The sequence below is a fragment of the Glandiceps talaboti genome, chromosome 23 (assembly GCF_964340395.1).
Source record: "Glandiceps talaboti chromosome 23, keGlaTala1.1, whole genome shotgun sequence".
NCBI classification, from domain to species: Eukaryota; Metazoa; Hemichordata; class Enteropneusta; family Spengelidae; genus Glandiceps; species Glandiceps talaboti.
Window position 1 is genome coordinate 10,048,946 of NC_135571.1, and position 139,437 is coordinate 10,188,382.

Below are 139,437 nucleotides of genomic sequence, written 5' to 3' on the forward strand. Positions count from 1 at the left end.
ATAGGTCAACTGTAGAGGGCAGTATTCATCGCCAAAAGTCGATTTCTTCACAAAGGTCAAAAAAGGCGAAATTGGGTCCGTTTGGACTGCAAAAACGCGTTATTGCGTAATAGTTGAAAAATGCGACTTTTTGGTGTGTAATCGATAATAACGTGTTCACGGCCAAACCAAATCATCTCTTTTACGTTTCATAATATCAAACACGTCATTTAGAGTTTTTTTGAATAATTAATATCAATATTTCTGAAAATATTAATATAAAAATTTATGTAAAATGCCATATTTTCATTATAAACTTAAATTCAAAATTTCTTAGAACTCGCAACACTTTAATTTATGCATTTGTAATGATAGGTCAACTGTAGAGGGCAGTATTCATCGCCAAAAGTCGATTTCTTCACAAAGGTCAAAAAAGGCGAAATTGGGTCCGTTTGGACTGCAAAAACGCGTTATTGCGTAATAGTTGAAAAATGCGACTTTTTGGTGTGTAATCGATAATAACGTGTCCACGGCCAAACCAAATCATCTCTTTTACGTTTCATAATATCAAACACGTCATTTAGAGTTTTTTGAATAATTAATATCAATATTTCTGAAAAAATTAATATAAAAATTTATGAAAAATGCCATATTTTCATTATAAACTTAAATTCAAAATTTCTTAGAACTCGCAACACTTTAATTTATGCATTTGTAATGATAGGTCAACTGTAGAGGGCAGTATTCATCGCCAAAAGTCGATTTCTTCACAAAGGTCAAAAAAGGCGAAATTGGGGTCGTTTGGACTGCAAAAACGCGTTATTGCGTAATAGTTGAAAAATGCGACATTTTGGTGTTTAATCGATAATAACGTGTCCACGGCCAAACCAAATCATCTCTTTTACGTTTCATAATATCAAACACGTCATTTAGAGTTTTTTTGAATAATTAATATCAATATTTCTGAAAATATTAATATAAAAATTATGAAAAATGCCATATTTTCATTATAAACTTAAATTCAAAATTTCTTAGAACTCGCAACACTTTAATTTATGCATTTGTAATGATAGGTCAACTGTAGAGGGCAGTATTCATCGCCAAAAGTCGATTTCTTCACAGAGGTCAAAAAAGGCGAAATTGGGTCCGTTTGGACTGCAAAAACACGTTATTGCGTAATAGTTGAAAAATGCGACTTTTTTGTGTTAAACCGATAATAACGTGTCCACGGCCAAACCAAATCATCTCTTTTATGTTTCATAATATCAAACACGTCTTTTAGAGTTTTTTTGAATAATTAATATCAATATTTCTGAAAATATTAATATAAAAATTTATGAAAAATGCCATATTTTCATTATGAACTTAAATTCAAAATTTCTTAGAACTCGCAACACTTTAATTTATGCATTTGTAATGATAGGTCAACTGTAGAGGGCAGTATTCATCGCCAAAAGTCGATTTCTTCACAAAGGTCAAAAAAGGCGAAATTGGGTCCGTTTGGACTGCAAAAACGCGTTATTGCGTAATAGTTGAAAAATGCGACTTTTTGGTGTGTAATCGATAATAACGTGTCCACGGCCAAACCAAATCATCTCTTTTACGTTTCATAATATCAAACACGTCATTTAGAGTTTTTTTGAATAATTAATATCAATATTTCTGAAAAAATTAATATAAAAATTTATGAAAAATGCCATATTTTCATTATAAACTTAAATTCAAAATTTCTTAGAACTCGCAACACTTTAATTTATGCATTTGTAATGATAGGTCAACTGTAGAGGGCAGTATTCATCGCCAAAAGTCGATTTCTTCACAAAGGTCAAAAAAGGCGAAATTGGGGTCGTTTGGACTGCAAAAACGCGTTATTGCGTAATAGTTGAAAAATGCGACTTTTTGGTGTTTAATCGATAATAACGTGTCCACGGCCAAACCAAATCATCTCTTTTACGTTTCATAATATCAAACACGTCATTTAGAGTTTTTTTGAATAATTAATATCAATATTTCTGAAAATATTAATATAAAAATTATGAAAAATGCCATATTTTCATTATAAACTTAAATTCAAAATTTCTTAGAACTCGCAACACTTTAATTTATGCATTTGTAATGATAGGTCAACTGTAGAGGGCAGTATTCATCGCCAAAAGTCGATTTCTTCACAGAGGTCAAAAAAGGCGAAATTGGGTCCGTTTGGACTGCAAAAACACGTTATTGCGTAATAGTTGAAAAATGCGACTTTTTTGTGTTAAACCGATAATAACGTGTCCACGGCCAAACCAAATCATCTCTTTTATGTTTCATAATATCAAACACGTCTTTTAGAGTTTTTTTGAATAATTAATATCAATATTTCTGAAAATATTAATATAAAAATTTATGAAAAATGCCATATTTTCATTATGAACTTAAATTCAAAATTTCTTAGAACTCGCAACACTTTAATTTATGCATTTGTAATGATAGGTCAACTGTAGAGGGCAGTATTCATCGCCAAAAGTCGATTTCTTCACAAAGGTCAAAAAAGGCGAAATTGGGTCCGTTTGGACTGCAAAAACGCGTTATTGCGTAATAGTTGAAAAATGCGACTTTTTGGTGTGTAATCGATAATAACGTGTCCACGGCCAAACCAAATCATCTCTTTTACGTTTCATAATATCAAACACGTCATTTAGAGTTTTTTGAATAATTAATATCAATATTTCTGAAAAAATTAATATAAAAATTTATGAAAAATGCCATATTTTCATTATAAACTTAAATTCAAAATTTCTTAGAACTCGCAACACTTTAATTTATGCATTTGTAATGATAGGTCAACTGTAGAGGGCAGTATTCATCGCCAAAAGTCGATTTCTTCACAAAGGTCAAAAAAGGCGAAATTGGGGTCGTTTGGACTGCAAAAACGCGTTATTGCGTAATAGTTGAAAAATGCGACATTTTGGTGTTTAATCGATAATAACGTGTCCACGGCCAAACCAAATCATCTCTTTTACGTTTCATAATATCAAACACGTCATTTAGAGTTTTTTTGAATAATTAATATCAATATTTCTGAAAATATTAATATAAAAATTATGAAAAATGCCATATTTTCATTATAAACTTAAATTCAAAATTTCTTAGAACTCGCAACACTTTAATTTATGCATTTGTAATGATAGGTCAACTGTAGAGGGCAGTATTCATCGCCAAAAGTCGATTTCTTCACAGAGGTCTAAAAAGGCGAAATTGGGTCCGTTTGGACTGCAAAAACACGTTATTGCGTAATAGTTGAAAAATGCGACTTTTTTGTGTTAAACCGATAATAACGTGTCCACGGCCAAACCAAATCATCTCTTTTATGTTTCATAATATCAAACACGTCTTTTAGAGTTTTTTTGAATAATTAATATCAATATTTCTGAAAATATTAATATAAAAATTTATGAAAAATGCCATATTTTCATTATAAACTTAAATTCAAATTTTCTTAGAACTCGCAACACTTTAATTTATGCATTTGTAATGATAGGTCAACTGTAGAGGGCAGTATTCATCGCCAAAAGTCGATTTCTTCACAAAGGTCAAAAAAGGCGAAATTGGGACCGTTTGGACTGCAAAAACGCGTTATTGCGTAATAGTTGAAAAATGCGACTTTTTGGTGTGTAATCGATAATAACGTGTCCACGGCCAAACCAAATCATCTCTTTTATGTTTCATAATATCAAACACGTCTTTTAGAGTTTTTTTGAATAATTAATATCAATATTTCTGAAAATATTAATATAAAAATTAATGGGAAAACCGCATAATTTCGTTATAAAGATTTTTGTACAAATTGCAACAAATGTATTTAAAATGATAGTTTCATTTTCAGATGATAAATTTTTTAAAAATGTAAATAAAATTAGGAAATATGTTTATTGCTTGGACATTTTTGGCACTGAAATGAATGAACACTAATGCCAGCCTTAGACATTTCCTTTCCGCTGTGTAACCAATAATGTCTCCCCAGCCAAAACCAAATCATCTTTTTTCACAGACACATGCAACATAACAACATACATAAACACTCAAACACAAACAAATACCATCCACACGAACACACACACACAAACAAATACACACTCTCTCTCTCACACACACACACACACACACACACACACACACAGAAACAATTACACACAGGCTAGCTAGCAAGGAAATGCATTTTATTTCGTGAAAAATTTATATAAAACGTACAAAAAAGTGATAAAAAATAAATATTTTGGCTTATAGAAAGTTGTAAAGCAGGATTAATGAAAACGTACAATTTTTCTATTTTATAAAAACGTACAATTTTTCTATTTTATATCTACTTAACTACGAATCCTCTTATAATTGTCAATACAAAAACTATTCTGAAGAAAAAAGGTAATTTTCAAAATGTTTAGATGTCAAATTTCTTCCTTGGACAAGTATCTCTCGAAGTGGTCATATGGATGAGGGAGATTTATTTTGCATTTTTTATTTATATTAAAAACAATTTTATCATGGCTTCCTACAAGAAAAATCAATGTGAAACAACATTGATCTAGTCTGTGTTTGGAACTCATTAAATTGCAAAAAACTAAAAAAATATGTGCAAATATTGTTATTGTACATACGATAAACATTTTACACATTTATTAAGGGGCATTCATCTTTCAATTTTTAGTGTGGACAAAAAGTGGATACAATACAGATTAACCCTTTCATGACTGGAGACGAGTTTTAAATAATTTTGGAACCCAATTTATATGAATATTTTCATAATTAGAATAATATTACTTTATTAGGAAGTAACATTTCTTTAATTCCAGTCTAAAATGAAGTTGATATATGCCAAAAACTTACATAAAAACAAGAATTTTGTTCAAATAATTTTGGCGGCAAAGTTTTCAGTACTGAATGGGTTAAAGTGATCTGCATAAGATATAGTAACAAATAGTTCTCATTACATGACTAAGGTAACATTTCACCTTCTCCGGTCATTAAGATCTGTCAAACTGCTGTTTACTGGCTTCACTGCTAGGCGTCGTCATGGTGATGACGTGATCACAGAGATGATGTAATTGATATGCTTGCTTGTCCCCGTTCAAGTAAACATTACTTGCAAGTAGAAAGAACCCTTCATCATGTCATGAGAACTAATAACTACTAACGGTTGTCAAGGAAAATTTGTTCCAGAACAATAGAAAAATTCATTTAAATTATGGCGCAATTAAAAAGACTGAAGTAATCTGTGACTGAGATTTATGACTCAGGTAATCGAAGCTTCAGTTTAATAAGCTGAAACAAACTAAATCTCTTTTATATTACATAAGTGGGTGATAGCGGTTCCTCTGTTGTGCAATTCTAATCATCCTGTGTTCAAGATAACGCAAACATCAAAAGTCCCAAAACCGTACACTGCAAATTTATGGAACTAGCATTCAGAGAGTTGCACTACTGAGATTATAATGACACCAGCATCCATTCATTGACTCTAGCTTATCACTGTTGTATCAACAACATGTTGCGACAATTTAGTTTGTGTCTATCTTAGTAAACCGAAGGCTCGATCTAGTTTTTAAAAAGTCCAAAATGGTGCTACCTTTAAACTTCTGCATATATATAGCTCAGGTTCATCCAACCTTCACATCATGGAGTTTTCTTTAACAATATACGGTCTTTGCTAAGTAGTTTTACATTTAAAATTATCCTAATGTTAAAAATTAATTTGCAAAAATAACAAACTAACTACTTCAAAACAGTAAAATTTGACATTACTTAATATGAAGTTTCATTCTTAAAAGCACTGAAAAGAAATTTCTTAAAAGTAAACCTGGAGAAGTGTGCTTGTGTCTGTGAAAATGTAACACATATGTATTTAATTTACAAAATGAAAATAAAAAATAAATCTACTTGAAATATTGGTAAATTTTTAAGAACAATACAACCAGTAACACTGAAGTAAAGTACTTTCTCTGTGCTACACTCGTTTATAGCATTCAAATTACAACGATTAACACTGAAGTAAAGCACTTTCTCTATGTGCTACACTCATTAATAGCATTCACATCAAGTGTAAAGTATACTGTTTCATTTGGTTTATTTACAAGTCTAGCATGTGGCCTTTCGAATGTGGTCAATTAGCAAATGAAACTGTATACTTTTACACTTGATATGGATGCTATAAATGATTGTGGTACATACAGAAAATGCTTTACTTTGGTGTTATGGGTTGTATTTAGCAAATGAAACTATACTTTTACACTTGATATAGATGCTATAAATGATTGTGGTACATACAGAGAACACTTTGCTTGGTGTTATGAGTTGTACTTGATATGGATGCTATAAATGACTGTGGTACATATACAGAAAATGCTTTACTTTGGTGTAATAGGTTGTACTACTGTGGCAATTGAGGTATCAGTTGAGTAGACTATAGATAGACACAAACTAAAACTACTGTTGCAACATGTTGACATTGGTATACTAGTAATTGCACCCAGAGTAGGAGAGGCTTGTCTAATGGCATCCATAATCTTGGAGTGCACAATGCTGGGGACTTCAAATGTGTACATTATCTTAACTACAGCCTGGTTATATCCACACAACACAGGCATGAATAGTTTGTTTGTGGCTATTCAGTAAACCAAGATCTCAGTTGCCAGAGTAGTAGTCAATGTATATCTTATCTTAGTACACCGAAACCTTGGGTGCCAGAGTAGTAGTTTGTGTCTATCTTAGCAAACTGAGACCTCAGTTGTCAGAGTACTAGTTTGTATCGATCTTAGTAAACTGAGACCTCAGTTGCCAGAGTAGTAGTTTGCATTGATCTTAGTAAACCGAGACCTCGAGTAGTAGTTTGTGTCTATCTTCGTACACCGAAACCTCGGTTGCCATAGTAGTATCTAATACTAAAAGACTATATAAACACTACATTCATACAATTTTATGATAAAATAGTCATATAAATAAATACATAAGTACAAAAAGTAAACTACCAATCTTGATAAAAATTCCCTCTCTAGCTAAAATCTAATAAATAGTTCTTTCTCCTTTCCCAGAAACTGCACAAGAATTGTTTAAAAAGTTAAAACACGTCACACATGACATTATTTTTTAAAAGGAATGACATTACAATTATTATTATATCAATATAAAGTTAGTAAACAATTTTTTTAAAAATGACTAAAAATATTTGTAATTCAACATTTATTGTTGATGTATGTCGCACAAGGCAAAATAAATTTTCCTGTTTTTTTCCTCAAAATATTTCAAGTGGCTATAATATGGATGAAGACTGGACATTTATTTTTAACGCACAGAACAATTTTATCACGACTTCCTACTTGAAAAATCAACGTGAAACAAAATTTACCAAATTTGTGTTTGTAACTCAATACATTGCAAAATCATAACAATTGTATTAAACGTTTGTTATTGTATGTACAATAACAAACTTTTTACACATTTAAAAACTTTTTGCAATGTATTGAGTTCCAAACATTGACTTAGTCAATGTTGTTGCATATTGACTTTTCAAGTTGGAAGCCATGATAAAATTGTTTTATAAATTAAAAATCCAAAATAAATACCCAATCCTCATCCATATGGCCACTTTAATGAAAACCAATTTTAGTTTCAATTACCCTTTCTTTGATCGAATATTACATCACATTAAAACTGTACTTCATCTGTAACTGTCGCAGTATTTTTTCGATCAGACGACCAACAATATATTCAATAAAAATTGTTAAAATACCAATAATTAGACATTGTATATATTAACTAGAGGTCTATTTTATCTATAAGTAGTATAGTAATAAGTTGAAATTGAGATCACATTGGAGTGGTGATTTTTATTTTGAGTGTTGACCCAAAATCAATTTGATTGGATTTATTGTACCATTTTACAGCGGATATATTGGAGGGTCACCGAAAGACTGTGCACATCATACACATGTTCCCCAAGAACAATTTAGATAGATAAGAAACAGGATTCCCACAGACCAGTCATTACAAATATAAACAACACCCCACTCCTGCCGACAAGCAGGCACTGTAAGTGACTACTACAAACATGTCACCACTAGGAACCATACAAGCAGACTCAAATACTTGCTAGTTTCAATTTGTATATGTCAAAATCTGAGCCTGCAATGTGATGACATTAAATAGCTTCTTTGTTCCAAGGACTTCATGTGTGTCTGTGTATCAGTAGGGGTCAGATGGTGTTGTTTGTATTTCTAATGAGTGGTCTGTGCGAAGCCTGTTTCTTATCTATCTAAATTGTTCTTAGGGAACAGATAATATGTATGATACTCACAGTCGTTCGGTGACCCTTCAATATTTCTACTGTATGTGTACAACTAACTACACAAACACATTTACCCATAGATGATCCAATACTGTTCAGATGTACAATATTACGAGTTAGTCATTACACCTAACAAAACAGTTTCAAAAATGTTCCAGGTGCAGTTGAAGTTGTGTCAATCAATGGATCTATGAGTCTTTCTTTCCATTGCTAAAATCTGATTTTTTTTTTTTAAATAGTGAATACAAAATATATCAGCTAGCACCAACAAATTATTGAATGTCTTACAGGAGAAATGAAGTTGGCTTGGTGTTTCACTCACTGGACACGGTGTCCTTAACACAAAGATAGACAAATTTCAACTCTAGACTAACAACAATAGAGACATGACAAACACAGCAGGATTCCTCCAGGATCAGATGCTAAGCATTGCTGTTCTTTTACAGTGTAATAGAGACAGGGTTCGGCTGAAATGACTACACATGAACTTGATGATTTTAACAGATGCGATTTCAAACTAAATAATCAACATGGTAACTACATCTCCACTGTGCACAGAACCTCTATAATTGTTTCCTTCCCTTTGAAGTCTGAGTGAGTAAACAAAACAATGTCTCATGAGTAAATCACCAAAGGCATTTTATCTCTCCTGTAAACTGACACAGGCAGTGACAGAAACTTTAAAAAATATTTTTCTCTCTCACTTATTACATTGTGTATTATCAGTAGAACCAAAAGGCACTTCAACTAAATATTAATACCAAAAGTACAAATTTTGAAGACACATTGACATCTAGGAACTTATGTATTAAATCTACAATAGGCTACTTATTTTATTTTGAATTATGTAAATTACTGTTCTTCTTAATTTGCATATAATGCTAATGTTCATCTACTTTGCAAATCATGTAAATCTACTTTGTTACTTAATTTGCATATAACTCTAGCATCTACTTAATATGCATAGTATGGTAATGTAATGTGTTACCTACTTTGCATATTACATAAATATACACTGATACTTGATTTGCATAGAATACTACTTAATATGCATGGTAATATATTCAATTTGGTTATGGCATTGTGTGTAATTTGCATATCACTTAAATCTATTATTCTACCAATAATTTGCATATGACATGATTTTACCCTGTTATGTAATTTGCATAATACATTACTTTGCAACTTAATATACATATTACTTGTAAGTAAATCTACTATGCATAAGTATAGCTTCTTTTTCATTACTGTCATTTTGAATCGTTTCACTTCCGTAGATAATTGCTGGACAGTCATCCGGATCAATACATCTGGCATCAAAGAGAACGCGACCTGCCGGACATTGACATCCCGGAACACACGGGCGGAAACACTGTGCTTCAATAACACCGACGGGTACGTCTTTATTTTCACAAGTACGTGGACATGGTGGGCCACATTCATCAAATATGAGTCCACGTTCTTCTGGACATTTGATTGCTGAAATATAAAAATAATAAAAATAAATATATTATCAGTATTTACAATTGTATGAAATATGGTTTTACGTGCAAAAATTGAGCAAAACGAAATGTGTTGGTTTTTTTCTAAATCGCACGGATGGCAAACAAAGAATTTAATTGATATTGCCTTTATTCTATTAGAATAGAAATTACTACTTTACTCTATTCTAAACAATAATAGTGACAAAATTTCTTTTTTAGAATCTAGTTTTGTAGTGACTACGCAGCTTTTGTCTGAATCTCAGATGTAATCAGCCTAAGGCAACATCAATTCAATTCTTTGTTTGCCGTCCATGTGCAAGTAGGTTTGTCGGTAGATTTAGAAAAAAAACACATTTCATTGTGAGTAAAATATCAGCAGAAGGAGCAACATACTTTTTTGTAAATGGAAAACTGTTCAAATATCTTTAAATAACTACATGTATTTCTGAAAAAAGTTGTTTTTAAGACAATCAAACTTTGGATTCTGACATTTATATTTCACCAGTGTAGTAGATTTATGTACAATCAGAAAATGAATCAACAGAGAAGTGAATTTTACATGACATGCTAGCATTGTGGTTTTTTCTGTGTTTGTTGTTTTCCCTGTCTGCCTGGTAGGTTTTGGGTAAATTCAAGGACGGCAAACAAAGCCTTTAACTGATGGCGCCTTATAATGGTAAGCCAAACTCAACAGTCTTATGCATACAGGATAAATATTGGCCTAGGAATTTACATGAATCCATCGAAATTCAAGAACACCATCCATCTCTCAACTATGGCTATAACCTAAACTTCCATTTATTTACAATAGTCTACTGTCAGGTGGGTGATTCTAATAGACATGTTCCCAGGTACAAGATGCATTGTGTGTCTCTCCATACTATGCCATGTATTGTGTATGCACAGCACTGTATATCACATTACCCCGGTAGAAGTAAAGTTGTGAAAGTTTTTTAAAAGTGAAAGTTTTCAAAATTTGGTTAGAAGTGCAAAAATGAGGCTAGCAACAGGGAATTTGCAAACCCGCCATGTTGAATGTTGCATCATGGGAAATGTGATAATAAATACTAATGAATTTGCATTGTAAACAATAATGTTACATTGTTTGTTACCACACATAATCAATTCATAGTCACCCTGACCATTCTGGAAGGTTTATTTTATCAGTAGCTCCAGATTAGGTATTACAATAACCACAGATAATCCCATAGTCCGTCGCGTCTGAGCATGCTCAGTCTGGATTGCAAGTTCCCTATTGCCAGACCCCCTATCCCATAACTAATGAAGTTTGTTTACTGCGCTTGTGTGACATCATGTAATCGTCCCTTACATCACTAATATTTTCCTTAGTCGAGCAAAGGAAACAATAGGGAATAATATCGTTGTCTCTGTGTAATGTAAGTCCAATATAACAATATCATACCACATACTAAAGTTAGTTTAATTCATATTTAGTCCACGGACTTACCACATAGGGATGTTGATCTCCATGACAACATAACTCCGCCCTGTCTACATTCAGCTGCATATGCTGATAACACATCACATAGACAGCCATCATCAGCTCCACAGGCACACATATCGTAAACACATGATGCAAAGTATGTCTCTGGTGGAATCACACGATGACATTTTTCAAACCGTACCGACTTCAGAACGGCACATTTCGCATTGGCAAGTTTCCGGGCTCTATAACCGGCCTCTGTACATGGATCAATGTCCCTGGCATCCTCGCATTGCTCCTGTTCCGGTCCAAAGACCTGCAAATCATTTGACAAGTTTATATAATTTATTCATGCTTTACATGTACAAGTTTTGATTTTAAGAAAAGGCCAAATAAAAAAATAGTGTGTTTTTGATAACCCAACCAACCCTAATTTAAACCCCTAATTGCAATCCTAAACATTTTTTTGCATGCAAAAAGTAAAATGGTAACAATTTATTTCTATTTCCATGTACCATCATGCCTTTGCCTCATCTGTGGTCACTTTTTATCGTATTCTAGAGAGAAACCAGGTTTTTTAAAACTATTTTATACAGTCTGCATACCATGTTTGTCTACTTAACTTATAATTGTCTTCTTCTTTTACACCTCATTAAACTCTCTCGGAAGTATTGTGACCGACAAGTATCTTATCTTGTGGTTGAAGTAATTAAAAAAATTCAAAGTAAAATAAAATAAAATTCCGATCTACCTACTCTACTTTCTGAAGTCATGTTATTTGAAACAAACATTTTTTTTATTTTTCCTAACAGAGGTGAGCCTGATTTTATCATAGTTACCATCAAGTTCTTGATCCCAAATACAAGACCTGGGCTTTCAAACTGAATGGTGTAAAATGTTGACCTTTGCCCTTACCTTCCAGCTGTTTCCAAATCGTGATATACTTGTTGTGATTTGATCTCCTCTCATTCTCAAATCATCTTGTGGATAACTGTTAAAATTACCACATAATCCGCATGTCTTTCCACTATATGTACCAGGTACACTAACCTCTACATAACTTTTACCATCCCAGTGTACCTGCAATAAATATGCAAATGATCTAATTAATATGCACTATCATTAAATCTACATTACAGTTTTATCATCCCAGTGAAAACTGCAAGAAATATGCAAATGATCTAATTAATATGCACAATCATTAAATCTACATTACAGTTTTATCATCCCAGTGAACCTACAATGAGAATAGAAATATGCAAATGATCTAATTAATATGCACAATCCTTAAATCTACACTACTGTTTTACCATCCCAGTGAACCTACAATGAGAATAGGAGTCAGAATATCAGAAAAATGTGAAAATTGACAATTACGTTGTCCAAAATATGGGGTCCAAAGTCAAATGTACATTCAAAGGGGAGGTAAAACTATGTGAAATAACCCCTCCCCCCACCTCGGGATGTCACCATAATACTTACTCTTACAAAAATGAGTCTATAGAAGTCTGCAGAAGTCTATAGAAAATTCATAAAGATGTCTATAGAGTGGCTATAGAAATTTGTTCAATTTTATAGAATTCTATAGAAATTCTACAGACTTCTATATTGCCATTTTCGTAAGGGATACACTCGCTGTGAATAATTACTATGCAAAACATCTCAAACCAGAAGTGGTCAGTGTATCCGATGTGACAGGTACATAATCACATTAAACCAAGTGTTCAAACTGTTTTTGGTACAGTACTAACAAATACTATCTTACCTTCAGTCCAACGTCAGTATTGACATAGAAGTTATTACCAGCTCTCATTTCAATATACAGGAATGGGTCTCGTAAGTACGGCATTAATACTGCCTGTCCATTCACCTGGGTTGCAAAGAAAAAGAGGAATACATGTAGATTTTAAAGTAGCATAGATTTAAAAGCCCCTCCCTCTCCCCCTCATTTTACTTTGATTCCCCTCACAGTGTAATTGGTATGTGTATAAAGTTTTTTAATGTTCCACAGCGACGTGATCGCGAACATGCAACATCACCCTGTCATGTAGTCCCAAATATGGATTTCTGTAGAAATGTGTGCCTACTTCATTTTAGCTGTATAACTAAACACTGTGCCTACTTCATTTTAGCTGTATAACTAAACACCAAGCCTACTTCATTTTAGCTGTATAACTAAACACCAAGCCTACTTCATTTTAGCTGTATAACTAAACACCAAGCCTACTTCATTTTAGCTGTATAACTAAACACCAAGCCTACTTCATTTTAGCTGTATAACTAAACACCAAGCCTACTTCATTTTAGCTGTATAACTAAACACCAAGCCTACTTCATTTTAGCTGTATAACTAAACACCAAGCCTACTTCATTTTAGCTGTATAACTAAACACCAAGCCTACTTCATTTTAGCTGTATAACTAAACACCAAGCCTACTTCATTTTAGCTGTATAACTAAACACCAAGCCTACTTCATTTTAGCTGTATAACTAAACACCAAGCCTACTTCATTTTAGCTGTATAACTAAACACCAAGCCTACTTCATTTTAGCTGTATAACTAAACACCAAGCCTACTTCATTTTAGCTGTATAACTAAACACCAAGCCTACTTCATTTTAGCTGTATAACTAAACACCAAGCCTACTTCATTTTAGCTGTATAACTAAACACCAAGCCTACTTCATTTTAGCTGTATAACTAAACACCACTGATAAACAATGTCAAGAATATAGTAATTTCCATTCAGCTACTGAAAAAGTTTAACATTAATAAAATTTCTGACAGCGATATAAATGTAGAACATCTTTTTATTCTCAACAGTCAAGTTTAAATTTGAACTCTGATGGTGATAATGATAGGCGAGTTCAGGATACAATCTGCTAGCACTCTGTTAGCTATCCTGTCCACAGCGCAGGATCTGTGGCTACACTTACTCTCATACTTGATGACAGCTAGCAGAGTCACAGAGTCAGTGCTGTAGACAGTTTGGCTACTAGCTGATACTATGAATGCACTATGACTTACCTCAACTAATCCACTCTGTCCAAGTTGAACTTTCAACCCTGACACGATAACTGTGACCTCTTGAGTCCAAGACACGGCACCAAATGCACCTCTGTCATCGTTCTTAACTTCAACACTATTGACAAGAAAACAAGGAAAATATGAAACTACTTACAAAGCTATTAAACTTGGTGCAGTCTACATGTATCTAGCAGCAATGCTGATACATGCTTACAATTTGTTAATACTAACCCCCACCCCCACCCCCACCCTTCAATTGCACAGCAACCTTCTTAAAGGTCAGGGTTTCAATCTCAATTTCCCAGATTTATGTTATCTCATCAGTGAGGTTATTAGAGTTACGGCATTAGATTTTTCTTTTCTTTTCTTTCAGACCATCTTTTTTCTACATCTCTACCTGACCACTGTTTTACATCTAATATAATATTTTCTCCCTGTCCAAACCCGGTCTTAAGTTTAAAGGGTTAATTTTCAATCCCGGGTCAGTGTCTCCACACTTCCAACGTGTATAAAGCCAACATTTTCCAAATACAGTCCCCGAAATATTGAGGGTCGAAATAGAGCAAGAAGGTTGACAAGGAATACTAAATTACTTGACTTACGTGAAATCTTGGTTTTCGCAGTCCATTGCCATAATATATTTACATGTTCCTTGGAAGTGAATCGTTTTACCATCAAAGGTACGGTAATGTGGATCTCCATAGGCTATACAGGTTGCAGGGCCTGTTTGAAATTAATGATGTATTCATAATGTTAACCAATCATAAATAGTAATGTGGATCGCAATACACTATACAGGTTGCAGGGCATGTTTGAAATTAAGAAATTATACAAAGTGTTAAGCCACCATAGACACCAGTATGGAGCTCAATACACTATACAGGTTGCAGGGCCCATGTGAAAAAAGCAATGTCAACCAATGAAAGTTATGGGAATGAGACTCTCCATACAATATGCAGTTTGCTGGGCCTACTTAACGCCATTATAACCCATACATATCTGTAACAAAATACTTTTAATTGATTTGAATTTTTTGTACATGCCACTCTGTTTCTCCTAGTTTCTGAGGCAGTAATAGTATATCTACTATGATGCATAACTATGTAAAGAGAGGTAAACTTACGAGGTACACATCGTGGACAACACATTCCTGGTGCTATGGCTGGAGTCTCATCCTACAAAGGCAAAACATTATAACATTTCAAATCGGAATTTTTATCATATATATCAGTATTAAAATCAAGGTCGTCAGAGGCCAAATGATGAAACCACTTGCCTCTTGCCACTGTGATTGAAAGTCTTAGAATACGTTTTCTCCTGAACACAGAAACTAAATATCTTTTATCACACAAAAACCATTCTTAGACAACATGCAGATTTTTCAAAAGAACAAAATATGATTGGATTTCTCAAAATTTCAACTCAAAATGGCCCTCAAATTGTAAAATCGTACATTCTTTGGTATAAACTGATCTGATATTATCAAAAATTTCCATTTTGCGAAGACTTACTGCAAGACATGATATTGGTACACATCTTGTTGTGATGCATCGGACTTCACCAGCTTTGCATTCACAGCTTGTACATTCATCCTTTATCCATTTCTCATTAGGCTGAAATATGAAGGACACAGAAAGACATTTAACAAACTATGCATTTTCAGCACATGAATTCATCTTGTATATGGATCCCATACTGAATTCCTCTAGGGATCTAATGTTTTGGTTTGTCTGTCTGTCTGTCTGTCTGTCTGTGTATGTGTATGCATGTATGTATGTATGTATGTATGTATGTATGTATGTATGTATGTATGTGTGTGTGTGTGTGTGTGTGTGTGTGACTGTCTGTCTCTGTCTGTCTGTGTCCATATGTATGTATATCTGTTTATGTCTGTCTGTCTGTCTGTCTGTCTGTCTGTTTGTTTGTTTTAGCTTTATTATCATTATTACAAAAATAAAATAAAAAAACACTTACTTTATAAGTTGTTCCACCTAACTGACATGGTACATTTACATCTGGAAGAAAAGAGTTGCCATAGAAACACAGTTGTAAAGTTAAAATGGTCACTGATAATTTAGGCAAGGTCAGTCTGACTAGACAGAATTTTTTTAATAATATAGATATGAACTGTCATGCCATGAACAAGCCAGATTCAACAAAAAATATGGTACATAATACTCTTGTCATTGTACATCACGACTATGCATGTCTATGTCATGACAACGTGTGTCTACATTACTGGTTTTGCTACCTGTGTCAAAATGTTCAAAATTGCCATTACTTTCCCAGATGTTTCTTTGATTTAACTGGCACTGGTATAATTATGTTATTCACCAATATTTTTCTTCATTCAGCCGGAAAATACTCCTATGCGTTGTCACTACTTGTCTAGCAACACATAATGATAAAGACCCCTTAGGTCTCTCATATTTTCCTTGGCTGAATGAAGAAAAATATAAGGAAATAGCATCTAAGTATGTAATGTTTTGGGCTCTCTCTGAATAGAAATTTTAATATTTTCTCGAGGAAATTGAACATTTTGATACAAATTTGATGGTAGGGCAATAAACATGAATGACAAATACTACTTTGTATACAGATTTTGCAATCAACTCTGAAATGTAGCAAGTTCAATATTTGTTGTGAATCTACAGGAATGTAATATTTGTTACCTCTACAAACTGGACAGCATTGGTCTGGTGGATTATAGAGTTCAAAATTATCTTGACAAAGCAGCACTTGACACTCTTCAACATCACAGGTTATAGCACCATCCTGTTGAATAGTATGCAAATAGAATTGTTAGCCTAAAGGCCCATGTTTCAGTCCTAGGGTCTAGCATTACTATTATCTTATCAGTGTACATAGCACCATCCTGTTGAATAGTATGCAAATAGAATTATTAGATTAAAGGCCCATGTTTCAGTCCTAGGGTCTAGCATTACTGCTATTTTATCAGTGGAACCATGAGGATCACAAAACACTGTCGTGTAGTTAATCAGAAATATATGTTGGCTGAATGCTTGTAATGCTCAACTACAAGACAATGAATTAAATAATGAAAAATGTTGATACCAGTAGCAGGTGTCATAGGTTGCAGATATGTAAATTTGAAGTAATATTGGAAATGCCACCCAAGGGGTAAAATGGGGGGTGGGAGGGGGGGGGGGGGTGTATGAAAACATTAGAAATACTACTGATTTAAATGCTCTCCAAGTCCTTTCTCAAATTAGGTGATTCGATGACAGAGGGTGGCAGCATATTCCAATCAACTATTGTTCTGATGAGGAATGACTTCTTGAAAATATCAGTTTTTGTTTCAAGGTGTTTGTATCTAAGCAAGTACTCTTAGTTAGTGAAAGGTATATGTTAGCTGCAGTGGCCATCCACATAGCCATCTATTAAATTCCTACTCTAGTACTTGATGCTTCAGTTTACTGGATAGACACAAACTAAATCTATTGTTCTTCAACATGTTGATACAACAGTGAGAAGCTACATTTTGTATTCAATGGACATTGGTTTAATGATAGTCTCAATAGTGCAGCTCTGTAAAAGTAAATTTCAGGTACCTGCAATGTACTATTTCAGGACTTCCAATGTTTGTTTGCACCATTTTGATCACAATGTGATGAGATTTGCACAACAGAGGAACCACAATCACCCACTTGTGTAATGTATCACATTATAATAATCTTTTATTTATACTGGATAGTTCTTTAAGTATATAAACACTTGTCTCCCAGGAAGTCTAGTGAAGGCCATACCTCATGGGTTCAGTGTTAATGCAGGAGGAAACCGGAGTACCCGGGGAAAACCTACGTTGTTTGGTAGTTTGCAACACTTTTCTTACTTACAGCGTGGTAAATTTAATCAAACCCTGAATGGATTCAAACCCTGACTGCAGCGGTCATTAAGAGGCAAGTTGTTTAACCACTCAGCCACTTACAAACCTTTTGTGAAAACAGTTTTAAGTTGCATCTATCTTAGAAAAACGAAGACTTGATTATCAGAATGAGAGTAATAGATGACTGACGTTAGCACTCTTTACTTACCGTACACGAACACGTTATACACTGGTTGGTAGGATCTGACCATACTTCACCATTATCATAACTTTTATCTTCAGACTCCACAAAACAACCTGTTAGCACAAAATTAAGACTTCGAAATATCACAAAGAATAACTGACCTTTATCTTGACCTCATTAACAATAACTGACCTCATCTTGACCTTATTAATAACAACTGAGAAAACATCTTATATTTGGCCATTCCAGACTACGAACAAGAAATTCAGAAAACAGCGCCCTCACTCAAGCTGGGGGTATCATCACCTCATAGTACCTTTCTTAAGAGCTTTGTCCCTTGGTATTCCGGAGAAGTTTAAATCAGTTAATTGGTTATCATAGAGCACTGCTGCTTTCCTCGATGTCTGAACAGTACAAAAAACATCCCTGATTTACACTTCTACAGAATACAAGGAACAAAGCTCTTCAAGAAACGGTACTATGAGGTGATGATACCCCCGATTTGAGCGAGGGCGCTGTATTCTCAATTTCTTGTTTGCAGTCTGCAATGGCCTATTAAAATGGTGAAAACTTACGATCACATCTGGCACAGCAGTCACCTTGTCTGGTATATTGTTCGTTGCCTTGACAACTGAGTGTTGGACAGTCAATGCGTAGACATTCCCATGACGACGCATCCTGTAGATAAGACAAGTACCATGATTTCATTAGTATAATATCAATTGGATTACTACATGGCTATTTGCCATACTTAGATGTTATTCCAAAATATTTGTCTTCGTTCAGTCAAGGAAAATATGAGTGACTTAAGGGGTCCTTGTCACTACAAGTCACTAGATGAGTAGGTCTTGGTCAGTCTTGGTAAGATTTGACTTACTTTGCATTCACACAGAGAAAGTAAGGTGAGACTAATTACCTTGCACTCACACACAAAGCAAGGGTATTGGTAAGGTTTGACTTACCTTGCATTCACACACAAAGCAAAGATATTGGTAAGGTTTGACTTACCTTGCATTCACACACAAAGCAAAGATATTGGTAAGGCTAGACTTACCTTGCATTCACACACAAAGCAAGGATCTTGAAAAGGCTGAACCTTCCTTCCTACATTATCTTCAGTACAATTGGAACCCGATGGGACTTGAAATAATGTAATAAATTTATGATTGCAAGTTAGTAAAGACATAACAAGAAAATTGATTGGAGTGGAAAAAATTAGTTTGGATAATCTGAAATTTGAACAATTAATGTTCAGATATTTGGTATTTCACTGTATATAAGGATTGTTTTTTGAGGTACAAAATTTTGCACAAATAAAATTTTCGTCTTTTTTCAAAAAAAAAATTTCAGAGAAAAAAAATAAAATTCAATATAAAATAGAAGCAGTAGAGCCATTGTCATAAACCACAACCTCTTTTACGACACCGTTCAAGACATTTCGCACGTGTCGTGGAAGTAACATCATCTCTGGTTTGTAAGAATGTAATAGAGTTAGTGGCCAGAATTTTCATAGAGAAGATTGTCCCCTTGTACAGAGAGAGCACTATCATCATCTTTAGCTACTAAATAAATCTTGACTATGAATTGATGCAAATCAAAAACACCACTCGGACGGTTGATGTATTACTCTGTTAACCCATTCAGTACTGAAAACTTTGCCGCCAAAATTATTTGAACAAAATTCTTGTTTTTATGTAAGTTTTTGGCATATATCAGCTTCATTTTAGACTGGAATTAAAGAAATGTTACTTCGTAATGAAGTAATATTATTATAACTATGAAAATATTCATATAAATTGGGTCCCAAAATTATTTAAAACTCGTCTCCAGTCATGAAAGGGTTAAGAGTGTATGGTTTAGAACTTACTTCCTCTACAGGTAGCACAACATTCACCATGTGGTGCTGGCTCTATCAACTCGGGAGGACAATCTAACAGACTTGAACATGTCCGTCTAAAACACTTCAGATTACCATTCTGTAAAACAAATAAATGCAAATAAATTAATGTCAAAATTGTATGAATACCAAAACAGCTTTGCGACCTACAGATACTGCATGTAGCGTAATGTTGAATTGAACTTTCCAAAGAGTGTAGTTGTTTATATAACCAGCAATACATCGTATACTGAGCATGTCAGTCAGGGCCTTGGACGTCGATTAGTTCAGAAAGAACTACTGTCCTTGGTCCTCACCAGAATTTTATTTTGTCCCTAGACGTTGTATTTTTTCTCTCTCTTTCATTTCTATATATTTATTCAATATCTGTATAAACTGTATAAGTTCTGGTGAAATAAATTTCAATTCAATTCAATTCAATACAGGGGTCTTATCAATTGAGTTTATCTCGAAAATCACAGTGTGTCTATAGGCCATTGCAGACTGCAAACAGGAAATTGATGATACAGCGCCCTCGCTCAAATTGGGGGTATCATCACCTCATAATACTTTTCTGAAGAGCTTTGTCCCTTGGTATTCTGTAGAAGTGTAAATCAGGGATGTTTTCTGTGTTGTTCAGACATTGAGGAAAGCAGTAGTGCTCTATGATTAATCAAGTAACTTCTACCATGTATACCCCCAAAGTACACACAGACAGGAAGTAGAGCGCCACCAAGTGGCACATTTGAATTTGATATGTATTTACCTCACATGTACACGTCTCACAGGGGTCTCCACCTGGCATAAAAGATTCTCCATTGCGATAAGATATACCAGCATGACGACAACCTGCACAGTAAAACAAGAGATTTTTTGTAGGAATGGCAAAAATGAAATTTGAATACTCATTTGGTGATGCAATAATACTGCAGTTAGATAAACTAATGACATCATTACTTTGTGTCTACTCAAACTAGCCATGTCATTACATTCTGTCTACACAAGTTTTAATGATGTCATTGCATGGTGGTCACATCAATTCCTTATCACATTCAATTTTATCTACACAACTTTTAATGATGTCACAGGATGGAGGCCACATCAATAGCTTAGTATGTCATTGAGTTATGTCTACACAACTTTTAATGATGTCACTGTTTGGTGGCAATACCAATTGCTTCTGTCATTGAATTCTCCAAACCTATTCTCCCTATCAGTGATGCATGTGTATTGACACCACATAAACTGCTGACATATCCGTCCCTTAGGCAAAAAAAAGAGCTGTTTCTGGTCAGCACATGCAGACCTTAAATACCCTGTGTCAGTCTTTTTTGTGTATGTTTGTCCAGCCCATGTAGTCTGCAGATCTGCGGGGCAACACAAAAATAACCCCCCCTACTACAGTGAAGACAAATGCAGAGCCAATCATGAACAAGCAAATGACATGTCCCACATACACACTTGCTCTAGAGTACTAAATAAAAAGAACAGTAACTGCCACAGATAGTAGACTGAGTGACAGGTTTGTTGGGAATTAAATTTAAAAAAAAAAATTACAATCAATGCACCATTTTAGACAAAATGTCCTGACCAGAAACAATTCATTTTTTTGTTACAAAAGTCGTACACGATCTCAATGCTTTCTTAGATTTTGAGACAAAGCAAATAAAATCTTTCATCTTTCTTACCTTGGCATAGTGGACAACATTGTCCCGGTATTTGGATTGTACGGGAGCAGGATTCCGGAACAATACACCGGATCTCAATGCATGTGGTTATTCCAGCCTTTAAATAAAATCAAAGGGAAAAACAAAAAAATAACAGAGAGATGGAACAATACTTTGAAAATGCTTCTTTCCTCAAATTAGTTGACAATATTTGATGGTATTACAGCCAGTTTAAACAGCTCTGCTTTTCAAATATTTTATTTCTTGGAACCATTCAAGTTCTCATACACATAGTTCATTGACATTTAAAATACTGTTTTGTGATTGGCTCCTTTCTGTGATTGGCTCCACCCAAGATATTCCTTGTGATACATGGACACAGATAGGTAACCAGATCATGGTGTATATACTGTTACCAGATCTAAGATACACCCCCACCCCCATACAACACCATGTACTCTGGAGGGGGGGGGGATTGCACACACTACTCAGGGAGATGGTTGCCACCTGACCGTACCCTGTGTTCACCCGTAAAATCCATCTCTGTCATTGATGGTGTTTAGTTTTTGTTCTATAAAATCACTCATAATTAAAGATGACAACATGTCTTACCATCATTTCCTGATGAAAATGTTATTTCAAACGTAATAAAGACAAAACAAGACTAAATGTAACAACATAAGTGACGTCTTATTGTGCAATGCATCTTGGAACCAGAAAATCAACTGTTGTATTTTTTATTGTCAAGTTCAGATTTACGAGACTCTGTGTAATTTTGACATAACTAACCTCACATTTACACGACAGACAAGCATTAGTGGCTGATGTCCAAGATTCTCCATCACCATACTCTATACCTTCAGATAAACAACCTGTAAATAGAATGGATATTATTAATAAAATCATAAGACTCAAAGTGGCCATATGGATGAGGATTGAGTATTTATTTTGGATTTTTAATTTATAAAACAATTTTATCATGGTGTCCTTAACTTGGAAAATCAAGAGGAAATAACATTGACAAAGTCTGTGTTTGTAACTCAATACATTACATTATGTTTTAAAATGTGTAAAAAGTTTGTTATTATACGTACAATAACAAAGATTTTTACACATTTATTATGCTTTTGTAATTTACTGAGTTACAAACAAGGACTTGGCATACTAGTATTTAGTTGCAAATTGATTTGTCAAGTAGGAAGCCATGATAAAATTATTTTATAAATTAAAAATCCAAAATAAATACTCAATCCTTATCCATATGACAACTTTAATATAAGTAGTACATGAACTGTGCTGGTGAGATTAAATAGTTAAACTTCAAAATGTTTTCATATAGCATCATAAGTTTGTTTTGTTTGAAAGTTGATTTCTTGAGATAATTGGGCTGTGGAGAAAATTGTTAAAAACTTATGCCATGAAAATATAGAAGACTTTGGAAATTAAATGATAACCCACAAAATTGGATAGTAAATTTGAAGTTACCGCTGCATCATTCACAACACTGTCCTGGGTTAATAGTTAAATATCGAAAACGGTTTTTGGAAATAAATTGATAACGTCATAAAAACTGAATTGTGGATTTGATGTTACCTCTACATCGTTCACAACACTGTCCTGGATCTTTAACTTTAAATGGACATGTCAGGATAGGACAGTCTATCACATCACATTGTACATTTCCATTCTGTAAATAAACAAAGGATAATTGTGTTGTATTTGTCTCGGAGGTTACAGTTTGTACAGTTGATAAAATATACCTAATTGTACATCTATGGGATGTTAAGAGATCGGAAAATTTGTGCTGGCACAACAGTTCAGCTAGTGAGTTCATTTATACTGTCAGTTGGATGAACTGGGAGGGAGAGGGGGAGGGGGAGGTGAGAGGAGGTATTCCCAGTACCTGAAAAAGACACTTTGTAAAGTCGTTCAGTTTTAACACATTGATCCCTAATGTATAGTATACTGTTGATTGGTCAACTGAGAGGAGGGGGGTGGGGGGGGGGGGGTAGATGTGATTTTACACAACAAAGATAATTTGCACAGTCAGTCAGTTTTACCCTAGTGTATACTGTTGATTGGTGAACTGAGAGGGGGAGGGGGAGGGGGGTTTGAGGTGAGACATCACCTGAAAAAGACAGTTTGTAGTCATTTGGTTTAAAGATATCCCTGTTAATGACATCTGTTGATGAACTGAGTGGGGAGGGGGAAGTCTGAGGGGGGGGGGGGGAGAAATGTTAGACTAACCTGACAAAGACAGTTGGTACAATCATCTGGTTTGAAGACATCTCCTAGTGGATACTGTACATTATTGAACTGACAGGCTTCACAGCTATCACAACAATCACCTTGTACTGGGTGAGTACAGGTCACAGGAGGACAACGAAGTCTATGACACTGAGCTTCAATACCCTGTCAGAGAAAACAAACATAGACTTTGTTAGAGCACCCTCTAGAGGTCAAATGTTGAAAGGTACGCATAAAAGTCATGTACGAAGAAATTGAAGTGACAATTCAACCTGATGACTTCTTGAGGAGAGAATCAAGAAACTCCTAATATAACAATGCATTCTTTTATGATGCAAATTTACTATAACAATGCATTCTTTTATGATGCAAAGTTACTATAACAATGCATTCTTTTATGATGCAAATTTCATAGGACTCTAGGGAGAGTCCCTCACAATTCCATTTCAATGCTACGGGTTCTTGCCAATGAAACTCTTGTTATACATACTATTAATTATTACAGATGTACCAGAGTTTACTTGCAACGTCGCACATGCATACTAGTTGTATTTGCATTGCAGTGCAATACTGAAAACATTACATTGTATTACATACCTGAGATGCAAACGATATGCAATGAGAATGTGACTGTTTATTGTACGTGAAAGCATGTGATTGTAAAAGTATCATTCTTATGGAAATTTGCAGTAAAATTTTCGGATAAAGATATTCACAGAACCCCATTCCGCAAGAGTTCCAGCGTGGGTACTCAAGGGTATTTACATTTGTGCCTGCAGTGTTTTTGCTATGCTTGTGAAAGTACGGCTACAAAGAACATGGTGACCATGACTGCAAATACCTCAAGTATGTCACACTTGCACTGGTGCATCATGGGGTTCTGTAGTATGTATGAGACTGACACTGCTGTGTGCATACTCGAGGCACTGCACTGCATACCTACATGCAAATGATATGCAAATGAGACAATTCCTTGCACACAAAATTGCATGAACATCAGTATGATTTTTTTATTCATTTGCCACTTTGGGTATTAACCTTTATGTAATAATAACAGAACCCCATGCCATGTGAGTGCCAGTGTGGGTATTTGCACTCGCTCTTGCAGTGTTTTCTGCAGCACTTTCACTCGCATATGACCACAGAGAACGCTGCAAGCACTTGTCCCAATGCCTGGAGTGTGGCACACCCACACTGCCATGATGATATTCACTATTAATATTTGAATTAATTAGTATATTATTTGTATATAAGTTGTAGTCAGCTCACCATACATAAACACTCTTCACAATTGTCTGTGGTTGATCTCCATTGGAAACCATCATCATACACCTGACCATTGTGAACACATCCTGCAATTTACAAACAAACAGACAAACAAACAAACAAACAAACAAACAAACAAACAAAATATGAAATTACCAAACAAACACATTACCAATATATTGTAAATCTGGAAATACACCGAAAAATGATGTTCTAATTTTGTTCAACCTCACTGACATATTCATGTGATACCAATCTGGCGTCAAGAATAATCTAACAATTAGAGCTGTTTTGTTTATCTTCATGTTGATGGTTTGATTGATCCTCAGCACAGCCATTTGTTTCTCATTGGGTTGGATTTTTACGACAATAATTATGTGTGTATATTCTGAATTTTCATTCAGCCATCATTTTCAAGTCAAGAACCACATGCATATGCAGACTATAGGAATTTGACATTTGTGCCAGGTTTGGATGAAATCGGCTAATGTATGTCAGAGGTATATATAATACACTTTGAACTATTTTAGACATTTGACCTAATAGATCTAGAGGTCATAGTCAAAGGTCAAGGTCTAATTAGAGACCTCATCATGGATAACATGGGTGTAGACACTTGAAATGAGGTCTCTATCTATTAAGATTCCAGAAATCGCGGGCAGAATGTGAACTTTTTAGATATATATGGCTGTCATTAGGCCATTGTTGCAGAGGTTGAAAAATCAAAGTGACATATATATGCATGTTATAGTATCTAACATCTGTACCAAGTATGGTTGAAATCGGCCAATGCATTTCAGACACAGATGCACAGTTCAACACATGCATGTATGTACACACAAGCACACACACATGTACGGCTTGACCCAAATATAGTATAGTAGTCACCCTTGGGTTTTACCCATTGGAAATACTTCAAGTTACACCTACTATGCTTAAAGTTTTATACATCAAACTATATGTTCCTGAAGACGGCCATGATTTAAATAAATAAATTACTCACCTGGACATCTCTGACAACATTCACCATTGATAGTTAAAGGATTCTGACAGTCTAAACGTGGACAGGTCACGCTGGTACATATCACATTTCCTACCTATAAACAAACAAACAAACAAATGAGTGCACAACTCCTTTTCTGTTTCCACTGTGGATACAAAGTTACAATATTTATATACTGATAAACACTTTACTGTGGACACAGTGGAGAGAATTTCTTTTACACACATTTCAGTTAGCCTCAATAGGGAACTTGCAAACCCACCATGTTGAATGTTGCATCATGGGAAATGAGATAATAAATACTAATCAATTAGTATTGTAAACAATATTGTTACATTGTTATAACCACCAATAATCAATTCATAGTTACCCTGACAATTGTGGGAGGTTTATTTTATCGGTAGCTCCAGATTAGGTATTACGATAACCACAGATAATCCCATAGTCCTTTGCATCTGGGCATGCTCAGTCTGGATTACAAGTTCCCTATTACAATCATCTTGTGTTCAGTGGTAAATTTATATTCGTTATCTATTAAGTTACACAACAATCTCAACTTGAAAAATGACCAAAGGTGATCATAAATATTCTTCTAGTACATGCTCCCTGTGTTAGCTGTAATATTATTGTAACTTACCAAACATTGACATCTATTACAATCATCACTGGGTGGAGTAAACAATTCACCATCATTATAGTCAATGCCCTCATAGGTACATCCTGAAACAATAAATCATACAATATGTAGCTGTAACAGTTTAGTATACCAATGATATCTGACGTATACCTACACATACACCAGAGTAAATATACCTAATACATACCCATGCACACCTAACAACAATTACTGACTCACATATTACCCTGGTATATTTGACAGCAAAATAGTGACACATGCCTCGACAAACTGGACAACAATTACCCACAATCCCATACCCACCAGAGTACCTATAGCTCTGACACATACCCAGGCACACCTGATAGCAATCACTGAGTCACATACCTAGACAAACTGGACAGCATTCACCCACAATTTGCTGTGGATGACTACATCTTCTAAGACATTCAATATCCCTGCAGGAAATGTCACCATTCTGTAAAGAGTAATAGAAACAATTGACAATATTATCTGGTGTTATTCCTGACTTTGTAAAGTTGCTACTCTCACAACCAAGCATCACCATATATGGTGTATTAGTGTGCCCTCGAATGATAGCCAAATTTCAAAATGAGAAAAACTGGCATTTCTTGTGAGTTACCACATAGTAAGAGATAGGGGAACACCAAATTTTGATGCGTCACTAGAAATTGTGTTCATCAGTGGTGCGTCAAATTGGCATAGAGGGCACACTGGTCACCATATATAGTAAGAGATAGGGGAACATCAAATTTTGGTATGTCACTAGAAATTGTGTGCATCAGTGGTGCGTCAAATTGGCTTAGAAGGCACACTGGGTGTTCATGTTTACAGACACCTACCCTACACAAAGAACTAAAAGTTCACCTCTGACCAGCATACATGGACACCTACCCTGCAGACACAACTATAAGTTCATCTCTGACCGACATACATAGACACCTACCCTGCAGACACAACGATAAGTTCATCTCTGACCGACATACATAGACACCTACCCTACAGACACACTGCTGACAGCTATCATCTGTTGTTCTCCATGTCTCTCCATCTTGATATGTAACACCATCAACTTCACAAACATCTGTAAGATAAATACACAAAGCAGAACAAACTGGAATTGTTAAATAACAGTGCTACCAACACACACACAAACACACAATCACACACACACAATCACACACATGCACTCAACATACACACACAGCCATAGACGCAGACAGACACATGCAGACACAGACACAGACAGACACACACACACACACACACACACACACACACACATACATACATACATACACACATACACAATCGAATGCACACAAACATCCACATGCATATTGAATTTTGTATAGAAAGACAGAAAAACATATACCATAAATGTATATCCACTACTGTAATGGGGCTAAAAATTACTGCATGTCCCACTATCATACATCATGCAAGAACTGTGACATGTAAGAAACAAAGCGAACAGTATTTACTCAAATAACATAGCACTGTTGTCTCTCACCTTTGTAGCAGGTTTGAATGGCTAAGAATTGTAACAACAAACAAACAAACATACAAACAGTATCCATTCCTAATGGCCCCTTCTAGCAGCAATGATTAACACCAAAATTTCAAACTTACCAGGACAGACAGGACAACATTCTCCTATGCCTATACTGGGATTACGACATTGAACAGGTTGGCAGGTCTTCTGTTGGCATGTCACATCACCATCCTGAGTAACAAACAAACAAACAAACAAACATATAATACAGAATTTTACCTGAACTGAAGAAATATACTAGATATTTTTGCTAAATCCATGAAAATTCATCTTTTGATATTCAGTTACTCACTGTTTGTATTTTATCAAACGGTACTTTTTGTCTTATCAAAAAATGATACTCCACATCAGTACAGTTTTAACATGGTGACAGATTCAACGCCAAGCTTTCGCTCAAGATTAAAAATTGCCACTACACCATCTAATAAATACAATGTCTTTTTTATAAATAACTGTACTGAATATATCCCAGTTGAAGCTAGTTAAGGTTTTAAATACTGTCTCAAGTTTATCAAGTTACGTCTCCTACACTTGAATATCATTTGTAAGAGATGTTAAAAAAAGTTTACTTTTTACAGCCATTATTCGCGGATCAATTTTCATCTGTCTTTCGACAAAGAACTATGTTGACAAAAGTTGTCTTACCTCACACTGACAGACAAAACAAGCTTGTCGTGGATCATCAAAGGTTTCATCATTTCTGTATTCTTGACCTAAATACTCACAACCTGTGTAAAAGAATTTGAAATTAAATTATAGGTGAACAAACACGACAATTATTCCAGCTTATTATCACTTTATGAAACATTTAGTTCAGCTTTTGTGATGTTCTCTCTCTCTCTCTCTCTCTCTCTCTCTCTCTCTCTCTCTCTCTCTCTCTCTCTCCTCTCTCTCTCTCTCCCCCTCTTTCTATCTCCCCCTCCCTCCCTCCCTCCTCTCTCTCTCTCTCTCTCTCTCTCTCTCTCTCTCTCTCTCTCTCTCTCTCTCTCTCTCTCTCTCTCTCTCTCTCTCTCTCTCTCTCTCTCTCTCAATTGTCTATGAGGTCACAACTGCAATGATTCATTTGTTTATTTTACTACAATATTAATGACATCTGGATTATTTGAACTATAGGATGGGGACATTTGTTCTATGATGTCACATTTTTTTTTTTTATTTTACTGCAGTATAAAATGACATTGTCAATGAATTAACTGAGCTAGGGTCTTGCATTGAAGTCAGCTATGGATAACACTACCACACTGACATATAAACTGGTTTTAGAAAGACCCATGTTGCCTTGCAAATTATGCTCATTAGAATTGATATTTGTACCTTGACATGACGGACATCCACACTGGTTTTGTCTTGGATTATTGCAATCTGCTGATTGACAAACTCGTCTGATGCATTCTACACTGCCATCCTGTAAACAATAAATAACACAATCATTAACTATAGAACTGATATTACTTGCTGTGGTGGTAAGTGTTCCGGAAAAGTTAACAGAGTACTCAGCACCCTTGCAATTTCTGTGTTCCTCTCTCTGAACAAGGTAACAAGGGTACTGAGCCCTCTTGTAATTTCTGTGTTCTCTCTGAACAATTATAAATATTGGACTTACCAGACATCGACATATCTGACACTGATCTCTAGGGTGTGGGAATGTTTGTGTACTTCTGTACTGTGTCCCTTCATATAGACATGCTGTGGAGAAACAATGGAATAGTTACAATATCATACACTGTAAAATTAGATATTTTCACTACTACAAAATTTTGTGATTTTACAGTCTTCAACAAGATCTCAAAGACCATTTTTCTCTAATTATCAGACAGGTACAATTTGTTTGTGAATGTATGTAAAGTGGCCATAAAACTGTTCTTATCAAATGATGGAATGTAATACAAGTCTCTGTATTTCCAACATCCTGTGCCCTGTGTTATTAATCCAATTCAGTTGTTTACTTTCCTCGTTTGTAACATGTTCAGTTCCTCCACGGTCTGATGTTGGAAGTTGTACAAAGATTGAAAGTTTCTTTTCTTTAAAATACCATGATGATACAAACACCAGACCAGTAATATCTTATGAAGGTCTCTAAACACTGATGAACTCTAAGATTTGCTAGCAACTCTCTCACCTGTGCATTCTGGGCAGCATTCACCTTGTACAGGATGAGAACATACCACTAGAGGGCAGTCTTTATCTACACAATTCCATCGTCCCTGTACACAGGTACATTCTTGACATGGGTCTGGATTGAGTACTGGTGGACACTCATCTGTAAACATTATTGTAGATAATTTTACACCTTGATTTCAAAAATAGTTTTAAAATGTTTGATTTTATGATTTTATGTCTCATATTTCTGAGGAGTATAAATTAAAATATAAGACCTATACACATGGTAAGTGGGGCAAGGCAGGGGGAGGTGGGGGCTACTTTACTTCTGGACATAAAGTCATGAGAGGGTGCAATTGTGCACCAAAGCTATTTAGGGATAGTCTAGCAACTACAACTTCGGGAAGTTGTGATGACTTTTTAAAAGTGACCATGGTTTGCATTCCTGAGGGCTTGCCAAAAGCTGTGCTCCATGGGGACTGTGAACAGAGATACTGTCACCCTTCACCTTTTTTTGGTAATGAATACAGATCCAGAAGGTCTACCACATGACAAGTGGTTGCCTCAGTTGTTACGGCAACAAACAATTTTATTGTTCACACCACTAGAGGGCAGTATTTACAGTAAAGGCAACAAGGGTACAACTTACACACAGTCCAAGTTTAAAAGATGATCCTGGAAAAACGATTGCAAATTTCAATGTCTCACAGAGAGGTGTTTTGCATAAGAAGTAGAATTCTTACCTAGACACTGAGGGCAGCATTCACCAAGTCTTGTTACTGGGTTTCTACATGTGATTGGTGGGCATGGTATGGTCTGACATGTCACATCACCTCTCTACATAAGGAACAGATTTTTATCATTTTTTAGGTTGTTAGTTATCATAGTACAACGTATTCTGATCAATTCCTGTGTTTTGTGTTTGCTCATTTACTGCCTGTAAACATAGCAATGATTTCACTATTCCATACCTTTACTAGTTTGAAAGGGCAAGTCGTTCAGGTCCTTTTATATAACCATAATTGCTTCCCAGCATACATCAACACATCTCTAGCTCACACTGTGTTAACACTAGAAACTTTGATATAGCAGTGATCATAAACACTGCTACTGTGGAGTTCAGAAAACACTTACGCACACACATTGGCACATCTCTTCTCAGACCATATGAACACTTTGGGTCGCCCAGCTATGACCTAGAGTACAAGCCCATTACCACTGTGAACTCCAAATAGTAAAATTAACTTACCACACACTGGCAGGTCTTACAAGGATCATTTGGTTCAAAGAAAGTATCTCCATTCTTATGTTTATCATTCAAATATATACAGTCTGTAACATGAATAACAGACACAGACAATATTTTATATCATTCACTACATTAGCATGGTTGATATGCTCTACAATACAACATGTCATTATACCATGCACACGGCAAGTTCAACAACAAATATGGAATATATACTCTGGTCGTTCTTTGGCACGATAACACGCATCTATGTCACAATAATGCGTGTCTCTGTCATTGATCTGCTGTGTTTGAAATATGAGTCTAAACGTTCAAAAATTGCCATTACTTTCCCCGATGTTTTAAAAACATTATTGGCGATGGTATAATTATATTATTCCCCAATATTTTTCTTCATTCAGAACTGCTAATGTTACAGCACAGTAACTACAGCCATGTAACTGGTCTGTTAAAACAGTCATTTTTACAGAAAGTACTACAGTGCTGTAACAGTCCTAATGAACACTAATGTTACAACATAGTAACCACAGTCTTGTAACTGGTCTGTTCCTACATTGCTGTTACAACAATACTACAGTCCTGTAACATTGCTGTAGTAACATTAATGTTACCATTATATAACAATTATGTACCCAGCCTGCTACACAAATGCTACAATGCTGTAACAGGGATGGAGCAAGTCTGTAAAATGAATGGAACTAGTGTGTACCTAGTCTGCTACAGAAACACAGTGACTATCTGTTTCAAATTACTAACCTTCACAGATTGGACAGTTACAATCATCCATTGCTGGAGATGAACATGTCACCTGCTGACATCTCCTATCTATACACTCTATGTTACCATTCTGTAGAAAAAGATGAACCAAACATTACTATGGAAAATGTGCTATCAGCAAACTAAGATAGATGCAGACTAAACTACAATGTGGTAGATTACACAAGTGGTGATAGCAGTGCTTTGGTTATGACACTGGTAATTCAGCCTTCGGTTTACTAAGATAGATGCAAACTAAATCTATTGTTCTTCAATGTGGTAGATTGTTTTGTTTTGGCGAATGTAAATCCATACCGAACAACACTGTACAAGTAATGTACAAAACACCATGCTACCTAACAGAAACTCTATAGTCACTCTGGTTTGGTAGTAACCAGTTCCGTTTGAAAGATGGTAAAGTTCTAAGTCAACATCACTAATAAATGAATCTGCCATATATGTTTTTTGCCATTCATTCTTTATGTGGAATAAACACTAAACATCAAGTACACGAGTGACATCATCAACAAAACAATTTCACAATTATTTAAGTGAAGAAAAAATTACTTACCATACATCGACATGTCTGACATTTATTCCTACGATTGATAATAATTTCACCATTGCTGTAGAGTTGACCTTCGACCTCACAATCTGTAGAACAATACAGAAATTAACAGTTGTGAAAAAAATTGTCATTAGAGTTCAATAAATAAACTTACAGGGGGTCACAATAATATTTGTACCTGGAGTGTGAGGTCAATGACATCAGTTTAAATCCTTCCAAAATTCACTTGGCGTCACATTCTTGGCAGGGAACTTTCCCATGATGCATCTGTCCTAACTGAAAGCGAAAGTCACTTAGATTTTGTTTACTATTTACCCAAACTCTGGGGCAGCAATCATTTAATGAGAGCACCCAATGCTGAGTCTGGGTAACCGAAACTAACATCACAGTATACTGATTGACACAAGAGGGCGCAAATCTTGGTATACTGATTGACACAGAGGGCGCAAATCATGGTATACCGGTGACCACAAGAGGGCGTACATCATAAATGATACTTACGTAGACATAAAGGACAGTTACAGTTATCTCTACCTGGTGAAGTACATGTCACTGAAGTACAAGTCTTGGCAATGCATTCTACATTACCATTCTATGGTTTGAAAGAAAAATACAAACTGATTATTTGGGGAGAAAATAACATCATATATTCATAGTGTACAACAACAGTAACTGTTAATTGATTATAACATAATTACTGGTTATCTGAGTGGCTAGACTTGATTGAGCACTTGGGACAAATTTCCCTGAAAATCAAACGTCTTCAATTCTCTCAAAACTTTGCAATATGAAAACTTGTTCCTTTGAAATAATAAAAGAAATTTCTGGGTCCACCGTTTTGTTTTCAAGGAAAAACAAATTTAGTTTTCATTTGTATATCTGTGCTGTCAATCTTTTTGTTTCACTGAAATAAACTAAACTAAACAAAACTGTCAATGTTTATTTTCCCATAGAGTTATCAAAGTATTTGGCGGCCATATTGGATTCTACGGCCATATTGGATTCTACGGCCATATTGGATTCTAAAATGACTAAAGTTTGATATCATTCGGACCTCTATATCAAAACTTTGTACGATGACCCCCTAATTTTTTTATTGTTTTTATCTGAGAATAGGTTGAAGTTTTCTTGAATGAAGTAACAGCAAAATTTGAAGAGTTTATTTCCAAAGCATATTCTACTTTAATACGATACTTACCAGACATCGACAACTCTTACATTCATCATTTGGATCAGCAAACATTTCTCCATTGCCATATCTCTCTCCTTCAACTTCACAGTCTGGAAAATGTATTTAGAAAAACAAGCTTTAACAGGTCTTCACTGAAGACAGTCCAAAAAAAGATTCAGAATGTATTGTGCACATCACAGTACTATTTGTATAGTAAGTAATCATACTCACTTTGTGTGTGGTAATAAAAAACCCTGACACTTTAATGGGGACACCACTCTCTTTTTCATCTTTATTGTTCTTTCAGTCGAACACCATTGCATCATGGGTCTTAGCAGACATGAATATTAATTAGATGTACACTGAATATTCATGACTCCTAAGAGCTTACTTCCTTCAGATAAATAATCATGAATATTCAGTGTACATCTAATGAATATTCAGTGTACATCTAATGAATATTCAGTGTGCATCTAATGAATATTCAGTGTGTATCTTATGAATATTCAGTGTACATCTAATAAATATTCAGTGTACATCTCATGAATATTCAGTGTACATCTACCAATCAAAAATCATTCTAAGAATGGTTACAGGTGATTGTATTAAATTTATTTTGTTTGGCAGTAAAATATTCACTGGGTATATGATTATTATGTAACAAAGTGTCTATACAAATATCACAAGGGGTATATTTACCATAACACAATCGGCATCCACAGTCATCTAGGAATGGATGTGTACATATGATTGGATCACATTGCTTTCTCTCACATACTATATCACCATCCTGTAAGTACAAGAACAGATTTAGAGGCAGTTATAGTATAAACTGGTAATGCTATATAAAGAAGGTAGTCCACATCATGGTGATAATATTTATGTGCAAATAATTCTGGTTGACTGTTTCTAGCCATTCTTGTAGTTCTCTAATATAGAGGATAGTATGTTTATTGCGTTTCTAGGCAACCGGTCCGATATGCAAAGTTAACAAAATAGTGAAAAATATGTTTCTGTCGTAAAGATAACAAAAGTGAGACAAATATATGACATAGTATTCACTTTGAAAGTTCTCATCTCCATAGCTTTGTATACATATTCACATAAATTGAGCAAAATATCTGAATTAGCAGTACTCATTATATACTCGTACATTAGAGGAATGATGCAATTGCAAACCCGCCATGTTGAATGTTGCATCATGGGAAATGTGATAATAAATACTAATGAATTGGTAGTGTAAACAATACTGTTACATTGTTTGTAACCACGAATGATCAATTCATAGCTACCCTGACCATTGTGGGAGGTTTATTTTATCAGTAGCTCCAGATTAGGTATTACGATAACCACTGATAATCCCATAGTCCTTTGCATCTGAGCATGCTCAGTCTGGATTGCAAGTTCCCTAATGTCTAAGATTGTAATAAAGGCTGCCATCTTACTGTACAAGTACATTTCTGACATGGATCAGACGGGTTAGTGAACATCTGCCCATTACTAATCCTTCTACGGTCATACAAGCAAGCATCACAGCTAGGACAGCATTGACCTGGCATAATGATTGGGTGGGTACATGACACAGCATCACAATCTCCATCGCTGCATTCTACCAAGCCGTTCTAAAAAAATATGGATATATTCATAATATTAATTATTATTATGCATATTTAAAGGGCATAAACTGAGTTTATCCATATTTGGGCAAAGTTTTCGCTGCATATTTTAAAAGGTACTCACAGTATTGTACTTACTGAAGCATATTCACCATCACTTGCAATTGACTGAACTTAAACCTGGTATAAGATATAACATATTAATAATCCAATAACGTAATTTATTATACGTATCAAAATATGTTCTGGAACTCCCTACTATACAACTAACTGTTCTAACAATGGCAGAAGACAATCACAATGTCGTATTTTGTTTGTATAATTCATCACAAAAAATAAGGGATGTAAATAAACATCGTGTCATCTAATTGAAACTGTATGGTCTCTTTAGTTTGGTAGTATCTATGGAGATACATGTATGTTATTATGCCGACATAACCCTACTGTGAATTAAAGTTAGCCTATACTTTCACAAGTTGATGTATCACAGTACCTGACATGAACATTCTTTGCAACTATCTCGTGGGTCTGTAAATAACTGTCCATTTCTGTATGATACACCTTCGTAAGTGCACCCCTCTATTAATCAAAATAAAAACAGAAAGAGAGAATGTTTTACAAAATAACACAAAATTATTAGCATGATCAGAAATAAAAATCATTAATTAATCACTACTGTAACATTACTTTCAATGACAGAAGCTGAATAATGAGTTCACTTGAAAGTGTATGGTTATTCTGAGATGTTTTTTCTTTATTGAAAAGATGTATCACCATGTGCTGTAGAAGCTGTTATCACCACTAGAGGGCGCTGAACATTGGAAAGCTGATGTCATCACTAGCGGGTGCTGACCATTGGAAAGCAAAGTCCATCACTAGAGCAGCTCAATGACTAGTATGTATTTGTGTCCTATATACTATGCAATGTGTTTTATTTGGTTGTTTTACCGAAGGATGCATTGAGGCGCAGTGACTACACATGCGTGTTCTATATACTATACATATTCTCCACACGGAGGGAGCTATCTACGATGTCATCGTGAGCGATGCTTACGAGCTTTGCCTAATTACGATACTATCTTAGAAAACCAAAGTGTCTGTTTATAGTCTTAGAAATCTCATCTTTCAAAATATTAAATATTTACCATCACAGGTGTCACAACAAGCTCCACGTAATGGATTAGGACAACTGATTGGTGGACATGGTAACCTATTACAAGTGACTTCACCATCATCACAGGTGCACTCTTCACACGGATTTCTAGGATTGGTGAACCTCTGCTCATTTGCATATGTTGCACCTTCATATTGGCAATCACTCTCTGTAGTGAGAATAGAACGACAACAAATATTTACAGTACATGATAATCAACTAACATCAACACATGTGATTACTTATATATATGCAAGAACCTGGGATTGAAACATTGGCCTTTAATATAATAAAAAGAAGATAAATACCTGCACATTGTGGGCAACAATTGTCTTCTATTGTGACTTGGTTTCTACAGTTTAAGATAGGACATTCTTCTCTCTGACATTCCACATTACCATCCTAGAAAACAATATCAAGTAACCATGGTAACAAAATTAATAAACACACCAAAGGAACAGTAATGGAAAATTTTCATACAACACTCTTTGTGAAAGTTTAGCAAACAGAATGATATACAACAACCCTATAACCTTTGACCCTTGACCCTTGACAAGTCATGTTGTGTAAACTTTCCATTAAGACAATATATGGTTTAATGAATCGATGTGCAAAGAATGACTTTCTTTTTTATTTGATTGTTGTTACTTGTTTTTATCATGTATTCATGAAAATGTTGGCTTCATATACGTTGGAAATGTCGTAACACTGACCAGCAATTGAAAAATTACCCCTTTAAGTTAGCAAAGCACAAATAGAGAACTTGCATGCAAACCCACCATGTTGAATGTTGCATCATGGGAAATGTGATAATAGATACAATTGAATTGGTATTGTAAACAATACTGTTACATTGTTTGTAACCACAAATAATCAATTCATAGTTACCCTGACCATTGTGGGAGGTTAATTTTATCAGTAGCTCCAGATTAGGTATTATGATAACCACAGATAATCCCATAGTAATTTGCATCTGAGCATGCTCAGTCTGGATTGCAAATTCCCTATTGGTATCTATGATAATAGATTATGGTGATACTTACCCTACAAACACATTGTTGACACTTATTCAGTGGGTCCATAAATCTCTGTCCATTGTTGAATAATCTCCGGTCGTATTCACAGTTATTACAAGTTGGACAACATCCATCTCTCTCTCTCCCTGGATATTTACAATCAACACTCGGACAGTCTTGATTTCTGCACTTCACTCTTTTGTCCTGTTGAAATGTCACGTTTTAGAACACGTCAGTTTAGTTAAGTTTTAGTTTATTTCAGTAAAACAACAAGATCGACAGAACAGATATACAAATAAAAACTGGTACAAATTGTTGAATTACTTGGATAACCGACAAAGTCAGAACATTTTGATACACTATCTGGTAGGCAACAGTCGATTTTCCTGTTCCAAGATGGATTATATGGTGAGTTGCCATCACTTACATTGTTACATTTAGTCTTGTTTTGTCTTCATTACATTTGAAATAACATTTTTATCAGGAAATGATGGAAAGACATATTGACCTCTTTAATTATGAGTGATTTTATAGAACAAAGACTAAACACCATCAATGACAGAGAGGGTGGATGGAGGGTCTATGATTTTACTGGTAACCTCAGGGGATTTATAGTCAAGTGAAACCCATCCCCCTGAGTACGGCATGCAAACACTCTGCATATAAATGGCATCAATGACAGGATTTTACTGTATACCCAGGGGATGGCCAGGTGACAATTATTCCCCTGAGTAGCAGTGCAAACCCCTCAGTGCGTACAGAATACATGACGTTGTATGGAGAGACACTTGATGCACTTGAACCTGGCAACAAGTCTAGAGGTAACACAGAGTAATAATTAATGAAATTCTAACTTTTGTAATTTGGGTTATACAGTCAGTGTCAAAGGATCTCATAAATCATGCTTTATGATACATATTTTTTAAAAATGAAAACAAACTTGAAATTTACACTATGGTCACTACAATTTCCCAATTTCTCAATTTCCAGACTCTCTCACAGTCCTCGAAGCTTCGCATAAATAGCTAAAACTTGGGTTGTTTTGTATGTACCGATATCTAGCGCATAACTGTACTGTACTTGTATACTGGTATCCCAGCATCCCTGTACTGTGACATCTAGTGGTGTACTTCGGGATGGAGCTATTTTTGAAATAATAGCTCTGGTTTGTGAGAATGCGGAAGAAAGAACAAAATGGTTTATATATGCATGTTTGTTTGTTTGTTTCAGGGGGATAGTTGTCACTTGACCATAAATCCCCCGAGGTTACCAGTAAAATCCCTCTCTGTCATCCCTGTACATCAATCACATAGGGCTAACCTTTTGTTGATGTGTTAGGAGAAGCCCGAGCTTTGCCTAACACATGTACATCAACAAAAGGTTAGCCCTATGTAATTGATGAGGGCGTACAGTACAGGGATAATGGGATACTAGTATAGGAGTATGCAGTAGATACCGGTACATATTACAAAACAACCCACTTTTTAGCTATTTATGCAAAGTTCTGAGGACTGTGAGATAGTCTATTCCATTTCTCCTGTAATCTTGATGTACTCTCTAGCAATCCTATTCTTACCTCACAAGTACAAACAGCACATGGATCAGCCAAGGAGTCCCAGGTTTCACCTTCTTGGTGTTCCACACCATCGGCAACACAGACTTGACAGACTGGACAACACTCCTCATCCTTCTGTACTGGGTTACTACATGGAGATGGTGGACATACTTGGGTTTGACACGTTACTGTACCATCCTAAATATGAGAATTGCAAATCAAATTTATCTTATAACATCATTCGACATTACAAGTCTATATATACATGTAGCAGATCCCTACTAATAATAAGACAATCAAACAGCCAATTGGAGTTACACACATAGACACACAAACATGTACACACACAATAAATACATACATACATACATACACACATACATACATACATACATGCATACATACATACATACATACATACATACATACATACATACATACATACATACATACATACATACATACATACATACAAACATACATATATGCATGTATGCATCCATGCGTGTGCAGACACACACACACAGACACACAGAGACACATACACAGAAACAAACAAACACGCATATATAAACCATTTTGTTATTTCTTCCGCATTCTCACAAACCAGAGCTATTATTTCAAAAATAGCTCCATCCCGAAGTACACCACTAGAGGGCACTATTCAATAAAAGGTGTATTTCAGTTCTTTCAATCATATTTTTGTGATGTAAATCATTACTGCTAAATATTAAAAATAATAGATAACTTACTGTACAGGTACACGTATCACACTTATCACCAGTTTCGGGTCTAAAACGTCCACCATTTCTGTAATTACGTCTTTCATATTCACAAATATCACATACCGGACAGCATTGTTCAATAGTACGTCCTGGATGTGTACATTGAGGTTGGCAATCTAAGTCCAGTCTCTGACAATCAACTCTACCATCCTGTGGTGATAAAACCAATCTGTTTATAATGTGATACAGAAAAGCAGTGATCTTTTTTTTTTAGTTCAGAATGAGTATAAAGTTAGTTACTGTACGTACAATAACAAACATTTTATGCTTTTCTTTTTAATTGTTGGAATTTATTGAGTTACAATGAATGAGTTTTTATATCTTGTTTCAAATAGTTTTAAGGAATAAAACATAGTAGAGTTGTTTTATGAATTAAAAATCCAAAATAAATAAATACTGTCTGTGCATGAGATCATTTCATTGAATGTTGGTCAAATACGCATCTATATGGTCAATAGCAAGAATCTCAGATGGAAGATACTTAGAGGTGTGGCTTATATATATCTAAGACTTACTAGATTAGCCTGTCTGAAATTTTCCTTTAAAATCAACTCACCTGACAAGTGCATTCCAGACATGGATTTCTTGGAGCAATAAATGTTTGACCATTTTGATAAGGCTGGCCATTGTAAGTACATACTGCGGTAAAAGAAACAGAATTTGATATAAGTGAAAACTTTTAATCTGGATTTTTCATATTTGCTAATGATGTCTGTGCATGAGATCATTTCATTGAATGTTGGTTAAATTAAATGGGATTTCATAGTCTTGAGTTTTAGTTGTATTGTCGTTTCCTTATCATTACAATTAAGGGCAACTGGGTAAATATTACCTGCTGACCATACACAACAAAAACACTATGTAAAACAAACTGAGTCAACTATAGTAAACAAACCTTCACACACTGGACAACACTTATCCATAGGTATAACTGGATCAGGACATAGTGTTGGTAGACATGGTTTATTTAGACATGTAACTGTGCCTTCCTGACAAACACAATCAGTACATTTATCGTTGTCATCAACAGTAGCGCCATTAGCATACTCATCTCCTTGGTAGAAACATCCTGTACAGACAACACATACATTACTCATCATAGACATAAATTAGTTCCTACATTTTAAGAGGATGATTTTTTATCGATATTTAAGACTAAATTATAATGAAGATTTATCTGTATGGATTATTAGTTACAAATAAATTAATATGGATTTAATCTATTTATTTGTAAGACTATAATTATTATAATTTAATATGCCTGTCATAAATTGCATCAGTACATGCACAATATTGATATTTATATTCTTGTACAATTCTGAAAACTTTAAAATCGTAATCTAAGCTTTGTGGTGAATCACCTCCAAACAGACCAAACTAAGTAAATCTTGAGTGTATAGTAAAGAGCGCCACCAACGTTTGGAATTTGGAAACAGTCCTATCTCTAACTCTTGCCAGTGTCATAAAATAAATGAAACACAATTAAATGATACAAATAATAATAACATTATACTTAAAATTAAACTAATCAAAAATTTTCTATTGTACGTAGAATAACAAACTTTTTACACAATTTTTATCTGTTTGCAAGGTATTGAGTTACAAACACAGACTTGGTCAATGTTGTTTCACTTTGATTTTTTCAGTAGAACATCATGATAAAATTGCTTTGTAAATTATATTATAAAAATCAAAAATAAATACCCAATCTTCATCCGTATGGCCATTTTATATGTTTCTAAAGTAAGAAATTAATATTGCTGAAAAAGTGGATATTTTTGTTCTTACCATGACATACAGGACAACACATGCCGGGTTTATTGACAGGATGTCTGCATACAGGATTACACTGTTCTACACTACAGGTCATATCTCCTTCATAACATCTACAAACATTGCAGTCATCATCCTGTAGTCTCCACTCATCATTATGGTCATGTCTTGTACCAAATCTATCAATACAACCTATGGAGTGAATTATGCAAATTATTATGGTTATGTCTTAGACTCACCACATAGTAAAATTTTGGTGCGTCACTAGAAATTGTGTACATCAGTGGTGCATCAAATTGGCTTAGAGGACACACTGGTCACCACATAGTAAGAGATAGGGGAACACCAAATTTTGGTTCGTCACTAGAAATTATGTGTGTCAGTGGTGCATCAAATTGGCTTAGAGGGCACACTGGTCACCACATAGTAAGAGATAGGGGAACACCAAATTTTGGTGCGTCACTAGAATTTGTGTCTGTCAGTGGCTCGTCAAATTGGTTTAGAGGGCACACTGGTCTTATACCAAATCTATCAATTCAACCTATGGGGTGAATACATGTCAAGATTTTGCTTCATAAGGGATGAGATCAATAGGGGGTGAGGTGGAAGGGGGGGAGGGGGGGGGGGAATTGACCCATTTTAGTTTTCATCCTACAAACTTAATTTTACTTTTATTGGAATCTGTTTTGTACCCCAAATACAAATACTTCTAGAAAATGTTAAATCAAGGATTCATATTCGTTTTATAAATGAATGGTACTAACATACAGTAAATACAGTTTTTTCTTCACTACATACTGGTTTTATATTCTTAATATTACATACTACTAAATACTGATTTCAAATTGATTGTGCTGGCTGAAACAATTTTTTAATTTTTGGCCAACTTAGTTACCAGGAAAGGGGGGGGGGGGGGGGTTCGTGTTCTAACTCTGTGACAGCATCATGGGGCAATATTGAATGATAAGATATATTTCATATCTACCCCTGATAGATAACCAAAGGGTAATATTTCACACAATTTTTTGAACTCTCTCTTAAGAGACGTCCCAGGTACTTATTCTTTCCACGGTCAAAGTAAATCACCGATGGGACTCCTGTGTTAAATGTAATAGTGCCCTAGGGTACATAGAAAATGAATAATGCCTCTATATGCAAATTGGGGTCACTATGGGTCAATAGTCAGAAGAATACCTGATATGATCTAGAAAGGTGTTATTACCTCTACAGACAGGACAGCAAGATCCTTGTAGTACTTCAGTTTGTTGACAATTCATAACTGGACATTCTTCAATCTGACACTGAACACTACCATCTCTACACGTACACTGATTACACAGGTCACCATTAGCAACAAAAGACAAACCGTTCCTAATGAATTGGCCTTCATACACGCAGTCTGCAATAATATAAATAGTGACAAAGTGTTAGATATGATACCAGGTGGTATACCACCATGATAACAATCTATTGGTTAAAAATGATCTATCTAATATGCATATTGAACAACACTGAGCAGATGGTATAATATCATGTTTGTAGTCGTATTTCATTCACTGACTCTTCAAGATACTGCAGACGGTCTTGTGTCTTGCGACTTAGGTCATACAGGTTGTCGACTGAATACTTCAAATCTTTTAGAATCTTGGTAAATTGAACGTTCTCAGTCGGAGCTTCCGACATTGTATTGCTGGCGGAGACGCACCAAGCAAGAATATGAAGTAACATGTGACCTAAACATGTAAATCAACACTGACCAGATCGTAAAACATGATAACGGCAGTTTATTGGTCAATAATTACTTACCTGTACATGCAGAACAACATTGCCCAGATGGTATTACACCATGCTCGCAGTCTATTGGACAAGGTTGAATGTTAAGACAGGTGATATCTCCTTGTTGACAATTACATTGTTTACAACCATCAATAGTTGTCCAACTATCACCAGTTTTATATTCTTCACCCTCATACAAACAAGCTATACAAATAAACATTGAACATTGGTATCATTATTTCTTGTGTGAGATTCATAGTTGTACATCTTTATATCAAATTTTATGGATCTAAGATATGCTACAACTTCTGACATCGAAGCATTGGTGAATGGATCCTGTTACAACTGCTGACATCAAAGCATTGACAAATGGAACCTGTTACAAACAGGGAGAGTAAACAACTGAATTTGATTAATAACACTTGACTCAGCATGTTGGAACAACAGAGACTTGTATTACACATCATGTTTGATATAAAAGAACGGTTTTCATTATATGTATATGAAAGACCAGGCGAACTCGAAACTTGTTTGTGAACGTAAACTATAATGTCAAGAGGCCAAAAAACTGTTATCAGATGATGGAATGTAATAAATGTACTTGACTCTGTACTTCCAACAACTGTCAATTGTTATTAATCCAATTCAGTTTACTTTCCCTGTTTATAATAGGTTCCATTCATCAATGCTTCAATGTCAGCAGTTGTACTCAAGTTCTCTTCAGAGGTCAAGGTACACCTGGTGGCCAACCTCTCCTTGTAAATGAAAACTTAGAAAGGTGGAGATAAATCAAACTTTTCCCTTCGTATTTAGATAGGAATAATTTCGACACGGTAATAAATACCCATTATGTGATATGGTGAGGTAAACACTTTATGTTACATCGCTGACTTGATTAACAGTAAACTCGCAACTTGTTCACTTCGCTCAAATAACAAAAGTCTACTTCATGTACCCATTCTAACAATACATATTCATACGGTGAGCATGCATTCTCGCGAGCAGCGCCAGTCTTGTTGAACAGTATACCACTTGAACTTCGTCTTCACCAACTGGTGATAAGTTCAAGTAGGACAGACTGATTGATTGAAACATTCACTTAATTACTTTGAAACTGATAAGCTGTTTAATTATTGCCATGGTTACGTAACTGACCATATACATCACAAGTGTTGTGAATTGAACAATTTCCAATCTTAAGCCAATCATGCTTGTGCTCACATTTAGAACATTACTCACTGTATGGACACATTTCACTACACAGAAAACATTACTCACTATCTGGTCACATATCACTACATAGAAAACATTACTCACTATCTGGACACATTTCACTACACAGAAAACATTACTCACTATCTGGTCACATATCACTACATAGAAAACATTACTCACTGTCAGGACACATTTCACTACATAGAAAACATTACTCACTATCTGGACACATTTCACAACATAGAAAACATTACTCACTGTCTGGACACATTTCACAACATAAAAAACATTACTCACTGTCTGGACACACTCACAACATAGAAAATGTTACTCACTGTCTGGACACATTTCACAACATAGAAAACATTACTCACTGTCTGGACACATTTCACTACATAAAAAAACATTACTCACTGTCAGGACACATTTCACAACATAAAAAACATTACTCACTGTCTGGACACACTCACAACATAGAAAATGTTACTCACTGTCAGGACACATTTCACAACATAGAAAACATTACTCACTGTCAGGACACATTTCACAACATAGAAAACATTACTCACTGTCAGGACACATTTCACAACAAGCTCCAAGTGGCTGTACTGGATTACTACATGGTACATCAGGACAGAATATAGGGTTACATCGTACTATACTCATCTAACAAAAAAAAGGAATTTCATAAAAAAATTCTAAAAAGTTATTTTTCATATAAGTTATTTTAGACTACATAAACACCATTTGAATTACACAGTTCTGTCATACTATGGATGCCACTGCAGATAAACACATTTTCTTTTTAGTTGTAATTTCTATAAAGATTTGAGAGCACTGCATTTTATTTTGATGATGAGATTAATTTTGTAAATCTTTCTGTTGGCAATAAGTTGAAATATTTACTCAGGTATAATGTTAAAAACAAGAATATTTGTTGAAATAATTTTAGCAGGAAAGTACCTCTAAATTCATCGAAGCTGCATTTCTCAAATGAAAAAACAGTTTGTAAATAGACACATTTAAATCATTTTTTATTTTACGATTCAGATTGTTTGTATTTTTTCCCTCGTTACTTTGTAAATATTTCAAAGGTGACTTATAAGCCCATTGGGCTGGGAGGTTGAGTTTTCTATTTTCGTCTAGTTATTGTTATCTATTTGTCAAAACCTCATCTCACTGTCTATAATAAACCAATTAACTATACAGCTGTGTTGAAGCAGACACAAATTAGTAGTTATTGAGAAATAATTAGTAGTTAGAATGATTGAACCAATAATATGTAAATGAAAGGTGGCCATGAACAGCTGGACCACAGCTACTTCTAAGTACATGCGTGCATAGTTTTTGATTGATACGGACAGCACAAGATTGGGAACAGAGTTTATGAAAACTTTCCCTAAAACAATTTAAAACCATGTAAAGTTATCAAAAATCCTAAACGTAGAAAATCTAGATTCCTGTGTCATTTTAGAGTCTCACTAGCAAAGCACAATGTACAAACAAACAAACAAACAAATATCAACTTACTGCACATGAGCATCTAAGACATGGATTACTCATTGGAGTAAAGAAATCACCATTAGCAAATGTCGTGCCTTCATATTCACAACCTGTATCAAGTAATTTGTGTAAAACAAATAAGTTTCCATGGCAACATGAAGTGAGTTTCAATCAATCATACACATACATTTCATGTTTTAAATGAACAATATTTTTAATGAAGTACATTTTACCTCGCTGTAAACACAAATTAAATGATGTCTGTAAGATAAAATGTATTGTTTTATATGCTTGCACACTGCTTATATTTTGTTTGTGTAAATTTGAAACTAAAAATGATGTGTGAGATGTAAAAAATACAGCGTGCTGCCAAATTGAAATGCTATAGTCACTCTGGTTTGGTAGTAACATCACTGGTATGCACTTTACGATGTAAACCCCATAGTTCAAATTCCATGTATGAACACCATAGTGTAACCAACAAATTCTGTTTCTTCTTTAAAACTGTATAAGGCCAAAAAAGGGATTGTTTCTGGTCAGCATGCACCTCACTTAAATACCCTTGCGGTCTTTTTTTAAAGTGTTTTTCAAGTCATGTAGTCTGCAGACCCGGGAAACACAAAAATAACCCTCCCTACTTCAGTGAAGACAACTGCAGAGCAAATCATAAATAAGCAAATGACATCTGCCCCACATACACACTTGCTCTAAAGTACTAAATAAAAAGAACAGTAACTGCTATAAATAGTAGGCTGAGTGACAGGTTTGTTGAGAATTAAAAAAAATAAATAAATAAAAAAACATAACAAAACAAATTGCATCATCACACCAGTTTAGGCAAAATGTCCTCACCAGAAACAATTCTTTTTTTGCCTAATACACAAAAAAAATAAATATTTTTCATATAAAATATTATTAAACACATGAAAATCACACCAGTCATTGAATAGATTAACAAGTTGGATACTTGATGGTGGGTGTCTGGTTGTCATGGTAACGGTGGTGAGGGGAGGGGGGAGGGGTAATCAAACCATTATTTCATGAAAGATGAATATATGATAGTTAATCTGATGTGGAACCAAACATTTGGGCGAGAAAAAAAAGTAAACATGATTTTCATTTGGCTATCATTGACACATGGCAAAACAAAAAATAATCAAAGGTGGAGGGGGGGGGGGGTGGTGTTGAAGAATTTTTATGAGAAAAATATGAAGTTTGAAATAAAATGAAACCGCAAAGAAATTATACAATGAGTGTAAACAAATGAACAATGACACATGAACATTACATGAAGAAGTCAGGTGGAGACACACTAAAGAGAAGGTGGGACCACATAAATTAGCATTATATTTGCATATATTAGCATATTGACATAAATTAGCATACTTGTTAGTACCTGTCATTTTACCTTTTCTAAGTCAACAGCAGCACACCAGGTGGGCTACACTGATCTAAACATCATATATGCATAAATTAACAATAATTTACATAAATTAGCATGCTTGTTAGCAAAGTGCAGATGGTCTTACCATTTTTACATCTAGAGCAGCATTCCCCAGGTGGGGTATACTTATCTAAACATGATAAAGGTGGACAGTCTTCTGGACCCTGACAATGGACGTTACCACGGATACACACACATTTTGTGCATTCACCCTGCTCGTAGCTTTCTCCGTTACGCAGCATACGCCCTTGATAGCTACAACCTAGAGGCATGCCGGGTATACATTGAGAGCCATGCAGTTTATATTAGCTAACAATTCACATTAACACGTAAAAGTGCACATTCAATATTTTAACAAGGTGAAATTGAAATACGATGGACTAACATTTTATACCAATTTTACAGTGGATTTGTAGAAGACAAACACTGAGTGTTAAGTTTTCTCCTTTGTTTAAATCAATTCAAAATGGTTGCTAGGAGACAAAAATCTTAAAGTGACCGCAAGGAAAAAAATTCGGTATTTATTTTGGATTTTTAATTCATAAAACAACTTTTCTATGTTTCTATACTTTTGGGAAAATAATATGAAACAACATATACTAAATGCTTGTTTGTAACTCAATAAATTGCAAAACATGAAAAAAATGTGTAAAATATTTGTTATTGTACATGTACATACGATATCAAACCCACAAACTTTTTACTCAGTTTTTAGCTTTTTTGTAATTTATTGAGTTACAAACTCTGAATTGGTCGATTATATATCTGATTGTTTTTGCAAGTAGGAAACACTGTCAAGTTGTCTTAAAAATTACAAATCCACAATAAATACCGATATGTCATCCATATGGTCACTTTAACAACAATTAATCATATATTTGGTTGTGTTCTTCAGTGTCACCTTGAAAAAGTTCGCATATTTGCATATTGTTTTTTTAAAACTTTTTTCCAGCTACAACAGCTTACTCTTACAGCTAATGTCACTTTAGTTAATAACACATAGAAATGATACAGCTAGATAACAATCAGAAAATAGACAATATGACATCACAAACACAGTTTACCTATTTTGCATAAAGTGAAACTGGAAATAAAACACACTTTTATTTTCAAAGATTACGTTCATAACCATTCATTTAATTCAACTTGCATTTTTGAAGTGATGCACCGTTTTGTACAAGATTGTGTGTTTTATTATCCCAGTTTTCTTAGAAGTTTATAACATGACTAAATACCAGTGTTCCCAACTTTCCATCCATGTTTTGAGACGAAGTATACAACAAAACTGTATAATTTGTATTGACTGTCAAATTTTGACAATACAATTTAGCATGGGGGTGGTGATGGGGGTGGGGGGTCAAGAAAAATGATCAAAGATATTGAATTTGAGTAATCTGATAGTTGACCTTGAAAGTTAAGGTCAACCAAAAGAAATACTGTAAAAAGTGCAGACTTTAATTTGTTAATATTCACTGTCCTTGAACCCAGATTTATTTGAGTGAATTTAGAGGAATAAAACCCCTCAAGACCACTTAATGTGTCTTTTCCTAGGCATCTGACAATAGTACTTTGTAGTACACTATCAATGGACACAAGAAGTCAGCAAAATGTTGGGATTTGCTTTCAAAAAACCTTCTGTTTTTGTGAGTAGAAATTTTCACTTATAACTATGTACACAGAGTCCATGAAGATTCTCACAAAATTTGGACAAATTGCACAAAACATTTCATTTTACTGAAAAAAATTGATAATATTCTTTTCACTGTCACAATTAATATCAATAATTTTTAGAGGTGGAAACACTGGTATATATATAATATTTGTATTTATGTATAAAATTATTAAGATAACTGTAAAATAACAACAACAATTATCATGTGTGAAAAAGTGCGTAAGTGCTACCAACCACAATTGCTTATATTAAAAAAATAAGGCGATAGAACATGACAAGAATATTTACATAGTAAACACAAACAAAAACATAAGATAGTGAAAGAAAGCAAACAATAATCAACTTTGATTTGGGGGTTGGACAAAAATACTCAAATTTTGGTTTTGTGGCAGTTGAAAGTTGACATGAATAGTCAAACAACAAAAACAAACATAAAATACTAAGGAAAACCCATCCGGAAACATTTTTCTCGGAATGATGTTTTGGGGGCTTGACAACAAAAAATATTTAAGTTTTGGCACGGTGGAGGTTGAGAGTTTATTACATCATGTAGCCAGTACAAGGGAAAGTTCATTTTAATTTTCATAAATAATATTTGACCTCAAAAAAATTTTTCAAGGGAAGCTAAAGAGTTGGTTTTAGGGATGTATTGATACTGTATGGAAAAGTTCAGCGAGGTAATCTAATGTCTGCCATTAAGTTGAAACAAAGGGATACAGCATAATCATTATCAACATTATCATCACCACCACCACTACTACCACCACTATCATCATCATCATCATCATCATCATCATCATCATCATCATTACCATTACTATTACTATCACCTCAACATCATTACCATGGTGATCATCATCATCATTTCTGCCACCGTCGCCACCGTTGTCATCGTCATCATTGCCATCATCATCAATGTTGTTATTGTTGTTTTGACTGCAGCATTAATACCCATCATCATTATCACAATCACAAACATCATCACCTCTACCATAACCCTCGTTATGTTGGCTACTCTCATCATCATCATCATCACAATATTATCTTTATTGTCATCATTATAGACATCCCTATCGTCCAAGTACACTTGTCGTAAACGACAATACATTAATTTCAAAGTCATAAACAATAATTTTTATTGTTTTACCTCCACATTCAGGACAACAAGAACCCTTTGGTACTTTAGGATTATCACAGTCAGTGGGTGGACAGTCTACGGTATCACATGCAATGTTACCATGCTGTAAAAAAACACACCATAAAGTACATTAAAGGGGAACACTACTCCAGGGAATAGAGACATTTTCATAAACTATGGGTTCTGGAGAGTCATTTCATGATTTTACATCACCTACAATTACTTGTGATTTCAGAGAAACATCTAGTTGATCTTGTGGCTTTATAAGGTATCTTTGCCATGGGTTATTGCATCATGGGAATCAGCAGAAATAATATATTCAAGTTGCACACTGAATATTCATGAGTCCTGAGTGCCTATACCCTTCAGTGTGTAATATCTCATGAATATTCAGTGTGCAACATGAATACATTATTTCTGCTGACTCCCATGATGCAATAGCTCACACCAAAGATACCCTATAAAGGCACAAGATCAACTTGACACTTCTCTAAAATCGCATGTAAAATCATGAAATGACTCTCCAGAACCCATAGTTTATGACAAATTTGAACATTTTAGGAAAAGCTTTTACAATCTGCAATTCAATTTTGAAACGAGTTTTGATTTTTCACTTTTATCTTGTTTTTTTTTAAAATCCATCCTTTTTATCCTTTCTTTTCTTCCCGTTTTTAGGAGCACTAGTGAATAGTTATATTCCAATGTTTTTATTCATATTGCAATAACGAATCTGGATCTGGATCTGAAACTGAATCTGAATCTGAATCTCTTTAAAGTCTTAGTACAATACTCACCACACATCGACAGGTAGAGCAAGCATCATCCGATGGTTTGAATTCTTCACCATTTTTCACTTCCTTACCAAGATACATACAATCTAAGAAACACAATCAGAAAAAAAAATATAGAAGTTCAAATGAAAACGTAAATATCAAGGAGGAATTTTGATATGAACAGTTTTATGGCCTTTTGACGTGTACATGAAATGTCAGAGGAACTGGAAATTTGTTTGTGAATGTGAACTATTATGTAAAGAGGCTATACAGCAGTTCTGATGGAATGTAAGACAAGTCTCCAACATGCTGTGCCAAGTGTTACTAATCCAATTCATTTATTTACATCCCAAGTTTCACTTGTCAATGCTTGCCTGTCACTGGTTGTATTATGTTGACAGTGAACAGACGTTGTATTTATAATAATTCTGATTTTACTCACAGCAGGATATGGTTCTTAAAAGCAACACAACACAGTGTTTTTGTTAAGAGTAGTACGCAGGTGAAATCAGGGTTCTCAAACAAAGATATCGCAGATTGTATGGGAACTTAATACACCTTCTATTACGGTGGTTCCTCAAATTTTGCAAAAACATTGCAACATATTTGATAATAAAATGACATTACATATTATACCAGGCATGTAGAACAAAAAATATAGCATATATACTCTGGTTGTTCTATGTCAACGTGTATCTAAATCATTCACTGGTTCTGCTGAGTTCGAAATACAAATCAAAACATTCAAAATTACCGTTACTTTCCCCGATTTTTCTTTGATATTACTAGCGCTGGTATAATTATGTTATTCTCCAATATTTTTCTTCATTCAGCCAGAAATTACTCATGACCTAAAAGTCCCTTAGGTCCATCGTATTTTCCTTGGCTGAATGAAAAAAAATATTGGAAAAATAACATCTAATATTTGCAATCACTATAACTAAGTGTAGTGGCCTATGACATCTATCAATGCCATAACATGTCACTCACCATCGCATTGAGGGCAGCATTCACCTGGTGGAGTAAAGGGGTGAGAACAAACAGGATCAAAGCAGGGCACAGGATTACAAGACAGCTCACCTCCAACCTGAAATCAGTATAACATGTCAACATAAATTTTAATAACATGACAGCTTTTTACAGTTTTTGTTAAACTCAAAATATGGTTGTAAATCATTGATGCCTTTTATGTTTAGTCTGTGTTATCATGATTTCATACTGTATTGTATTGTTTTCTGTCTGTCTGTCTGTCTGTCTGTCTGTCTGTCTGTCTGTCTGTCTGTCTGTCTGTCTGTCTGTCTGTCTGTCTGTCTGTATGTATGTATGTATGTATGTATGTATGTACCGGTATGTATGTATGTATGTATGTATGTATGTATGTACTGTATGTATGTGTATGTGTGCATGTACGTATGTATGTATATATATGTGTGTGTGTGTGTGTGTGTGTGTGTGTGTGTGTGTGTGTGTGTGTGTGTGTGTGTGTGTGTGTGTGTGTGTGCAACCTCACAGGCAAGCTACAAATCTAATAATTTCATCGTTGACTTACCTCACATGTACACATTGTACATTTGTTTTTCTGCCATCTAGTACCTACAAGATGTCTGCTACCATCGTCGTCATCAATGCATTCTATAGAGAGATAGACATTACACATATACACTTTATAAATATTGTATGAATGATGAAATCATTTAGAGTCAACACTTAGGGAACAAGCAGAATTCCTTGTGAAGGTGGCCTAAAAAGTAAATACTTTCATCAAACTTTTCTGTAGCTCTCCCATCCTATCCCCATCCCCATGCTAGCCAAAAATGTGTGGTTCCTCACTGTACTGTATCTATGTGTCTATGTCTAACCTGTCTGTCTGTCTGTCTGTCTGTCTGTCTGTCTGTCTGTCTGTTTGTCTGTCCATCGTTCTGTCTCTAGTCTGTCTTTTACTCTGCTGTCTTTCTGTGTTTAGTCTGTTTGTCCATCTGTCTGTCTGTCTGTACCTGTCTGATTGCCTGCCTGTCTGCCTGTCTGTCTGTCTGTCTGTCTGTACCTGTCTGATTGCCTGCCAGCCTGTCTGTCTGTCTGTCTGTCTGCCTGTCTGTCTGTCTCTGCCTGCCTGCCTGTACCTGTCTGATTGCCTGCCTGCCTGCACCTGTCTGTCTGTCTGTCTGTCTATATGTCTAGTATTCATCTACATCTATCTCTTTTCCCTCTCAATCACATCACCTGATCCATAGTTAATATTACACAACACTAAAATCTCCTACCTGTTGGTAGACATACAATGACCTTGCCAGTGATGCCATCATACCATTCAACTTGACACTGTCCACAATTGGACACCCTACATACAGCATTGGGATGACTTAAACACAGTTCACCCTCACAAAGGTCATCTAGACAGGTCACAGGTGGCTGCCATATTGGACAGTTGCTATAGTGATGAATCTCAAAACAGAACCTGAAGCAAAACACAAATAGATCTTTCGTTCTTAGTATAGAAGCCGACAAGACTGAAACTGTTTTAGGTATTCTTCTAAATAGTCCAGTCAGACTTATTTCTGCCTTTAGTACAATTGTATTGATTACTGCTATCAACTTAATATAAAGGAAAAGTCCAGTCAGACTTATTTCTGTCTTTAGTACACTTGTATTGATTACTGCTATCAACTTAAAGGAAAAGTCCAGTCAGACTTATTTCTGTCTTTAGCACACTTGTATTGATTACTGCTATCAACTTAAAGGAAAAGTCCAGTCAGACTTATTTCTGTCTTTAGTACACTTGTATTGATTACTGCTGTAAACTTAAAGGAAAAGTCCAGTCAGACTTATTTCTGTCTTTAGTACACTTATATTGATTACTGCTATCAACTTAAAGTAAAAGTCCAGTCAGACTTATTTCTGCCTTTAGTACACTTGTATTGATTACTGCTATCAACTTAAAGGAAAAGTCCAGTCAGACTTATTTCTACCTTTAGTACACTTGTATTGATTACTGCTATCAACTTAAAGGATAGGTCCAGTCAGACTTATTTCTGTCTTTAGTACACTTATATTGATTACTGCTATCAACTGAAACCCAGATTCCACTAATATTCAACCTTGTAAAATAAACTAAAATAAACTAAACTAAACTAAAATCAATTTTTAAATTACCTTTCATCTGGAGTTATTGGAATCCATAGATTGTCTTCTGTCACTGATGACAGCCATGGTGTGTAGTTATCGGCCACTGGATGTTCCTGGATCCGTGATCTTTCCACGGTTCGTACGATTTGTATCTGGTTATTGCGATTCATCCAATTCTTAGTAAGCCACCAATCTGGAAGTGACGAAATCTCCTGACAAATCCTATCAATGTTGATCAGCTGTTCATCAGTTAACGACATGATTTCTTGAAAAACTTTATGGAAATACAGGACGTAAAATGGGCCATTGAAAAAATGGTTGCAATTATAGCGATCGTAGCCTTCACGAGTGAATCCGAATGCATCACGGTTTTTGCGATCAAAACCAAATTTATCAAACCCGTATGAATTGAATCCGAAGATATCGAAGAGATCACCATGAGATCGTCCGGGTAAATAGGAGCCTTCTCTTGTAAAGCCGAATGGTGTTACACCACCTCGGTCGAAACCATGACGATCGTAACCTGATACATCATAACCGTAAATGTCAAACCCGTCACGAGTATGATCAGTAACATCAAATCCGAAGAAATCGTATCCCAGATCATCAAAGCCATCTCTCTTGTATCCATAGTGATCATAACCTCGGATGTTATAAATACCTCGGTTATCAAGTTGTCCATTTCTATGGTAACCACTGATGTTGTATCCATCACGGTCATAACCATCTGCATCGTAACCATGGTGATTATATCCGTCAGCATCAACTGGTTCAAATCTAGGCCCTGTTATGTTACAGATGACCCCTTCTGTGGGATATATATAAACAACACACATGTTTTCCTGACTACTTAAAACATCATCCGGACTAGCTGGCAAAGGTGACATGGGAATGTACCGATGAATTCCAGGATAACGTGAGATACCATCCGGGTTTCTTTGCTGCCAGATATCCCAAATCATATCAATAAACGCATAATGCGACAAAAATATGGGATCATACGCACTGTATGGCGTTGCCATATGTCCACCAACCCACAGATGAAACAATCCAGACGCAGCCTCCAACTGTATGCGAAATTGTTCGTATGTCGGCTCATTAATTATAAACTGCATATTAACAGCATCTGGGAGGTGAATGTCTTTATCAAATTTTCTTCTCAAACAAGGACCCCAGGTTGGTGGCCAGTAGTCTTTAAATGGATGATGGAGAACGCATTCCGTGTCTGCCGTGCCGTCGCCACCAAAAAAGTTACTTTGCCAAGCTGTTGATGTCTCCAACGATCCCGCATCAATTGTCCAATCAAAATACGGTATTGTGATTCCACAATCAATTTTCTGCAGTTCCATTTCAACGCCACGTAAAAAGTAACGATGCCATGGAAGGAATGCATCCCCTCCATATGCCTGAGGAATGCTACTGGCATGCAAATCGGTAAAGTATTCCCATGTGGAAAATGTTCCCGTATTCAAATGAAGAGATTTGATTGCATTCTGATATCGTATCATTTCATCGGGCGTCAAATCGCGGATTTCACGTCTCTGTTTTATGCGATCACACGTGCAAAGCACAGATCCTGTTACTGTACACGTGCACGTTTGACAACCGTATTCAAAAGTCTCTCCGACGCGATAAGTTTGTCCATTGTGATCACAACCACAAGCGTCTTCACACACTACCTCTTCACACCGTTTACCGACCGTAAACTTTACGACTTCTCGTTTTACGTCAGTCTGCGATTCCATGTTTTGGCAGTCCATCATAGACATGGCACGACACTCGTGTGTATACCCAACGTATAAACCAAGGTAATTAAATCCTTCTTTATTAATACCATTGCAATCAAACCCAGCTCTGTTGTAGCCCTCGCTGTCAAATCCAGCACTGTCGTATGTCGTAATACCGTCATATTCACCGATACGGTTGTAACCGTTGATGTTAAATCCCGTAACGCAATTGAATCCCTCCTTGTCGTAACCCTGTCTGTCGCATCCATTCTTGTCAAAACCCATGGAGTCGTATCCAGATGCACCAAGATCCTCACTAAGCAGCCGAACAGTTGCTTCATTCAATCCCTGTCTGTTTAGCCCATTCACGTCAAAACCATACCTGAAATTAACACAAATAACAGCACTGTATTAAATCACGGCAGTCGTCCGATTCACACATTTCCAGCAGAGGGTACCATGCTACGAAAACCTTGATAGTAACTATGGATACAGCAATATATGTTTCACATTACGCACACCTCAGAGTACTATGCTAACAAAGAGGCACTCAAACAAACTTTATTTACTAGCTGAAATGCACATGATTTATGAAAAACATTGTCCCCCGAGTGATGACATCATTATGTAAATAAGCAGGTTTGTCATTGACTGATTTCAACAATTTTATTTCTTTCATTTCAGAGAGGTTTGGTGATGCCAAGGTCATGAAAGTGTCATTTCTCTAGAAGTCACACAAATATCCAATGACCAAACCATTATTTCCAGGGGTAGAACACCATTACCCACCATAACTTACCTTATTTTATGCAAATACCCCATGACCCAACTATTATGTTCAAGGGGTAGAACAGCATTACCCACCATACTTTCCTTACTTTTTGCAACTACTCCATGACCCAACCATTCTCGTCACAGGGTAGAACACCATTACCCACCATACTTTTTGCAACTACTCCATGACCCAACCATTATGTTCAAGGGGTAGTACAGCATTAACCACCATAACTTTCCTTACTTTATGCAAATACCCCAGTGACTCAACTATCATTTTCAGGGGGAAGTGCAACGTTACCTGTCATAGCCTTCTTTGTCATAGCCAATCACAGCATCTGCCTGGTTTAGTGTTCTCCAACAGCATGCACCAAGGACACAACTTTTCTGACATTCACCATATGTAGCAAAATTGTTTGCATTGCCATGACAACCTCTGTAAACAAACTGCTCACACTCCATGGTGGCCATGTTGAAATACCACTTAAGTGACTGAGTACCACATTCATTGGTTCCCATAGCAACAGATAATGTACACATATCGATGTGTTTTATTTCGCAATGTTTTCCTTAGGAAAAAAAGATAATTTTAAAGAATGTAGAGACATGAATTTCATGGTTTGCTTATGTAGATTCTGACACTTACCATATGTAGCAAAATTGTTTGCATTGCCATGGTAACCTTTGTTGCCATGTTGTATGATTTCACAGAAATATGAAGTTGAAATTTTGACTTCATATTGGTATTTCCACATTATATACACATCAGAACGGTAACTCAATTTCAAATGTGTGAAATAAACCAATCAATTCATGGTAACTAATAATCAGACAATCTGTCGTTTTAAATGGTATCAGAAAAATCAACCATTTAGAAGGGCTCCCTCACACGTCAAAGATATGTACTTCTTTTGTTTTCACTCAGCAAATGTTTTTCAAGGCAACAACCACTCATTGCCAGTGATAGCAAGTGCGCCCTCATAGTTCACCTACATACTTATTTTGTTTTTACAGTCAATAGCTTTACATTCCGAATACTACGTTAAGTATACCTGTATATGGTGGGTTGCATTCACATATATAAAGATCTGGTTCACTCGGCCAGCTAAAGTCAAGTCTACAAGTACCGCCATGCTCACAGGGACTACTGTCACACGGATCTGACAAAAAAGAGAGACAAAAAAAGAGATATCAATCAATCAATCAATTGAAAATCAATAAATCAACAAATCAATTAATCTGCCAGCCAATCAATTCATCAATCATAATCAGCTGTGAATGTTTAATAAATTACCTATGAACTTTACACTTTGAAATAACTGGATGATAAAACATGGCTGTGTGTACATTTAAAATTATATATCAAACCAAACTCAACAACCTTGGTTTGGTATTTCTGTATATTCAACCAATCAAATCAATGATAACTTACTTGGTTTGATACTTCTTTGTACTTTCAACCAACCAATCAAATCCATGATAACATACTTGGTTAAATAATTGTTACATTTTCAACCAATGAAATCCATGATAACTTGGTTTGATAATTTGTGTACATTCAACCAATGAAATCCATGATAACTTACCTGGTTTGATAATTTGTGTACATTCAACCAATCAAATCAATGATAACTTACTTGGTTTGGTAATTTTTGTACAGTCCACCAGCTGATCCTGGTACACCCACTTTGCACTACATTCCTTGCAGAAGTCTACAAAACAGTCAGCATCCGGATATGCTAGGCAATTCCCAGTTTCACACGGATTCTCCGGACATTCCACCAAAGTATCTTCACAAACGCAGTAGTCATAAATCTTTTCCACTTCAAAACAAAACCTTTGGGATTCTGAAGGTTCTGGATATTGGGTTATTTCCCGAACGACCGGAATGGGAACATCCTTGGGATTCAAAATCCATACTTGTTCAAACCATGTAACCGGCAGTGGCTCAAGCTCGATACAAGTCCTCGGGATTGACATTAAAAAGTTTTTATTTTGCTTGTAGAGTATCTCCTGTATCCTATGCGCCGTCTTAATAATATGCGGACCATCAAAGGAATATGTGCAGTATTCCTCATCATGTTTTTCCATGGTATATCCGTACCGATCAAACCCTTCCGGATTCACACCTTCTCGACTTAAGCAGTAATAGTTGTATCCATTGTTGCTATAGAAACCACTGGTATCTAGGTTACTATACACATCATAGCCGTTCACATTAAAACCTCTGCGGTCGTAACCTTGGTTATCAAATCCATAGCGATCAAAACCTGATCTTTCAACACCCAGTAAATTGAAGTCATCTCGATTGTATCCTGTGGAAGTTCAAAGGTTAAAGGTCACTCAATATATTTGAAAGTGTCATATAAGGAGTTCAACGCCACAGACAGTCACTAGACTAAACCAAACCATAATAATTTTTTATTTATACTGGATAGTTCTTAAAGATTATTAAACTTTTCTGCCACCAAGAAGTCAAGTGAGGTTCAGTGTTAGTCGAGGTAAACCTGCGTTGTTCGGTAGAGTCAAACTGAATGACACTCTTCTTACTTACAGTGTGGTAAATTTAATCAAACCCAGACTAGGGTCTGAACTATGAGCATAGTGGTAAGCGGCAAGTGGTTTTAAACACTCAGCCACAGACAATTTATCAGAAATCATATTATGCCATACTCAAGCCAAGTTATTGTCTTTGAACAGAAAATATGGATTATATACCCTGGTCATTCTAAGTCATGACAACCCTTGTTTACGTCACTGGTCTTGCGGTGTTCGAATTATAAGTCAAAACGTTCCAAATCACTGTTAATTTTCTGAATTTTTCAAATCGTGTTTATTTTTCCCTGTTTTTCATAAATTACACTTATTCTTATCAATATTTTTCTTCATTCAGCACTCATTACTCATTACGTTTTGTCGCTACTCGTCTAGCGACTCGTAGAGATAAGCCCCCTTAGGTTACTTGTATTTTCCTTAACTGCATAAAGTACAATATTTGGGAATAAAATCTAAACAGTCTTTACCTTGTTGGTCATATCCATATCTATTCCAGCCTCTCCGGTCATATCCGGCTCTATCATATCCGGTGTCATCGTACCCATCAATGGAATACAAGTCTCTGTCATCAAACTGTCCTCTCGGATTATACCCGCTGACATCATAACCAAATCTAATCACAAAACAGAATTTCAACCGTTAAAGGGGCACAAGCTGAGTTTATGTTTTTGGGATGTAATTTTTTCTGCACATTAAAAGTTACTCACAGTATTCTACTCACAGATGTATACTTTACCATCACTTACAATTGACTGAACTCAAACTACAATCAGTAAAGAATAACACGTATAATTAGAAACTTACACAAGATTTTATCTTGGCTTGTAAACACTATGAAGCAATGTATCAAGATCAGTGAGACTGATCACATGATTTCTTGTCAAGAGAGACACAATAAAGATAACACACAAACATCCCTTACACAGTGTCTGCTCTGTAGACACAATAAAGATAACACACAAACATCCCTTACACAGTGTCTGTTCTGTAGACACAATAAAGATAACACAGAGACATAACTTACATAGTGTCTGTTCTGTAGACACAATAAAGATAACACAAACATCCCTTACACACTGTCTGCTCTGTAGACACAATAAAGACAACACACAAGCATCCCTTACACAGTGTCTGTTCTGTAGACACAATAAAGATAACACAGACATCACTTACATAGTGTCTGTTCTGTAGACACAATAAAGATAACACAAACATCCCTTACACACTGTCTGCTCTGTAGACACAATAAAGATAACACACAAACATCCCTTACACAGTGTCTGCTCTATAGACACAATAAAGATAACACACAAACATCACTTACACAGTGTCTGCTCTGTAGACACAATAAAGATAACACACAAACATCCCTTACACAGTGTCTGCTCTGTAGACACAATAAAGATAACACACAAACATCCCTTACACAGTGTCTGCTCTGTAGACACAATAAAGATAACACACAAACATCCCTTACACAGTGTCTGCTCTGTAGACACAATAAAGATAACACACAAACATCCCTTACACAGTGTCTGTTCTGTAGACACAATAAAGATAACACACAAACATCCCTTACACAGTGTCTGTTCTGTAGACACAATAAAGATAACACACAAACATCCCTTACACAGTGTCTGCTCTGTAGATACAATAAAGATAACACACAAACATCCCTTACACAGTCTGCTCTGTAGACACAATAAAGATAACACACAGACATCACTTGCAGTGTCTGCAATATCCAGGTTAGTGTTACAGTGTTCCTACAGTACACACATAAAGACAGAAGACCAACTCACCTGTCATATCCCTGTTTGTCAAAACCTTGCATATCAAAACCTTCCTGGTTATAACCGTTATCATCAAACACAAATGCTGTACCATTGCACGGATCGCCAAACGATGGCAACACGTAGGAAATGCAGAGCTGCCCTTCTGAATCGAACACATCCTGTGGCCGTATTTTGAAAGGTACCATAGGAATAGGTTTCATGAAGTCAGGAAAATTTTCCAGATTGCTGTGTTTGTTCTGCCATCGCCAGTACAACATATCTATGTAGGTGTGAATCGCAAAGAACAACGGATCATACGGGCTGCTCGCTGTTGACATATCACCACCGACAAACTCATGAAAATATGCGACGTAAGTCTGCAGGCATGTACTCATGTCATAATAATTATCAGTGCTCAAAGCCAGGTAGAAATCGATCATTGACGGCAATTGGACAGTCGGATTCAAATTTCTTCGTACACATGGTTCCCAAGGTTCGAATCCTTGAAACGGGAAATCCTTCACGCAGTTTCCTTGACCATCCCCGCCAAAATAATTCGGCTGCCAGATAATTGCGCTTGAGATATTTCCAACGTCAGTTGTGAAGTCAAAATATGGTAACGCAACTGCACAATCTATTTCCTGTAACTGTTGCTCAACGCGTCGTAGAAATACCCGATGCCACGGAAGATACATTGGTCCGTTTGCTTGCATGACATGTTGAATGTAGAGATTCCTCAGTTCATCCCAAGATTGGCTAAGTTTCAGTTCTTGTACAGCAGCCTGGAACCTATGGATTTCCTCTCTAGTCATGTCACGTATTTCTTTTCTTACGGTCAAAGTGACACATCTGAAGAAAAAGTGAAAGACATCAACAATTAATTTATATGCAAATGATATGTAAATAGTATGTAAATCATATGTATTTTTGTTAGTGATATGTAAATATGTAAATGACATGTAAATCATATGTAAATGTGTATGTTAATATGTAAATGATATGAAAATAATATGCAAATGATTATGTTAATGACATGCAAATGATATGTAAATTATATGAAATGGTACAAAAATGACACCACAATTAATGAATATATAAAATATATGTAAACAATGTAAACACTATGAAAATGGTATGAAAATAATATGCAAATTAATGCCATTTATATGCAAAATATATGTAATGATATGTTAATGATATGTAAATTCCTTGCAAATAAGATATCAAAACTGTCATCAGATTTCAAAATGCTCCCTAGCCTACATGTAATTGCACTACTAAGATGTTACTGGTCTATGAACTGTCTCTGTATAGTGTGTCGTACTCTTCCCCTAAGCGTGGTCTTGGCCTGTACCATTATACATAGTTTGCAACCCCTTTCATATAATGGTACAGTCCTTACACAAGCTTGGGGGCAGCATACTACACATGATTTTACCCCTTTTAAAATCCACTGAGACCATTGCAATGTACAATGTACAGCATACCTGCATTCGATATTTCCACTTTCTTGGCAAGTACATTCCTGGCACCGTGTAGTAAATTTTTCTCCAGGTTGGTAGATATCATTGCCATAGATACATCCGGATGGCAATCCACATGTGGTATCCTGGCAACGTTCTCCAGGTCGGAAAGATACAACTTCTATTCTCTCAGCTGATACTGATGTGACTTCTGACAACCTTCTACATTCATCTATGCTATTTATCTAGTTTTATTATAAAATGAAAATAATCACATATAAAATAGATTATTGACAATTACTAAGTTCAATATACCAGATATATATATATATATCAGATAGCTTGTTTATCACTCACTCACTCCCCTACTCATTTCACATGCATACATGCACGAACATACACATTTATTAACTATTTCAGTTATTCAGTCAGTGAGTCAGTCACTCACTCAATCACTCACTCACTCACTCACTCACTCACTCACTCAGTCTTTCAGTTATTCAGTCAGTCAGTCTGTGTCTGATAATAATCATTTTATCCATCATTTCAATCTTGACGTCAGTCACTCTCTAAGTTAATCTCTTAGTCAGTCAAGTGCTGAATTAATTAATCACAGTCTGTGTGTGTGTGTGTGTGTTTGTGTGTCGGGGGGGGGGGGGGGGGCTACTCTCCTTACTTGAGTATATTATGTATATGTGCTGCCCTTTGGGGTGTGTTTTCTAGCCCTAAAATGGGGTGTTTTTTTCGAATCTAAGAACGGGGTCCACTTTGCATTATTTTTTTATTTTGCTTGGTCTAAAAAGTGGTCCCCATTGTCCTTTACCAAATCAAAATGTTTACCTCCTAAAGAAAATGTATTAGGTCGAAACTTTCATCTTTTAAAAACCAGTAATGGTCTAAAATGGGATATTGATTTTTGGCCAAAGTGGGTCTAAAATAGGGCCTGAGGTTTACAGCACTGGCCACACACCCCTATCAGAGCTATATCTGTCCACTGGTACTGCCCTCAGGGTTCAATCCATTCCTCTATCTATACTGATAATAATAGGGAACTTGCAAACCCGCCATGTTGAATGTTGCATCATGGGAAATGAGCTAATAAATACTAATCAATTAGTATTGTAAACAATATTGATACATTGTTTATAACCACAAATAATCAATTCATAGTTACCCTGACAATTGTGGGAGGTTTATTTTATCAGTAGCTCCAGATTAGGTATTACGATAACCACAGATAGTCCCATAGTCCTTTGTGTCTGAGCATGCTCAGTCTGGATTGCAAGTTCCCTATTAGGAAGTCATTTGTACACAGTGTGGTGTAAAGTCAAACTTACCTCACAATTAAACCCTGGTTCAAGGACAGTAAAAGCCAGAAAGGTCAAACCGGGGTCACTTCTTCTATAAGTACGATGACAACAAGCACCAATAACACATTTGTCTTCACACTCTCTGAGAGAAGCATAGTTGTTACCATTACCACCACATCCTGTCAAATAAATGTACAATAGCCTTGTTTTACATGTATACATCACCTTGAAAAGTCCTGCCTGCTACTACTCTTGGTGAAAATCAACACAATCTGGAGTCAAGATGGTCGAATGTTTAGAGTGGCTGGTTTGGAAACTGCAGGTTACAGGTTCAAGCATCATCACTGTGGTTTGTTTCTGAATGGTTAAAATAAATCCTTGGACAAGGTTTAGATTAGAACTATGCTTGTACCAAAGCACACATCTGTGGTGTGATCTTCACATCCTAAGTAATGTCCCCACCAAATCCCAAGGTATTGCAGTTTTTTACTTCAAGTTCATCTACGTACATACACACACATACATACATACGTATGTACATACATCCTGTACGTACGTACGTACGTACACGTACATACATACATACATGCATACATACATACATACATACATATACGTACGTACACGTACACACACATACGTACGTACCTACATACATACATACATACATACATACATACATACATACATACAAACGTACATACATGCATGCTTGTGTGCATGCATACATTGTACATACATGTACATAAATATGTACATACGTACGTATGTATGTATGTACTTATACATACAAACGTGCATGCATACATAGCACACATGCATACACATACATACATACATATACATACATACACACACATACATACATACATATACATACATACACACACATACATACATACATACATACATACATACATACATACATACATACATACATACATAAATATGATACATACATACATACATACATACATACATACATACATACATACATACATACATATATACATATACATACATACATATATACGTACGTACGTACGTACGTATGTACATACACACCGGTACATACATACGTATGTACATGCAAACACACACACACACACACACACACACACACACACACACACACACACACAAACGCACAAACACAAACACACACACACACACACACACACACACACACACACACACACACACACACACACACACACACACACACACACACACACCGTACATACACACATTCCATCACACCTATAGCACTATTTAACTTCGGTTCACTTGTACAAAACACAATAGCCGTATTTTGATTAGATTTTAATCAGATGGATTTAGGACGAAAATATTCACAAAAACATTGTCAGTTAATTCATTTATTTACTGAAAATCATTTTTCTACTAAATAAGTAATGGATTATATTAATCACAAACAAATATTTAACTCTTTAAAGTGACAATATGGATGACAAATAAGAATTTATTTAGGATCTAATTCTGCAGTACTCAAAATATGAATCAAAACATTCCAAACTGTCATGATTATTTTTCACCTTTTTTTCATAAACTACACTTGTGGAGGTATAATTATATTATTCTCCAATATTTTTCTTCATTCACCCATAAAATACTTGTTACTAAAGGGTTTTGAAACTACTCATATCTCATGACTCGTAGCGACAAGGCCCCTTAGGTCACTCATATTTTCCTTGGCTGAATAAAAGAAAATATTGGAGAATAACATAATTATACCAGCGTCAGTAATAATATCAAAGAAAAATTAGGGAAAGGAATAGCAATTTTGAACATTTTGACTCATATTTCGAACACAACAGAACCAGTGACATAGACACACATTGTCATGACATAGACACACATTGTTGTGAAGTAGAATGACCAGGGTATAAATTCCATATTTTTTTGTTGAACTTGACTTGTGCATAGTACAATATCTAATTACGGGTATTATTATCCAATATTTTTCTTCATTCATCTGAAAAATACTCGTTACCAGAAGGTTTTGACACACGTATTCTCCTTGGCTGAATGAATAAAAATATTGGGGAATAATATCTAATGACAACTTGTTTGACTGTTACATCTACTCTTTTGTCTGGTCCTGTATAAAGATCTATATATATGTATACAGTATAGGTATATCTCAAGAACTCATAATTCTGAGATTAAGTCACTTTGTAGATACAAATACCAGTACAAGTATTTTTAGACAATGATTTCACCTCCTATATGTACATATACATAGGGAATGTGTTCAAGTATACAATGTACTTTCAATATCATATAATACACTTGCTCAATTTTTTTTTATCTATTTATCTATTTTTGTTTTTTGTTTTGCTTCTTGGTTTTTTAGTTTGTTTTTTTCTGCATATATGTATTCAGAATGACACTGTAAACTTATACAATATGGATGTTAATATAATGTCAGTTTGTAGACTAAGATTCTAGTCTCATTGTCTAAACAAAAGTATCAGGCACTTGCCTGAGTGAGGGCGCTAACCCGAGTAAATACGGTAGATGTTAATGTACATTTGTAATGTCAGCTTTTAGACTTAGATTCTAGTCTCATTGTAAAGTTATTGTCTTAAATCAACTATAATATCTTTGACTGGTATATCAGTAGATACAATACCAATCTTTGTTGTCTGGTCCTGTATGTACATTTATACATGTACAGGTTTCATTTTAAGCAACTCTCAGCTTAATGTCAGTTTTGTCACCACAAATGCCAGTCTTTTGGTACAAATACTTTCAGACATTTGATTGAACATATCAACCACTAGTTTGACTGGTACATGACAATATCACACCAATCTGTATTCTCTGTCCTGTATCTGTGTATGTAGATTTAAATCAACTATAATAATCTCTGACTGGTATATCAATACATACCATACCAATCTTAATTGTCTGGCCCTGTATGTACCGGTAGATTTATACATATACAGGTACATTTTACTCTGAGCTTAATGTCAGTTTGTAAGCATAGCTTCTAGTCTTACAGTACAAATACTTTCAGACAGTGGTTGAATCTATCAACTACAACTAGTTTGACTGGTACATCATTAGTCAATACTAGACCTGTAGGGACATTCAGTCTATCGCCATCTCTATCAATACGACAGATGAATCTTCCACTCATGTCAAATTTCTGTACACATTTGTCATCACTGACATACAGATATCTGTCCTTGTCCATCACTATTCCACGTGGACCAAACAGCTGACCTTCACTTTTACCTGCAATCCCACACTTGTACAGGAACTGGTCATCAGCATTGAAGACCTGGACACAGTCATTATCAAAGTCAGTTACATACAAGATTCCTTGACTGTCAATGTATATGTAGTTGGGTCCTTTGAATTCACCATTCTTATCACCATACTTGCCAAAGGAGTTGATGTAATCTCCATTCTGTCTGTATTTTCTAATACAGTGACTACCTTCCTTGTCTGTTTTATCCCCAAAGTGTCCATCCCAGTCAGTGACATAGACAGTACCATCTAGAGGACTAATACAGACACCTATTGGATACTTCAGTTCATTTTGTCCAAAGCATCTGAGGACATTTCCATCTTCGTCACTAACCAATATTTGTTTATTCCAATAATCTGTCATGAAGTATTCATCATCAGCTGATATTGCTATATCACGAGGGCAGAAGTTCTTCTTAAACTGTGTAAATTTCATGAATTTCTTACATTTCCCATGAATATCAATGACTTGCATTCTGTGATTATCTCTATCAGCTACAACCATGTCACCATGTCTATTCAAGGTGACACTGTAAGGGTACTTGAAGTCTCCTTCATTACTTCCTTCTTTACCAATAGTCTTCACCAATCCTTTGATGACAGGTATTACCAATGGTGATCCTGGTATTAGTTCATCTCCTATCGCCATGGTAACTTGATATTTACCATCCACTTCACCATGTATCATTACAGTGTGTGTACCATCTTTGTTGTCAGTTACAGGAATGTCTTCTTGTGATCCATCTGGTTTGCTTACTTTCACTTTCACTTCTTGGTTTGGTATGACTGTCTTACCTCTGCTGTCTTTAGTTGTTATCAGTAACTTGACAGATTCACCTTTCACTAGTCTCTTTGGAATGTTTTCAACTGTACACAGAGATGGACATACATCATATCTCAGAACTCCCAGAATTCCATCAGTAGTGACATCACTACAAGGTTTGAATGTGACCACTTCCTGTTTAACCCCAGGTTTTGTTTCCATGGCAACTAACTCTTCAATTCGCTGTACAATTGTAGATTTACTGGACACAAGTTGAGCTGCACTGCCACGGTTAACTAATGCCTCTACATATCCAGATGTACTGATAATGTTTTCATATTTGAATTCTAAATCAGATATCTGAGTTTCTAATTGTTTGACCTGTAGATGGCAGTCTGTCTTCAAACCCTCTATCAATGTGCACTGCTGTTTTTCAATCATGTCAATCTGTGATTCAAGTTCCTTAATACTTCTCTTTATAGTTGTTTTGATAGCATTTGTACTGATTTCTGTTTGCTGGTTTACTTTCCTTTCCTCCACTTCAAACTGATCTTTCACTTTCTTACATACATCTACCACTTCAGTTTTACTTTCATCTGCCTCCTTTGCTTTCACTCTCAATTTCTCCACCATTTCTGACAACTCTTTGGAACACTCATCAGCCACAGTTTGTAGATATCTATGACTGTGTTCTGGAATACGGTGATCTATAATTGTACACTCTGAACAGATTGGTACTTGACACGTATCACAGAAATATTTGACTTCATTTGCAGGATGACCTTTGCAACGTTCAACAGACAAAATGGCGGATTGCATAGCAAACTTTGTGTTTTCATGTTCTTCTACAGACAGTACTGTATGTGAGCTAGCACGTTTCAGTATCTTGTGAACTAAATTCAGACAGTCATTACAGAAATACTGCTCACAATATCTACAAAATTTTGTAGCATCATTTTCCTCGCATGACTCACATTTATGTTGTGTTTTCTTTGCCTCTTCTGTTCTCTTCTCAACCACATCCAGTAGTGTGTTCATGAAAAAGTTGTTCTTCAATGCAGCAACTCCTCCAGATTTTAGATCTACTTCCTGCTGACATGTTGGACAGTGTAAGACTCCTTTTTTCTTTACAAGTGTCTCCAAACAGTGCAGACAGAATGTATGATGACATGGTAGAAGTTTAGGCACCTTGTATTGCTCCAAACAAATTGAACAGGACAGACAATGCTCTCCAATCTTATCCAGAATTTCTTCCGGCGTACCTCCAGAGGCAGCCGCCATGACGGCAGTCTACCAGAGTCTGAGTACCTATACAGGGCTGGTACATGCATCAGGTGACATAGAACTCCCTAGCTTATGACAAGTGAACAACTACTGTGGAATTCATGCAATGCTAATAGGGGAGAATTACCATGGAAACATACATATTTGTTACTGAGATAGAGTGCCCTTCACCCAGCTGTATCTCATAAACCAAATCTCAAAGTTCATAAGTTGGAGTGGTACAAATTCTTTCACTTTGCAATGTTATTTTTATCTTTAATATTGGACTCAGTCCAATTGTATGAAATAGTGAACCAATAAATCCATTGTTGTTGCTGGTTAAAAATCAACTACTTCGTATCACATTCCTTTGTTTATATGAAGACTAATAACTTATAATGAAACACAGGTTGAAAATTTCACTGCAAACTTTTGATTTGAATAGATTTCACTTCACTTTAAAAGTGATTTCAACATTAAGGTGTTAACAAATACTTTGTTTAATCCACTCTCAATCAGGGTAAACACAAAAAATAAAAAGTTAAGGAAAACAGGATTACAATTTTGAGTTTAATTAGCCATAAGAACTCTACTCAGAGATATTTATATATAAGTTTTTATGTATTTCAGGAACAGCTCAGTATTTCTAATATGTAAATATAATGTGTGTATGTTTTCAACTCATCACTAAGTATACATGTACATTGACTACATTGTTATGCAGACAATGACAAATTCTACGAATCAGACGTTTGAAGTCACAGCTGAATAGGTGTGACCCAGATTCTGACATCGTTTGTGTACATGTGAGGTCAAAGGTCAAGCAGTTCATTCGAGGTAATACATACACACCACTAGTGCTGACAGAGAGAATGATTTAATGGTTTCACCACTTGGGGGCGCTTGTCTAGAGATATGATATTTGTGTTGTAGTGAGTGGTGGAATGGCAGAATATTTCAGAACTGCTGTTTAGATGGTTTAAAGTCCTACTCTGTATATAAATAGTGGTCAGATTAAGATGACACTCATTATACTAGATGACTTTGACCTACTCTGTATATAAATAGTGGTCAGATTAAGATGACACTCATTATACTAGATGACTTTGACCTACTCTGTATATAAATAGTGGTCAGATTAAGATGACACTCATTACACTAGATGACTTTGACCTACTCTGTATATAAATAGTGGTCAGATTAAGATGACACTCATTATGCTAGATGACTTTGACCATGTAACACACTCACAGAGCTCATACAGCACCTATGAAACTGTAGATGACTTTGACCATGTAACACACTCACAGAGCTAATACAGCACCTATGAATCTGTAGATGACTTTGACCATGTAACACACTCACAGAGCTCATAAAGCACCTATGAAACTGTAGATGACTTTGACCATGTAACACACTCACAGAGCTAATAAAGCACCTATGAAACTGTAGATGACTTTGACCATGTAACACACTCACAGAGCTCATAAAGCACCTATGAAACTGTAGATGACTTTGACCATGTAACACACTCACAGAGCTCATAAAGCACCTATGAAACTGTAGATGACTTTGACCATGTAACACACTCACAGAGCTCATAAAGCACCTATGAAACTGTAGATGACTTTGACCATGTAACACACTCACAGAGCTCATAAAGCACCTATGAAACTGTAGATGACTTTGACCATGTAACACACTCACAGAGCTCATAAAGCACCTATGAAACTGTAGATGACTTTGACCATGTAACACACTCACAGAGCTCATAAAGCACCTATGAAACTGTAGATGACTTTGACCATGTAACACACTCACAGAGCTCATAAAGCACCTATGAAACTGTAGATGACTTTGACCATGTAACACACTCACAGAGCTCATAAAGCACCTATGAAACTGTAGATGACTTTGACCATGTAACACACTCACAGAGCTCATAAAGCACCTATGAAACTGTAGATGACTTTGACCATGTAACACACTCACAGAGCTCATAAAGCACCTATGAAACTGTAGATGACTTTGACCATGTAACACACTCACAGAGCTCATACAGCACCTATGAAAGTGTCATTTTAGAGAGTATTACAGAATTTGTTATCTCCTAATGTTGGACTTCAGTATTATGAATATACAGGAAAGAAATCTGTCACTGTATTTTTTGAAATTAGTTGTGCTGTATGGACTGTATTCGTGAAAATGTTTGTGTGATATACATCAGAAATGCCAAGACACTGACCTAGGATTGAAAATTAGCCCTTTAAGGTTGAAGACCAGCCTACTTGATCAGCTCTTCAAGACAGTCAGTCAGTCAGTCAGTCAGTCAGTCAGTCAGTCAGTCAGACAGTCAGTCAGTCAGTCAGTCAGTCAGTCAGTCAGTCAGTCAGACAGTCAGTCAGACAGTCAGTCAGTCAGTCAGTAAGAAACACCCTATACCTAGTTTTCATATTAATCTTTATACAGCACTTTATATTATTGTGTTCATATACTTCAAAGTATTTTACAAATATTATTCCTGACATGGACCTATAATGGTCTAAGTTTTTTTAATACTGACTGAGGTATCCTAGGGTTCTTATGTATCTTGTCTATGCCTCATATCACATGTCACCTTTGTGCCAGAAATGGGATATTGCACAGAAGGACGGACCTTGTTCCATTCATAGTAAAACTTAGTACACTATGTTGATATCATTCAGTCAATACAACTATTTCATTGTTCCATTCATAGTAAAACTTAGTACACTATGTTGATATCATTCAGTCTATACAACTATTTCATTGTTCCATTCATAGTAAAACTTAGTACACTATGTTGATATCATTCAGTCTATATAACTATTTCATTGTTCCATTCATAGTAAAACTTAGTACACTATGTTGATATCATTCAGTCTATACAACTATTTCATTGTTCCATTCATAGTAAAACTTAGTACACTATGTTGATATCATTCAGTCTATACAACTATTTCATTGTTCCATTCATAGTAAAACTTAGTACACTATGTTGATATCATTCAGTCTATATAACTATTTCATTGTTCCATTCATAGTAAAACTTAGTACACTATGTTGATATCATTCAGTCTATACAACTATTTCATTGTTCCATTCATAGTAAAACTTAGTACACTATGTTGATATCATTCAGTCTATATAACTATTTCATTGTTCCATTCATAGTAAAACTTAGTACACTATGTTGATATCATTCAGTCTATACAACTATTTCATTGTTCCATTCATAGTAAAACTTAGTACACTATGTTGATATCATTCAGTCTATATAACTATTTCATTGTTCCATTCATAGTAAAACTTAGTACACTATGTTGATATCATTCAGTCTATACAACTATTTCATTGTTCCATTCATAGTAAAACTTAGTACACTATGTTGATATCATTCAGTCTATACAACTATTTCATTGTTCCATTCATAGTAAAACTTAGTACACTATGTTGATATCATTCAGTCAATACAACTATTTCATTGTTCCATTCATAGTAAAACTTAGTACACTATGTTGATATCATTCAGTCTATATAACTATTTCATTGTTCCATTCATAGTAAAACTTAGTACACTATGTTGATATCATTCAGTCTATACAACTATTTCATTATTCCATTCATAGTAAAACTTAGTACACTATGTTGATATCATTCAGTCTATACAACTATTTCATTGTTCCATTTATAGTAAAACTTAGTACACTATGTTGATATCATTCAGTCAATACAACTATTTCATTGTTCCATTTATAGTAAAACTTAGTACACTATGTTGATATCATTCAGTCAATATAACTATTTCATTGTTCCATTTATAGTAAAACTTAGTACACTATGTTGATATCATTCAGTCAATACAACTATTTCATTGTTCCATTTATAGTAAAACTTAGTACACTATGTTGATATCATTCAGTCTATATAACTATTTCATTGTTCCATTCATAGTAAAACTTAGTACACTATGTTGATATCATTCAGTCTATACAACTATTTCATTGTTCCATTCATAGTAAAACTTAGTACACTATGTTGATATCATTCAGTCAATACAACTATTTCATTGTTCCATTCATAGTAAAACTTAGTACACTATGTTGATATCATTCAGTCTATACAACTATTTCATTGTTCCATTCATAGTAAAACTTAGTACACTATGTTGATATCATTCAGTCTATATAACTATTTCATTGTTCCATTCATAGTAAAACTTAGTACACTATGTTGATATCATTCAGTCTATACAACTATTTCATTGTTCCATTCATAGTAAAACTTAGTACACTATGTTGATATCATTCAGTCTATACAACTATTTCATTGTTCCATTCATAGTAAAACTTAGTACACTATGTTGATATCATTCAGTCTATACAACTATTTCATTGTTCCATTTATAGTAAAACTTAGTACACTATGTTGATATCATTCAGTCTATATAACTATTTCATTGTTCCATTCATAGTAAAACTTAGTACACTATGTTGATATCATTCAGTCTATATAACTATTTCATTGTTCCATTCATAGTAAAACTTAGTACACTATGTTGATATCATTCAGTCTATATAACTATTTCATTGTTCCATTTATAGTAAAACTTAGTACACTATGTTGATATCATTCAGTCTATACAACTATTTCATTGTTCCATTCATAGTAAAACTTAGTACACTATGTTGATATCATTCAGTCTATACAACTATTTCATTGTTCCATTCATAGTAAAACTTAGTACACTATGTTGATATCATTCAGTCAATACAACTATTTCATTGTTCCATTCATAGTAAAACTTAGTACACTATGTTGATATCATTCAGTCAATACAACTATTTCATTGTTCCATTTATAGTAAAACTTAGTACACTATGTTGATATCATTCAGTCAATACAACTATTTCATTGTTCCATTCATAGTAAAACTTAGTACACTATGTTGATATCATTCAGTCTATACAACTATTTCATTGTTCCATTCATAGTAAAACTTAGTACACTATGTTGATATCATTCAGTCTATACAACTATTTCATTGTTCCATTCATAGTAAAACTTAGTACACTATGTTGATATCATTCAGTCAATACAACTATTTCATTGTTCCATTTATAGTAAAACTTAGTACACTATGTTGATATCATTCAGTCAATACAACTATTTCATTGTTCCATTTATAGTAAAACTTAGTACACTATGTTGATATCATTCAGTCAATACAACTATTTCATTGTTCCATTTATAGTAAAACTTAGTACACTATGTTGATATCATTCAGTCTATACAACTATTTCATTGTTCCATTTATAGTAAAACTTAGTACACTATGTTGATATCATTCAGTCTATACAACTATTTCATTGTTCCATTCATAGTAAAACTTAGTACACTATGTTGATATCATTCAGTCAATACAACTATTTCATTGTTCCATTCATAGTAAAACTTAGTACACTATGTTGATATCATTCAGTCAATACAACTATTTCATTGTTCCATTTATAGTAAAACTTAGTACACTATGTTGATATCATTCAGTCTATACAACTATTTCATTATTCCATTCATAGTAAAACTTAGTACACTATGTTGATATCATTCAGTCTATACAACTATTTCATTGTTCCATTCATAGTAAAACTTAGTACACTATGTTGATATCATTCAGTCTATACAACTATTTCATTGTTCCATTCATAGTAAAACTTAGTACACTATGTTGATATCATTCAGTCAATACAACTATTTCATTGTTCCATTTATAGTAAAACTTAGTACACTATGTTGATATCATTCAGTCAATACAACTATTTCATTGTTCCATTCATAGTAAAACTTAGTACACTATGTTGATATCATTCAGTCTATACAACTATTTCATTGTTCCATTCATAGTAAAACTTAGTACACTATGTTGATATCATTCAGTCTATACAACTATTTCATTGTTCCATTTATAGTAAAACTTAGTACACTATGTTGATATCATTCAGTCAATACAACTATTTCATTGTTCCATTCATAGTAAAACTTAGTACACTATGTTGATATCATTCAGTCTATACAACTATTTCATTGTTCCATTCATAGTAAAACTTAGTACACTATGTTGATATCATTCAGTCTATACAACTATTTCATTGTTCCATTTATAGTAAAACTTAGTACACTATGTTGATATCATTCAGTCTATATAACTATTTCATTGTTCCATTTATAGTAAAACTTAGTACACTATGTTGATATCATTCAGTCTATATAACTATTTCATTGTTCCATTCATAGTAAAACTTAATACACTATGTTGATATCATTCAGTCTATACAACTATTTCATTGTTCCATTCATAGTAAAACTTAGTACACTATGTTGATATCATTCAGTCTATACAACTATTTCATTGTTCCATTCATAGTAAAACTTAGTACACTATGTTGATATCATTCAGTCAATACAACTATTTCATTGTTCCATTCATAGTAAAACTTAGTACACTATGTTGATATCATTCAGTCAATACAACTATTTCATTGTTCCATTTATAGTAAAACTTAGTACACTATGTTGATATCATTCAGTCAATACAACTATTTCATTGTTCCATTCATAGTAAAACTTAGTACACTATGTTGATATCATTCAGTCAATACAACTATTTCATTGTTCCATTCATAGTAAAACTTAGTACACTATGTTGATATCATTCAGTCTATACAACTATTTCATTGTTCCATTCATAGTAAAACTTAGTACACTATGTTGATATCATTCAGTCTATACAACTATTTCATTGTTCCATTCATAGTAAAACTTAGTACACTATGTTGATATCATTCAGTCAATACAACTATTTCATTGTTCCATTCATAGTAAAACTTAGTACACTATGTTGATATCATTCAGTCTATACAACTATTTCATTGTTCCATTCAAAGTAAAACTTAGTACACTATGTTGATATCATTCAGTCTATACAACTATTTCATTATTCCATTCATAGTAAAACTTAGTACACTATGTTGATATCATTCAGTCTATACAACTATTTCATTGTTCCATTCATAGTAAAACTTAGTACACTATGTTGATATCATTCAGTCTATATAACTATTTCATTATTCCATTCATAGTAAAACTTAGTACACTATGTTGATATCATTCAGTCTATATAACTATTTCATTGTTCCATTCATAGTAAAACTTAGTACACTATGTTGATATCATTCAGTCTATACAACTATTTCATTGTTCCATTTATAGTAAAACTTAGTACACTATGTTGATATCATTCAGTCTATACAACTATTTCATTGTTCCATTCATAGTAAAACTTAGTACACTATGTTGATATCATTCAGTCTATACAACTATTTCATTGTTCCATTCATAGTAAAACTTAGTACACTATGTTGATATCATTCAGTCTATACAACTATTTCATTGTTCCATTCATAGTAAAACTTAGTACACTATGTTGATATCATTCAGTCTATACAACTATTTCATTGTTCCATTCATAGTAAAACTTAGTACACTATGTTGATATCATTCAGTCTATATAACTATTTCATTGTTCCATTTATAGTAAAACTTAGTACACTATGTTGATATCATTCAGTCTATATAACTATTTCATTGTTCCATTTATAGTAAAACTTAGTACACTATGTTGATATCATTCAGTCTATACAACTATTTCATTGTTCCATTCATAGTAAAACTTAGTACACTATGTTGATATCATTCAGTCAATACAACTATTTCATTGTTCCATTCATAGTAAAACTTAGTACACTATGTTGATATCATTCAGTCTATACAACTATTTCATTGTTCCATTCATAGTAAAACTTAGTACACTATGTTGATATCATTCAGTCAATACAACTATTTCATTGTTCCATTCATAGTAAAACTTAGTACACTATGTTGATATCATTCAGTCAATACAACTATTTCATTGTTCCATTCATAGTAAAACTTAGTACACTATGTTGATATCATTCAGTCAATACAACTATTTCATTGTTCCATTTATAGTAAAACTTAGTACACTATGTTGATATCATTCAGTCTATACAACTATTTCATTGTTCCATTCATAGTAAAACTTAGTACACTATGTTGATATCATTCAGTCTATACAACTATTTCATTGTTCCATTCATAGTAAAACTTAGTACACTATGTTGATATCATTCAGTCTATACAACTATTTCATTGTTCCATTCATAGTAAAACTTAGTACACTATGTTGATATCATTCAGTCAATACAACTATTTCATTGTTCCATTCATAGTAAAACTTAGTACACTATGTTGATATCATTCAGTCAATACAACTATTTCATTATTCCATTCATAGTAAAACTTAGTACACTATGTTGATATCATTCAGTCTATACAACTATTTCATTGTTCCATTCATAGTAAAACTTAGTACACTATGTTGATATCATTCAGTCTATATAACTATTTCATTGTTCCATTTATAGTAAAACTTAGTACACTATGTTGATATCATTCAGTCAATACAACTATTTCATTGTTCCATTCATAGTAAAACTTAGTACACTATGTTGATATCATTCAGTCTATACAACTATTTCATTATTCCATTCATAGTAAAACTTAGTACACTATGTTGATATCATTCAGTCACTACAACTATTTCATTGTTCCATTCATAGTAAAACTTAGTACACTATGTTGATATCATTCAGTCAATACAACTATTTCATTGTTCCATTCATAGTAAAACTTAGTACACTATGTTGATATCATTCAGTCTATACAACTATTTCATTGTTCCATTCATAGTAAAACTTAGTACACTATGTTGATATCATTCAGTCAATACAACTATTTCATTGTTCCATTCATAGTAAAACTTAGTACACTATGTTGATATCATTCAGTCTATACAACTATTTCATTATTCCATTCATAGTAAAACTTAGTACACTATGTTGATATCATTCAGTCAATACAACTATTTCATTGTTCCATTCATAGTAAAACTTAGTACACTATGTTGATATCATTCAGTCAATACAACTATTTCATTGTTCCATTCATAGTAAAACTTAGTACACTATGTTGATATCATTCAGTCTATACAACTATTTCATTGTTCCATTCATAGTAAAACTTAGTACACTATGTTGATATCATTCAGTCAATATAACTATTTCATTGTTCCATTCATAGTAAAACTTAGTACACTATGTTGATATCATTCAGTCTATACAACTATTTCATTATTCCATTCATAGTAAAACTTAGTACACTATGTTGATATCATTCAGTCAATATAACTATTTCATTGTTCCATTCATAGTAAAACTTAGTACACTATGTTGATATCATTCAGTCTATACAACTATTTCATTGTTCCATTCACAGTAAAACTTAGTACACTATGTTGATATCATTCAGTCTATACAACTATTTCATTGTTCCATTCATAGTAAAACTTAGTACACTATGTTGATATCATTCAGTCTATACAACTATTTCATTGTTCCATTCATAGTAAAACTTAGTACACTATGTTGATATCATTCAGTCTATACAACTATTTCATTGTTCCATTCACAGTAAAACTTAGTACACTATGTTGATATCATTGATCAGTCTATACAACTATTTCATTATTCCATTCATAGTAAAACTTAGTACACTATGTTGATATCATTCAGTCAATACAACTATTTCATTGTTCCATTCATAGTAAAACTTAGTACACAATGTTGATATCATTCAGTGTACAATTATTTCATTGTTCCATTCATAGTAAAACTTAGTACACTATGTTGATATCATTCAGTCTATACAACTATTTCATTGTTCCATTCATAGTAAAACTTAGTACACTATGTTGATATCATTCAGTCTATATAACTATTTCATTGTTCCATTCATAGTAAAACTTAGTACACTATGTTGATATCATTCAGTCCATACAACTATTTCATTGTTCCATTCATAGTAAAACTTAGTACACTATGTTGATATCATTCAGTCTATACAACTATTTCATTGTTCCATTCATAGTAAAACTTAGTACACTATGTTGATATCATTCAGTCTATACAACTATTTCATTGTTCCATTCATAGTAAAACTTAGTACACTATGTTGATATCATTCAGTCTATACAACTATTTCATTGTTCCATTCATAGTAAAACTTAGTACACTATGTTGATATCATTCAGTCTATACAACTATTTCATTGTTCCATTCATAGTAAAACTTAGTACACTATGTTGATATCATTCAGTCTATACAACTATTTCATTGTTCCATTCACAGTAAAACTTAGTACACTATGTTGATATCATTCAGTCTATATAACTATTTCATTGTTCCATTCATAGTAAAACTTAGTACACTATGTTGATATTATTCAGTCTATACAACTATTTCATTGTTCCATTCATAGTAAAACTTAGTACACTATGTTGATATCATTCAGTCTATACAACTATTTCATTATTCCATTCATAGTAAAACTTAGTACACTATGTTGATATCATTCAGTCTATACAACTATTTCATTGTTCCATTCATAGTAAAACTTAGTACACTATGTTGATATCATTCAGTCAATACAACTATTTCATTGTTCCATTCATAGTAAAACTTAGTACACTATGTTGATATCATTCAGTCTATACAACTATTTCATTGTTCCATTCATAGTAAAACTTAGTACACTATGTTGATATCATTCAGTCAATACAACTATTTCATTGTTCCATTCATAGTAAAACTTAGTACACTATGTTGATATCATTCAGTCTATACAACTATTTCATTGTTCAATTCATAGTAAAACTTAGTACACTATGTTGATATCATTCAGTCTATACAACTATTTCATTGTTCCATTCATAGTAAAACTTAGTACACTATGTTGATATCATTCAGTCTATACAACTATTTCATTGTTCCATTCATAGTAAAACTTAGTACACTATGTTGATATCATTCAGTCTATACAACTATTTCATTGTTCCATTCATAGTAAAACTTAGTACACTATGTTGATATCATTCAGTCTATATAACTATTTCATTGTTCCATTCATAGTAAAACTTAGTACACTATGTTGATATCATTCAGTCTATACAACTATTTCATTGTTCCATTCATAGTAAAACTTAGTACACTATGTTGATATCATTCAGTCTATACAACTATTTCACTGTTCTATTCATAGTAAAACTTAGTACACTATGTTGATATCATTCAGTCTATATAACTATTTTATTGTTCCATTCATAGTAAAACTTAGTACACTGTGTTGATGTCATTCAGTCAATACAACTATTTCATTGTTACATTCATAGTAAAACTTAGTACACTGTGTTGATATCATTCAGTCAATACAACTATTTCATTGTTCCATTCATAGTAAAACTTAGTACACTATGTTGATATCATTCAGTCTATATAACTATTTTATTGTTCCATTCATAGTAAAACTTAGTACACTGTGTTGATGTCATTCAGTCTATACAACTATTTCATTGTTCCATTTATAGTAAAACTTAGTACACTATGTTGATATCATTCAGTCTATACAACTATTTCATTGTTCCATTCATAGTAAAACTTAGTACACTATGTTGATATCATTCAGTCAATACAACTATTTCATTGTTCCATTCATAGTAAATCTTAGTACACTATGTTGATATCATTCAGTCTATATAACTATTTCACTGTTCCATTCATAGTAAAACTTAGTACACTATGTTGATATCATTCAGTCTATACAACTATTTCATTGTTCCATTTATAGTAAAACTTAGTACACTATGTTGATATCATTCAGTCAATACAACTATTTCATTGTTCCATTCATAGTAAAACTTAGTACACTATGTTGATATCATTCAGTCAATACAACTATTTCATTGTTCCATTCATAGTAAAACTTAGTACACTATGTTGATATCATTCAGTCTATACAACTATTTCATTGTTCCATTCATAGTAAAACTTAGTACACTATGTTGATATTATTCAGTCTATACAACTATTTCATTATTCCATTCACAGTAAAACTTAGTACACTATGTTGATATCATTCAGTCTATACAACTATTTCATTGTTCCATTCATAGTAAAACTTAGTACACTATGTTGATATCATTCAGTCAATACAACTATTTCATTGTTCCATTCATAGTAAAACTTAGTACACTGTGTTGATATCATTCAGTCAATACAACTATTTCATTGTTCCATTCATAGTAAAACTTAGTACACTATGTTGATATCATTCAGTCTATACAACTATTTCATTGTTCCATTCATAGTAAAACTTAGTACACTATGTTGATATCATTCAGTCTATACAACTATTTCATTGTTCCATTCATAGTAAAACTTAGTACACTATGTTGATATCATTCAGTCTATATAACTATTTTATTGTTCCATTCATAGTAAAACTTAGTATACTATGTTGATATCATTCAGTCCATACAACTATTTCATTGTTCCATTCATAGTAAAACTTAGTACACTATGTTGATATCATTCAGTCTATACAACTATTTCATTGTTCCATTCATAGTAAAACTTAGTACACTATGTTGATATCATTCAGTCTATACAACTATTTCATTGTTCCATTCATAGTAAAACTTAGTACACTATGTTGATATCATTCAGTCTATACAACTATTTCATTGTTCCATTCATAGTAAAACTTAGTACACTATGTTGATATCATTGATCAGTCTATACAACTATTTCATAGTTCCATTCATAGTAAAACTTAGTACACTATGTTGATATCATTGATCAGTCTATACAACTATTTCATTATTCCATTCATAGTAAAACTTAGTACACTATGTTGATATCATTCAGTCTATACAACTATTTCATTGTTCCATTTATAGTAAAACTTAGTACACTATGTTGATATCATTCAGTCAATACAACTATTTCATTGTTCCATTTATAGTAAAACTTAGTACACTATGTTGATATCATTCAGTCAATACAACTATTTCATTGTTCCATTTATAGTAAAACTTAGTACACTATGTTGATATCATTCAGTCCATACAACTATTTCATTGTTCCATTCATAGTAAAACTTAGTACACTATGTTGATATCATTGATCAGTCTATACAACTATTTCATTATTCCATTCATAGTAAAACTTAGTACACTATGTTGATATCATTCAGTCTATATAACTATTTCATTGTTCCATTCATAGTAAAACTTAGTACACTATGTTGATATCATTCAGTCAATACAACTATTTCATTGTTCCATTCATAGTAAAACTTAGTACACTATGTTGATATCATTCAGTCTATACAACTATTTCATTGTTCCATTCATAGTAAAACTTAGTACACTATGTTGATATCATTCAGTCTATACAACTATTTCATTGTTCAATTCATAGTAAAACTTAGTACACTATGTTGATATCATTCAGTCAATACAACTATTTCATTGTTCCATTCATAGTAAAACTTAGTACACAATGTTGATATCATTCAGTGTACAATTATTTCATTGTTCCATTCATAGTAAAACTTAGTACACTATGTTGATATCATTCAGTCTATACAACTATTTCATTGTTCCATTCATAGTAAAACTTAGTACACTATGTTGATATCATTCAGTCAATACAACTATTTCATTGTTCCATTCATAGTAAAACTTAGTACACTATGTTGATATCATTCAGTCAATACAACTATTTCATTGTTCCATTCATAGTAAAACTTAGTACACTATGTTGATATCATTCAGTCAATACAACTATTTCATTGTTCCATTCATAGTAAAACTTAGTACACTATGTTGATATCATTCAGTCAATACAACTATTTCATTGTTCCATTCATAGTAAAACTTAGTACACTATGTTGATATCATTCAGTCTATACAACTATTTCATTGTTCCATTCATAGTAAAACTTAGTACACTATGTTGATATCATTCAGTCTATACAACTATTTCATTGTTCCATTCATAGTAAAACTTAGTACACTATGTTGATATCATTCAGTCTATACAACTATTTCATTGTTCCATTCATAGTAAAACTTAGTACACTATGTTGATATCATTCAGTCAATACAACTATTTCATTGTTCCATTCATAGTAAAACTTAGTACACTATGTTGATATCATTCAGTCTATACAACTATTTCATTGTTCCATTCATAGTAAAACTTAGTACACTATGTTGATATCATTCAGTCAATACAACTATTTCATTGTTCCATTCATAGTAAAACTTAGTACACTATGTTGATATCATTCAGTCTATACAACTATTTCATTGTTCCATTCATAGTAAAACTTAGTACACAATGTTGATATCATTCAGTCTATACAACTATTTTATTATTCCATTCATAGTAAAACTTAGTACACTATGTTGATATCATTCAGTCTATACAACTATTTCATTGTTCCATTCATAGTAAAACTTAGTACACTATGTTGATATCATTCAGTCTATACAACTATTTCATTGTTCCATTTATAGTAAAACTTAGTACACTATGTTGATATCATTCAGTCAATACAACTATTTCATTGTTCCATTCATAGTAAAACTTAGTACACTATGTTGATATCATTCAGTCTATACAACTATTTCATTGTTCCATTCATAGTAAAACTTAGTACACTATGTTGATATCATTCAGTCAATACAACTATTTCATTGTTCCATTCATAGTAAAACTTAGTACACTATGTTGATATCATTCAGTCAATACAACTATTTCATTGTTCCATTCATAGTAAAACTTAGTACACTATGTTGATATCATTCAGTCAATATAACTATTTCATTGTTCCATTCATAGTAAAACTTAGTACACTATGTTGATATCATTCAGTCTATACAACTATTTCATTGTTCCATTCATAGTAAAACTTAGTACACTATGTTGATATCATTCAGTCAATACAACTATTTCATTGTTCCATTCATAGTAAAACTTAGTACACTATGTTGATATCATTCAGTCTATACAACTATTTCATTGTTCCATTTATAGTAAAACTTAGTACACTATGTTGATATCATTCAGTCTATACAACTATTTCATTGTTCCATTTATAGTAAAACTTAGTACACTATGTTGATATCATTGATCAGTCTATACAACTATTTCATTGTTCCATTCATAGTAAAACTTAGTACACTATGTTGATATCATTCAGTCAATACAACTATTTCATTGTTCCATTCATAGTAAAACTTAGTACACTATGTTGATATCATTCAGTCTATACAACTATTTCATTGTTCCATTCATAGTAAAACTTAGTACACTATGTTGATATCATTCAGTCAATACAACTATTTCATTGTTCCATTCATAGTAAAACTTAGTACACTATGTTGATATCATTCAGTCTATACAACTATTTCATTGTTCCATTCATAGTAAAACTTAGTACACTATGTTGATATCATTCAGTCAATACAACTATTTCATTGTTCCATTCATAGTAAAACTTAGTACACTATGTTGATATCATTCAGTCTATATAACTATTTCATTGTTCCATTCATAGTAAAACTTAGTACACTATGTTGATATCATTCAGTCAATACAACTATTTCATTGTTCCATTCATAGTAAAACTTAGTACACTATGTTGATATCATTCAGTCTATATAACTATTTCATTGTTCCATTCATAGTAAAACTTAGTACACTATGTTGATATCATTCAGTCTATATAACTATTTCATTGTTCCATTCATAGTAAAACTTAGTACACTATGTTGATATCATTCAGTCAATACAACTATTTCATTGTTCCATTCATAGTAAAACTTAGTACACTATGTTGATATCATTCAGTCTATACAACTATTTCATTGTTCCATTCATAGTAAAACTTAGTACACTATGTTGATATCATTCAGTCAATACAACTATTTCATTGTTCCATTCATAGTATAACTTAATACACTATGTTGATATCATTCAGTCTATACAACTATTTCATTGTTCCATTCATAGTAAAACTTAGTACACTATGTTGATATCATTCAGTCTATATAACTATTTCATTGTTCCATTCATAGTAAAACTTAGTACACTATGTTGATATCATTCAGTCTATACAACTATTTCATTGTTCCATTCATAGTAAAACTTAGTACACTATGTTGATATCATTCAGTCAATACAACTATTTCATTGTTCCATTCATAGTAAAACTTAGTACACTATGTTGATATCATTCAGTCTATACAACTATTTCATTGTTCCATTCATAGTAAAACTTAGTACACTATGTTGATATCATTCAGTCTATACAACTATTTCATTGTTCCATTCATAGTAAAACTTAGTACACTATGTTGATATCATTCAGTCTATACAACTATTTCATTGTTCCATTCATAGTAAAACTTAGTACACTATGTTGATATCATTCAGTCTATACAACTATTTCATTGTTCCATTCATAGTAAAACTTAGTACACTATGTTGATATCATTCAGTCTATACAACTATTTCATTGTTCCATTTATAGTAAAACTTAGTACACTATGTTGATATCATTCAGTCTATACAACTATTTCATTGTTCCATTCATAGTAAAACTTAGTACACTATGTTGATATCATTCAGTCTATATAACTATTTCATTGTTCCATTCATAGTAAAACTTAGTACACTATGTTGATATCATTCAGTCTATACAACTATTTCATTGTTCCATTCATAGTAAAACTTAGTACACTATGTTGATATCATTTAGTCAATACAACTATTTCATTGTTCCATTCATAGTAAAACTTAGTACACTATGTTGATATCATTTAGTCAATACAACTATTTCATTGTTCCATTCATAGTAAAACTTAGTACACTATGTTGATATCATTTAGTCAATACAACTATTTCATTGTTCCATTCATAGTAAAACTTAGTACACTATGTTGATATCATTCAGTCTATACAACTATTTCATTGTTCAATTCATAGTAAAACTTAGTACACTATGTTGATATCATTCAGTCTATACAACTATTTCATTGTTCCATTCATAGTAAAACTTAGTACACTATGTTGATATCATTCAGTCTATACAACTATTTCATTGTTCCATTCATAGTAAAACTTAGTACACTATGTTGATATCATTCAGTCTATACAACTATTTCATTGTTCCATTCATAGTAAAACTTAGTACACTATGTTGATATCATTCAGTCTATACAACTATTTCATTGTTCCATTCATAGTAAAACTTAGTACACTATGTTGATATCATTCAGTCTATATAACTATTTCATTGTTCCATTCATAGTAAAACTTAGTACACTATGTTGATATCATTCAGTCTATACAACTATTTCATTGTTCCATTCATAGTAAAACTTAGTACACTATGTTGATATCATTCAGTCTATATAACTATTTCATTGTTCCATTCATAGTAAAACTTAGTACACTATGTTGATATCATTCAGTCTATACAACTATTTCATTGTTCCATTCATAGTAAAACTTAGTACACTATGTTGATATCATTTAGTCAATACAACTATTTCATTGTTCCATTCATAGTAAAACTTAGTACACTATGTTGATATCATTCAGTCTATACAACTATTTCATTGTTCCATTCATAGTAAAACTTAGTACACTATGTTGATATCATTCAGTCTATATAACTATTTCATTGTTCCATTCATAGTAAAACTTAGTACACTATGTTGATATCATTTAGTCAATACAACTATTTCATTGTTCCATTCATAGTAAAACTTAGTACACTATGTTGATATCATTTAGTCAATACAACTATTTCATTGTTCCATTCATAGTAAAACTTAGTACACTATGTTGATATCATTCAGTCTATACAACTATTTCATTGTTCAATTCATAGTAAAACTTAGTACACTATGTTGATATCATTCAGTCTATACAACTATTTCATTGTTCCATTCATAGTAAAACTTAATACACTATGTTGATATCATTCAGTCAATACAACTATTTCATACGTCATTTATTATATCATTTACTACATATCATAATCATTCCATCCCTGATTCACATCACTTCAGTATCATAGAAAAATTAAACTTAGCAGACATCAAATTTGTAAAGTTACATAAAAATTTTAAAAATCACATTAATTCTGATTAACCTTATACTAACAAAATGTTGTTCAATTATTTTAAGTAAGTTCTTTTTAACTGAATGCCAATATCAGGAAAATATGTTTTAATTTGTACCGTTTGATAACTTGTCAATATCTTCAACATTTTTTGAAAATTAAAGGCCAGGGTTTCAATCCCAGGTTCTCACATTAGTTTTATAGTGAACCATGAAGATTCAACATTTTAAATTAAAGGCCAGAGTTTCAATCCTAGGTTTTCACATTAGTTTTATAGTGAACCATGAGAATTCAACATTTTAAATTAAAGGCCAGGATTTCTACACTTGAGGAGGTATAATTATATTATTCTCCAATATTTTTTTTATTCACCCATAAAATATTTGTTACTAAAGAGTTTTGAAACTACTCATATCTCATGACTCGTAGCGACAAGGCCCCTTAGGTCACTCATATTTTCCTTGGCTGAATAAAAGAAAATATTGGAGAATAACATAATTATACCAGCGTCAGTAATAATATCAAAGACAAATCAGGGAATGTAATGGTAATTTTAAACATTTTGACTCATATTTCAAATACAGCAGAACCAGTAATGTACACATGTGTTGTCATGACATAGACACACATTGTTGTGACGTAGAATGATCAGGGTATAAATTCCATATTTTTTTGTTGAACTTGGCTTGTGCATAGTACAATATCTAATTACCGAAATTATTCTCCAATATTTTTCTTCATTCATCTGAAAAATACTCGTTACCAGAAGGTTTTGACACACATATTTTCCTTGGATGAATGAAGAAAAATATTGGGGAATAATATCTGATAACAACTTGTTTGACTGTTACATCTACTCTTTTGTCTGGTCCTGTATAAAGATCTATATATATGTATACAGTATAGGTATATCTCAAGAACTCATAATTCTGAGATTAAGTCACTTTGTAGATACAAATACCAGTACAAGTATTTTTAGACAATGATTTCACCTCCTATATGTACATATACATAGGGAATGTGTTCAAGTATACAAAGTACTTTCAATATCATATATTACACTTGATCATTTTTTTTTGTCTATTTATCTATTTTTGTTTTTTGTTTTGCTTCTTGGTTTTTTAGGGTTTTTTTGTTTTTTTTCTGCATATATGTATTCAGAATAACACTGTAAACTTATACAATATAGATGTTAATGTAATGTCAGTTTGTAGACTAAGATTCTAGTCTCATTGTCTAAACAAAAGTATTGGGCACTTGCCTGAGTGAGGGCGCTAACCCGAGTAAATACGGTCGATGTTAATGTAATGTCAGCTTTTAGACTTAGATTCCAGTCTCATTGTAAAGTTATTGTCTTAAATCAACTATAATATCTTTGACTGGTATATCAGTAGATACAATACCAATCTTTGTTGTCTGGTCCTGTATGTACATTAATACATGCAGGTTTCATTTTAAGCAACTCTCAGCTTAATGTCAGTTTTGTCACCACAAATGCCAGTCTTTTGGTCCAAATACTTTCAGACATTGATTGAACATATCAACCACTAGTTTGACTGGTACATCACAATATCACACCAATCTGTATTCTCTGTCCTGTATCTGTGTGAGTAGATTTAAATCAACTATAATAATCTCTGACTGGTATATCAATACATACCATACCAATCTTAATTGTCTGGCCCTGTATGTACATTTTATACATATACAGGTACACTTTACTCTGAGCTTAATGTCAGTTTGTAAGCATAGTTTCTAGTCTTACAGTACAAATACTTTCAGACAATTGTCACAATCAGCTACAACTAGTTTGACTGGTACATCAGAATATCCCAATAATCTGTATTGTCTGGCCCTCTATGTAGATTTATACATGTGGGTACATTTTACTCTCAACTTATATCACTGTAGACATAGTTTCTAGTCTTACAGTACAAATACTTTCAGACAGTGGTTTTTCCAATCAACTACAACTAGTTTGACTGGTACATCATTAGTCAATACTAGACCTTCAGGGTATTTCAGTCCATCTTCATCTCTATCAATACGACAGATGAATCTTCCACTCATGTCAAATTTCTGTACACGGTGTTTGCTATCACTGACATACAGATATCTGTCCTTGTCCATCACTATTCCACTTGGACCAAACAGCTGACCTTCACTTTGACCTGGGATCCCAAACTTGTACAGAAACTGGTCATCAGCATTGAAGACCTGGACACAGTGATTCTCAAAGTCAGTTACATACAAGATTCCTTGACTGTCAATGTACATGAAGAAGGGTCCTCTGAATTCACCATTCTTATCACCATACTTGCCAAAGGAGTTGATGTAATCTCCATTCTGTCTGTATTTTCTAATACAGTGACTACCTTCCTTGTCTGTGTTATCCCAAAACTGTCCATCCCAGTCAGTGACATAGACAGTACCATCTAGAGGACTAATACAGACACCTCTGGGATACTTCAGTTCATTTTGTCCAAAGCATCTGAGGACATTTCCATCCTCGTCACTAACCACTACTTGTTTATTCAAATCATCTGTCATGAAGTATTCATCATCAGCTGATATTGCTATATCATGAGGGCAAAAGTTTTCCTTAAACTGTGTAAATTTCAACACTTTCTTACATTTCCCATGAATATCAATGACTTGCATTCTGTAATTATCTCTATCAGCTACAACCATGTCACCATGTCTGTTCAAGGTGACACTACGAGGGTTATTGAAGCCATCTTCATTACTTCCTTCTTTACCAATAGTCTTCAACAATCCTTTGATGACAGGTAGTACCAATGGTGATCCTGGTATTGGTTGGTCTCCTATCACCATGGTAACTTGATATTTACCATCCACTTCACCATGTATCATTACAGTGTGTGTACCATCTTTGTTGTCAGTTACTGGGATGTCTTCTTCTGATCCATCTGGTTTTCTTACTTTCACTTTCACTTCTTGGTTTGGTATGACTGTCTTACCTCTGCTGTCATTAGTTGTTATCAGTAACTTGATAGATTCACCTTTCACTAGTCTCTTTGGAATGTTTTCAACTGTACACAGAGATGGACATACATCATATCTCAGAACTCCCAGAATTCCATCAGTAGTGACATCACTAGAAGGTTTGAATGTGACCACTTCCTGTTTAACCCCAGGTTTGGTTTCCATGGCAACCAAATCTTCAATTCGTTGCACAATTGCAGATTTACTGGACACAAGTTGAGCTGCACTGCCATGGTTAACTAATGCCTCTACATATCCAGATGTACTGATAATGTTTTCATATTTGAATTCTAAATCAGCAATCTGAGTTTCTAATTGTTTGACCTGTAGATGGCAGTCTGTCTTCAAACCCTCTATCAATGTACACTGCTGTTCTTCAATCATGTCAATCTGTGACTCAAGTTCCTTAATATTTCTCTTTATAGTTGTCTTGATAGAATTTGTGCTGATTTCTGTTTGCTGGTTTACTTTCCTTTCCTCCACTTCAAACTGATCTTTCACTTTCTTACATACATCTACCACTTCAGTTTTACTTTCATCTGCCTCCTTTGCTTTCACTCTCAATTTGTCCACCATTTTTGACAACTCTTTGGCAGACTCATCAGCCACAGTTTGTAGATATCTATGACTGTGGTCTGGAATACGGTGATCTATAATTGTACACTCCATACAGATTGGTACTTGACAGGTATCACAGAAATATTTGACTTCACTTGCAGGATGACCTTTGCAACGTTCAACAGACAAAATGGCCGACTGCATAGAATACTTTGTCTTTTCATGTTCTTCTAGTGACAGTACTGTATGTGAGCTAGCACGTTTCATTTTCCTGTGAAATGACTTTAGACAATCATCACAGAAATACTGCTCACAATCTCTACAAAAATGTGAAGCATCATTTTCCTCACAAAACTCACATTTATGTTGTGTTTTCTTTGCCTCTTCTGTTCTCTTCTCAACCACATCCAGTAGTGTGTTCATGAAAAAATTGTTCTTCAATGCAGCAACTCCTCCAGATTTTAGATCAACTTCCTGCTGACATGTCGGACAGTTTAAGACTCCTTTTTTCTTGACAAGTGTCTCCAAACAGTGCAGACAGAAAGTATGATGACATGGTAGAAGTTTAGGTACCTTGTATTGCTCCAAACAAATTGAACAGGACAGACAATGCTCTCCAATCTTATCCAGAATTTCTTCCGGCGTACCTCCAGAGGCAGCCGCCATGATGGCAGTCTACTAGAGTCTGAGTACCTGTACAGGACTGGTACATGCATCAGGTGACATAGAACTCCCTAGCTTATGACAAGTGAACAACTACTGTAGAATTCATGCAATGCTAATAGGGGAGAATTACCATGGAAACATACATATTTGTCACTGAGATAGAGTGCCCTTCACCAAACTGTATCTCATAAACCAAATCTCAAAGTTCATAAGTTGGAGTGGTACTGTGTAATATTAAATTCTTTCACTTTGTAATGTTATTTTTACCTTAAATATTGGACTCAGTCCAATTGTGAACCAATAAATCCATTGTTGTTGCTGGTTAAAAATCAACTACTTCGTATCACATTCCTTTGTTTATATGAAGTAACTTATAATGAAACACAGGTTGAAAATTTCACTGCAAACTTTTGATTTGAATAGATTTCACTTCATTTTAAAAGTGATTTCAACATTAAGGTGTTAACAAATACTTTGTTTAATCCACTCTCAATCAGGGTAAACACAAAAAATAAAAAGTTAAGGAAAACAGGATTACAATTTTGAATTTAATTAGCCATAAGAACTCTACTCAGAGATAATTTATATAAGTTTTTATGTATTTCAGGAACAGCTCAGTATTTCTAACATGTAAATATAATGTGTGTATGTTTTCAACTCATCATTGAGTATACATGTACACTGACTACATTGTTATGCAGACAATGACAAATTCTACGAACCAGACGTTTGAAGTTACAGCTGAATAGGTGTGACCCAGATTCTGACATCCTTTGTGTACATGTGAGGTCAAAGGTCAAACAGTTCATTTGAGGTAATACATACACCACTAGTGCTGACAGAGAGAATGATTTAATGGTTTGGCCACTTGGGGGCGCTTGTCTAGAGATATGATATTTGTGTTGTAGTGAGTGCTGGAATGGCAGAATATTTCAGGACTGCTGTTTAGATGGTTTAAAGTCCTACTCTGTATATAAATAGTGATCAGATTAAGATGACACTCATTATACTAGATGACTTTGACCTACTCTGTATATAAATAGTAGCAGTAAAGGCTATTTTTCTCCCATTTCTTTGTTGTGTAAAAAAAATCATAAAAAATGTCAGAATAAAGATATTGCAACCAAACTCGCAGCAAACATCCTTCTTGATATGATTGTTTTAGGAGTATTATTATTTTGCGTTTCTTTATGATTAATGAAATATGACACCAGTAAATATGAAAAATAAATATTTTTTAATATTTTCATTTCGATCTTGGAAACTACATGATCTTTTAATCATTTCTTTGCATTTATATATTCCTTATAAAATTTTCTAACTTCTCTCGGTGGTTTTTGTCGATATCTATCATCGGTTTTTTTTAATGAATTTTTAAAACTGTAAATTTCGGTAAAAAATGAGTGCTACTTTGGCGACACCTTGTTGTCGAAGTATACCTGCTACGTCGAAAAACCACCGAGAGAAATTTTTTATAATCACGTTTTATCGACCAAAAAAGGTTTCATTCCATTGCCATGAGTAACAACGTAGATCGAAAGCTTTGAAAAAGGGATACAAAGGGTGAAAAATGATGTTTTTCGTGTATTTTTAGCATTTTTTACAGTACCTCTTTTGCTCTAATTCGCTGGTGTGTTTGGCATTCTGACATGTTAAGACCCTCTAGTAAACGTAAAGATTATCAATATGGCGTGTCCTTGATTGTATGGTGTAGAAAAGCACTCAAGCAAGACACGTATCAAATGCCTACCAGAATGTGATACTATGTAACTAGGCTAAGGGGTCGTAAACAATAGACACTACACTGCGCATGCGTAGAGTCCTTTCACTAGCGAGTTCTTTAGTAACGTATACCACATGCTACGCTTACACTAAATGCTCAAAGAAATCGTTATTTTACCGAGATTCGCCATTCAATATCAAAATGGTTTGCTCAGTAAGTAAGATAGAGAAGGTAAGAACAAGCATGAAGGCTCTGTCTGAGTTTTAGCATCTGAGAAAAATAAGGAAAAGTCATCGAGGACTGATACCTCCGTCAGAGAGCTACATGCAACACCATGTACCAACAACAAGCTCTGGAACTTGAAGCGAAAGAGAAACTCTAACACCCAGTATGTGTGACATCAAACTCAGTTCAATACACATAGTAAAAGCATGATTTTGATTCGACAGTTTTGTACAAATAAACATGTCTTCTGTCAAATTAGTTAGTTTTTGGTAGTCGTGTCTTTGCTGACATGACGTACGTGCCACTGTCCACATATACCATATACATTTTGTACGTATCTCAGCCTCTCTGTAAATTGCTGTTGACATTCATTTCACTCAGAATAACACGATAAAAACGTCTTGAATTGTTCACGATAGTTTAAATAATATTGATATCGACAGACGTCATTGACAAACAAATTTGTCGCTAGACAAAAACTAGACTTGATTGGTATATCGCTACCACGTAGTAGTAGAGTACGCTCGACTTCGGAGCAAGTCGCTGTACCCGAAGGCCGGGCCGGCCCGATCGGGGAGGAGTACACGTGGAAGCACATGTCGTGTGATTGTATGTTGGCGAGTCTATGCCAATTGTTTTTGGTAAATACAGATGGATTTCGTAAATAGGACAAGTTTAATATTCATCATCAAAGAGCTTTAGCCGTTCATACATTCAAGGGGTGTGGATAGAAAATCATTGAAAGATCTTGAACACAAGAAATCGCGTACTTGTACAGTGCAAGGTCACCGGAAGTACCGTACTTTGAGTGACTCCCGTACATGTAGTTTTGACTTGCAATTGTGAACTTAGTTTGCTGTCAATTCACCTAATACTGTCAAAAACTGAGTAATGTGTCCCACATGATGAAATATTTTGCCATCCGTTAAAAACAATTTTCGCATTTTCAAATTTGTGTTACGATCAAAGCAACCTAAATATGAATCATTGAAATTTGAATGCGTAAACACGTAACCTTTGGACTCCAAGATTTGGGCTAGTAATTGTGCAACGTGACATATTACGCAGCGAGTACGTTTTTCTTTTTATATCCGATGACAGTTTCATTTGCAAATTGTTTTAGAGTGGTGTTCCGAAATGCCGTCAGATTATTATTACAGTTTACACCATCGTTTGAAGGTCTTTAGACTACTATAGGCGTGGATGTATTCCCCATTTCCCTCGTAGAGGGCGTATCAAACCACCTAGCTACATAGAAAACTCTCCAATGTTGGAATATTTAATGCATGTGTAGTGCCTCTAACTATGAATGGATTTTTTTTTTGCGTGTGAAAAATAGTTTCTAGTGACTGCTTCGAGGTTTTTATGAAGTTTTTATATGCATATTCAACTGACGTCCTAGCCTTTACCGCTACCTTAAGATGACACTCATTATACTAGATGACTTTGACCTACTCTGTATATAAATAGTGGTCAGATTAAGATGACACTCATTATACTAGATGACTTTGACCTACTCTGTATATAAATAGTGGTCAGATTGAGATGACACTCATTATACTAGATGACTTTGACCTACTCTGTATATAAATAGTGGTCAGATTAAGATGACACTCATTATACTAGATGACTTTGACCTACTCTGTATATAAATAATGGTCAGATTAAGATGACACTCATTATACTAGATGACTTTGACCTACTCTGTATATAAATAGTGGTCAGATTAAGATGACACTCATTATACTAGATGACTTTGACCTACTCTGTATATAAATAGTGGTCAGATTAAGATGACACTCGTTATACTAGATGACTTTGACCATGTAACACACTCACAGAGCTCATACAGCACCTATGAAACTGTAGATGACTTTGACCATGTAACACACTCACAGAGCTCATACAGCACCTATGACACTGTAGATGACTTTGACCATGTAACACACTCACAGAGCTCATACAGCACCTATGACACTGTAGATGACTTTGACCATGTAACACACTCACAGAGCTCATACAGCACCTATGAAACTGTAGATAACTTTGACCATGTAACACACTCACAGAGCTCATAAAGCACCTATGAAACTGTAGATAACTTTGACCATGTAACACACTCACAGAGCTAATACAGCACCTATGAAACTGTAGATGACTTTGACCATGTAACACACTCACAGAGCTCATAAAGTATACCTATGAAACTGTAGATGACTTTGACCATGTAACACACTCACAGAGCTCATACAGCACCTATGAAAGTGTCATTTTAGAGAGTATTACAGAATTTTTTATCTCCTAATGTTAGACTTCAGTATTATAAATATACAGGAAAGAAATCTGTCACTGTATTTTTTGAAATTAGTTGTGCTTTATGGACTGTATTCGTGAAAATGTTTGTGTGATATACATCAGAAATGCCAAGACACTGACCTAGGATTGAAAATTAGCCCTTTAAGGTTGAAGACCAGCCTACTTGATCAGCTCTTCAAGACAGTCAGTCAGTCAGTCAGTCAGTCAGTCAGTCAGTCAGACAGTCAGTCAGTCAGTCAGTCAGTCAGTCAGTCAGTCAGTCAGTCAGTCAGTCAGTCAGACAGTCAGTCAGTCAGTCAGTAAGAAACACCCTATACCTAGTTTTCATATTAATCTTTATACAGCACTTTATATTATTGTGTTCATATACTTCAAAGTATTTTACAAATATTATTCCTGACATGGACCTATAATGGTCTAAGTTTTTTTAATACTGACTGAGGTATCCTAGGGTTCTTATGTATCTTGTCTATGCCTCATATCACATGTCACCTTTGTGCCAGAAATGGGATATTGCACAGAAGGACGGACCTTGTTCCATTCATAGTAAAACTTAGTACACTATGTTGATATCATTCAGTCTATATAACTATTTCATTGTTCCATTCATAGTAAAACTTAGTACACTATGTTGATATCATTCAGTCTATACAACTATTTCATTGTTCCATTCATAGTAAAACTTAGTACACTATGTTGATATCATTCAGTCTATACAACTATTTCATTGTTCCATTCATAGTAAAACTTAGTACACTATGTTGATATCATTCAGTCAATACAACTATTTCATTGTTCCATTCATAGTAAAACTTAGTACACTATGTTGATATCATTCAGTCTATACAACTATTTCATTGTTCCATTCATAGTAAAACTTAGTACACTATGTTGATATCATTCAGTCAATACAACTATTTCATTGTTCCATTCATAGTAAAACTTAGTACACTATGTTGATATCATTCAGTCCATACAACTATTTCATTGTTCCATTCATAGTAAAACTTAGTACACTATGTTGATATCATTCAGTCTATACAACTATTTCATTGTTCCATTCATAGTAAAACTTAGTACACTATGTTGATATCATTCAGTCAATACAACTATTTCATTGTTCCATTCATAGTAAAACTTAGTACACTATGTTGATATCATTCAGTCTATACAACTATTTCATTGTTCCATTCATAGTAAAACTTAGTACACTATGTTGATATCATTCAGTCTATACAACTATTTCATTGTTCCATTCATAGTAAAACTTAGTACACTATGTTGATATCATTCAGTCCATACAACTATTTCATTGTTCCATTCATAGTAAAACTTAGTACACTATGTTGATATCATTCAGTCTATACAACTATTTCATTGTTCCATTCATAGTAAAACTTAGTACACTATGTTGATATCATTCAGTCTATACAACTATTTCATTGTTCCATTCATAGTAAAACTTAGTACACTATGTTGATATCATTCAGTCAATACAACTATTTCATTGTTACATTCATAGTAAAACTTAGTACACTATGTTGATATCATTCAGTCTATACAACTATTTCATTGTTCCATTCATAGTAAAACTTAGTACACTATGTTGATATCATTCAGTCTATATAACTATTTCATTGTTCCATTCATAGTAAAACTTAGTACACTATGTTGATATCATTCAGTCTATATAACTATTTCATTGTTCCATTCATAGTAAAACTTAGTACACTATGTTGATATCATTCAGTCAATTCAACTATTTCATTGTTCCATTCATAGTAAAACTTAGTACACTATGTTGATATCATTCAGTCTATATAACTATTTCATTGTTCCATTCATAGTAAAACTTAGTACACTATGTTGATATCATTCAGTCAATTCAACTATTTCATTGTTCCATTCATAGTAAAACTTAGTACACTATGTTGATATCATTCAGTCTATATAACTATTTCATTGTTCCATTCATAGTAAAACTTAGTACACTATGTTGATATCATTCAGTCTATACAACTATTTCATTGTTCCATTCATAGTAAAACTTAGTACACTATGTTGATATCATTCAGTCAATATAACTATTTCATTGTTCCATTCATAGTAAAACTTAGTACACTATGTTGATATCATTCAGTCTATACAACTATTTCATTGTTCCATTCATAGTAAAACTTAGTACACTATGTTGATATCATTCAGTCTATACAACTATTTCATTGTTACATTCATAGTAAAACTTAGTACACTATGTTGATATCATTCAGTCTATATAACTATTTCATTGTTCCATTCATAGTAAAACTTAGTACACTATGTTGATATCATTCAGTCTATACAACTATTTCATTGTTCCATTCATAGTAAAACTTAGTACACTATGTTGATATCATTCAGTCTATACAACTATTTCATTGTTCCATTCATAGTAAAACTTAGTACACTATGTTGATATCATTCAGTCTATACAACTATTTCATTGTTCCATTCATAGTAAAACTTAGTACACTATGTTGATATCATTCAGTCTATACAACTATTTCATTGTTCCATTCATAGTAAAACTTAGTACACTATGTTGATATCATTCAGTCTATACAACTATTTCATTGTTCCATTCATAGTAAAACTTAGTACACTATGTTGATATCATTCAGTCCATACAACTATTTCATTGTTCCATTCATAGTAAAACTTAGTACACTATGTTGATATCATTCAGTCTATACAACTATTTCATTGTTCCATTCATAGTAAAACTTAGTACACTATGTTGATATCATTCAGTCTATACAACTATTTTATTGTTCCATTCATAGTAAAACTTAGTACACTATGTTGATATCATTCAGTCTATATAACTATTTCATTGTTCCATTCATAGTAAAACTTAGTACACTATGTTGATATCATTCAGTCTATATAACTATTTCATTGTTCCATTCATAGTAAAACTTAGTACACTATGTTGATATCATTCAGTCTATACAACTATTTCATTGTTCCATTCATAGTAAAACTTAGTACACTATGTTGATATCATTCAGTCTATACAACTATTTCATTGTTCCATTCATAGTAAAACTTAGTACACTATGTTGATATCATTCAGTCTATACAACTATTTCATTGTTCCATTCATAGTAAAACTTAGTACACTATGTTGATATCATTCAGTCTATACAACTATTTCATTGTTCCATTCATAGTAAAACTTAGTACACTATGTTGATATCATTCAGTCTATATAACTATTTCATTGTTCCATTCATAGTATAACTTAGTACACTATGTTGATATCATTCAGTCCATACAACTATTTCATTGTTCCATTCATAGTAAAACTTAGTACACTATGTTGATATCATTCAGTCTATACAACTATTTCATTGTTCCATTCATAGTAAAACTTAGTACACTATGTTGATATCATTCAGTCTATACAACTATTTCATTGTTCCATTCATAGTAAAACTTAGTACACTATGTTGATATCATTCAGTCAATACAACTATTTCATTGTTCCATTCATAGTAAAACTTAGTACACTATGTTGATATCATTCAGTCTATATAACTATTTCATTGTTCCATTCATAGTAAAACTTAGTACACTATGTTGATATCATTCAGTCTATACAACTATTTCATTGTTCCATTCATAGTAAAACTTAGTACACTATGTTGATATCATTCAGTCTATACAACTATTTCATTGTTCCATTCATAGTAAAACTTAGTACACTATGTTGATATCATTCAGTCTATACAACTATTTCATTGTTCCATTCATAGTAAAACTTAGTACACTATGTTGATATCATTCAGTCAATACAACTATTTCATTGTTCCATTCATAGTAAAACTTAGTACACTATGTTGATATCATTCAGTCTATACAACTATTTCATTGTTCCATTCATAGTAAAACTTAGTACACTATGTTGATATCATTCAGTCTATATAACTATTTCATTGTTCCATTCATAGTAAAACTTAGTACACTATGTTGATATCATTCAGTCAATACAACTATTTCATTGTTCCATTCATAGTAAAACTTAGTACACTATGTTGATATCATTCAGTCTATATAACTATTTCATTGTTCCATTCATAGTAAAACTTAGTACACTATGTTGATATCATTCAGTCTATATAACTATTTCATTGTTCCATTCATAGTAAAACTTAGTACACTATGTTGATATCATTCAGTCAATACAACTATTTCATTGTTCCATTCATAGTAAAACTTAGTACACTATGTTGATATCATTCAGTCTATACAACTATTTCATTGTTCCATTCATAGTAAAACTTAGTACACTATGTTGATATCATTCAGTCTATACAACTATTTCATTGTTCCATTCATAGTAAAACTTAGTACACTATGTTGATATCATTCAGTCAATACAACTATTTCATTGTTCCATTCATAGTAAAACTTAGTACACTATGTTGATATCATTCAGTCTATACAACTATTTCATTGTTCCATTCATAGTAAAACTTAGTACACTATGTTGATATCATTCAGTCAATACAACTATTTCATTGTTCAATTCATAGTAAAACTTAGTACACTATGTTGATATCATTCAGTCTATATAACTATTTTATTGTTCCATTCATAGTAAAACTTAGTACACTATGTTGATATCATTCAGTCAATACAACTATTTCATTGTTCCATTCATAGTAAAACTTAGTACACTATGTTGATATCATTCAGTCTATATAACTATTTCATTGTTCCATTCATAGTAAAACTTAGTACACTATGTTGATATCATTCAGTCTATACAACTATTTCATTGTTCCATTCATAGTAAAACTTAGTACACTATGTTGATATCATTCAGTCTATATAACTATTTCATTATTCCATTCATAGTAAAACTTAGTACACTATGTTGATATCATTCAGTCTATACAACTATTTCATTGTTCCATTCATAGTAAAACTTAGTACACTATGTTGATATCATTCAGTCTATACAACTATTTCATTGTTCCATTCATAGTAAAACTTAGTACACTATGTTGATATCATTCAGTCTATACAACTATTTCATTGTTCCATTCATAGTAAAACTTAGTACACTATGTTGATATCATTCAGTCTATACAACTATTTCATTGTTCCATTCATAGTAAAACTTAGTACACTATGTTGATATCATTCAGTCTATACAACTATTTCATTGTTCCATTCATAGTAAAACTTAGTACACTATGTTGATATCATTCAGTCTATACAACTATTTCATTGTTCCATTCACAGTAAAACTTAGTACACTATGTTGATATCATTCAGTCTATACAACTATTTCATTGTTACATTCATAGTAAAACTTAGTACACTATGTTGATATCATTCAGTCTATACAACTATTTCATTGTTCCATTCACAGTAAAACTTAGTACACTATGTTGATATCATTCAGTCTATACAACTATTTCATTATTCCATTCATAGTAAAACTTAGTACACTATGTTGATATCATTCAGTCAATACAACTATTTCATTGTTCCATTCATAGTAAAACTTAGTACACTATGTTGATATCATTCAGTCTATACAACTATTTCATTGTTCCATTCATAGTAAAACTTAGTACACTATGTTGATATCATTCAGTCTATACAACTATTTCATTGTTCCATTCATAGTAAAACTTAGTACACTATGTTGATATCATTCAGTCAATACAACTATTTCATTGTTCCATTCATAGTAAAACTTAGTACACTATGTTGATATCATTCAGTCTATACAACTATTTCATTGTTCCATTCATAGTAAAACTTAGTACACTATGTTGATATCATTCAGTCAATACAACTATTTCATTGTTCCATTCATAGTAAAACTTAGTACACTATGTTGATATCATTCAGTCTATACAACTATTTCATTGTTCCATTCATAGTAAAACTTAGTACACTATGTTGATATCATTCAGTCTATACAACTATTTCATTGTTCCATTCATAGTAAAACTTAGTACACTATGTTGATATCATTCAGTCTATATAACTATTTCATTGTTCCATTCATAGTAAAACTTAGTACACTATGTTGATATCATTCAGTCTATACAACTATTTCATTGTTCCATTCATAGTAAAACTTAGTACACTATGTTGATATCATTCAGTCTATACAACTATTTCATTATTCCATTCATAGTAAAACTTAGTACACTATGTTGATATCATTCAGTCTATACAACTATTTCATTGTTCCATTCATAGTAAAACTTAGTACACTATGTTGATATCATTCAGTCAATACAACTATTTCATTGTTCCATTCATAGTAAAACTTAGTACACTATGTTGATATCATTCAGTCAATACAACTATTTCATTGTTCCATTCATAGTAAAACTTAGTACACTATGTTGATATTATTCAGTCAATACAACTATTTCATTGTTCCATTCATAGTAAAACTTAGTACACTATGTTGATATTATTCAGTCAATACAACTATTTCATTGTTCCATTCATAGTAAAACTTAGTACACTATGTTGATATTATTCAGTCTATACAACTATTTCATACGTCATTTATTATCTTATTTATTACATATCATAATCATTCCATTCCCTGATTCACATCACTTCAGTATCATAGAAAAATTAAACATAGCAGACATCAAATTTGTAAAGTTACATAAAAATTTTAAAAATCACATTAATTCTAATTAACCTTATACTAACAAAATGTTGTTCAATTATTTTAAGTAAGTTCTTTTTAACTGAATGCCAACATCAGGAAAATATGTTTTAATTTGTACAGTTTGACAACATGTCAATATCTTCAATATTTTTTGAAAATTAAAAGCCAGGGTTTCAATCCCAGGTTCTCACATTAGTTTTATAGTGAACCATGAGAATTCAACATTTTAAATTTAAAGGCCAGGGTTTCAATCCCAGGTTCCCACATTAGTTTTATAGTTAACCATGAGAATTCAACATTTTAAATTTAAAGGCCAGGGTTTCAATCCCAGGTTCTCACATTAGTTTTATAGTTAACCATGAGAATTCAACATTTTAAATTAAAGGCCAGGGTTTCAATCCCAGGTTCTCACATTAGTTTTATAGTCAACCATGAAGATTCAACATTTTAAATTAAAGGCCAGGGTTTCAATCCCAGGTTCTCACATTAGTTTTATAGTGAACCATGAGAATTCAACATTTTAAATTAAAAGCCAGGGTTTCAATCCCAGGTTCTCACATTAGTTTTAAAGTGAACCATGAGAATTCAACATTTTAAATTAAAGGCCAGGGTTTCAATCCCAGGTTCTCACATTAGTTTTATAGTCAACCATGAAAATTCAACATTTTAAAATAAAGGCCAGGGTTTCAATCCCAGGTTCTCACATTAGTTTTATAGTCAACCATGAGGATTCAACATTTGAAATTAAAGGCCAGGGTTTCATTCCCAGGTTCTCACATTAGTTTTCTCTCATAACTGGAACCATGAGGATTCAACAATTTAAAGTTTAATTATACAAAACAAACTTAGTAGAAAATAAATGAAATCTAGCCGTATTTTGATTAGATTTTAATCAGATGGATTTAAAGAGGAAATATTCACAAAAACATTGTCAGTTAATTTATTCAAACACTGAAAATCATTCTTCTACTAAATAAGTCATGGATTATATTAATCACAAACAAATATTTAACCCTTTAAAGTGACAATATGGATGACAAATAAGAATTTATTTTGGATCTAATTCTGCAGTACTCAAAATATGAATCAAAACATTCCAAACTGTGAGTCTGTCATGATTATTTTTCACCTTTTTTCATAAACTACACTGTTATATTATTCAGAATCAGAATCTCCAATATTTTTCTTTATTCACCCATAAAATACTTATTACTACTTATCTCATGACTGGTAGTGATAAGGCCCCTTAGGTCACTTGTCTTTTCATTGGCTAAATGAAGAATAATAGTGGAGAATAACATAATTATACCAGCGTCAGTAATAATAATATCAAAGAAAAATCAGGGAAAGGAATAGCAATTTTGAACGTTTTGACTCATATTTATTATCCAATATTTTTCTTCATTCTTCTGAAAAATACTCGTAACCAGAAGGTTTTGACACACATATTTTCCATGGATGAATAAAGAAAAATATTGGGGAATAATATCTAATTACAACTTGTTTGACTGTTACATCTACTCTTTTGTCTGGTCCTGTATAAAGATCTATATATATGTATACAGTATAGGTATATCTCAAGAACTCATAATTCTGAGATTAAGTCACTTTGTAGATACAAATACCAGTACAAGTATTTTTAGACAATGATTTCACCTCCTATATGTACATATACATAGGGAATGTGTTCAAGTATACAGTGTACTTTCAATATCACATAATACACTTGTTCAATTTTTTTTTATCTATTTATCTATTTTTGTTTTTTGTTTTGCTTCTTGGTTTTTTAGTTTTTTGTCGGTTTTTTTCTGCATATATGTATTCAGAATAACACTGTAAACTTATACAATTGTTAATATAATGTCAGTTTGTAGACTAAGATTCTAGTCTCATTGTCTAAACAAAAGCATTGGGCACTTGCCTGTGTGAGGGCGCTAACCCAAGTAAATATGTTAGATGTTAATGTAATGTCACTTTGTAGACTAAGATTCCAGTCTCATTGTAAAGTTATTGTCTTAAATCAACTATAATATCTTTGACTGGTATATCAGTAGATATAATACCAATCTTTGTTGTCTGGTCCTGTATGTACATTTATACATGTACAGGTTTCATTTTAAGCAATTCTCAGCTTAATGTCAGTTTTGTCACCACAAATGCCAGTCTTTTGGTACAAATACTTTCAGACATTGATTGAACATATCAACCACTAGTTTGACTGGTACATGACAATATCACACCAATCTGTATTCTCTGTCCTGTATCTGTGTATGTAGATTTAAATCAACTATAATAACCTCTGACTGGTATATCAATACATACCATACCAATCTTAATTGTCTGGCCCTGTATGTACATTTATACATATACAGGTACATTTTACTCTGAGCTTAATGTCAGTTTGTAAGCATTATATATAGTTTCCAGTCTTACAGTACAAATACTTTCAGACAGTGGTTGCCTCTATCAACTACAACTAGTTTGACTGGTACATCATTAGTCAATACTAGACCTTTAGGGTATTTCAGTCCATCTTCATCTCTATCAATACGACAGATGAATCTTCCACTCACGTCAAATTTCTGTACACATTTGTTATCACTGATATACAGATATCTGTCCTTGTCCATCACTATTCCACTTGGACCAAACAGCTGACCTTCACTTTTACCTGCAATCCCAAACTTGTACCAGAACTGGTCATCAGCATTGAAGACCTGGACACGGCAATTCTCACAGCCAGTTACATACAAGATTCCTTGACTGTCAATGTACATGTATAAGGGTCCTTTGAATTCACCATTCTTATCACCATACTTGCCAAAGGAGTTGATGTAATCTCCATTCTGTCTGTATTTTCTAATACAGTGACTACCTTCCTTGTCTGTGTCATCCCCAATCTGTCCATCCCAGTCAGTGACATAGACAGTACCATCTAGAGGACTAATACAGACACCCATTGGATACCTCAGTTCATTTTGTCCAAAACATCTGATGACATTTCCATCTTCGTCACTAACCACTATTTGTTTATTCCACTTATCTGTCATGAAGTATTCATCATCAGCTGATATTGCTGTATCACGAGGGTAGAAGTTATTCTTAAACTGTGTAAATTTCAACACTTTCTTACATTTCCCATGAATATCAATAACTTGCATTCTATTATTATTATTATCAGCTACAACCATGTCACCATGTCTGTTCAAGGTGACACTGAAAGGCATATTAAAGTCTCCTTCATTACTTCCTTCTTTACCAATAGTCTTCACCAATCCTTTGATGACAGATATTACCAATGGTGATCCTGGTATTGGTTGGTCTCCTATCACCATGGTAACTTGATATTTACCATCCACTTCACCATGTATCATTACAGTGTGTGTACCATCTTTGTTGTCAGTTACTGGGATGTCTTCTTGTGATCCATCTGGTTTTCTTACTTTCACTTTCACTTCTTGGTTTGGTATGACTGTCTTACCTCTGCTGTCTTTAGTTGTTATCAGTAACTTGACAGATTCACCTTTCACTAGTCTCTTTGGAATGTTGTCAACTGTACACAGAGATGGACATACATCATATCTCAGAACTCCCAGAATTCCATCAGTAGTGACATCACTACAAGGTTTGAATGTGACCACTTCCTGTTTAACCCCAGGTTTGGCTTCCATGGCAACTAAGTCTTCAATTCGTTGTACAATTGTAGCTTTACTTGACACCAGTTGAGCTGCACTGCCATGGTTAACTAATGCCTCTACATATCCAGATGTACTGATAATGTTTTTATATTTGAATTCTAAATCAGCAATCTGAGTTTCTAATTGTTTGACCTGTAGATGGCAGTCTGTCTTCAAACCCTCTATCAATGTGCACTGCTGTTCTTCAATCATGTCAATCTGTGACTCAAGTTCCTTAATACTTCTCTTTATAGTTGTCTTGATAGCATTTGTGCTGATTTCTGTTTGCTGGTTTACTTTCCTTTCCTCCACTTCAAACTGATCTTTCACTTTCTTACATACATCTACCGCTTCAGTTTTACTTTCATCTGCCTCCTTTGCTTTCACTCTCAATTTCTCCACCATTTCTGACAACTCTTTGGAACACTCATCAGCCACAGTTTGTAGATATCTATGACTATGGTCTGGAATACGGTGATCTATAATTGTACACTCCATACAGATTGGTACTTGACAGGTATCACAGAAATATTTGACTTCATTTGCAGGATGACCTTTGCAACGTTCAACAGACAAAATGGCCGACTGCATAGAATACTTTGTCTTTTCATGTTCTTCTACAGACAGTACTGTATGTGAGCTAGCACGTTTCAGTTTCTTGTGAACTGACTTCAGACAGTCATTACAGAAATACTGCTCACAATCTCTACAAAATTTTGTAGCATCATTTTCATCGCATGACTCACATTTATGTTGTGTTTTCTTTGCCTCTTCTGTTCTCTTCTCAACCACATCCAGTAGTGTGTTCATGAAAAAGTTGTTCTTCAATGCAGCAACTCCTCCAGATTTTAGATCAACTTCCTGCTGACATGTCGGACAGTGTAAGACTCCTTTTTTCTTTACAAGTGTCTCCAAACAGTGCAGACAGAATGTATGGTGACATGGTAGAAGTTTAGGCACCTTGTATTGCTCCAAACAAATTGAGCAAGCCAGACAATGCTCTCCAATCTTATCCAGAATTTCTTCCGGTGTACCTCCAGAGGCAGCCGCCATGACGGCCGTCTACTAGAGCCTGAGTACCTATACAGGACTGGTACATGCATCAGGTGATAAAGTACTCCCTAGCTTATGACAAGTAAGGAACCACTTTTACTTTATGCAAGGCTAATAGGGGAGAATTACCATGGAAACATACATATTTGTCACTGAGCTAGAGTGCCCTTCACCAAACTGTATCTCATAAACCAATCGTCTAAAAGTTCATAAGTTGGAGTGGTACAAATTCTTTCACTTTGCAGTGTTATTTTTATCTTAAATATTGGACTCAGTCCAATTGTATGAAATAGTGAACCAATAAATCCATTGTTATTGCTGGTTAAAAATCAACTACTTCGTATCACATTCCTTTGTTTATATGAAGTAACTTATAATGAAACACAGGTTGAAAATTTCACTGCAAACTTTTGATTTGAATAGATTTCACTTCATTTTAAAAGTGATTTCAACATTAAGGTGTTAACAAATACTTTATTTAATCCACTCTCAATCAGGGTAAACACAAAAAATAAAAAGTTAAGGAAAACAGAATTACAATTTTGAGTTTAATTAGTCATAAGAACTCTACACAGAGATATTTATAGAATGTATTTCAGGAAAAGCTCAGTATTTCTAACATGTAAATATAATGTGTGTATGTTTTCAACTCATCACTAAGTATACATGTACATTGACTACATTGTTATGCAGACAATGACAAATTCTACGAACCAGAGGTTTGACGTTACAGCTGAATAGGTGTGACCCAGATTCTGACCTTGTTTTGTGTGCATGCTAGGTCAAAGGTCACTGACTACAGCAGTTCATTCAAGGTAATACATACACGAGTGCTGACAGAGAGAACAATGATTTCATAGTTTGGCCACTTGGGGGCGCTGCTCTAGAGATATGATTAGCTCAACTGAACTGATAAGGTTCAGTAGTGCTATAGGTATGGCAAAGAGTATGTCCGTCTGTCTGTCTGTCTGATATGCATGTTATCATTTCAGACTGCAAACAGAAATTGAGAATACAGCGCCCTCGCTCAAATTGGAGGTATCATCACCTCATAGTACCGTTTCCAAGAGCGTGTTCCCTTGGTACTCTGTAGAAGTGTAAATCAGGGATGTGTTTCCTATTGTTCAGACATCGAGGAAAGCAGCAGTGCTCTATGATTAACCAAATAACCTATACCATGTATACCCCCAAAGTACACACAGACAGGAAGTAGAGCACCACCAAGTGGCAAATTTTGCCTGAGTATATATGAATATTTTAAATTCTAAGAAAAGAAAGATAGGGTTTGAATTCCATTCTTTTAGTGGTTTACTAATGATTTATGGAATTTTTGAAATTCAGAATAAGAATTGAACTGTCCACTTACCTGAATAGAGGAATTCTTCACATCTCTGAATGTAAGAATTATAGTAATATTTTCTTAAAGACTGACTGCATGTACCAAACTCTGCTGGTTTACTACAGATATTAACATTAGATTCACAGCTACTGCCTTCCTGACCATTGGGACATATACAGGAATAGTTGTTATATCCGGGATATCCAGTACATTTGGCATTGTAAGGGCAGGGATTTGATAGACATGGATTCAGGCACTGTGGTGTGTTCCGGTCCAATTGGCATTTCACCTGGCCAGCCTAATGGAATGGGAAAAACAGTATGCTACATTCCAGTTTTCAGAGAGATATAAGATTTCATGGTTTGGCCACTAGGGGTGCTGTTTTTAAGCAGTATGCTATATTCCAGTTGTCATAGAGATATAAGATTTCAAGATTTGGTCACTAGGGGGCACTGTTTTTAAAACGTTTTGAAACTGGAAGTGGGGCCAGAATAGTTGAGTATTATAGTATACAGACAGTAGACAGGAAGTTACCATAGTTACCACACTGACTTTCCATGGTGTCGTCACTTTACTCTTTTATTAACAACTACCTACTGGTTGTCAATACATATACCTAACAACTAGTGTAATGCTCTTCTAAGAAAACAACGAGTTCTTCTTCACATACGTAAAATCTCAGTTTTTGTTATTTGATTTTAAAAAGTTTGCCTATCATTACAAGGTGTAACTAAGTACGTTTAAATGACTGGTAGATACATGTACATTACCCAGTATTTCTTTCTTTCCTGTAGTTCAGTAGAGAGCATGTACATCAAAACCACGTAATAATTTTCTGTATCACACCCTGTTGGTACACTTTGCCCAAATATGGTAAGTGGTGCACACGTTGATATCCATTTGCTCAGTGTCTCGGTTTTGATTTTTTTCTCTCAATATTTTCATGTTTGTGAGTTTAGAATAATGTTTCACTATCAGTGTATGTGGGTATGTGATTCAAATGATGTTTCTATGCCACTACATAGAATATATGATAAAACCTTTACGGCCTGGATATGGGTTTTCTGGACCTAGTAGTACTGCTTACGGGACCTCCTAAAGTCTGGCCATTCAACTCTACAACCTCAGTCCACAAAACAGTTCAGTTGACTTGTGTTAATAAAACCTTTACGGCCCAAGATATGGGTTTTGTGGACCTCAGTAAAACGACTTACAGGCCTTCCTCAGTCGGGCCATTCCATTGTACAACCTTGGTCCACAAAACCCATATCTGGGCCATAAAGATTAATATTTCAACATTTACCTTGCATGTACATTGTGTACATGGATCTATTTGCCAGCGGTGATTATCTTCGTATTCTTGACCATCATAAATACATTTATTATCTCGTACACACTCACAGCCTTCTAAGTAGGTTATCTTAGAACTCATCTCAGCTGTCTACAAATACATAAACACAATATTATTCCCAATAGTTTTATTTGTTCAGATGAGGCAAGTATGGGTGACCTAAGGGGCCTTGCCACTATGAGTCTCTAGAGTAGTGACAAACAAAATATCTAATCAATGAGTCAACTGCTATCCCCCACTTGTGAAATCTACCACATTGAAGAACAATAGATTTAGTTTGCATCTATCTTAGTAAACTGAAGACTAGATCACCAGTGTCATAACAGTCCACATGTCAACATAATGTGTAAAACTAATGAATTAAAGTTTACATGTCACAGTGACCTCACCTGAACTTTCAACATGTCCACCATAACTGACAACTGTTTCACAGTTTCCTCAAGAAAAACAAGTTTATCAGATTCAGATCCACCTGCTTCTTGTGCTTGTATTCTTACATCTGAAAAAGAGAGCAAAAAACAAAAGATTATACAGTTTGGCCACTAGGGGGGCTGTTCAGAAACTCCTTGATGACAATGGAAACAATACAGGATATTTGAGTACTGTATAGATACATAACAACTGTAAAATATGAAATAGTATCCTTGGCCAGTTCAAATACATTTTTGTAAATATCTAATGCATTTTTTTTTCAAATGTCTCCTATAATTTTGAATATGTACTTCAAAATGTTGCACCAGTTCAGGCAGATAAGCTTTGTCACAAACTATCTGAAATAATAGTGGATATGATGTAATTGGTGTTCTTCTGGTTGTCCCTTGCACCAGTTATATCATCTCTATGACTACATCACCACTATGATACCACCTTTGTGGTACATCCAGCAAACAGACAGAAACAGAAAACATTTTACTGAAAGCATTGAAACATCTAATCCAACCCCCAACTGATATACTAATGGGGCATATCAAACTATTGTATCCCCCCCCCCCCCCCTTCTACACCAGTTAGAAGTTGATAAGAGAAATCTTCATGGATAAACTGGTCTTTGCTTCACTCAGCTTCACCCAAACGTATCCATGACAACCTTTCGTATTGACCTCTGACCTTCACTAAGCTTCACCCAAACATATTTTTTTTTATGCCTAATTCTAATAAATAAGTGTCAGTGTTGCAGTCAACCTTTTCAAAGAGTGACACATAGTGTTCTGAGACTTTCATTTTTCTGGGTCATCATACAATTTTTTGGGGGACATTACAAAAAAAGCGCCAATAGCGTTTTTGCACAACTGTACAGTTTTTTCAAAATATTGACCCACGTACTGACCCATGCTAGATATTTGCTGAATGACTGTGCAGTTGCTTATCCAACCCTGTTGTTATCTATGCAATATACATGATCATTTGGCTGTTGCTATAGGCGTGGTCATGTTGCTAAACATATTTGCATACAATTTTAGTGTGGGTCATCTATGACCCATCACTTCAAAAATTGTGGGTCAGGTAAAAAAAATGTGTGTCAAATGACCCAAAAACCCCCTCTGGCTGCAACACTGAAGTGTAACGTCCTGTGAGTAAACAGTAGAAATATTTTCTAGACTAGAAATGTTCTACTCTATCCATCCTGTTTCTACTCTAGTCCAGTTCTAGCACCATTTACAGTTATTTTAAATGTGTACAAATAAACGTTTGAGTGAACACTGGCCTTAAGCGATGAAATATCTTAGAGGCATGCATGCATGTATTGTGTGTACACAGTGCATATGATTCACATCTAAGGGATATCCCACCCACTTTGAAAATACGACAAGAATTCACTCTGTTCTCCTCTGTGTTCACAATATCTACCATATGACTTGTTTCAAAGGTTCTACTATTTGAAGGTTTGCCTTTAATTTCATTCGAACGTGTAAATTTCAGTTTGTAAAAAATGTTGCATAAAAATGGAATTTGTTCGTGGTATTTTGGTGAGTAAGTGCTTTGTTTTGACTAAACAACCCTTCATTTATTCCTGGCATAATAGTAACAATGCATGCTATGCCATAAATCCCAAAATGTGTAGGCTCCGAAAACTGTGTCTTGTATCACTGAAAATTCTAGAAAATCTGACAAAAAATTCTGAAAAATCTGATAAAATGTTGGCATCAATACATTCATCATGCTTTTTTCTTTGAATACAATCTAAAATAAATTCGGTAATAAAAAATAAAATTTTTTTTCCACATTTTCTTAAAATTTTGTTCAAAATTTTGAAATCATTTTGGTATGAAAGTTTAATGCCAACAATGACAAATGATGACATACTAATCAAAATTCTATATATTTAGGATGCTAAAGTTTCTATATATTATTCCAAATATCTGTCTCTCCTCAGCCAAGAAAAACAAACAACTGGTGAAAAGTAATAGCTATTTTAACATTTTTCACCCATATTTCAAACACAGCAGAACCAGTGATGTAGACATGCGTTGTCATGACATATAAACGTGTTGTCATGACATTGACATACGTTGTCATGACATTGACGCACATTGTTGTGATGTATAACAACCAGGGTATAAATTTCACATTTTTTGTTCAACTTGGCTTATTCATAGTATAAAAAGTTTTACTGCCTTGGTACTAGAACTTGTTTTATCTTGATTGGAGATCAGTATTCAAAAAAAAAGATCACAAATATAGTATAAAAATTTTGTAAATATCAACAAATTTTGTCATCAGTTTTTTAGTTATGGTGAATTCTATCATTTCAGTGTAAAAGGAAATTGAAAAGTGCAAAAAAAAATTAGAAAATAAAAAAATTTTGCTTGAATTATTTGGCGGGAAAACCTTATGCACTAAATAGTTTTGTATTAGGTTTACATGATGAGTATCCTAATTCACTGAGCTATGAATTGTGTTTATTTTAGAATCAAAGATACTGTTCAGAACTGTAACAGTTGTTTGCGCTTGGGGATACATTTACACGTTATACAGCTGACATTAAACAGAAAGATCAACTCACAATTTGACAGAGAACATTGTGTGTTTTCTCACCAACTCAAACAGTCACATATACACTACTTTCATTGTACATATAAACACAACATATTAGTGAAGAAATATTTGTTTAAAAAGTTACAGTATTTTGTCATGAGAAAACCTACTTCAGCAAATGACAGACATTTTGGTGTGAACAGTTTTGTGAAGTAACTGATATTCAATAGTTTCTAAAACGCTAGATTGTGAAATATGCTGTCATGGGTCAAAGTGGTGTTTCGATAGTTAGTCACGTTTGTAGAACACCATCAATAACCCATTTGCCCTCACATCCAATTTGACTTGTAACCACTATACATGTAATACACATTAATTTCTTGTGAAACACAAAAACCTGGTGTTCCATGTGCTATATAATCCCTCATTAGCCCTGTCCCCATCTAAATCAATTCAAAACCAACTCAAAATGAATCTATTTTGGTTCAAAACCAACTGAAAACATTATCACCTTGCTCTGGAATCATATTTTGTGTTAGTTTCCCGGGGTGGGGGGCCTATTCCCCTCATATGAGTATATGTATATGTGCTGCCCTTTGAGGTGTTTTCTAGCGCTAAATGTGGTCCACTTGCATTATTTTCGATTTTGCTTGGTCTAAAATGTGTTTCATTCATTGTCCTTTACTAAATCATAACTGTGCCATTAATTGTCCCAAAATGTTGCCTCCTGAGGAAAATGTATTTAGGTCTAAACTTTCATCTTTTAAAAACCTGTAATGGTCTAAAATAGGATATTGATTTTTGGTCACAGTGACTTGAGTCTAAAATAGGGCCTGAGGTTTCCAGCACTGGCCACACACCCCTATCAGAGCTGACCACTGGTACTGCCCCCTGGGGTTAGTTTCAAACCCAAAGCATATATAATTTACATGTACATACTTCTGAGTTCTACTATAACAGATTTCATATGTGCTTGCAATTTCAGACTACTTTCTGAGTGATGTGATGTGATGTGATGGAAATACTCACGGTCAACAAAAGTTCTCCCAATAAATCTAGGACTCTACTGGCAATCAGTGACAATAAACAGAAAGATGTAAACCAAGACCTGATTGTATCCATATTGTACATAAAGTATTACCTTACATTATCCTAATAGCTTCAAATCTAAACTTCAATACTTTTCTCATCTACATGTACAAAACTGGTTTGTTTTTTTTGCTTTCAAACTCAGTACGCTAGTTAGTAATTAGTCTTGCTGCTACACCCCCTGGGGCTATTCTCCTCACTGTGAAGGTGCCCAAAGGTTGCTAGTGAGGGCATATCTATCAGAAGAAAGCTGGGGGGTGGGGGGTAGGGGGTGTCTAGCCGCTAGACTAGTAAACGTTCTGCAGGTTATATTTTCAGGGGGTTTCCACCAAAATGATTGTACATGATAGAAATCAATACAATTTTCACCAGCTATGCTATAAATCTAGGCAAACTTTACCAGATTTCATACTCTATTACCATGGTTACCGTATCAGAATAATTGCACCGATGACAAAATTCAGTATCATTTGAAAAATTATCACGGAATTTTGTTTGACTCATTACAGTAATTGTCATCCCCATACAAAGTGTTCTTCAGAGTATACAAAGTCCAATTATTCTGACAGAACAAAAACAACATTGATACAAAATGGTTGACACACTTCCTGTTGAGATCTGTTTGTTTACCTAGTATATTCATGTACAGTGTTGTATCTCAGTTTCAACAAATAAACTGTGTTCTAGCAATCATGTACAGTAGAAGTACAGTAGTATGTTTCTATAGGAATACCATCTGCTAATAAAGATGCCATTGACTAACTGTGTAAACGATACACCAATAATGCTACTGTCAAGGTCAAGGTAAAGTTCATGAGTGAGAAACCAGCTGGATAAAATTATTTGATGAAATAATTCAACTACCTCATTGGCCTGGGTAGGTATGTTGACTATCATACTAAGAATGCAGAGATGTGAGAGGTACTAGTCAGTTTCTTCACCCAAGATTTCTATGTGGTAGAGGGTGGGGGTGGGGGGGGGGTGATGTATTCATCTGTACAACAAATGTCTCATACCCCTCCCTGTTATCAATACCAAAACAGGGAGCAAGCCTCACCCTGTCACTAATCTAGGTGGGGGTAGCAGGAGTAAAACCAGAAAAGGACACTTTGACAATGCCTGTCAATATGAACAGGTGAAACGTTACGTAGAACTCATGGTTGTAGTACAAGAACTGATTATTTGGCAAAAAAAACCCAAGAATTATTTCTGGTCAGGACAGTTTGTCTACAATTCTCAACAAACCTGTCACTCAGTCTACTATTTATGGCAGTTACTGTTCTTTTTATTTAGTACTTTAGAGCAAGTGTGTATGTGAGGCAGATATCAATTGCTTGTTCATGATTAGCTCTGCAGTTGTCTTCACTAAAGTAGGGAGGGTTATTTTTGTGTTTGTCCATGGATCTGCAGATTGCATGGGCTGGACAAACACAAAAAAAAGAACACAGATGCAGTGGTATTTAAGTGATGTGTGTGCTGACCAGAAACGATTCCTTTTTTTTTTTTTTTTTGGTTTTACAATCTGCTCTTTATTTTCAGTGTCTGTTAATAATCATGACTATTTCTAACCTTGAGTTACATCTTGTGAGATTTCATCAATTTCTTGGTTCTTATCTTGAGATGGGTTCCTTCCTGATAATGTCAAGAGAGTACTAATCTTGCTTTCTGAAACAAAAATAAAACACAAAAATATTAAAACAAGTAACACTCTTCATCTCATACAAGTCCTTTCATTAAAATAATGGCAATGGCGTTGTAGCACAACTGACTAGTAAACCATGAAATACTACATGTACCATGAATGACATCAGCAAACGTTGTGATGACAAAGTACTACAGAACGGATGACATCAGCACACAGTATGATGACAAATTACTACAGAACTGATGACACCAACACACAGTATGATGACAAATTACTACAGAACTGATGACATCAGCACACAGTATGATGACAAAGTACTACAGAACGGATGACATCAGCACACAGTATGATGACAAAGTACTACAGAACTGATGACATCAGCACACAGTATGATGACAAAGTACTACAGAACTGATGACATCAGCACACAGTATGATGACAAAGTACTACAGAACGGATGACATCAGCACACAGTATGATGACAAAGTACTACAGAACTGATGACATCAGCACACAGTATGATGACAAAGTACTACAGAACTGATGACATCAGCACACAGTATGATGACAAAGTACTACAGAACGGATGACATCAGCACACAGTATGATGACAAAGTACTACAGAACTGATGACATCAGCACACAGTATGATGACAAAGTACTACAGAACTTATGACACCGACACACAGTATGGTGACAAATTACTACAGAACTGATGACATCAGCACACATTGTGATCGACAAAATAAGAAGAAAGTCTTCTCTCTACTTATTATTCTAATGTTTCTTAAAAAGTTTATTATCATGTTATCCCATGGTTGAAGTATTGGTCACTGTGTAAGCAACATTTCCTAGCACTAGCAGTGCAATATACGTCCAAAATCTTGAAAAGCAAAAAACCCCAAAAAACTCACTTTAAGTTGTTTACACACATGCATGCAGACAGACAGACAGACAGACAGACAGTCAGACAGACAGACAGTCAGACAAACACTTTGCCATGCCTATAGCACTACTGAACATTTTATTTTACACTTTATAGTTCAGTTGTGCTAAAAACACTAGAGTACAAATGGTATCACTTCCCTACTTTGTAAATGAAGCTGTCCAAGGTCAAAAGCCAAAGGTTAAAGGTCTCTACAGTTAATGGTTTGTCTACACAGTAGTGTAGCATAAAAGATCTGTATAGAATACAAGTCCCTCTGTGATATACTATAGTATTACTATATACACAATTGGAGACAATGTTTTCCATACACAGACAACCTACTTTTTTAAATGGCCAACAGAGAGTTTATTTATTTAGCTTTCATAGTACATCATAGATGTTCTGCTGTTGTAGCTTGTCAATTTCCATATAACTTTCCATGTAATATACTGTGAAACCCAAACTTTCCATAAACTTTCCATTAAATTTCCATAAAACTTTCCATGCAATATATTACAAAACCCAAACTTTCCATAAACTTTCCATTAAATTTCCATACAACATTCCATGCAATATATTACAAAACCCAAACTTTCCATAAAATTTTCCATTAAATTCCCTCCCCATAAAACATTCCATGCAATATATAACAAAACCCAAACTTTCCATGAAATTTCCATAAAACTTTCCATGCAATATATTACAAAACCCAAACTTTCCATAAACTTTCCATTAAATTTCCATACAACATTCCATGCAATATATTACAAAACCCAAACTTTCCATAAAATTTTCCATTAAATTCCCTCCCCATAAAACATTCCATGCAATATATAACAAAACCCAAACTTTCCATGAAATTTCCATAAAACTTTCCATGCAATATATTATAAAACCCAAACTTTCCATAAAACTTTCCATTAACTTTCCATAAAACTTTCCATGCAATATATTACAAATGTAGTTTAAATCCAAACTTTCCATGAAACATTCTGACTAGTTTTCGAGTTATTGTTTAGAAAGCTGCAATATTTCACTTTCATTTATACACTAAATCATTTCTTATTTATTTATAAAAGTTCCAAAGTCAAGTGATGCTGTCTGTTAACAAGTGAACTGAAAGCATCTTACATCTTACTGAGACTTGTGTACAGGAAAATTACCCAGGTTGTAAACGTAAATCATTTGAAGTCTCACTTTCATTTAATTAAAAATGGTGGTCAATATGGTAATTACAGATGGTGGTCAATATGGTAATTACAGATGGTGGTCAATATGGTAATTACAGATGGTGGTCAATATGGTAATTACAGATGGTGGTCAATATGGTAATTACAGATGGTGGTCAATATGGTAATTACAGATGGTGGTCAATATGGTAATTACAGATGATAAGAGTCTTATACCTGTATCTGTCTTTCATCAATTTTTTGTTTACACAGAAAATGCATTTAACCTTAAAAGCCTGACACCCTATATTTAGGGTGTAATTACATAGAGTTACAGAAACCAAGTCATTTGAAGGGTTAATGTTAAGTTAAGTTCAATGTCATGGACTCCCTGGACTAGAAAGTACCCTTACCATGACAAAGTTTAAGAAGTACACTTTGAAATAATTCGTAAATTTTCAACAACAATAAATTTATAGAAACTGAACGAGGTCTTTAACTAAAACAGTGAAGACATCGTTTGTTGCCTGGTTTTTATTTCATACAACTGATTTATGTTAAAAGTTTGACTGTTACTTCACTATAAAGTGCTGCCATATGTTATTCTGTGTTCTGTTTTGTTGATGACATTAAACCTCCGGTCTTTTCTTATACACTGAATGACATTAAAGGGGAATACCACCCCTGGATATAAATTTTATTGTTAACATATAATAAAGCTCTTTATGGTTTAACTCCAGAGTACATTTGTGATCTTCTCCAGCCATACACACCGAGTTGCACTCTACATTCTACAAACAAGAATCTGCTTACAACAACAAATTACAGACAAGTCACCTATGGAGGTCTCTCATTCTCGTATGTTGCCCCCAAACTACGGAACTCTTTGCCACTTGACATCCGCCAAGCCTCCAGCCTGGAGTGTAAACAAAACTGAAGACTTATGAATATTGCCCTCGAAATCAGTGCTACAGAAATTTGCTTGCTTGATTGATTGATTGACTGATTGATTGATAGACTGACTGTCTCACTGATTAATTGATAGATTGTCTGACTGACTGATTGACTGATTGACTGACTGACTGATTGATTGATTGATTGATTGATTGATTGATTGATTGATTGATATAAAGATATGTTCATGAACTTTGGGTTCTGGAGAGTCATTTCATAATTTTACATCACCTACAATTACTTGTGATTTCATAGAAACATCAAGTTCATCTCTTGCCTCATTTGCCATCATTATTTAGATTCTTTGAATAATGTATATTTGACTGCCCATGACATTAGCCACAACTTTCCATTAGTGACCTCACATCAAACAAACACACGTCCTACAAACCAAACAAACACACTTCCCTCAAAACAAACAAACACACTTTCCTCCAACAACACAACTATTACATACCAACACACAGTAGTTAAGACATGTGTCAGGTCGTGACCCCAAGTAGAACTATCAAGTTTTATTGCCATGACGATTTACAACTCCCTGGCTATAAAACATCACTAGGTGGGTGTGGGTCACGTACATATAATAAATAAATTGTACAGAAAAATAATCCTGTCTACAAGTTTATAGTCTAGTTCCTACATATGCTATGATCATTTCAATCATCTCCACTGTGTAGTCGAGTATTGATATATACATGATGATGTTATCGTGTCTCTACATCATTTACTTTCAAACTGGAATTTGAGTTTTTGTAGTAAATTGAACAAAGTAACTCAGTAGTACTAATAGCAGTATAACAGTACACTGTATTGTAATATATACAATCAAATTGTTTTCAGGTCCGCACCCAAAAATCAGCACCACAATTTAAACCTGTTACTGTACTGCTTATGAATAAAATCAAGTGTGTGTGTGTGTATGTGTATGTGTGTGTGTGTGTGTATCTGTGCCTGTGTCTATATGTATGTATATGTGTGTATGTATGTGCGTGCATGTATATGTGTACATTTTGTATATGTATGTGTGTATATGAGTATGAGTGTGTGTATGTGCGTGTGTGTATATGTGTGTATGTATATAGATGTATATGTGTATGTGTATGTATATGTGTATATGTATGTATAATGTGTATGTGTATGTATATGTGTATGTGTATGTGTATGTGTATGTGTATGTGTATGTGTATGTGTATGTGTATGTGTATGTGTATGTGTATGTGTATGTGTATGTGTATGTGTGCTTCTTTGCATCAGGGTTAAGTGTACATTTTAGAGTATTGCTTGACAAACTCTAGTAAAGAACAATGTCTAATTATTGGTATTTTAACAATCCGATAAAAAAGAAATACTTCAGTCACAGAATGAGATAGTACAGCTTTACACTTCCACTACTAGAATTGTACAATTCTCAAATATTTTTCTTCATTCAACTGGAAAAAACTATTGTAACATTTTTGTCATCGACTTGGGCTGAGATGACCCCTTATCTCGCTCATAATTTCCTGTGGTGAACAAAGAAAAATATTTAGGAATAATATTTAATTGTATATTATATCTACAGATCAAAATCTATGTTATATAAAAACATCCAAAAAATTCTCTTGAATTTGTATAGTACTAACATTTTTGTTTTCTCAATGCTTGGGCAACCCGAATAACATGATAAGAAAAATTTAGTGAATTATAAGGAAGTTATACAGACAATTCATCAACAATTGGATCACCCATTTCCCATTGAAAGGAAGACCTTGTCGTTCAATAAAGTCAAGTCTTTTCCCACTAAAATTCTAATATCTCAATTTTTTGTGTCATTTCCACTTGATTTTAGACTGAGATTACTGAAATTGTCCTTATAATGAGGCTGTAACAAACTTTTGACTGCTCAACTAGATATTTTCCCGGTAAAACTTTTAAGTAAAATTTTAACTTTTCCTCAAATTTTGTCATTTCCACTTGATTTTAGGCTAGAAGTAAAGAAATCGTCCTTACAATGAGGTTCTAACAAACTTTTGACTGTTCAACCAAGTATTTTCCCGGTAAAACTAGAAAGTAAAAATTCGAACTTTTCCTCAACTTTTATGTCATTTCCACTTGATTTTAGGCTAGAATTAAAGAAATTGTCCTTGCAATGAGGTTATAACAAACTTTTGACTGTTCAACTAAATATTTTCTCGGTAAAACTATGAAGAAAAAATTTGAACTTTTCCTCAACTTTGTGTTATTTTCCTTTTCATTTTAGATTAAAAGTTAAAATATAATCCTTATAATTACAGTGATAACAAAATTTTGGCATCAAATTGACAAAAATAGGTCAAAACGTACAAAAAGTTATAAACAATGGAGTCTTCATTTTGTAAACAAATGTGACGGATCTAAGTCACTGTGTGTAGGAAGTCGTCTTGCATTTAGGTCAAAGCTCATCTGTTGAGTGGTATACCATGTGTGTGTTTAGATGGGATTGTCATTTGGGGTTTTATTTGTTTGCCTGACAGCTGACTTTCATGGAATACGATAACAACCTTGCAACCAAAACCTCATTCCAAGATGTTTTATGTCTTTTCAGGACAGTATGGATTGTGGGTGATGTAGTCTGATATAACTGACCTGGTAACACACATGTACAGAATGTGTTTTGATGTAATATGTGATATTTATTTTTATGTATTTAATTTGATATTCTTTGTGTCCTATAAGTCAGAGGGCTGGATGTGTTGTAGAGTCAAATTATTGTGCAAATTTAAACGGTGTCGCTAGCTACGAAATTTTATAATTTATTGACCAATTTGTTATTTGGCTTTGAACATAGTATGCTACCTTTGTGCCAGGTGTGGTTGAAATCATTATGAGGGTGATTGCACACATGCACCCATGGATGGATGGACGGATGGATGGACCCCCAACATATGAGTCCAGGTAGTGCCTGTTGGGAGGGGGGGGGGGGGGGGGGGGGGGGCTAACAATCCAGGCTTGTGAGTGCAAGTGTGGCATACATGCGGTATATGCACAACTACTCAGGGTGTTCTATGTGGCCATATTTTTACAAGCATAGGGAGTGTAAGTGCAACAGAAAAAAATGCAATCATCCAGGCTTGTGAGTGCAAGTGTGGCATACATGCGGTATATGCACAACTACTCAGGGTGTTCTATGTGGCCATATTTTTACAAGCATAGGGAGTGTAAGTGCAACAGAAAAAAATGCAATCACAAGTTTAAACACCTGATATACACAAAAATGCTACCCAAACATACATGTAAGGGCTGTTATCATTACATCTCAGTATTATCCCCCCAAAAATTTAAAAATTGTTTCGAAAATACAACTGTGTACATGTGCTGATTAGTTTCCATCAGAAAAATGTTCTGGCCTTGATTTTCACAGCAAGGATATTTCAGCAACCCTGTTTTCACTTAGTTGTTTTCCCATGATTATAAGTTGAAATACAAGCTTATCACACCCTGAGGATATCCTTGTTAAAGTACATTATCTCTATATACTAAATACTGTATTTCACAATTCCCTGATTAATTTTCGTAAATCCGATCTCGTTTCCAGATAAGTGTGATAGGAAACATATTGTGAGAATGTAGAATGTTCATGGACTCTGGGGTCATACTTAATACTAGTAATGAGATTTCTACTCACAAAGTCAAAATATTTCTAGGAGGAGAATTGCTTCCAAGAAACATATTGTCTTCAAGAAACCACAAGGAGCTTTGAAAACTTGAATTTAAGTTCCTCATATTATGTAGTATGTCTCCTGTGTTGTAGTATTACATCATTAACTGTGGTCATACCTCTAGCCTTGTAAAGGTTTCATCTAACCACAGACAAGTACTACTTAACTTGTCTGTGATCTAACCTTACATCATCTCATTAGTTCTCAGGAGTGAAGACTAAAGTGTTTCTCTCTCTTATTATTCTATATCTTATTAAATCACAAATTCTTAAAATCATAATTACATAGTTTTCAACCTACCCTCATCTCATTGCCATACTGCAATGATATAAAAACATACTGACAAATATTACACATGTCTGTTGAAAATATTTTACAGGGCTGGGGTAGCCACATATTGCAATGTCCTGAGAACTTGGGTTTGTATATTTGGAAGTCCTACATTATACATATTTCAACCTACCCTCATCTCATTACCATACTGCAACGATATAAAACATACTGACAAATATTACACATGCTGTTTTACAGGGGTACCCACTTTACAATGTACTGAGAACTTGGAACTGTGCATTTTCACATTATTCTGGATATCCTACCGTACATATTGAGATGACATAAAACATACTGACAAACATTACACTTTTATCCTGACACTCTTTAACAGTTAGTTTACTTACCCGATGAAAGATGACAATCCCATTGTGGTTTCTGTAATGCCTCAGGATACAACCTAGCTTCCTGGATCCATCCCTGGAAGAATGTAAGATCAAATCAGGATTAAAATACAACTTGGGTGTTCTTGACTTCAAATTTTCAACTTATGGCAGCACCCCCCCCCCCCCTCCCACCTTCCTCTCCCCCACCACCCCCTTCTTTATTTAACCCTATATCATCACGACCTATCCTACAATCATATCATAACCCAACATATAATAGGTCCTCCCTGAAAAAAAATTGGTTCTAAAAAATTAGTTCTAGAATTATACAGATAACATAGTTAGCTAAAAGCTAGTCTTCTCCAGGGTCCTTGTATTGATGATAAGTTTACTCCAAAATCATGTCTATAACAATGCTTGAATGTTGAGTTGTATTTTATATATTGTATTTGTCAAATGGAGCTTCTAGTACATAGGACTACAATATCTTATAACCCTGTATTTATGGTGTTATAGTCACCCTACATCTTAGCCTGAGGTCTGTCTGTAGAAAGTTTATCTCAAATTTAATACTCAAATTTTTATTTTTATTCTACATGTATTTATCAAATGAAGTTTCTAGTACATGTGGCTACAATATATCATGACCCTGTATTCTGGTGACCCTACTTCTTAGCTTGAGATCTGTCTGTGGAAATTTAGCTTAGGGTCAAACTTGGTTCCTAATACTACCATCACAGAGGAGCTACTGGGGATTGCAGTATACACTAGTGCTATTTTATGGTAATCCACATCTCCCTTCCCCCTCCCCCCACCCCCCAATCTCCCACCCCTACCCCTTTGCATCTAGGCTTGAGATCTGTCTGTGGAAAGCTTATTCTCAATATTACCACCACATAGGAGCTACTGGGGATTACAGTAGACATTATCAAAACAATTTTTATGGTAATTTTTTATGGAAACCCCCACCCCACCCCCTAACATCTTGGCTTGAGAACTCTGTCTGTGGAAAGGTTATAATAAGTTATACTCCACATGTAGACTCAAACTCGAGTCCCTATATTTTACTATCAAATGATTAACCCCTTCAATACTGAAAACATTCCCGCCAAAATTGTTTGGACAAAATTCTTGTTTTATGTAAGTTTTTGGCATATATCTACTTCATTTTAGACTGGAATTAAAGAAATGTTAGTTCCTATTAAAGTAATATTATTGTAATTATGAAAATATTCATATAAATTGGGTCCCCACATTATTTAAAACTTGTCTCTAGTCATGAAAGGGTTAACTGGTCATTACACTTGTATACACATATCAAAAACAGCAGAGGTGTTTTTATACTGACACTGTGACATCATAGCTTGAAGTCTATTGATTGTAAAGGCTATACCAAATGTAGTAGTTACAGTTAGTTAGGAAAGCAGTATCAATGACGTCTTGGGTGACCTTAGTTGACCTTAAAGTTACAACGCTATGAGACAGGAAGTTGAAACGGAAAGGATAGAAGGCATTATATTTCAACATATTAAAAGTACTGACTCAGCTTACTGTCAGATATTAGATAGAAAGAGGCTATGGTTGTTGATACAAGTAAGTTTTGGTTTAAATAGAAGTCAGATAAAACCTTAGATAGAGGTTAGTTTATAAGTTTACACATACAATGTGGGTTAGTAGAACTAGTCTATGTTTAGAAAGATTTCATGTGGATTTTCATTTGTTGGACAGGAAGATATATTTTATTGATCCTCAGTTCCTTATTATTCATTTGCGTCTGGCTATCTGTCTGTCTGTGTCTGGTTGTCAGTCTGTCTGTCTGTCTGTCTAGCTGGCTCTCTGTCTGTGTCTGGTTGCCAGTCAGTCTGTCTGTCTGTCTAGCTGGCTGTCTGTCTGTGTCTGGTGGTCAGTCTGTCTGTCTCAGTGTCTGGCTGGTTTGCCGGCTGGCTGGCTAGCTGACTGTGTCGATCTGTCTTTCTATGTCTGTCTGGCTGGCGCATTGGCTTTTGCCTGTGTCTGTCTGTCTGTCTATCTATCTGGCTGTGTGTCTGTCTGTCTGTCTGACTGACTGACTGACTGACTGTATGTGTATGAGTCTGTCTGTCTGTCTGTCTGTCCGACTGTCTGTCTCTGTCTGTCTTTCTGTCTGTCTATCTCTAGAAAATAAGTATCAGAAACATAAGCATCAACATGAGAAACACTGTCCAATGTACAGCCCCCTAAGTCACTATCCAATGTATAGCCCCCTAGGGCCCTAAGTCACTGTACAACTAAAATGTCAAAGTAAGCCATAGCGAGAACAAATAGAAAGTTTCACTTACAGTGTATCTTCCTCTACCTTGTACAGTTTGACCAACATAAATACCAGTATTCCGTGGAAATGTCAAATCCAGTTTTCCAGACAGTTGCTTTTCCAGGAATGTGTTACATCCGACATAAAGTCTTGCCAAACTATCATCCAACACAAGTAAAAGATGTGTCCATTCCCGATGATTAAATTGCGGAATATCAAAAACTATTTCTTGAATTATTTTAATATTAACCGTTCTATATTTCAGGATGATTTTTTTCTGAGGTATATCTGAATTAATTGAGAACCAAACTTCTGATCTGTTCTCGGTTGCCACATCCAACAATGTCCCAACAGAACTTTTTGACTGTCTGATTCGATAATAAACTGACACAGCACCATTGTGTAGTTGACCTATTGACCTTATGACCTCTGACCTTGGTAAGGTTATGACCTGAGCATAAGATCTAATACGCCAAGAGACAGAATGTTGTTTGTCATCCTGAGATCTGGTTATTCCTCTCAGAGCTGTGTTTGTCCGAAGTGTCTGGAGAAGATCAATTCCTGGAAGAAAAGAAATGATAATTACATTTAGTTATAAATTGTAGAAAATTTTCTGTCACTGTTATTTCAACATTACATCTCCATCACCATCTGACTCCTTCAACCCCCCCCCCCCCCTTTACATCACATACTACGGTAGTATCCATCACCATGCAATTCTTCCCCCCCCCCCCTTCCTCCCTCTTCACATAACACCCCCATCACCAATAAATTTCTTCACCACCATCATCCTCTCTTCAAATCACATTCCAATCAACATCCAATCTCTTTAACACTACCTCCCCCCCACCCCACCCTCCTTCACATTCCTCCCCATCACATCCCATATTTTTTTTACATTTTCCTCAACTCCCTAGGGAGTGTAAAATCTCTGCTACTATAACTTTTACTACACGTACAAGTTTAAATCCTTCACATTGCAACCTCTATCCTACCAGGTCCCCATCAATACAGCTGGGTTGACTGAGGAACAGTCATTGTTCAAATCTTGCCCTAGGTCTTTATTCATTCAGAATATGTTATGTACGGACGTCGAAGAAAACACATTATCTTATTATTATTATCTTTGGAATAAGAAAACAATCAGTTATGAATTAATCCAAACACAGGCTGTAAGTTAAGTGCCAGTTACATTTCATCTCTATTTGTATAAGTTAAATGAGTTAGTAAAAGTTGGTAAAAGTGAAAGTATATAGATAATAGTTTTCTATTTACTACATGTACATCGCCATAACAACCATTGTCTATAATTTTACCTCGTACTAAGTGGCCATGTCAACCACTGTCTATAATTTTACCTCGTACTAAGTGGCCATGTCAACCATCGTCTATAATTTTACCTCGTACTAAGTGGCAAGGACTCCAGGATAATCATCTTATCCTGACTTAGACATAACCTATTTCATGGTTGATTAGGAATGTATTCCAGCAGTTGACTTTTGGTCCGTTCTACTTTACTGCATCGGTAAATATTGAATACTAAAGAGTTTTTGACAAGACTTAGAAGAGAAAGGAAATAGATGGCAAAGTAGCTGATAATAATGCAGTATTTTTAATATAGTTTGGTAACCCTGGCAACAGAATGGGGGAAATCAGGTATTTGCATTTAGATCTCCATAGTCATTATGGTTTACCACTGTAATAAGCACACAAAGACAGGAAGAAAGACAGACAGACAGACATACAGACAGACAGACAGACAGACAGACAGACAGACAAACAAACAAACAAACAAACAAACAGAAAGACAGACAGACAGACAGAGACAGACAGGCTGGCAGACAGAAACAGAGACAGACAGATAGACAGACAGACAGACAGACAGACAGACAGACAGACAGACAGACAGACAGACAGACAGACAGACAGTAAGTTGTCATGGTGATAACACTACATGAGTCCAGTGTTGATGATCATTGCCTCCAGTCACACACAGCTGTAGTTGAAATAGACATACTACTGTATTTTATTTTGACTTGTGATTGTAGTACTACACATGTTGAAAAAACCCCAGAATCATTTGATTTCTTAGTGGATACCACGACTTCCACTCCACACACACTACTCATACATATAACTGGTATATGCTCCACTCATGGCAATATATCTACCCATAGATCTTAGCACTTTGGGGAAATTCTAAGATTCCTCATCACCCCAAAGTCTGAATACAAGGATTTGGCATTTCTATAACACGTTGTTATGTAATAAGCTTTACATCTCATTTACAAGGATCGTGGTTAATACCCCAGGAGTTAATAGGGTTAGGAGTTAGACTCGCAGGGTTAGGCAGAGAAAGAGGTGAAAAGGGGAACCCACTCAAAAGCGTGGTTAACCATCGATGGCCAGCTGTGCGAAGAAAAATGTGCTCTTTCCTGTCTGCAGTTTAGCTATGTTTTTTTTTTTAACTTAGCGCAGCATTAGTACATGGATGTAGACAGATAAATTCTTTTGCTGTGGAGCCGTCTACGAAAGAGTTAGACATCTACACGAACCCATTCACACGTTTAACAATGTCATGAATTCTTCGCATCTATTGACCTTTGTTTACGACTGACTGCCCGCATAGAAAGAGAATCACTCAACTCAGTGAACGGGCGCAAACCCTGGAACGAAATGAATCACCTAGTTACATGTGTCGACACTGCTGAGAACATACATCTAATTGTCTTACACCTGCTGACCACTTTTCTTAACAAGACACCAATCGAAACATAACTAGATTGCCAATGAATCTCAGCGGAAGGAGACGCAAATCCGGGACGCAAATACCCTTTGTATGCGGGTGTCACTTTAGGGGATACATTTGCTATGGAAATCTTTCGACGGCAAAAGAAAATAAGTATTTAACTTATGCAAACAACTTTCATTTATGGAAAGAAACTTATGCATAAGCTACCTACTTTAGTACTCATCCCAGAAAATGGAAACTCTCGCGCCAAGTTCAACTCTCTGGAAACGCAAACCATGGCATAGATAGTCTTAGAGTTTTGTGATGTGTGAGTTTACCTTGGAAAAATTCTTACCTTGGGAACTTTCTCCTGAACTTGAAGTTCGACTTGTTTTCACGGACAACACTAGAAAGAGGAACAGAGATACAACAGCTGGTCCGATCTGCTTCATGTTGAAGTAATGTTTATATACTGCTCACATTAATAATAAGTACAGCGTTTTTAACACTGGAATGTCGGTGTCTATGGCACAATTTTAGACTTGATCATAAATCTACACAAAAGTTGGCACAGATGGTGGGCTGGACCTTCAAGGTCTCGCAAAAGCTTACCCGCTGTGCATATTTATGTATCGCGATCCCAGTAATAGAAAGTTGCACGTTTGGAAATGCAGTAGAGAATTTTGATTGATTCTGTTTACGTTTTCATTGACAGAATGGCCACTGCAAAGCCGGTGATCGTTGGCTAACAAAAATACAAAACCAAGCACCCTCGACAACCACTCTGAAGTATCTCCTCACAACTTTCTCCGCTCGTGCCGCAAACGTCGATGCTGTATATCAGGAACGTGCTACACGCGTGGGAATGTTGATTCCTGGCAAACCTTCAAGAGATTTGTGACAGGACACGTCGATCTTGTCACCGTCTTCGAAACGACTCACTGAGATCCTTCGATTTAGTTAGTGTGTGCTTTGTACTTGTACAGCAATGTGACCCTGTTGACCCCTGAGCTGTCCCAAGGACCTGGGATATTCCATTTATTGAAGAGGGGTACTTCCTTGGGACTTCAAAACGCGAGAAGCGACGCGACGACAGGTTGCCTAGTGGAAGTGTCACTGTGAATGTAAAAACTGTTCCTAAGGCTAAACATGCTAAAGTAATAATTAAAGAAGATATTTCAGGCAATAGACTTCTTTGTCGATCCACTTTCCATCTCTGTAACTTCAACTTTCGGACACCCGTCGATTATAAGCTCAGCTTACAGTCGCTAGCTAGGTACTAGGTACTATAGGTCCCTTGCACTAGCTGCAATATTTGTAGGGTTGTTGTTTGTTTATTTTTTTCCTTCAAGGAGTTTGTTTTGAGTTTAAACCCCAGACCGAAATCAAGCAAATTCAAAAATTACACTTGCAGCTAACTAAATCACCAGACCACGTAGTAGAGACGGCAACGATTAGAACATGCGCAAGGGACCAACATTTAAAAGGTGTTGTTGAACTTTTTCTTTCGTTCTCTGTTTTTGAGCCAATGGAGAAAAATTATTTTGGTTTGGGAATCTTTAACATTAACAAAATTAAATAAAACAACTGTGCAGATTGGTTTGATATAGCAATCATATATTTGTTGCATTAATATGTTGATTGCAAAGAATGTCATCAAATTGGAGAGATGATCAATGCATGGTTATAACAGACGATGTGTCGACCAACGACAATGTTGAAAAACACGATCATTTTAATACGGGTGGCGTGCTTTTTCATCGATTTCTTTCCCAGTCACGGTAAACAGCCATTGTCACGTGGTACATATCTTTCTTTACACGCCAAAGACAACACATTTAATTAGACAATGTAGTAATTTGCTGACTGTGCAGGAACGATCGTCTTTTAAACCCGTCTTACTACCACACAGACTCTCTTAATCAGTCCTTGAAGCTTCGCATCGCTAAAATTTGGGTTGTTTTGTGTGTGCCGATATCTTCCTTGTACTGTGCGCCCTCATCGATCACATAGGGCTAACCTTTCGTTGACGTAAAGGCTTGGGTCGTCACACTAACACATCAACGAAAGGTTAGCCCTGTAAGGTCGATGAGGGCGTACAGTACAAGGATTTTCAAGTACCACCAGTACAATTATGCGGTAGATATCGGTACATACAAAACAAACCAAATTTCAGTGATGGGAAGCTCCGAGGACTGTAAGAGTCTATACCACACATAGACGCGTGAACATATAATTAATTATCGTGTTTCATAAAAAAAAAAAAAAAAAAACACTCGTACATGTACCCTCTATTCATACTCAAGTTTGAGACGATATTTGCTGTGTATTCAACATCAGTCATACTATCAAAATTATGGTCAACGTGGTTGGATTTGACACAAACCTTCATTGTGTGTTGAAATAATTTAACAAGGTTGTGGGGAGAAACTTGTAGAAACTCAGAAACTATGTAGAAATGAGGGCGCGCTTTATAGCTTGGCGCTTCACTTGCTTGCCCGCTTCACAGAAAGAGTACCATGGTTTCAAATGTTTTGATATCATTTGCTTGGTTATTATTCTTTGAGTCAGTGACTTTTTTTCACGTCTTTTTTTGCGTTTGGTTTGAAATTCCTGAGATTAAAAGCTCAAATTTTCTGCGAACTGTGATAGTAACCTCGTTTTTCATAGCCCACTATTATTGTTCTCAACTGTGAGGGCGCCCTATAACGTGGACTCGACTGTGTTTACGTGTACGACGGTACATGTATGTGGACTCCCAGGAGTCTGATGTACATCCTGTGAAGTTGTGAATAAAGCTTTGTGTCTTTGTTGTTATTTTCATTGAATACAGTATTCAAACATTGGAAAATAAAACCATATAGAGAAAGTAGAAAGGGTATTCATACCTTTGGAGGTGATAATACACTGTATTCACTCCAATAAAAGCATGAGAATTTGTCAAGGGACTGACATGAGGCCCTGGCTATTGAAACAGCATCTAAAACATTTTATTTTTAGCAGAGAAAATTTAAATTCGTATAATTGCCTTCTTTATGTCTCTGCCATTGTGTCTGTATTGACAATGAGCATCCACAAGAATCATAAAAATTCATAAATGACAGCGGTTGTTTTTTGTCTGTAGCATATCTGATATAAGAACTGTACATCACACCAAATAACACTAACACATCATGTACATCTACTTTCCTTTTTACCAGGGGACCACACACACACACACACACACACTGCTGCATACAATACTCAATCATATCCACCCACATCAGGGACATGCATGTATTACTTCTTAGATTGCTGTTTTCCTAGGGAAAATATCACATGAATCCTGTTACTACAAATTTACCAATATACTGTTCTTTCCACAAAGGTAGCGGAAATATATTAAATCAAAATGTTATATTTGGCCTGTTGACAGGGAAAACAACAATCTAAGAAATACTACAGGTCCCTATGATTACATCACAGAATGCTGACACCACAGATTTTAAAGCTCAATTCCGATGCAAATGTATGTTTTAAATTTGGGTTCACTTCCCCTCTTGGACTGTTCATAATTTATGCAAATTTAGTTTGATGTCACTGTTCTGTGCCCTGGCACTAAATACATTTGAGCCTTTCAAGTTTCATGCAAGGGAAACACTATCCACTGAAACAGGAAAGACAAGGGCAGAAAATAAATCTCTTCCTCTTGCATCATCTTACTACAGGATACACCAGCATATACATTTCATTGTCCAAGATTGAAAGGCAAGGGTTGGGCTTTCCTTTTGGGGTACACATTATTTTGAAACAAATCTGGTCATGACACTTAACTCTGGTATTGGAATATTCAGTTTCCATTTCAAGAACATATTACATGTACGCTGGTGTATTATAAATGTTGGAGTGTTACACAGCTTTCAATTGCAAATTGTAGAGTCCAAGCAGTCAAAAACATCCATGTATTGTCATATGCTTTGCAATAAACCAAGTCAACAATACAAGTACTATGGTCAATGTATGAATCAAGAGTTTGTCAGATTTCAAATTTCCTATATCATAGTTTCTACTATTGCAGCAGTAAAACTTTCTCTGTCTACAAAGCATAACACTTTATGTTGTTCTGACTGATTGCACTGAACAGTTGGCGCTTGATTGCAGCGATTATGCAACACAAAATCAGACATACAAGTTATCATGCTGATTGTACTTTTATTATATTCACCAACTATCAACCAGTGCTAGCTGGGTTATTTTATCTTTTGAATTACATTTCAAAGTCAATTTTCCAATCAAACAGTTCTTAAGCCTCTTCTTCGCCTTCTTCCTCTTCATCAAATTCACCTTCTTCCTCGGCAGTGGCATCCTGGTACTGTTGGTATTCAGACACCAGATCGTTCATGTTGGACTCGGCTTCAGTGAATTCCATTTCATCCATACCTTCACCAGTGTACCAATGCAAGAAAGCCTTACGACGGAACATGGCAGTGAATTGCTCGGAGATACGTTTGAAGAGCTCCTGGATGGCAGTACTGTTGCCAATGAAAGTGGCAGACATCTTGAGACCACGTGGTGGGATGTCACACACAGCGGTCTTCACGTTGTTGGGGATCCATTCAACGAAATAGCTGCTGTTCTTGTTCTGGACGTTCAACATTTGCTCGTCAACTTCCTTCATGGACATACGACCACGGAACATAGCAGCAACGGTGAGGTAACGACCATGACGGGGATCGCAAGCAGCCATCATGTTCTTGGCATCAAACATTTGTTGGGTCAACTCTGGTACTGTTAGGGCACGGTATTGCTGGCTACCACGGCTGGTCAGAGGTGCAAAGCCTGGCATGAAGAAGTGGAGACGTGGGAATGGTACCATGTTGACAGCTAACTTACGCAGATCAGCATTGAGCTGACCTGGGAAACGAAGGCAGGTGGTTACACCACTCATGGTTGCTGAAACTAGATGGTTCAAGTCACCATAGGTTGGGGTGGTCAGTTTCAAGGTACGGAAGCAGATATCGTACAGGGCTTCATTGTCAATACAGTATGTTTCATCTGTGTTTTCTACAAGCTGATGGACTGAGAGTGTGGCATTGTATGGTTCTACCACAGTGTCTGATACTTTTGGTGATGGTACAACGCTGAATGTGTTCATGATTCTGTCTGGGTATTCTTCACGGATTTTGCTGATGAGAAGTGTGCCCATGCCTGAACCAGTACCACCACCGAGGGAATGTGTAAGTTGGAAACCCTGCAGACAATCACAGCTTTCTGCTTCTTTGCGTACAACATCAAGTACTGAGTCAACCAACTCAGCACCTTCTGTGTAATGTCCCTTAGCCCAGTTGTTACCAGCTCCACTCTGGCCTGCAGAAAACAAAATTATTTCAAAATTGTGATACACAGAAATTGAAAGTTATTTGAATTTCAATGAGGTGTACATATTTCAATGATGTTGCAGACTATATTTTTAAAAGCAACCATGAAAGCATGACTAAATTGCAAATGAAAATATCTATTTAGCCCCTGATCTGGTGTGTGCATACACTCTTTATAGTGTGCAAGTAAATGAGTGGTTAACACCTAAACATGTTTTTGACATTAATTCTTCCACTCACTCAAACAGGGCATAGATATCACTCTTACAAAATGTTTTGCCACGAGCAGTGCGCTAACTTTAGGTAAGTCGCAGCCTATTCCATATTGCGTGAGTGCATGCAACAGCAAGTGATCTAGCAAAAGTACATATAAGTTTCTGTTGTAGTGATTTGTGAGAGTACACTTGTCTTGCGAAATAGCGCTATTAATGATCTTCAACATTTACAAGTCCAAATTAATAAGCCAAGACTTACCAAAAACAAAATTATCTGGTCTGAAGATTTGGCCAAATGGCCCTGATCTTACGGAGTCCATTGTGCCTGGTTCCAAATCTACCAAAACAGCACGAGGCACATATTTTCCACCTAAGAAAATAAGGAAACATTTCCATATATTAACTCAATGGATGAAATTCTACAATATCAAAAGTGCTTGATTTATGTTGGGTGGCAGCAACAGGAAATATCAGATTTCTTCCTTATCTCAGTCTGTGAGATATGACATTCCTGTCACCATCAGCTACCATTACTCTCCCCAATTTTTCTTTGATATTACTGGCACTTGTATAATTGTTTTTCTGCAATATTTTTCTTCATTCAGCCAGAAAATACTGTGACTTAGGATTGTCACTATGAGTCCCAGTTGAGTCACTAGTCTCATAGTGACAAAGGCCCCTTAGGTCACTCATATTTTCCTTGGCGGCCCCTTAGGTCACTCATATTTTCCTTGGCTCAACCAAGAAAAATTTTGCGGAATAACATCTAAATGCAAGAAAAATATATATGGTGCTCCAAACTTTGTCAGAAAAATTGTACAAAATGTCACAGCTTGTACATACCTGTTGCTTCATTGTAGTATACATTGATTCTTTCAAGTTGTAAATCAGAATCACCATGATATGTACCGGTGGGATCAATTCCATGTTCATCTGAGATAACCTCCCAGAACTAGCAAAAAAGGAAAGGAAAGAAAATTGTAATTTGCAGTCTTGCAACTGAGGCCAAAACTAAACAATGCAATAAATTTCTATCATGTTTTTAATTTTTAAAACAATTTTTGGCTCTTTTCAAGTCTACGTTTTCCCCATTGTGAACAAGCAGTGGTCTGCACGTGAATTGTTCGCTTTCGAAGCAGACACCCGGCTCGCCATCCATTCATATCTAAACATGCATTTTTTCTCATATATTTTACTATCATATCATATCAGAACACTTCCACATCCTAATTCTAACCTCTAACATTATTTGGAGCGAGTGCGATAACAGGAACTTCACTTGCAGCCAACAGTGCATTTGCCGCCTCGTTTACGGGTATGTCACGTGACTTCACTGTAATTTGACATTTCTTACAAAATTCGAAGGAAAGCAAAATTGTCTGACTGTTTTGAAAAGTCACGACCGCGTGAATATTCGTCGGGTATTCAAGTATGTCTTGCCTCCGTCTCTAGACCAAATTTCAACACTAAATACAGTCAATATAGCACGGCAAATGAATGAACAAATGATCGCAGACGATGACGGATGCGATGGAGTGACAGTGTTATGTTACAACCCGCTGAACCACGATGATGAAAGTGACAATTTTTTATATATAATTTTTTTTATTAGTAAGGTTTCGCAAAAATATTGGATTGATTTTGGAACAGCGGGGTGCAATTCACCAAATATAAATTCAAGAATATCGGTACACGGGAAGGATCATTGTCGGAGAAGAGGATATTGAGGTTGACAGGGTTTGAAAGAAAAGTGATGACGAAAAAAGGGCGGATATTTTCAGTCGTTCCTTGATGGCTAAGTAAGTTGGAAATATCACTATTTTTTGTACTCACCTTGGCACCGATTTGGTTACCGCACTGACCAGCCTGTAAATGTACGATTTCACGCATTTTGATATATAAAGAACTTCGGAGAAACTAACTTCTGGGACAATATTGCACGGGACAAGTGACCTTGTTCACGTTCTCTTTGACACCTCGCTTTCGAATGGTATGACCGTTGGTAACTAATACCTTTGTACCGAAAATATTGAATGACGTAGCCATTACCATCCAATCAACACACCGCTTCTTATTTACTTTTGAATATTAAGTATTGTTTAGTTTCCAAAAAAGGAGCGTGCGCATCCCCATAACGAGGCTTAATGGTGACGTCACTTATTATCGCTACAAATGCCGTACATACCCTGGATTGTTGTGTGCTATCTCCACGTAGCCAGCCTGGAGACGGATTGAGTCATTTCCGTAACCAGGAAACACCACAAAAACGATGAATTACAAAATAAAACTTTTGATCAATTGAAAGAACAGTAGTAAAACCCATGCACATTCAATTCAAAGCAATGTCAGGCGTAAAAAAAACTATTAAATCAAAGAGATAAAACAATCAAGCTCCATGGATTGGAAGGTACCGATTATTGCCAAAACAGAATTTGAAAGACAATATTACCAGAGATAATTTTTTTTTGAGATAATTAAAAGACATCGATTTATTTATATCTACTTTTCTGATTATGCGCTTTCTACTAAACTTCGGATCACATTTTTTGTTGTTCAACAAACATGCAGAATATCGGCATGGACATGTCCAAACACATTTTACAACAGTACACGTATCTTGTCTTCATAATGAAGTTTTACAGTACAGTGCCTCTTTCTTCATCTAATCGCGAAGTATACAAAAGTAAACTAAAATATGTAAGTTAATTAACTACGCATGCGCAATCTACGCTTCAAACTATTTTCATCGATTACACACTTGCATTATGACAGTGAAACGTGTTAAACAAATTGAACAAACAGTAAACCAATGTGTATGTACAAAATTTATAATGTGCGATTTGCTGTATAAGTAAGCGTCAACTGTTATTCTCAAAAAAAAAGAGATAAACAAACAGGTCGTTTTTGATGGTGTTCAACTTATTTTGCCTTGACAGTCTGGTCGTTCTTCCCTCGAAAGTTTTTTCTTTTCTTTCTTTGCTTTCAAAAGTTTGGTATCAAGAATTCAAACTACATCTTTGATATTTTGCCCAGTAATTATAATCAACAATCTCATATGACGACGTTATAGCATTCATAAAGTTAAAGTTGTTTCGTTTTTTCCCGAAAAGTTTCGTCAAAGTTATTCTATCGCGTTGACCTCTACAACACGCATGCATTCACTATTCAACAACATAGTATAACAAAACACCCCTTGCTTGCTTGCTGACTCAAAATCAATCTGGATGTATGTCATTGTTTGCCAATGTAAGGACCGACTTGAGGTCAGCCAGGTCGCCCTTAGTGACCATTCAAAGTGTGTGTCATGAGTTTACAATTCCAAGATGTGTTGCCGTTTTCTTGTGCCTTTTTGTATATGTGTGTGACGGAGTCAGGATAGAAGAAAGCCCCAATGTGGCCAATTTGATGTCCATTAGTTTGAAACAGTTTGCTTTTATAATTATTCAAATAGACACAAGACAAGCAAATCTCATGGTTCATCAATACGTGATTGTCATTATTTGAAGTGTAACTGTGTTTGTAATATAAAGTAATATACAGGATGTTTGAAAAGTTCCAGGTCAGTTTGAAAGTAGAACTTATTAGTACTAGGTAAAAACGTTGGTAGGACAACAAAGAGAGTTATCATAAATTATATAAACTTGACTGACGTGTTGGCCCGAAGAATAGATGACGTAATCACTGAGTCATAACTGGTAATGTTGACTCATACACTAAATTTACTTGTTGTGGAATGTGGTCCACTTATAGAAATATTGAACATTCCTCGAAATTAACACTGTGCACGTTTAAAGCATGAGATTTTATATGAACTGATGCTATCATATTTACTAGTAAAATAAATCAAAATAAAAACATCATTGCAACCCACCCACCCCACAGCCTCTTTTATGGGCACCAACCAAGACACACCAATGTGTCATAGTAGAGAACTAATTTCTCGTTTGTGACTTCCATTCACTTTGTAAAGGTATCATGTCTTTCATAAATTTGTGAGTTCTCATCAAGTCTGGATCCATATCCTCTGACTCCATGAGCAGGTCATCACTTCAGACAGACACAGAGAGACAGAGAGAGTGAGACAGACAGACAGACAGACAGACAGACAGACAGACAGACAGACAGACAGACAGGCAGGCAGACAGACAGACAGGCAGACAGACAGACAGACAGACAGACAGAGACAAACTGACTGACTGACTGACTGACTGGCAAACAAAGACAGACAGACAGACAGACAGACAGACAGACAGACAGACAGTCAGTCAGTCAGACAGACAGGGCATGCATGCAAACACATACATACATACATACATACATACATACATACATACATACATACATACATACATACATACATACAAACATACATACATACATACATACATACATACATACATACATACATACATAGACAGACAGACAGACAGACAGACAGACATATAGACAGACACACAAATAACCACACAGTATCAGCACCAAGTGCCAGTAAATATAATGGAAACATAACCATTTGAAAACAACTCATTCATACTGTGAAATGCTTTATTTAAAATCCACATACACTGTACTATATCTGTACACAGACACCTGTGGAAATTCAACTCTACATACATTGTACTATATCTGTGCACAGACACCTGTGGAAATTCAACTCTAAAATCCACATATATTGTACTATATCTTTACACAGACACCTGTGGAAATCCAACTCTAAAGTACAAAACTATCAATACTACACTTCTAAATGTCTGTATTTAAATAAAGATGGTAGTTCAGTTGATGAATTATACAATTTGACATATCCTGTGAAGTTGAGGTAAAGGATAAAGTAGCCTATAGTATACCAATCTCAAGACACTTAGGGTGTTATATTTTGAGGTTGGCCACCTAGCTAGGTGAATATTAAATGCTTTAATCATCATTTCATGGATCTACCATGGTGGTAAGGAAGGCCCTACCTCTATAGTGTGAATGAGGACACAAAGATGAACATTTGAACACAAACTAGGGAGCTAGATTAAAGCCTAGACTCCCTAACATGAAGCAAATTATCAACATCATCTTCAGGGCTCTACCATGACTCTTGGATTGATGTCACAGATACAATGC

The 139,437-nt window shown here is 34.5% G+C and overlaps 7 protein-coding genes across 7 annotated transcripts; all 7 read right to left on the minus strand.

The window, feature by feature from the left end:
• Nucleotides 1–9,441: 9,441 nt before the first annotated feature.
• LOC144452707 (kielin/chordin-like protein) lies at nt 9,442–35,977 on the minus strand. Its single transcript, XM_078143850.1, has 25 exons — nt 35,879–35,977; nt 35,077–35,167; nt 34,405–34,487; nt 33,708–33,798; nt 33,210–33,292; nt 32,639–32,729; nt 31,883–31,965; nt 31,377–31,470; nt 22,615–22,697; nt 21,847–21,943; nt 20,925–21,007; nt 20,150–20,258; nt 19,337–19,422; nt 18,858–18,960; nt 18,307–18,395; nt 16,924–17,026; nt 16,226–16,266; nt 15,763–15,864; nt 15,375–15,426; nt 14,854–14,974; nt 14,252–14,366; nt 12,990–13,094; nt 12,140–12,304; nt 11,249–11,540; nt 9,442–9,775 (listed from the first exon to the last, which is right to left on the minus strand). The coding sequence occupies exons 1-25, from the start codon at nt 35,975–35,977 to the stop codon at nt 9,495–9,497; spliced, it is 2,742 nt and encodes a 913-aa protein (XP_077999976.1). The 3' UTR covers nt 9,442–9,494.
• LOC144453091 (kielin/chordin-like protein) lies at nt 23,157–30,803 on the minus strand. Its single transcript, XM_078144368.1, has 13 exons — nt 30,653–30,803; nt 30,137–30,219; nt 29,848–29,938; nt 29,179–29,261; nt 28,611–28,704; nt 27,977–28,062; nt 27,345–27,435; nt 26,979–27,061; nt 26,342–26,435; nt 25,342–25,424; nt 24,073–24,237; nt 23,419–23,512; nt 23,157–23,212 (listed from the first exon to the last, which is right to left on the minus strand). Exons 1-13 carry the CDS (start codon nt 30,801–30,803, stop codon nt 23,157–23,159), a joined length of 1,254 nt encoding a protein of 417 aa, XP_078000494.1.
• Nucleotides 35,978–39,654: 3,677 nt separating the features above from the next.
• Nucleotides 39,655–54,147, minus strand: LOC144452708 (kielin/chordin-like protein). The gene is made up of 14 exons (XM_078143852.1): nt 54,102–54,147; nt 53,346–53,428; nt 52,787–52,883; nt 51,818–51,900; nt 51,033–51,126; nt 46,797–46,879; nt 45,836–45,932; nt 44,082–44,255; nt 43,498–43,674; nt 42,291–42,467; nt 41,398–41,571; nt 41,059–41,141; nt 40,470–40,652; nt 39,655–39,915 (listed from the first exon to the last, which is right to left on the minus strand). Exons 1-14 carry the CDS (start codon nt 54,145–54,147, stop codon nt 39,655–39,657), a joined length of 1,812 nt encoding a protein of 603 aa, XP_077999978.1.
• An 11,851-nt stretch (nt 54,148–65,998) lies between these two features.
• LOC144452662 (E3 ubiquitin-protein ligase TRIM45-like) lies at nt 65,999–69,876 on the minus strand. Its single transcript, XM_078143807.1, has one exon. The coding sequence runs from the start codon at nt 69,845–69,847 to the stop codon at nt 67,547–67,549; it is 2,301 nt and encodes a 766-aa protein (XP_077999933.1). The 5' UTR covers nt 69,848–69,876; the 3' UTR covers nt 65,999–67,546.
• A 19,635-nt stretch (nt 69,877–89,511) lies between these two features.
• LOC144452917 (E3 ubiquitin-protein ligase TRIM45-like) lies at nt 89,512–92,264 on the minus strand. The gene has a single exon (XM_078144128.1). The coding sequence runs from the start codon at nt 92,249–92,251 to the stop codon at nt 89,948–89,950; it is 2,304 nt and encodes a 767-aa protein (XP_078000254.1). The 5' UTR covers nt 92,252–92,264; the 3' UTR covers nt 89,512–89,947.
• A 10,943-nt stretch (nt 92,265–103,207) lies between these two features.
• LOC144452627 (E3 ubiquitin-protein ligase TRIM71-like) lies at nt 103,208–107,957 on the minus strand. Its single transcript, XM_078143752.1, has one exon. The coding sequence runs from the start codon at nt 107,940–107,942 to the stop codon at nt 105,642–105,644; it is 2,301 nt and encodes a 766-aa protein (XP_077999878.1). The 5' UTR covers nt 107,943–107,957; the 3' UTR covers nt 103,208–105,641.
• Nucleotides 107,958–132,924: 24,967 nt separating this feature from the next.
• LOC144453071 (tubulin beta chain) lies at nt 132,925–136,316 on the minus strand. Its single transcript, XM_078144344.1, has 4 exons — nt 136,159–136,316; nt 135,169–135,277; nt 134,585–134,695; nt 132,925–134,099 (listed from the first exon to the last, which is right to left on the minus strand). Exons 1-4 carry the CDS (start codon nt 136,213–136,215, stop codon nt 133,036–133,038), a joined length of 1,341 nt encoding a protein of 446 aa, XP_078000470.1. The 5' UTR covers nt 136,216–136,316; the 3' UTR covers nt 132,925–133,035.
• Between the last annotated feature and the right edge of the window lie 3,121 nt (nt 136,317–139,437).

Coding starts and splice junctions, on each gene's coding strand:
- LOC144452662 (XM_078143807.1), bottom strand. CDS start 69,847: ATGGCGGCTGCCTCTGGAGGTACGCCGGAAGAAATTCTGGATAAGATT.
- LOC144452917 (XM_078144128.1), bottom strand. CDS start 92,251: ATGGCGGCTGCCTCTGGAGGTACGCCGGAAGAAATTCTGGATAAGATT.
- LOC144453071 (XM_078144344.1), bottom strand. CDS start 136,215: ATGCGTGAAATCGTACATTTACAGGCTGGTCAGTGCGGTAACCAAATC. Junction 135,278..136,158: donor GTAACCAAATCGGTGCCAAG/GTGAGTACAAAA, acceptor CTTTTTTGCTAG/TTCTGGGAGGTTATCTCAGA. Junction 134,100..134,584: donor ACCAGATAATTTTGTTTTTG/GTAAGTCTTGGC, acceptor TGTTTTCTGCAG/GCCAGAGTGGAGCTGGTAAC.
- LOC144452707 (XM_078143850.1), bottom strand. CDS start 35,977: ATGGAGATTGTGATGCTGTGTCATGTACCCACCCAATCATTATGCCAG. Junction 35,168..35,878: donor GTATGACCGTAGAAGGATTA/GTAATGGGCAGA, acceptor TTGTACTTACAG/GATGGTGATATAGTATGTGA. Junction 13,095..14,251: donor GACAGAGTGGATTAGTTGAG/GTAAGTCATAGT, acceptor TTTGCAACCCAG/GTGAATGGACAGGCAGTATT.
- LOC144452708 (XM_078143852.1), bottom strand. CDS start 54,147: ATGCTGTATGTAGGGTGTCCAATTGTGGACAGTGTCAAGTTGAATG. Junction 40,653..41,058: donor GTCTGGAATGCACTTGTCAG/GTGAGTTGATTT, acceptor TTATCACCACAG/GATGGTAGAGTTGATTGTCA. Junction 39,916..40,469: donor GTGATACGTGTACCTGTACA/GTAAGTTATCTA, acceptor TCTCATATTTAG/GATGGTACAGTAACGTGTCA.
- LOC144453091 (XM_078144368.1), bottom strand. CDS start 30,803: ATGTTTACAGATGAGTGTCCACCAGTACTCAATCCAGACCCATGTCAA. Junction 30,220..30,652: donor ATGCTGCCCAGAATGCACAG/GTGAGAGAGTTG, acceptor GTTTCTCCACAG/CATGTCTATATGAAGGGACA. Junction 29,939..30,136: donor GTCAGATATGTCGATGTCTG/GTAAGTCCAATA, acceptor TATTGTTTACAG/GATGGCAGTGTAGAATGCAT.
- LOC144452627 (XM_078143752.1), bottom strand. CDS start 107,942: ATGGCGGCTGCCTCTGGAGGTACACCGGAAGAAATTCTGGATAAGATT.